Source organism: Symphalangus syndactylus, chromosome 14 (genome assembly GCF_028878055.3).
Source record: "Symphalangus syndactylus isolate Jambi chromosome 14, NHGRI_mSymSyn1-v2.1_pri, whole genome shotgun sequence".
NCBI classification, from domain to species: domain Eukaryota; kingdom Metazoa; phylum Chordata; class Mammalia; order Primates; family Hylobatidae; genus Symphalangus; species Symphalangus syndactylus.
The window spans coordinates 76,136,516-76,279,439 of NC_072436.2; the positions used below are offsets into that span (position 1 = coordinate 76,136,516).

At 43.9% G+C, this 142,924-nt stretch overlaps 1 protein-coding gene, 3 long non-coding RNA genes and 1 pseudogene across 5 annotated transcripts; 4 read left to right on the forward strand and 1 right to left on the reverse strand.

Moving 5' to 3' along the window:
- Window positions 1-1,361: 1,361 nt before the first annotated feature.
- On the reverse strand, window positions 1,362-9,919 carry LGALSL (galectin like). The gene is made up of 6 exons (XM_055242933.2): window positions 9,839-9,919; window positions 8,680-9,550; window positions 7,846-7,917; window positions 7,581-7,669; window positions 6,743-6,920; window positions 1,362-4,512 (listed from the first exon to the last, which is right to left on the reverse strand). Exons 2-6 carry the CDS (start codon window positions 9,052-9,054, stop codon window positions 4,369-4,371), a joined length of 858 nt encoding a protein of 285 aa, XP_055098908.1. The 5' UTR covers window positions 9,055-9,550; window positions 9,839-9,919; the 3' UTR covers window positions 1,362-4,368.
- A 7,820-nt stretch (window positions 9,920-17,739) lies between these two features.
- On the forward strand, window positions 17,740-68,559 carry LOC129462707 (uncharacterized). Its single transcript, XR_008650923.2, has 4 exons — window positions 17,740-17,880; window positions 23,327-23,398; window positions 42,268-42,340; window positions 67,297-68,559. It is a non-coding gene; the product is annotated as an uncharacterized lncRNA (long non-coding RNA).
- On the forward strand, window positions 59,478-61,539 carry LOC134732483 (uncharacterized). 2 transcript variants are annotated; one of them, XR_010115703.1, is made up of 4 exons: window positions 59,478-59,689; window positions 60,504-60,609; window positions 60,964-61,166; window positions 61,339-61,539. It is a non-coding gene; the product is annotated as an uncharacterized lncRNA (long non-coding RNA). The 2 variants fall into 2 exon arrangements; XR_010115704.1 differs by lacking the exon at window positions 61,339-61,539 and having other exon boundaries at window positions 60,964-61,255.
- Window positions 68,560-110,591: 42,032 nt separating the features above from the next.
- Window positions 110,592-111,110, forward strand: LOC129462704 (large ribosomal subunit protein uL23-like; annotated as a pseudogene).
- A 5,545-nt stretch (window positions 111,111-116,655) lies between these two features.
- On the forward strand, window positions 116,656-122,914 carry LOC134732487 (uncharacterized). The gene is made up of 3 exons (XR_010115709.1): window positions 116,656-116,828; window positions 120,005-120,307; window positions 120,457-122,914. It is a non-coding gene; the product is annotated as an uncharacterized lncRNA (long non-coding RNA).
- Window positions 122,915-142,924: the final 20,010 nt, after the last annotated feature.

Genomic DNA, 142,924 nt, shown 5'->3' on the forward strand with positions numbered 1-142,924 from the left:
TGCTGTCATAAGGTAAGTAAAATGTCACATCTCCTAAGGGGCATTCCTAGCCAGGCTAGGGAGCAAGGGAAGCTCTCCTATCTTTTGTCCAACAGCCTCAGGAAATTGTACCTACCTTAACAGGCCTCGTTTGCCAGTACTTAACTGCAAAAGCTGTGACAGAGGAAGCAGCAAACCAGCCTCATAATGCTGCACCCTAAAAAAAAGGGATCAATAAAATTAAGGTATAAATAGGGCCCTAGATCTAGCATATGAGTAAATCTGTCACCCAGCAATGACTGAAGTTGGGCAAGCTTCTATAAGCCATACAGTTTTATCTGTAGGCTGAATAGCCAAGAGATTAAATTTCTTCCCTAATCATTCAAACCACAAGAAAGAGAAGGCAAGAGAAATGCAATCTTGTTTTTGTATCTACATTGTGCTAAGATTATATTTGCTGATTAAAAACCCACTGCATCCTTCAACATCTGAATGGATTAACTGTAGTATATCTATACAATGGAATGCAATAAAAACTATTGATATACACATGAATGACTCTCAAATGCATTATGCAAATTGAGAAGCCAGCTCTAAAAGATTACACGTCATACGATTGTTTTTATGACATTCAGAAAAATGCAAAACTATAGGGAGGGAGAATGGATTTGTGGATGCCTAATTAGGGTTAGGAATGGGGGACAAATTTATCTGCAAAGGAGTAGCACAAAGGAATTTTTTGAAATGATGAAATGATCCCATATTCTGATTAAGATGGTAGTTACATGACTATATGCATTTTTTTTTTTTTTTTTTTTTTTCTTTTTTGAGACGGAGTCTCGCTCTGTCGCCCAGGCTGGAGTGCAGTGGCACAATCTCAGCTCACTGCAAGCTCCACCTCCCGGGTTGACGCCATTCTCCTGCCTCAGCCTCCTGAGTAGCTGGGACTACAGGCACCCGCTACTGTGCCCTGCTGATTTTTTTGTATTTTTAGTAGAGACAGGGTTTCACTGTGGTCTCGATCTCCTGACCTCATGATCCGCCCGCCTCGGCCTCCCAAAGTGCTGGGATTACAGGCTTGAGCCACTGCGCCCAGCGACTATATGTATATGTTAAAACTCAGAACTTTATACCAAAAAAGTGAATTTGCTGTATGCAAATTATATTTTAAAAGAACCCACTGCATTTACCATTCACAATGTAAGTTATTAGGTCTCTGAGGGCCCCGAGAGACTTTTCTTCTGTTTATCAGTGTGGGGAATGCAGGAAAAAGTTATCTTGAGGCACAAGTGTGAAAGTGAGGAATCACTGCTAGGCCGCATGGTCTATGCTAAGTACACTATACCTGGTGCCAAATGTAGCATGTTATAAACTGGAAACTGTTTTGTAGAAAATTCTTTTATTATAGTGCAAATAACTTTCAGCAGTGACATAATGTAACAACACATTTAGCAACATTTTACACCACGCAGTAAATAAGAAAGTGTTTCTTTGAAAATACGTCATCATAGGAACATTATTTCTACATTAATGCCAGAAAATGCCAAGGCTGTTTATCTCAAGGCAAACAGGGCTCCCTCCTTCCTTTTGGGTATTTTCTTTTTAACACAAATGAAATGACTTGCCATTTTAAAAAATCCTCAATTCTAAAAGTGATCTCTCAGGGGGCTTTGAACTAAGGTCGGCAAGATTTGAAATGGGGCTTCAAAATTTTAAATAATAATTTTAAAACACTTCTGGAATAGCCCAAAAAGTAGAAGTCACTTCTATTAAGTTTTAAGTAGATATACACACTCACTCCAATTTTACTGTAGAAATGGACAGATTGTCTGAAGCCTGCTTTCTATTCCCCCAGAGCCTGACTGTTATTTATACTCCTTGGTTTTGGTTATTGCAGAACTAGGGTTCTGGTCAGAAATAACACCTTACATACCCAAATACTTTCCTGTGGAAACTTTAAATTGCACTTTCCATCCTGAAATTCTCATCTTAGACCTCACAGGCCCAGGAGAGGGTGGGAATATTGTTTCCAGTTTACAGCTAAAGCCCCTTACTAATTTGGGCTATAACTGAATCAAATCATCACATCATTTAGATTAATCCCAATAGGCTTATCCAAGAGGTTCCCACTAACCTCACAGAGAAACAGTTAACATTGTATTTTCACACTAAGCTGCCTAAGGGCTTGGCTGCTAATGAGTTAGCTGATAGGTAGACAGAATAAGCGTGTCAATTCCAATCAGCTACACGCCCTGCTCCTCTGGTTTCTGCTGAATTATGCAGTGGGTGGGAATGGTTGGCCACTCAAGAGAGTCTTCCTATGGGGCTCTTCCACCATAAGTTGAATCAAAACTCCACAAATGTATTTTAAGGTGCCCTTTAAGTCTCTCTACAAACACTTCTCAAAATTAAGGGACTTTTAAGTGACAAGCCATGAGAAGTTAATCACAGGCTTGAAAATACCTGGAACCACAGAACAGCCCCCACGGAACAGGCTGAATATGGTTAAATAAGTTGGCTGGTACATAAAGCTTTTCAATGTACAGCCAGTCTTGTTGGATACAGTATCTTCTTATACAATACAATGGAACTGTGCTAAACAGTTTCAAAGTTGAGAAGAATCCAAATGTATCACCTATAAAAAATTCATAATTTTAGTTTATTTTAGACTTTGGTACTGAAACACTGTCTACATTCTCGACACTTGAAAATGACATGGTCACTTCAGTGCCTCTGCATGTTGTGTAAAAAAAAAAAAAAAAACTCAAAAAAGCAAAGCAGGACAAGGATGTGTCATTACAAGACACAATATGCTGTACAAACAAAACCTAAATTATATATAAATACACCCCCACCCCAGAACCCTGTCTTCCCTCACTACCTGATCAAAGCAATGCCAAGGGTCCCTCCCTCCAGGGCCAATGTAGCTTTTAAAGTCCAGAACCCAGGACTTTAAGCATCCCTTCCCTTGGGGTGACGTTTACAGTACTGCAACCTCCTGTTGGAGTCACCCTGTTTGATCAGTTCCGTAAGTGCAGGGAAACGCCTACAGCTTAATTGGAAGCATTCACTCTACTGGCTGGATTCAAAGACCTAGAGTCCTGGGAGTTAACCTTTCAGATAAACTAACTGGATCATTTCCTAATCTGGATCCTATCTAATCCTACTATCTCCTCAGAGCCAACACAGTAGGAAGCATCTTCTACTCTGAAGCTTCCAAAGGCATTACTTAGGGATATTGGTGAGGGTCACATAAGAAAAGTTATACAATGAGCTAACAGCTTAAGTTGATATAAATTACTTCCAAGTAAGTTATTCAGGGCCATTTGCTTCTGCTTTACACTGCATTCCACAGTCATTTTCATATTACTCTTTTAAAAGTTTATACTATAGTCACTTTAAAAATTGTCTAAGCAATCACCTCTTTGTGTTTTTGATTAATTTAATAACAACTTAATGAGCTATTATATAAATCAAGAGAGAAATAATTAGTCTTAAGGAAGCCAATACTGTGCTAATTCCCAGTAAGGAGAAAAAGCAATGTAAATAGAATTTTACATAACCAACAATAACTTGAAAAGCAGTTTTATCAAAATGGTTTTGCAAAGGTTTCCCAAAAGCACTTACAGCAATTTATATCAAGAGATCCTAAGTTTAGGGGTATGGAGAATCTCAATTCTTTAGAGCAGAAATTCACCTGTTTCATAATTGTAATATGTAATTTTCTCCCCTTGGACCTAAGATATTTATACATTCAAAAGTTTATAACTTGCTGTTCTTGAGACATTGTTCATTCTCTAATACATACATTGAGTATAAATAAATAACTACAAGAAAGCTTCAACAATCTGAATTAACATTATGCTGTGCAAAACAAAAACAAAAACAAAAAACACACAAAAAAGTCAAACTTTGAACAACCTACATTCTATGTAAATACCCTGACTAAGATATTGGTTGTGCTACACAATTCCACTTTAGTGCAGAAATGCATTGATTTCACTGTACCGTTGTTGTTGGCTTTTTAAGTGTCTTTAGCACTTCTGTTTCTAAGCATTGCCTTGCTTTGAAAAGATGAATAATTTGCTACCAAATCACAAATCATCACAAATCCATTTTAGTTTGGTCTGAATAAAATCCAGCATAAATGTATTATTTTATTCTGGGTATAATGGCTTGGTGTCTTTGTCCCAACAGCTTTCTTCTTAAGGGCAAACCACGGTTGAAATTGTCATTTGGGTTTAAACTGCACAAAAGAAGAGACAGTGAAACTTGCCATTTGTTTTTTGTTTTCTTTTTAAGTCTCCAGATCTTGCTAGGACACTTCTTCCAGACCAACAGTCAGATAGTTGTGGCACGTGATCCTATTTGAAATAGAGGTGGTTTAAATCAGCCAAGCTTGGTGATCTGGAGGTCTCCGTTTATCTTTATGGTGTCAATTGCAGATAACGTTTGAATGCGATGGTAAAAATCAAAAAGTTGGTGTCCATCCACAAACACTCGGAAACGTGGGTGCTCACAAAGAATTTCCACCTGGAAGAAACAAAATAATAATCCACAATTTCAATGAACGCTACTGGGGAAAACAAACAATACTTCACTTTAGAGAAAGAAAGGCAATATCTTCAGTGGTTCACAAACATCAGAATGCATTGAGACCTGCAGAGGGCTTGTTAGAACACAGATTGTTGTGCTCTACCTCCAAAATTTCTGATTCAGTAGGTGTAAGAATCTTGTGTTTCTACCAAGTTCCAAGGTAATGCTGATATTGCTAGAATGGGGAACACACTTTGGGAACCATTGCTCTACACTATTCAATATAATACCTTTTAAAGATTTAAAATTGCATTGCTTTAACATATCTCCCTTCTCCCTATACTCCAGAAAGTGATGTAACATAGCATAGACTTGTTTATATGGCACTTAATGCCTCCACTGTCATCCCCTGAACAATTCTATACCACCTTTCGAAGGGCCCCTCACAAGGCAGAACTGGTATCCATTAGTAGCAGGCCGTAATAGTCTAGACGCTCAAATATGGTAAGCACTAAGGCAGAGAGAAGGTTACACATAGTAATTACCACTGGACAAAGAACATGTCATTAACAAGGCTTTGTTGAGCCAAACAGAAATACTGGTTCCATAAGGTAAAAGCTTTTTCCTCAAGTAATTTACCATAAAGTTTAATTACTGGTAGTGTGCTATGATGGGTTTATTAAAAGCATTGGTATTCACCATGTAAGGAGGCTCCATATGTGATATGAGTCACATTTAATTCATATTACTAAAATTTTATCCCAAGAAGGGCCTATTTCACTTCAGTTTTGCTGTTGGGAGCACTATATTCCTCCTGGCAGTCAGAAGCTGTGGTTACTCACATTCATGAGCTATGCATTAAGGTTCATCACTAAGAAACTATCCTAGCCAAGAGGAGCCCAAGGGGACATCACCATTCTAGAGAAGGGGGTGAGGAGAGATAATGGGTCAAGGGTGCCTTCCAGAGACTGTAACTAGAAGTGCAACTATCTCAATTCTACCACCGATGCAAAAATCATGGATTCTTATTTTCCCCTCAGAATGTAAGAAGGGAAGTGAAAGAATTACTTCTTCATGAGGCACTTGAACATTTCTAGATGAAGGGTAACTGGTTAAGTGTAGTTCTGTTTTATTGGGCTCATATGTAACATGGAGCTTTTAATTGAGTTGTCATTTTTGTGATGTAATGTTAAGGTGTAATGACAATTCATCACTAGGTCTGACCCCTTTTTAACACCATTACTACTTGCGTTTCCCTTTATTATTTTTTTTGACAGAGGCTTGCTCTGTCACCCAGGCTGGAGTGCAGTGATGCAACCATAGCTCACTGCAGCCTTGAATTCCTGGGCTCAAGCAATCCTCCCTTCTCAGCCTCCCAAGTAGCTAGGACTACAGGTGTATGACACCATGGCAGGCTATTTTTTTTTGTTTGTTTTAAAGGCAGGGTTTTCGCTGTGTTTCCTAGGCTGGTCTTGAACTCCTTTGCTCAAGCAATCCTCTTGCCTCAGCCTCCCAAAGTGGTGGGATTACAGGCACAAGCCACTGTGCCACTACTTGCATCTCTTATTTGGCATTGCCTTTCATAGAGGAAGGGACTGCTAATGCTGCTTGATTGGATGAAAAGTTTGGATTGTGCTTCCTGCCCAGAAGATAGTGGGGAGCAAATCTTTATTCATCCAGCCCCAAGGGAAGGAATTTGTCAGCCACACAGCCTGTAACCATGAAATAGACTGAGGCTAATTAATCCAGAGGGGGAAACAAGGACATGAACATGGCCTCATTAGCAAAGGGAACAAGAGAAAATGAAATGATCATCATCATATTCTTTAAAATGTCATACGAATAAGAGAGCTACTTATTAGCTCTCAACCTTATTAATATTTAATAAGTGGGTACGTATTAGTATTGATTAATCAATCAGATATTTGGGGGTAGGTATCTACTATACGTTGGGTACTATATAGAAAAGTCACTTACTCTTAACAATTTGGACATGTAAATATGGGTCTTTTTAAATGTATGAGCTGAATAGAACTAAGAAGTTACTATGGCAAGTGTTAACTTATATCAGCAAACAGAGCTCTTTTGATCTTTGTTTCACCACTGGGTGACAAATTTCCTGGACACGCAGAAATTCTGGCTGCTTCAAGTGTTCTTGGCACACACTAGGTAAGTCGAACATTATTAGCCTGCCAGTGGCTGGAGCCGAGGCACTCGAGGTACTCACCCTGAATGGCTGGTCTGGAATGAATGGAAAGTAAGGGATTGCTGACTGTTCTTCACCCCTCTCCCCAGATATACAAGAATTTCTGAGTAGCTGCCGATCTGTGAACACAGCTTTGAGTTCGATTGCCACATCGGCAGGAGGGTCTTCCGAGTCCCCACAGGTCAAGCTGATTGCAAAGCTGAAAAGAAAATCATCCCACTGATTTAGGGTTGGATATAAAAACATTTCAAAATGACCCAAGTGCTTATATTTCCTCTTCCTCCTCTGGGTTTGTCCGTTTTTAAGAGGTCACTACTCTTCCAGAGAGGTTAGATTATGGAGAAGTAAGTCAAACCAGTTTATTTTGTTACCTAAAGCAAGCTCTGGTGAAAACTTTGGTGGAGTCGAAAATGACTAAAATTAGAGATTTCAAATACCCTAAAGCGACCACACATCTATGTCTTAATCCACATCGGAATTCTCAAAAACAGCCACAGAAATTGACCAGGGGAAATAATGTTAAGTTGGGTTCTTATTCATCTTGATAGTTCTTGCTCCTGGCACCATGTGTCAAAACCATAAAAAAAAAAAAAAAAAAAAAAAAATCCTTTGGCCTCCCTAAGGGTCAAAGAGAAAATGTGGGCCTATATTTATAATCTCTGATATAAATAGCTGTCTGGAGAAATGATGGCTGGGATTCATACACATTCTTTTCATGGGAACATGGTACTTTCTTGGCACTGGCAACTAGCAACACTGTCCACAAGGAGAGGAAGAGTAGGAGTGCTAAACCACAACAGGAGTGGGCAGGGCTCAGCCACAGCCTGATAGTTCTGTCCTGACAAAGACTCTGCCTTACCTCTCTGGGTTGAGGTCTACGATGCCCATCACTAACACCTTCTTGCCTGGTCTCATGCCACCTTTAATGTGCCCACAAAATGGAACTATCTGAAAAGGGTGGGAGAAGAAAAATGAATTTTACAGCCTATTAGGGAAGAGCCAAGACCTCAGATCCTGAAGGTCTGACCCATTGGAAAATGCAACAAACGAATAAAATTTTAAAAAGCAATGAGAAAGGAGGAAGGTACAGGCAGAGACACAGAGCACAGAGCAAAATCATTTACCAGTCGTGGGAAGTACACGTCCGCTTGAACCGGAGAGCTCAAAGAGTTGTTTAAATGGCCATCATCTAGTTTCTAAAAATAGAAGTACACAGATTGGCTTTCCATGGGCTCTTTTTTGGGGGGCTGGAGGAAGAACCCACACAGATGTGGTGGACTCCAGCAGCCTTCCACATGCACACAGTGTCTGCAGATGATGCCTCTTCACCGTCTCTTAGATAATCTCATAACCCCCGAACAAAAACCATCTTTTCCACCCGGTAGTTAAGCCTCTGAAGATCCGCTGACCCTTCAGATCCAGATCAAAATCAAGGTCGAGGTCCACCGAGGAGCCAGAGCCCCACGCCGGAGGAGGACAGGCCCCTCTCCAGCCGCAAACGCTTCTGGAAGCGCGGTGGGCCAGGCCTGTCCTCCGGGACGTGACTGAAGTGGAGCGGCCGTGCTCAACTTCTCTCGGGAGCCCCGGGCGCCGACCCATTTCCAAGGGGGAATCCCCGGGACGTCGGGGGCGGTGGCGGGGCGCGCGCCCCGGACACACTCACCCACGCGCACACCTGGCTGGCGGTTGCACGGCACAGAGGGGGCTGTCGGGCGCCCCGACCCGCCATCCTCCACAAACTCCCTCCCCAGCCCAGAGCCCTGCAGCCCGGGAGCCTCTCCAGCCCCCAACACCGGCCGCGCGCAGCCGGCGGCTGCTAACAGGTACCGGGCGCCTTCCCACGCGCCGGGCGCTGGCCGGGCCTGCGGCTTCTCAGCACCCCAGCACTGCTGGAGCAGGCGGCGGCGGAGTGCGGGACGGCGGGGAGGGGCACCTCGCGCGCGCCCTGCCACACTCACCACCACGGCATCGCTGTCGGCCACCGATCCCGCCATCTTCTTGCCCGGCGCGGCGGGGTACGTGGGACGCAGCGCGCGGGCGGGGATCCCGGGGCTGTCCTGCGCGGGGCGGGGGCGGGGGCGCGGGTCCGAGCTGGCGCGGGCGCGCGCACACACGAGGGGGCGCGCGCGCGCACGCCCGGGGCCCGGCGCCGACCTGGCAGGCACAGCCTGGGAGGAGGGGAGAGGAGGGGAGGGGAGGGGAGGGAGGCAGCGCCGGTCGGGAGGGCGAAGGTGCTTGCTTCGGCCCGGAACGGCCCCGGACCCGGACCAACGCTGCTGCTTGCTGCCGCTGCCGCTGCCCGACCAAGAAAGGTGGCGAGGGCCGTGCCGCATCGGCCCTGGGCAGCATTTAAAGGCCTCCGGGGCCCGGCTCGGGAACCGGGAACAGGGCGGGGACCCGGCGGGGCTGCCGCGGCTTGCTCAGCGGGCCCTACCCCTCGGCCATTGGACGGTGGCGGAGGCCGGGGAGGGAGGGACGGGCCTGTCCCGGTGCGGGAGGGCGGGGGCCCTGTCGGCGCTCACCGGCCAGAGGGTGGGCAGGGCCGGGGCTGGAGAAGTGAGGGCCCGAGCCGGTCAGGTGACAGGTGCTCGTGCCACCCGCGCCCTTCCCTCCAGCCTCCTTCCTCCTCCTGCCACGTCCTGGGCGCTGGAGGGGCGATGGGAGGCGAGGTCGAGGGAAGGTTGGGTGCTGGGGGTGGTATTCCAGAGTGGGAGACTCGGCAGGATTTCTTTCAGAGAATTCCAACAAAATCGGGGGAAGGATTCATTCTGCTCTCTAGGGCAGAAAGAGAATGGAAGGTCTGAAGGCTTGCAGAAATAAATGTGTGACCTGAAAGAAAGAAGCAGAGAGGACTGAAGGTAGGGACCTTTCTATCCCAGGAGGCTAGATACAGAAAGGTCTCTCTTCCCTGTGGAAGGACAGGCAGGTCTGGGCGTCCCTGGACTCTCTCGGGCAGGAGTCTAAGCCTTACCAAATCAAAGTGGGCGCAGTCACTGTCCTCAGAGAGCCTCCATTGAGCCCTGTTTCTAACAAGTCACTTGCCCAGTCTGGGGTAGTCAGCTTCTCACTGAAAATCTCCTCATACCCTTTGTGGAGTACTTCCCAGGGGATACACACCTCTTTTATTCAAGCCAGAAATTCCTTTATGGCATTTCCACACTAGGATGATTATGTAACTTCTCAGATAAAGCTGTATCAACATATCCTCTATTAGGTGACATCCTTGGCTGAAACATTCCATTGCATGAATCACCGGGGCGTTCTACGCTAATAAGCAGGGAGCATGTGTGACCTACTGCAGTCCCAGAGGGCCCCTCAGAGGCTCCTTTGCTCCTTTTTTTTTTTTTTTTTAAATTGAGACGGAGTCTCCCTCTGTGGCCCAGGCTGGAGTGCAGTGGCGCGATCTCAGCTCACTGCATCAGCTCACTGCAACCTTCGCCTCCCAGGGAGGCTTCTTTCTAGTCACTGCAATTGGCTGTGTGGCCTAGAACATCACTGTGGCTTTTGTGTCTTGGTTTTCCCTTTATGGGCCAGAGCTAATGATGGTAATCTCAGTTGAGCAGGGAGAATTACCTGCACACGCCTGTAAGCCTCAGTCATATCCTCTGGAAGTGGCTCTCGAACTAGATAGAGGCTGAAGCACAGTACGCTTGTGGCTGCAGCAAACTTTGTTTACCAGTCTTAGCTCAAAATCACTCTTTATTACTTTAAAATATTAGGTACTTAAAGGAAATTATTGACATTTGAAAGCATACTTTATTATGTATCAATTTCTGAGAGTCTGGTATAGAGGAAGCATTAAAGTGCAGTAGTTCTTTGTCATTAACTGAGTGACACAATAAGGGTGACACAATATGTGATGGTGGTTAAAGAGCCGGTGTCTTGGGTTCAAATCCTGGCTCTACTATTCACTAGTTGTGTGATCTTGGAAAAATTACTAAACTTCTCTGTGCCTTAGTTTCTTCATCTGTGACTCAGGATGACAATGATGATAATAATGCCTGTCTCAGGTTATTGGGAAGATTAAGTAAATACCTTCCTTAAAACAGTATTGGGCACATAGTAAGCACTTATACAAAAATACTGAGTGCCTGCTGTATACTAGGCACTGGGGATCCAGCAGGCGACTTTTTTGCTGAGCTTACATACTAGTGGGCAAAGGAAGTCAATAAACAAAATATGTCGGGTGATAAAAGTGTTAGGAAAAAGTAATAAGGCCAGGTGCGGTGGCTCATGTCTATAATCCCAGCAATATGGGAGGCTGAGGCAAGCGGATCACTTGAGGCCAAGAGTTTGAGACCAGCCTGGGCGACATAGAGAGACTCTGTCTCTACAAAAATAAAAAAAATTAGCTGGGTGTGGTGGTGTGCACCTGTAGTCCCAGCTACTTGGGAGGCTGAGGTGGGAGGATCCCTCGAAGCCAGGAAGTCAAGGCTGCAGTGAGCCCTGATCTCACCACTGTACTGCAGCCTGGGTGACAGAGTGAGAACCTGTCTCAATAATAATAAAAATAATTAAAAAGCCAGTAGAGAGAGCGATAGGAGGTAGGGTGATGCTATTTATACAGGATGGTCAGGGAAGCCACCTCTGGTAAAGTGACATTTGAGAAGACCCCTGAAGGAGGGGGTGAGTCATGTGGACATCTGGAGGAACAGTTTGCTGGCAGAGGGAACTGCAAGGGCAAAGTCCCCAAGTACTGGGGCTGGGGGCAGTGACGAGGAGATGTGTAGCTAGAAATGGATAGCCCTTCTACACTGTGGTTGAGGATTGGCTTTTACATGGGGAAATAGGAAGACATTAAAAGTTTCTGAGCAAAGGAGGGACATAGTTTGCCTTTTATTGTAGATTCATCCACATGCTGCTGTATGGAGTGGCCTTTGAAGAGAGGGTGGATGGTAGGAGGGAGGGTAAAAATGGGACCTAGGAGATTCCTATAGCATTCCAGACAAGGTGTGATGGTGGCCTTGACATGGTGGAAGTGGTGAAGATGTGAGAAGCCCTGGGCCCTTGATAAGTCCCAGCTGTTACCATGCAGATTTGAGAGTTCATATGGTCTTCTGAGCCTCAGTTTCCTCACTTGCAGAATTAAGGGGCTGAGCTCATTCATCACTCCCTCTTAGCTCTTAGAAAGTTCTGGTTCCTGAAAAGCTGTGTAAATACTATCTAAATTGAAATGGGTTTGAGAGTAGGTGCTGCTGAATGAAAATAATCTTGGGTTGAATCTTTTGATAAGTGCTTTTGTAGGGCAAAGAATAACCCTTTGATTTGTTTTGTTAAGTGGAGTTTAAGATATTTGGATTGCTGGAGATGAGTTTCTTACATTTTAGGAATGTAAAGAATAGGAAGGTACTAAACGTGCTCAGAATATTTTATCATGGAAAATTGCCTGTTATTCCAAAAATGCTTGATTCCTTCTCAGTCTATAGAATGGTTTATTTTGAATATGAAGAGCAGAGAGAAAGCCTGAATGAGTTTTTTTGTTGTAACTGAGAGTTGAGCAGGGTCAAACTATCTCTTATGGGGAAAAGCCATTAGCAAAATAATGAATTATAGAGCTTAAAAAATTCTTTTTGGAGTTGTATAGCAAAGACTAGGCAAAATTTGCTCCATGCTTTGATTATAGGTATTTGTGTGTAAAAACATTAACCAAATTGGGACCCATTTATGAAATGCAGTAGTGAAATTTCAAGATGAACCGTGTTACTACTGGAAACTACTAAAAACGTTAAAGTGGGGAAGGCAGTCAAACAGATTATTAGCTTTGAAAAAAAGTACAAACAGGTCTTTGAAGATGGGCTTTGCTAAATGACTTTTCCAGAGGAAAATAGTAGATTACTTCCTTTTTACCTTAACATTTTATGTTTTGTTCAAATGTATGCACATAGAATTTCTAATATTGGGAGGGAGAACAAATATTGATGACAATTCAGCAACTATTTTATCAGTATTGCTACATGCCGTGGTACTATGGAGATAGGTGAAAATACATGAGTCTTGTCCTCAGGAAACTTACACTCTACTCTGGGACACAATGGCAGGATGTATTAGTGAGTAAGATAATAGAGGCCTCAGACCCATAGCCTGAGCACTGACGTGGGGAGATTCACTCCCATTTGGAGGATAAAGGCCACTTTCTGAAGGAGGTTGCGTATCCCTGAGCATATGCATAGCAGCAACTGCTGCAGAACTACAAAAGCAAGTCTTTGAAGACCACATTGCAGCTCTGTTTGTGGCCTGAATTCTAACCCCACTCTTCTCTCTGGTGTGGCAACCAGCTGAACTGAACCCCTGCTCCCAGAGGCTGCCTTTCGTCTGTGTCTTGGTCCAGAGAGGCACGTGCCTCCTTCCCTTCCACCATGCCTGCCGTCTGAGGCCTCCTGTGGGCCGTGATCCCAAGGCCCGACTTGAACTTACAGACCACTGATTTCTGTCGGTGTGTATATACACATTGTCTAAAGCAGGGTTTCTCCTCACACTAGTGACATTTTAGGCTAGGAAACCCTTTTTTGTGGGGGGCTGTCTGGTGTGTTAGAAGATGTTGAGCACTAGATGCAAATAGCACTTCCCCCTCCTAGTGTGACAACCAAAAATACCTTCAGATATTGACAAATGCCCCTCTTGGAAGGGAGGGCACAAATTGTCCCCAGTTGAGGCTCAGGACACACTACCCCAAAATGTAACTGTAGGAGACTAGAATATGCCACCCCCAAATATACTTCTTTGGCATATTTTGAGCTGATTATTCTAAGAAACTGCAGCTGGAAAAGCTGTCCTTTTGTAAAAGAAATGTGTATCTATAAGGGAAATCTAATACAGTATCTGCATCATGAAGAGGGCTGCTCCAGACAACTTTTATTATCTGGGTGACTTTATCTACATAACAAGACGACCTTTATTCACCATACATTCGTACTTTCACCCTCCCACAACTTACGTTGCCACCATCCCCTTGAAGCCCCAAGCCCTATTCCTTTCCGTAGCTCAGGATACTATATAAGCTCCAACCATCTGACCCTTTGGAGTCTCGTAATTTGTGGGACTCCCATGTGTATGTGTGTAATTAAAATGTTTTTCTCCTGTTAACCTGTCTTATGTCAAATTAATTCGTAGTCCAGCCAAGGAACCTACAAGGGTAGAGGGAAGCCAGTTTTCACCCTGTAAGAACCAATGATCTAGAAGGTTCCTTAAGATTCCTATTATCCATATTTATATATATGATATGAAATTTTTTCCAATCAAATCTAGATTTGATACATGCACATCAGAAACACCTTCCTTTTTATTTGGCAAGTCATTGCTTCCTGATTACCTAGGAGCACTTTGCAAATGATTCCACAAAGAACCTCTAAACTGAAGGATGACCCATGAGGACTCTGTGGGTGTAGCTGCCAGATCAAAATGTCTTTGTAATATTGAGAGATTTGTGTGCATTGTGCATTCTGTTCCATAATATTGCCATGTTTATGTTGATGTGGACATAATGTGCTCCCCACGCCTGTACCTATAGTACAGCATCCCAAATGTTTATCTTGTTTACCCTGCAGCTTTGACTCCCTCCTCGCCCCAGGTCTCAAAGGATGGTGGTAGCCCACTTTGAGGAATAAGACACTGCACAGTGTTACAGGTCCATTCAGGCTTTCAGTTCTGCATAATTGCTTTTTCAGGCCAGTCTGCTGCTCATGATCAATATTCATGTAGGCAGCAAAATACACAAACTCAGCATCCTTTTGTTTACCTACTTAGGTAGGAGGGCAAACATTTATCAGGCTGTATTTCTATATTTCACAATGTGATTATAGTTCTTAATTATTTTAGGAACTATGGTCATGGTTGTCAAATAATTATTTTAGACACAAACAAACGTGTGTTGTACCAAAGTAATTAGGGGACAGCCATAAAACTTGGCAGTCAATGCCAGTTCCAACATTTCACTTATTTTCGGTTTACTTATGAGGAGACTAGAATGAGCCTTCTGCTTGTGTTTTAATTACTTAGTGCAGAAAGGATTGATTTCAGAAAACCTCCAGCTTAAGAAGAGAATAATGAATGCATTCCCAGGAGGAGCTCAAGGCTTCAAAGGTATGCTCTGCTTCAAGCCCTGGGGAATGTCACCGTGGACCCTTTACGTGTCTGAGAAGTCCTCCCTAGAACAGAAACCCTGGCCGACGGGGAAGTGGAATGCGCACTGTCCAGGAAAACAGAACCCTTGCTTCCAGCATTTGGAACTGACAGTGTGAATGAGATATTTTAAGACTCTTTCCAGTGGAGGTTTTTGTGTATAAAGATCAACCATGTGCTTCTGTGTCTTCTCTCCAGCCTCATCTTTGGCAATTCCAACAGGCAGGTCTGTGGTCAGCCAATCTTTTACCCATCAGGAATGTGACAGGCCTGCGTGGCAGTGCTCCAGGCCTAATTATGCTCTTCTCATTATGCTCGTCGTTTCTGTTTTCATTTGCTCGTTTATAGTTCTCCTCTTTACCGCCTCTGTGATTTTATTTTCTTGTTGTCAAGTGGCATAAAGGGCTTCTTAGTTTTGTAGTTTCATGGAAACTTGCCTGGCTTGGCTGGGTGGAAGAAGACCAAGATTTGGATTTAGCAGTCATTTGGAAATCCTGACTAATGGGGAGGAAAACCCAGGAGGCATATTGCCAGGTGGTCATTTGATTTTTGGAGGAAGCATATTTGGATGACACAAATTTCTGGATTTTTTCAAAGGTGAACTACACAGAGTATGGGTTAACACAGCACGGCTTCTGAGCAAACCACCATCCAGAAGAGACCTGGGAATTTAAACTTGGCATCCAAATTTGATTACCCAAGGTGATTGAGAGAAAGCATACTTCATTTATTTATTCAAGAACAATTTATTGAGCTATGCTCTGTTTTAGTTGCCATTATGATAATTTTTAGTTTCTTTAAAAGAGCAAAAACGACCACATGCATTACTTGCACTTAAAATACTTGCCCTCCTCTTAGATACATGTTTCCTAGGGATATCTCTGCTAGCCTCATATCATAGATTACTCCCCTGCACACTGCCTCTTCCATGTGACAGTATTCAGAGTGGATCTAAGAGCTCCCTTGCCAACATGGCAACAGAGCCCAGAAAATCAAAATGAAATGCTTTGAATTCATGGGCTCATTGCATCCCACCTCCATTTAGGTAATATGATTTCCATCTAAATGTAGTTTATCTGGTACATGTTGATTTGAGGCCTGAATTGTTCAAATGATTATCCCATAGAGAAGGATTAAGAGTTGAAGAAAATATTTTAAACTGAAGAAGAAATTTACATTGACAGTCTACGTTGATTCAACTCATCACATTTCATTCATTCACATTATTGGCCTTTGTTGGTTCAGTGCTTCTCTGAAACCTGATAATTAGTTCAAACTGTATAAATTCAGGAGGCTTTGGGCTGGGCACGACTTTTTAAGATTGCCGTGTGTGTGTGTGTGTGTGTGTGTGTGTGATGGTGGGGTAAAGTGGAGAGAGGGGAAATTTCAGCTTTTTAAATTTTAATTGTTATGTATTATTTGCACATTTTTATGGGGGTGCATGTGATATTTTGTTACATGCGTAGAATGTGTAATGATCAAGTCAAGGTCTTTAGAGTATCCATCACCTCGAGTATTTATCATTCCTGTGTGTTGGGAACATCTCAAGTTCTCTTTTTTTAGCTATTTTGAAATATAGAATACATTGTTGTTAACTATAGTCACCCAACTCTACTGTTGAACATTAGAACTTATTCCTTCTATCTAACTGTATGTTTGTACCTGTTAACCAATCCCTCTTCATCCCCTGCCTCCCTCACACCCTTCTCAGCCTCTGGTAACAATCCTTCTACTTTCTATCTCCATGAGATCAACTCTTTTAGCTCCCACATATGAGTGAGAATATGTGATATTTGTCTTTCTGTGCCTGGCTTATTTCACTTAACATAATGATCTCCAGTTCCATTTATGTTGCTGGAAATGATATGATTCAACTGTTTTTTTGTGGCCAAGTAGTATTTCATTGTGTTTATATACCACATTTTCTTTATCCATTCATCCATCGATGGACACTTAGGTTGCTTCATATCTTTGCTATTGTGGATAGTGCAGCAATAAGCATAGGAGTGCAGGTATCTCTTTGATATACTGATTTCCTTTCCTTTGGATAAAGACCTAGAAGTGGGATTACTGGATTTTATGGTAGTTCTATTTGCAGGGTTTTTTTGTTGTTGTTTTTTTGAGAACTCTCCATACTGTTTTCCATAATGTCTGTACTAACTTACATTCCCACCAACAGTATATAAGAGTTCCCTTTTCTCCAAAACCTTGCCAGCATTTGTCGTTTTTTCTTTTTAATAATAGCTATTCTAACTGGGGTAAGATGATACCTCCTTGTTGTTTTGATTTGCATTTTCCTGATGATGAGTGATGTTGAACATTTTTTCATATACCTGTTGGCCATTCATATGTCTTCTTTTGAGAAATGTCTATTCATGTCCTTTGCCCACTTTTTAATGGGATTGGTATTTTTTGTTTATTTTGTTTTTTTTTGTTTTGTTTTGTTTTTGCTGAGGTTTCAGCTTTTCCTAAAAGCCAATCCTCATTTTAATTACCAGGAATAAACAAAAGTAACTTGGGGAGAGGACACAAAGCAGCTGTCTGGGCTTGGTTTTGATCCCATCAGTGTAATGCCAGGGAAAACTCCATCGTGAGGAAGAGAAGAACCTCATATCATTTTTCTTTTTTTGAGATTACTCAGGCAGAGCTACAAATATTAAATTTCTACCCTGAGGTACTTGCTCTGCTAACAGGTGTTCTCCTTGACAGTGCGGTGGAATCTTCCCACATGCAATGATCCCAGCCAGTTCTGCCCACCTAGTGCATCTATCACTTAATAATACAAAATGGCTTGTTTCCATGGTAACCCGCTTTTCTCACCTGGACAGGTTGGCCCTTGTCATTCCTGGCCCTTCAGACACCTCCCCACTCCTTCCAGTAGATCTGGGCTTCCTCTGTCCTCCTGAGCAAGTTCTTCCTCTATAGCCTGTCTTTTGTAGGCTAGATTTACTGAGTAGATCCTCACTCAGCCTGAAAGAGAAAAGTAAGATCCAATAAACACATACCATTTCTATATGATCCTTCTTTGGAAGCAGGAGTAGGTAAGTTCCTGTCTTTCAGGAGGCCACTGTGCCTCCTTTTCTCTTTTAGTTATTGTTGACTGACTGGTGCTATAGCTAGGACGGACAGAAAAATGAGTGTCATGTCATTTCAAGCCCAGGTGATACAGCTAACAATTATTCTGGAGAAGTTAAAACTAAGGGTCGGCACTAGATGATTTATATAGATTATCCAATGTCAGGTGATATATTATAAACAGAAATGAGAAGGAATAAGCTTAAGAGAAAAGAGGATGGGCAGAATTGCTGACTATGCGCAGGCCGTATGTTTTTTCAGGTCTAACAACAATTTTAGTCCACAATGTTGTTTATTCTCAATGTTCTAATAGAAGATCATAAAACAGCCACAGGCTCACCCCAAAGCTCTTAGTAATTACACAATGCTAAAATAGAGCATCACCCAGGAATCAGAGGGTATCTACGCCTTATAGTAAGTAAATAGTAATTCAGTTCCCTTCTTTGACATTGAGCTTGCGTTTGGTCAATGTGGTCTTTTTTTCTTTCTCTTTTGAGACGGAGTCTTGCTCTGTTACTCAGGCTGGAATGCAGTGCGCAATCTTGGCTCACTGCGACCTCCATTTCCCCGGCTCAAGCGATTCTCCTGCCTCAGCCTCTGGGACTGGGCTGGGACTACAGGCATGTGCCACCACGCCTGGTTAATTTTTGTATTTTTTAAGTAAAGATGGAGTTTCACCATGTTGACCAGGCTGGTCTCAAACTCCTGACCTCAAGTGATCTGCCTGCCTTGGCCTCCCAAAGTGCTGGGATTATAGGCATGAGCCACTGTGCCCAGGCAGCATGGTCTTTTAAAAACATAAATTGTGTAATGTCAACCCTCCTTAAAATCACTTGTTGGATTCTCTTGGTATTTAGAATGAAATCCTAATTCCTTTTCCATGACCTTCAAGGCCCTATAGGAGCTGGACCTGCCTCTCCAACTTTACCTGGGGGCCATGCTGTCTCCTGTTCCCCACTCTTGAGTGAAAACTGGCCTCCCTGGTGTTCTTCCAGCAGCCAAGCGTGCTCATGCTTCGGGGCCTTTGCATTTGCTGTTCCCCCTACCTAGAATGTGCTTCCCCAGACACTTGTCAGGTTCTTCATCCTTAAATCCTTAGCTCAGATGTCACCTCCTGGGAGAAGCCTTCCCTAATGCAGCCCTAACCAGGGCCTTTTACTGCGTCCTCACCTGCACAGTATTTATCTCCATCTCTAGTTGTCTTGTTTATTACCTGGTGTGGCCTTTCCACCCCAGAAGGTAAGAGCCCTGAGCACAGAATCTTGTCTTCCTTTTTCATGACTGTGAGAATTAGGCATGAAGATTTGTTGTTTGAATGAATGAGTGAATAGATGAGTTGATGAATAATGTATGGCCACAGATCTGCAGATGATACATAATCTCATAGCTGTTGAGGACTCCAGGGTCCCAAGGCTGGAGTTCACTTACTGACCTCCTGTTTCACGGTCTCAGAACAATTCTCCTTATGTGTCCTTCCCACCATGCAGAAGGCTCAAGTCTAGACAGCATATGGATTTTATGTAAGTTCATGTTAAATATTAGCCAAAATTGTTGAACCTAAATTTAAAATGTCAGAAAATACCCTTGTAAGCAATAAAAAATGGAATTTGTAAGGTCAAGCACAGTAAAGATAATAGTGAAAAAAAATCCTAAAGCACAAGCATAGCAATATAATATCTATATTAGTGGTATTATTGTTTCCTCATCTTGATTAGGTCAACTCTCAGGCTCTTTAGAGTAACCTAATATCCCTAATGACGAACATTAACTCTGACATCTTCTGTAAGAGGGATGAGCAATGAAAGTGCTACCTTTTCCAGATTACTTACTTAATTTTACTTAACAAGCACTGTGTAGTGTTCACTATGTGCCAGGTACTTTTCTAAGTACTTGACAAATACCGCCACAGATTGGGTTCTCTGGAAGCAGTGGTTGAAAGAGTTCAAGGTGTGAGATGCTTATTAGGGATTAACACCTTTGAAGGGAACGGAGAGAAAGCAGGAAGAAGTCGAACTGCAACGTAGGCTCAGCAAAACCTCAGCCAATCTGGCAGTGTCCTGCATCAGGCCCCCACCTCACTCAGTCACCAAATGTGCTCCGCACCCCTGCCCCCAGCAAGGAAGAGCACAGCCTGAGGCAAGGCAGCTCTTCTGCAGCTGAGCCAAACTGGAGTTGCTGAGAGCTGGGGGAGGGTGTCTGCTGACCATACTCCCTGCAGTTGAGCAGTGAGTCCTTCCTTGAAGTGGAATGTGGGGATTGCATCTCTGTATCTGCTCAAATGTTAATTCATTTAACCCTTGTAACAACCCTATGAGGTAGGTCCTTTTATTACTCCCATTTTACAGATGAGAAAACTGAGGTACAGAGAAATTAGGTGACTTTCCAAACTAGGTCAGATAGCAGAGCTGGGATTTAACCCAAGCAGTGTAGCTCTAGAATCAGAGCTATTAACTACTCAGCTATGCTGTCTTATTACTTCGTAGAGAAGGTTAAGGGTAGTCTATCTAATAATAATAATGACAGTAATATTGGCACTACACTTTGACGTTGTAAAGTGCACTCACATCAGTGCTTCAGTTTATTTAGTTCTTTGTAAGGGGTGTGTGTGTGTGTGTGTGTGTGTGTGTATGTTTGCCTGATCTGGTGCATTTATTAAGAACGACATCAAAAGATGATAATTTGGGGTTGTCTATGGCACTTAAATATTAAATCCTGCAAAAATATTAAATCCTGCAAAAATCTAGGAATCAGAACTAGAGTCTGAGGTGCAATGACTGGGCTTGAATTCCAGGACCAGACAGTATGTGCTGGGGTTCTTATGATGGCCTGGGAAGAGGAAAGGTCCTCTTTAGTGTTTAGGACAAGAGAGTGAGTAGGTGGAAGAAAGGTTGTAAAATGTAGGGTGGGGCTGGCCACCTCTGAGCTCTGCCAGGCAAGTGAAGTGTTACTAGAGAAAAGGACCTGAGGGAAAATTAGGAAGCACGATGAGAAAGAGGGTGAAGAAGGGAGAGGAAGGAGTTCTGCAGGCGTGAGCAGTGTGGGCTCTGGGCGCTCTTCAGAAGGGTCTGTAAGACGATACAACACTGTGCATGACCAAGAGGGCAGGCGAGGGCTCAGTGTGGGCATATGGCTGTTCCTCAGAGTGGCAATGTGTGGACTCAGACTGAAGTGGGGGGACAGAAGAAATCTAGAGGCAGTAGAACATTTCCCATCGCCTTCGTGGAATTTAGCTACACATACTCTTTTTTTTTTTTTTTTTTTTTGAGACAGAGTCTTGCTCTGTTGCCCAGGCTGGAGTGCAGTGGCATGATATCAGCTCACTGCAACCTCTACCTCCCAGGTTCAAGCGATTCTCCTGCCTCAGCCTCCCAAGTAGCTGGGATTACAGGCATGTGCCACCACGCCTGGCTAATTTTTTGTATTTTTAGTAGAGACGGGTTCTGCCATGTTGGCCAGGCTGGCCTCGAACTCCTGACTTCAGGTGATCCACCCGCCTTAGCCTCCCAAAGTGCTGGGATTACAGGTGTGAGCCACTGTGCCCAGCCTAGCTATACATAATCTTTTAAAGATATTTATTTATTCATTTATTTATTAATTTTTGAGACAGGGTCTTGCTGTGTTCCCAGGCTGGAGCACAGTAGTTTGATTTTGGCTCAATGCAGCCTTGACTTCCTGGGTTCAAGCAATCCTCCCATCTCAGCCTCTTGAGTAGCTAGGACTACATGCGTGGGCCACCACGCCTAGCTAATTTTTAAATTTTCTTTATTTTTTGTAGAGACGAGGTCTCACTATGTTGCCCAGGCTGGTCTTCAACTCTTGGTCTCAAGCAATCCTCCTGCCTTGGCCTCTCAAAGTGCTAGAATTACAAGCGTAAGCCACTGCACCCGAGCTTTCAAAGATATTTTAAAATCATTTCCTACATTGTGAAATTATACTTCTTGTTCTAAAGACTGGGCTTAGGCAAGGAAGAAATCCAAGGATGGCAAATTTTATTTTGGATGATGCAGAATACACATTTCCCCCTAACTTACAATTCTATTTTTGTCTAGAAGAGTTCATGTAGTAAAAGTTATCCTTAAGACTTTTAGCTCCAGTGGGATTAACTGGCTTCAAATTCTTTTTCTGGAGTTGGTGAAGTGTCCTTTCTGAGCCCAGTAGAAGAATTCTGTTTTAATACGTTGTTACTTTTATTTGTATATAAAACATAGTCCAAAAGGCTGGAACAAAATCTTGGTAGTAAGCACTCTGCAAAAATAGGCAGCCGGGATAAAATTCAGCAACATGACATATAAACTTCCCAACAGACCAAATGTGTCCTCTGAGCCAGGGGGATTAAAGGATTCTACCTGGGATCTGAATGAAGGTTATTCTTGTTACTGAGCTGATTATGTCACCATCGTTGACCCTTATGTTAACAGGTTCTTTCCCTTGAGACATATTCTATTCCATTCTCTTGTGGATATTTTAACATGATTTATTCATTTGCCCATTTTTATAACACATAAAGCCATTTTAGAAACTTGCCCTATAGCCCACAGCATAACAATACTATAAATAATTCACAAAGGAAAGCAACTACAGAGGTGTTTAAAAAGTAATGTACAGCAACTAGAAGATAACTCATGAGGCCAACAACAGATCTTGCTTAGAGTAGATACCCAAGCTCATTTATTACACTAAGCCAAATTGAGAGAATGTGAAGAGACAAAGTGTATCCAGAGCATAACATATTTCTAGTACCATCCTCTGGAAAATGAGCATGGTTTCAGAGGAACCTAGCTTTTCCTGGAGTAAACAGTTTGTGTTTGGGGAGAGAGTAAATAACTTATTTCTGAAATCTAGCATTTTATTGAAAAATGTTTTCCCAAACCTGACAAACCTTATGAAGGCAGAAGCAGGAATAAGTGTGGAAGATCATTGTCTAGCTGTGGGGATGGCAGCAATGGTGGAGGGAGAGGAGTCTTGGAATCCTGCATATTCCCCACTGACCCCTTGGTGATTCTGAACTGCCTTCCTGTAGTCACTTCTCAGCTGGGCACAGTTGGTGGAACCCAGTGAAAATAAGCCATATTCCAGGGAGCACAAAAAAGGTGAAGCATATGGTAGTTCTATTGCTAGTTTTTTGAGAAACCTCCAGACTGTTCTCCATAGTGGCTGCACTAGTTTACATTCTCACCAACAGTGTATAAGTTCCCTTTTCTCTGCATCCTCGTCAGCATTTGTTATTTTTTTGTCTTTTTGATAATAGCCATTCCAACTGGGGTGAGATATTTGATTGTGGTTTTGATTTGCATTTCCCTAATCAAAATGTCACTCTATGTTCCATAAATATCTATAATTCTTACGTGTCAATAAAAGATAAAAGGAAAAAGGCTATTTCTGGACTTTGAAATGCTTATATTTAATCCTCAGACACTGCGTTTGGGAGCCACCTCTGCTTCCAGAACACTTGTCTCTTCCAAGAGCTGGATTCAGTATCAAAAGGTGAGCTCTTTCATAGAATGCTGTACTCAACAAAGAGTCAGGACACATTCTTATAAAAATCAAAGCATTTGACCAGCAAGAGGTGAAATTGCAGGAACATAGGGTACACACATCTAATAGTTCTATAGATACTGCTAGGTTTTTGTCTAGTGGGGCTGGACCAACTAAATTCATTTTCTACTCCCATGCGTGATGCATTTCCACTCACCTGTACAACCTTAGGACAAATTCATTTTCCCTTTCTAAAAAACAAAGACAAAAATACAATAGCCAGCTCTCCAAAATTCAACCTCTAAAATATAGCTGGTCATAGATAGATCTAAAATGAATTTGATGGGCATCAATATGAACCTTCATCCTCTGCTTCTACCCTGAAATGCAGGCCACATACATACTCTTCAGCCTGATGTTGTTCTAGAATTAACTGTGCACTTCTTTCATGAGATGACATTCAAGCCACACAAAGACAGCAAGGTCAATGAGGGCTAGAAGGGAAAGTAAGCATGGCTCATAAAACCAAGAGGTACTTAAGATTTAACAAGATTAACAAGTGCTATTGAAAAGAGCTACCTGGCCTGAGTCACAGGCAGGGAGAAAGATGCCAGCTCAATTCTCCTGGCTTCACTAAAGTCTTGCATGAAATTGCAATAAAGCTCTTTGGAAAGTGATTATGTCTTTAATGATTATTTCTCTTGAACCCTTGCAGAAAGAATGAGTTGTTCTTTTTCGCTGGCCCATTTATTTGCTGTTAACATTTCTTTTGTCTGCCTTGTTTGAGAAGGTTATGTTTGAAGCTTGCCCAGCTTCTTAAGTTTAAGTCATTTAGTACACAGTAAACTCACAGTGGACTCTTGCAACAATTCCCCCTGAAAAACTATAGTTTCAGTGGGATTCAGCAACAGCGAGCTAAGGGAGACAATCCTTCTACTTTTCAGGTAGTGTGCAAATGCATGAATGAGTGAAACTCACTAAATTATAGACAAAAACTTGTCATTCCGCTGTCTCCCAATCTTTTTGCTCTGGGCAAAAGCAGTTTTTCCACATCAATGTATTCAGATTTTATGAGAATTGAGATTTTCAGAATACACCGTGCTTTATATTTTATATGCCGAAAGTTGGCTTTAAATGCTCAATAACTAGGTGATCTCAGGAATGTTGAGTAATCCCTGTATAAGCAATTTGCTTAATGCTATATATAGAAGAAACTCTGGAAGCTATACTAGTTACATATATGCTTTTCAATACAGGTGGGTAAACAGAGCACAGGTTGTTCGTTTAGATGCCTAATCTTTTTAGATATGTCCATATGGAAGATACAAGTGCTCTGCCTGTCAGGGTAGGTAGCTTGGTGCTTTCATTCTGGTGATACTTCCAGCTGACTCCTTCATATTAATTCTCCCCTTCTTCCTTGCAAACAGGACCAATTTTGGGGTGGGTGGCAATTTGTCCCCTAAAAGGCTCTGTTCTCTAAACTTCCTTGCTGTTCAGGGTAGTAGTGTAAGGTCATTCTGGCCGATGAGATTTACATCTCATTGGTCTAATTTATGGGACTCTCAGAAAAGCCATTTTTTCCCTCATAAAAAGTTGGCATTTGCCTTTTCCTCTTTGTTCTTCCTCTTTCTTTCTTACTGGAACACAACAGACATAAGGAGGACAAACAGAAAGGTAAGAGGGGTCTGATCCTTGGATGGCCAACCCTGGAGAGCTGACATCCAGGCTTCTTATTCAAGGGAATAAACCACTTGTTTTAGCCACCATAGTCAGGTTTCTGTTTTGTGCAGCAGAAACCATGATACACGTAACCTAACTAAGAGCAGTATGCTTACCTAAGGAGCCCTTGTTCTAAACAAGAGTGGTTCAATTGCCCCAAGAAGTAACTGCACTTGGGGTTTGAAGGAGACCGATTTTCAAACATCCAGTTGGTTTGGTCAACCAAAAGAAAACAAAAAAGCTCTGAAATTCCTCTCTTAATCATTGAGTTGCTTTAATGGTAACTATGATCCAAAAGCAAGAAGGTATTTGTCTGATGGTCTCAGATTTAGTGGAAGAAAGCTTGATGGAGTCTGTCTGTATACTCCTGGCCATATTTATTTCTTGTTTTGGAGACAGGGTCTTGCCCTGACACCCAGGCTGGAGTGCAGTGGTGCAATCACAGCTCACTGCAACCTCAACCTCCCTGGCTCAAGCAATGTTCCCCTCCCATCTCAGCCTCCCAAGTAGCTGGGATTACAGGCACATACCACAACACCCGGCTAATTTTTAAATTTTTTTTGTAGAGACAACGTCTCCCTATGTTGCCCAGGCTGGCCATGAACTCGTGGGCTCAAGTGATCCTCCCACCTCGGCCTCCCAAAGTGGTGGGATTATAGGCATGAGCCATGGCGCCCAGTCCATATGTATTACATAGGTTCTCTCTTCCTCTCCTCCCCCCAGCAATCCAATCTTGTAAGTTTCTTTAGTAAACAAATAAGAGCATCAAAAACAAAAATCAGTTTCTTACTCTGTAACACCAAATAATCAAGCTTACTTAGTGTGCACGCATCTGTGAATGTGCAGGTGAATATGTGGGCACGTTATTGATACCATTCTTTAGCATAGAGGGAGAACCTAGACTTTTTTTTTCAGTTAAGGCTCTAGTCTAAATCATGTAAACATACATTTTAGTTGGTAAATAGAAATGGGCCTGTGAATTGAGAGGACAAGAATCCAGACAAGTCCAATGGTGGATTCTCGTTTGACTTGCACCATAATGCTTTTTCCACCCCAGCTGAGAGCGAACAGTAAGTATTGGTAGGACAGCAAATAGCTTCATCTGAGTAGGGTGTTTGGGACTCATGCACGTGACAAGTCTGGAAAGGCAGATTGGGTATAGGGTACCTTGGGGCCAGGTTTAGGAGTTTGGAATTTATCTTATAGGCTACTCTTTCCTGGAAGCTTCCTCAGAACCTCAGGGCAACGAGATGTTTCACAAGAGAACGTTCCAGGGTCAGGTAAGTTTGAGAACTACACATGCTATATCCGTCCCTCTTGAAAATTCACACCATATAATTGCATAATAAAAGCTGAGGAGTTCTGTATTAAAAAAACTGGTTAAACTTAATGCAGGACTCCTCCCTGCATTAAGAACAGGGAGAAAGAGACTCCATCTCTCCAAAAAAAAAAAAAAAAAAAAAATTATCCAGGTGTGGTGAGAGGATTAGACAGCTATTCGGGAGGCTGAGGTAGGAGGATTGCTTGAGCCTAGGAGATTGAGGCTGCAGTGAGCTGAGATTGTGCCACAGCAACCCAGCTTGGGCAATAGAACAAGACCCTGTCTCGAAAAAAAATTATCTTTATTTTAAATGTTTGATTTTAGTTTTTGACCACATGCATATATCATTTTACATAGATATAGCATCAATACAATTTTGTAGTATGCTTTTCAGTTTAGCATTACATGATAAGAATGTTCTCTTACTGTTACTTAACTTTCTTATTTTATTTGCTCAGCAATTTTTCAGTAAGTGGATATTTGAGTTGCTTCCAGTGTTGTTTTCTGTTTTAAGTAATGATTAAATTAACTTAAACACTAATATAGCCCTTTAATTTTATTTACCTATTTTCTCCTAAGCCATTTAATTTTATTTATTTATTTCTTCCCAAGCCACTTGATTTTTTTAAATTACTTTATTTTGGATGAACTATTCAGCAGCAGAATTATTGGATCAAAAGTATAGTGAATGATTTTCAAAACATATTGCTGAATGGCTTTTCAAAGGTTATACCAATTAACAGTTTTCAAGGATTATACCTCTTGAGGTATGAATATACTTCAAGTATATGTACCAGCTTTACTATCTCCTCACCAACTAGTAATGTCATTTTTTATGTTTTTGCCAGTATAGGGGGAACTGACTGGCAATATACTAAGTTCATTGTTGCTTAATTTGTGTGGTGTTTTTTAAAATAACAGTTTAGGCTAAATGTTGAATATTTGTTTTACTGATTGCATCTTAGAGTATTATTGATATTAGTACAAAGGTAAACTTGTTGATGAAACATTTGTTTACTTTGAAAAATGAAAGGCTTATGGGAGTTGCCCTTGGAGTGTTGAAAGAAAATGGAAGAATTGGATAGGATATTCTGTCAGTTAAGATGTTAGTCTTGAACATGGTGAGGCGTGTTCAATAAAGGGAGCGTTTACAAAGGTGTGGTCATGTTAAGGAAAACTAACAAGGGATGGTGCAGTACTCCAGGGTTGGCAACAATGGTATCACTTCTAGGCCTGAATAGGTCATAAGAGGACTCAAGGTAATGGACTCAGACAGATAGTTGTATGAAAGGGCTGACAGACAGGAGCTGTGGCCTTTGAATGGGAGACAGTTAACGCATGATGACCTAGTAGAGAGGGAAGGAAATGAGTATCTTGGCCTTGATGATTTCCACTCACCCTCTTGTGTCTTGGCATGGCATCCAATTAGTTGAGCCCAACTGCCAGAAGGCAGTTAATGCAATCCACAAAGGTCAGCCACCTGAAGCCCTAAGCGGAATGAAAAAGAAAGGTAAGTGGATCTGGAAAAAAACATGGAAAATATTCAGCGCAAATATTCTGGCATTAAGATACTTTAGAGTGGCTGATGATATGAGACTTTACAAATAGATGCAAGATTGTTAATCAGAGGTCTCACATCATTCAGTTTTTGAATGTTATTGAGAACTATTGAACTTAAATAGTTTAACTTTCAAATAGAAACAAAACAGTATGTAATGCCATTATTTGATCCCATTCAGGTATGTGGATAGTAGAATTTATTCCTTGCTTGAAGGAAGTTTTACTATGCCAGAATCTCAGAAGCAAATAAGAAAGTAGCATTTCAAATCTCAGAAGTCAGTAAGAAAGCAAAAGAAGAAGCAAATGGGAGCAGTCAAGGAATGTTAAGAAGGGACGAGATGGCCGGGCGCGGTGGCTCATGCCTGTAATCCCAGCACTTTGGGAGGCCAAGGCGGGCGGATCATGAGGTCAGGAGATCGAGACCATCCTGGCTAACATGGTGAAACCCTGTCTCTACTAAAAATACAAAAAAATTAGCCGGGCGTGGTGGCAGGTGCCTGTGGTCCCAGCTACTGGGGAGGCTGAGGCCGGTGAATGGTGTGAACCTGGGAGGCGGAGCTTGCAGTGAGCCGAGATCGCGCCACTGCACTCCAGCCTGGGTGACAGAGTGAGACTCCGTCTCAAAAAAAAAAAAAAAAAAAAAAAAAGGAAGGGACGAAATTATGGTGGGTCTACCCCAGACTTTCCAATTCAGTAGGTTGGGGTGGGTCCTGGGAATATGTATTTGTACCAAGGACTCCAGATCATTCTGATGGAGCCAGTAGACTGTAATTTAGAATGATTGGACAACACAAGCTTCAGAAAGAGGCTTCAAAATCTACAGCCTCATAGATGTTAATGGGATCACTCCAAATGGAAATACTAAACTTAAAGATGATAAAACAGCTCACAGGGAACAGGAATTTTCTTGCCTTAAAAGCCAGTATTTGGACTGACAGTGACATTATATTATGCTAATAATAATGATAGTTCTAACATTAAGTACTTCCTACAGGGCAAGCTCTGTGCCAAGTATTCAACATTCATTATTTCACCAAATCCTCTCAACAGTCTTTGAGGTACTATTAGTATCCACATTAGATCAGGAAATGAAGGCTTCTGGAGATTAAGCCAAAACCAGGCACCCATGTTGTTCTCCTGATCCTATGATTTGTAGTCTGCCTTCTCTCTACCTTTCAGAGTTTTTAAAAATGTTTTTTCATATATAATATCCAGAATTTTTAGTTGTACCTAGCAGAATAGAGAAAAGTAACTCTACTTCATCTTCTTGGAGGCAGAAGTATTTTAAAATATTTTTATAATAAAAAAGGTGGTCACGGCCGGGGGTGGTGGCTCACGCCTGTAATCCCAGCACTTTGGGAGGCCAAGGCAGGCGGATCACGAGGTCAAGAGATCAAGACCATCCTGGCCAACATGGTGAAAACCTGTCTCTACTAAAAATACAAAAATTAGCTGGGCATGGTGGCATGCACCTGTAGTCCCAGCTACTCAAGAGGCTGAGGCAGGAGAATGACTTGAACCCAGCAGGCGGAGGTTGCAGTGAGCCGAGATCATGCCACTGCACTCCAGCCTGACAACAGAGTGAAACTCCGTCTCAAAAAAAAAAAAAAAAAGGTGGTCATATTTCATCACTCTAGTTGAATTACTTTTCTCATCTCTCTATAACTCTCCAGTCTTTGGATATATATACAAATATTTGTATGTAGTTATAATCACAGCTCACAGCATTTTGATGGTGTAGTTAATACCTTGGGCTTTGGAGACTAAGATGCCTGGGCCTAAATTCCAACTTCATGACTCACTAACTTTGTGACCTTGATTAAACACTTCTATCCCCACCTGGCCATAATGAGGTACCTCTCCCCCTCTTTGCTGGGATGGTATCAGAGGGGGCCTAGTGAATGATAAGGACTTTCACCATCACTCAGCGCAATGGGCCATCTCCACCACTGTGTCTAATGGCCATGTGAGGAGCTAGAATTCCCACCCTGCCCAGCAGCAATAAAGATACCCTCCATGCTCAACTATTTGTTAGCTAAGTGGGAAACCAGGACTTCTACCCCCACCTAGGAAGAATAAGGCAGCATTCCTCTCTTTCACCTACCAGAACTGTATCAGAAAAAGTCAGTAGAACCAAGTTTAGATAAGATCCAGTCTCATAATATGAACATAATATGAACATATCCAGGACCACTTATCATACCAAGAACCAGAAAGCTCTCAAACTGAATGAAAAAGGCAATTCATAGAAGCCAACATTGAGATGACAGTGATGCTAGAATTATCTGACAAATTTTAAGCAGCCATGATAAAAGCAGCAATAGCAATCAGGGACACACTTGAAACAAATGAAAAAATTGAAAACCTCAGCAAAGAAACAGAAAGTCACAGAAAAGAAATAGAAGAAATAGAAGCATACAAAGAAGAACTAAATGAACTGAATAATACAGAATGAAAACAAGAAACTTAGTGAAAAGCAGAATGAAAGAGACAGCAGAATGGAGGAGACAGAAGAAATAATCAGTGAAGTAGAAGAAAGAATAACAGAAATTACTGTTTGAAAAACTGAGAGAAAAATAGGCTGGAAGAAAAAGAAACAGTCTCAGAGGCCTGTGGGACTAAAATAAGAGCTTTAACATTTGTGTCATCAGAGCCCCAGAAGGAGACAAGACGAGGGCAGAGCTAAAAATGTACTTGAAAAAATAATGGCCGAAAACTTTCTAAATTTGGCAAGAGATATAATCCTACAGATTCAAGAAGCTGAGTGAACCCCAAACAGAATATATCTGAAGGAATTCACACCAACTCACAATTATAATTAAGCTTCTGAAAACTAAAGACAATGAAAAAATCTTGAAGGCTGAGAAAATGGACATTTTACCTGAAGGAGAAAGCAGTTAGAATGACAGCAGATTTCTGGTCAGAAGTCAGGGGAACCAGAAGGAAGTGGTACAACATTTTTCAAGTGCTGAAAGAAAAGAACCAACCACCCAGCATCTTGCAAAACTCTCTTTCAGGAGTGAAATGAAAATCAAGATATTCTCAGATGAATGAAAATTAAGAGAATTTGTCACCAGCAAATCTACCATAAAAAAATGGCTAAAGAAAGTTTTTTAAATAGAGAGGAAACAACAAAAGAAGGAAACTTGTAATATCAGGAAGGAAGGAAGGAAGAACACTATAAGCAAACATATGGGTAAATATAATAGGCTTTCCTTCTCATCTTGAGTTTTCCAAATTACATTCTATGGTTGAAGCAAAAATAATAACACTATATAATATGGTTCTAGAATGTATGAATATTTGAGATGATCATATTGTAAATGTGGGAGGGTAAAGAAATCTAGACCAGGCATGGTGGCTCCCACCTGTAATCCCAGCACTTCGGGAGGCCAAGGTGGGCGGATCATTTGAGGTCAGGAGTTTGAGACCAGCCTGGCCAACATGGTGAAACCCTGTCTCTACTAATAATACAAAAATTAGCCGGGTATGGTGGCACATGCCTGTAATCCCAGCTACTTGGGAGGCTGAGGCAGGAGAATCGCTTGAACCTGGGAGGCGGAGGTTGCAGTGAGCCAAGATCATGCCATTGCACTCCAGCCTGGGTGACAAGAGCAAAACTCCATCTCAAAAAAAGAAAAGAAAAAAGAAATCTAGAGGAAGGTAGAGTTTTTATCCTTTATTGAACTATTAAAATTATTATACTAGTAGACTATAAGAAGTTATATGTATATGATGTAACACTTAGAGCAACCACCATAAAAGCTATATAAAGAGATATACTAAAAATACTATAGATAAATCAAAATAGAATTCTAAAGAATATTCAAGTAAGCCAAAAGAAGGGAGGGGAAAAAACAGAGAGATGAAAGAGAGAAAAAATAAAATGGCAGACATAAACCCTAAAACATCCATAATTACATTAAATGTAAGTTTTCTAAATACACTAATTAAAAGGCAGAGATTGCCAGAGTGAATTAAAAACATGACCAACTATATGCTGTCTAGAAGAAACTTACTTCAAATAAAATGATATAAGGTGAACCTAAAAGGATGGAAAAAAATCACGTAAATATTAAATAAAGAAAAGAAGGATTAACTATATTAATATTAAATACCGTACTCTTCAGAAGAAAGAAAATTACCAGACACAGGGAATATTGATAATAACAAAAGAATCAATCCACCAAGAAGACATAGCATCCTAAATGTGTATGCAACAAACAACAGAGCTGAAAAATACGTGAAACGAAAACTGATAGAACTGAACAGAGAAATAGACAAATCCACAATTATAGTTGGAGACTTCAATATCTTTATTTCAACAATTGATACAACTACCAGAGAGTAAATCAGCAAGGATGTAAAAGAACTCAACAAGGCTGGGCGCAGTGGCTTACGCTGTAATCCCAGCACTTTGGGAGGCTGAGGCGGGTGGATCACGAGGTCAGGAGTTTGAGACCAGCTTGGCCAACATGGTGAAACCCTGTTTCCACTAAAAATACAAAAAATTAGCTAGGTGTGGTAGTGCGCGCCTGTAGTCCCAGCTACTCAGGAGGCTGAGGCAGGAGGATCGCTTAAACCCAGGAGGCGGAGGTTGCAGTGAGCCAAGATCATGCCATTGCACTTCAGCCTGGTGACAGAGTGAGACTCGGTCTCAAAAAAAAAAAAAAAAAAGAACTCAACAATACAATCAACTAACAGAATTTAGTCAACATTTGAAGAACACTTCACCCAAACACAGCTGAAAATTCATTCCTTTCAAGTGCATGTGGATCATATGCCAATATAGATCATATCCTAGGCCGTAAAACAAACCTCAACAAATTTAAGATAATTAAATCATACAGTGTGTTCTCTGAACACAATGGAATAAAATTAAAAATAAATAACGGAAAGGAAAACTTTCTGTTATTTTGGAAATAACATTTCCGTTAAATTTGGAGATGAAAGAGCCCTTCTAAAGAATCCATGGGTCAAAGAGGAAGTCTCAAGGGGAAACAAGAATACATTGAACTACATGAAGATGAAAATACAACATGTCAAAATTTGTGGGACATAGCTAAAGAAGTGCTGAGAGGGAAATTTAATGCATACATTAGAAAGAGGAAAAGTCTCAAATACATAATCTAAGCTCCCATGACCAAACTTTAAAAAGAGGAGCAGAATAAACCCAAAACAAGACAAAGAAATGAACTAGTAGAGATGAGAGCAGAAATCAATAAAAACAAAAACAGAAAGGCAATAGAGAAAATCAATGAAACAAAAAGCTGTTTCTTTAAAGGAATCAATAAGATTGACAAGCCTCTATCAAGACTTACAAGGAAAAAAGAGAGAAGGCACATATTATCAATATCAGGAATAAAATGGCGTATCTCTGAAGACCTCAAGGAAGACCCTGAAGGCATCAAAAGGATAATAAGGGAATACTATGAACAACTCTACATATATAAATTTGACAACTGAAGTGAAATGGACTGATACTTTGAAAAAAAAAAACTATAACTCACTCAATATGAAATAGATCATTTAAATAGCCCTATAACTTTAAGGACATTAAATTAGAAATGTTTAAAACTCTCCCCAAAGAAATCTCCAGACCCAGATATTTTCATCACAGAATTCCACCAAATGTTTAAGGAAGAATTAATACAAATTCTGTACAATGTCTCCCAGAATATGCAAAAGGAGGAAATATATCTCCATTAATTTTATGAAGTTACAGTTACCTTATACCCAAACAAGACAAAAGAGTGAAAAAAAATAAAACACAGAACAATGTCTCCTGTGATAGATACAAAAATCCCTCAAAAACTGGCAAATAGAATTCAGCAACATAAAAATGATTACACGTCATGACCAAATGGGGATTATTCCAGGGAGGCAAGCCTGGTTCAATATCCAAAAATCAGTTTAATATATCATATTAACAGACAGAAATTAAAAATCACATGATTATATCAATTGCTGCAGAAACAGTATTTGAGAGTATTTAACATCTTTTAATGGTTACGAAAACCCCAAAAATATAAATAAAGGGGAACTTTTTCAACATGTTAAAGAACATCTACCAAAATAATTCTATTGCAATTATATTTAATGGTGAAAGACTGGATGCTTTCTTCCTAAGACTGGGAATAAGGTAAGGAAGTCCACTCTCAATATTCTTATTCAAAATAGTACTGGAAGTTCTATTCAATTAATAATGCAAGAAATAAAAGGTATATGGATCAGTAAAGGAGAAATAAAATTATTTCTATATGCAGCTAATGTGATTGACTATGCAGAAAATTCAAGGAATCTACAAAAAAAATCCTAGAAGTAATAAGTTCAACAAGGTCATAGGATGGAAGATGCAAAATAACATGCCTTATATTTCTATATACTGGAGATGAACACATGTACACTGAAATTAAAAATAAAATGCCATTTATAATTGCTCAACAAATGAGAAATATTTAGGTATAAATCTAATATGACACATACAGGACTGTATGGTGAAAACTATACAACACTGATGAAAGACATCAAAGATCTAAATAAAGACATCAAAGGGCCATATCATGTTCATGGATTGGAGGATAACATAGTGAAAATATCGGTTATCCCTAAACTGATATACAGGATAAACTCAATTTCTATTAAAATTCCAGAAGAATTTTGTAGATATAGATAAAAGTATTCTAAATTTTATATGAGAAAGCAAAGGAAGTAGAATAGATTAAAAATTTTGAAAAAGGAAAATTAAGTAGTAGAAATTGGTCTATTGGATTTCAAGATGTATTATATAATGATAATAATCAAGAGAACTCAAAAATAAACTCACACAAATATGCCCAACTGATTTTTGACAAGATGCAAAAGCAGTTCAGTGATGGTAAATAGATTTCAATAAATAGTGCTGTAGCAATTGGACATCTGTACGCAAACAAAACGAAACAAAAACCTCAACCTAAGTTGTATGTATTATACAAAAATTAACTAAAAAATGGGTTATAGACCTAAATATAAAATTATGAAACTTTTAGGAAGAAACATAGGAAAAAATCTTCCGGACCTGGAGTTAGGCAGAGAGTTCTTAGTCTTGACAACAAAAGCTCATCTATAAAAGTAAAAATTAATAAATTGGATTTCATCAAAATTAAAAACTTTTGCTGGGTATGGTAGCTCACGCCTGTAATCCCAACACTTTGGGAGGCTGAGGCCAGCAGATCACTTGAGCTCAGGAGTTTGAGACCAGCCTGGGCAACATGGTAAAACCCTGCCTCTACATAAAGACAAAAAATTAGCTGGGCTTGGTGGTACACGCCAGTAGTTCCAGATACTCTGGAGGCTGAGTGAGCTAAGGTCCTGCCACTGCACTCCAGCCTGGGTGACAGAGTGAGACCCTGTCTCAAAAAATACATATACAATAATAATAATATAAAAATTTTTGTTCTGCAAAAGGCCCTGTTAAGAGGACAAAAAGACAAATTATGGAGTGGGAGAAAAAATGTTTGCAAACCACACATCTGACAAAGACTAGTATCTAGAATATATAAAGAACTCTTGAAACTCAATAGTAAAACCCCCAAAAATCCAATTATAAAATGAGTACAAGACATGAAGGGACATTTCACCAAAGAAGACATACAAATGGAAAATAAGACCTGAAAAGATGTTCAACACCATTAGCCATTAGAGAAATGCAAATTAAAAGTCACAATGGGATATTACTACACACCTATAAGAACAGCTAAAATTAAAAATATTACCAAATGCTGTGAGGAGAAATGCAGTGAAACTGGATCCCACTGGTGGGAATGTCAAGTGATACAGTCATTCTGCAAAAATGTTTGGCAATTTCTGATAAAATGAAACATGCAACTGCCATACAACCCAGCAATTCTACTCCTGGGCATTTATTATCCGAGAGAAATCAAGACTTACGTTCCCACAGAAACCTGCACATGAATATTTATAGCAGCTGTGTTTTATGTAAATGCAACTTCAAGTCTCAAGCCTCCTTTTAATCCAATTGAAACCTTCTATACAGAGATTCTGAAGCCATCACTTCCACCTTTGTGAAATGAAAGAGAAAAAAAAATGTGAACATAAAATCAAGTACTTGATTTGAAGACTGATACTAAGGCCTCCAGGGAAAAGGGTAAAGTTACACACTATATACACGATATATTTTAAATAAGGAATTACAGTGCTGCTTTTGTAATCATTAATCTGAACCTAGGCATTACTGGGCATAATTCAGATTCCTGCAAAAATAAAGTGTTTTGAAGTTTAGTGAATATTTATTGAACATCTACTATGTGCAAGCCATGAAATTTCCACATGAAATTAACCTCTGTACCTAACAGTTATCTACATTTTGCAGATGATAAAAATGAAGTTCAGAGAGGTTTAGATTCTACTCTGTGTCAATGACTCTGGTGTTTATCATGATCAGATTTCATTCTCACAGTTGGCTCTGGTCAAGTTTCCTATCTCCTGGTTTCTCAAGTTACTGGTCATCGTTGAGAAGAGCATACAGGGGTACTCTGAGATTGGACCCCAAAATTAGGGCAATGAATCTCTGAAGAGCTCTACATTAAAATGTGCAAAGAAAGGAAATCTTGAAATATTAATCTTTGTGCTGTTCTTTTCTTCCCTTGCATTCTGGTTCCTTCCTTTAGTGAGCTTGTTTTAGTAGGAACACAAAGAGAAAAAAATAAAAATATGGAGCTGTTTTAAAAACTTCCAAACCAGGTGTCTTAGTCTGTTTTGCTATAAAATGCTTAGTCTGCATTCTTATAAAAGAATACCTGGGCCGGGTGCGGTGGCTCACGCCTGTAATCCCAGCACTTTGGGAGGCCGAGGTGGGTAGATCATGAGGTCAGGAGATCGAGACCAACCTGGCTAACACAGTGAAACTTCATCTCTACTAAAAATACAAAAAATTAGCCAGGTGTGGTGGTGGGTGCCTGTAGTCCCAGCTACTCAGGAGGCTGAGGCAGGAGAATGGCATGTACCCGGGAGGTGGAGGTTGCAGTGAGCTGAGATCGCGCCACTGCACTCCAGCCTGGGAGACAGAGTGAGACTCCATCTCAAAAAAAAAAAAAAGAAAAGAATACCCGAGGGTGGGTAATTTATAAAGAAAAGTTTATTTGGCTCACAGTTCTGCAGGCTGTACAAGAAGCATGGCATCAGTGTCTGCTTCTGGTGAGGACCTCAGGAAGCTTCCATTCATGGCAGAAGGCAAAGAGGAACTGGCATGTTGCATGGTGACAGAGGGAGCAACAGGGAGAGTGGAGGGCAGCGCCAGGCTCTTTTAAGCAATCAGATCTTGTAGGAACTAATAGAGCAAAAACTCCGTCATTACCACGGAGAGGGTGCCAAGCCATTCGGAAGGGATTTGCCCCCAGGACACAAACCTCCCTCTAGGCCCCACCTCCAACATTGGGGATCAATATCACATAAGATTTGGAGGGGACAAATATCCAAACTATATCACCAGGTTCTTGCAAATCAGAAGACAGAGCTTTAAGGGCCATGGGGCACAGAGTTTATACCATGCAAAGAAAGGAAAGTAATGAGAGAGGGATGCCATCTTGCCTGCCCTCTGTATTCCAGGGAGCATACTCAGGAGTTTCCTGTACTGGAGGGGAGGGAGCTAGGGGGAGCTTCCTATGAGGAGACCCCACCATCTGGCACCAGCTGAGTGAGAACACCATTTGCTGCTAGGCATAGGAGCCACGTGGCAGTCCTTCTCTGTCCATCAGCAACAGAAGACACCGTCCCATGCCCAGTGACTACGGAGCTCCAGTCACACCACACTGTACAGACTGCTCAACCCCCAGCAAGAGCCTAGGGCACTTGTAATTCCCTCCACAGCAAAGGGGCCCTTGGCTCCCAGAGGGGCAGGGATGGCGAAGAGAAGAGCCAGCAGAGGAACTTGGGTGGGGCTGGACTGTGGGGAAACCCTTCCTAGTTACAGGGGCAAGAGGTTCCTCACGGTGGGCAGAGCGCATCTCTGTAGATGATGATTAACTGACCTGAAGCAGCCTGAGGCCCTGGAAGACGAAGATGAGGGGAAATGGTTATTTTCTCTCACTGGGCTCCAGGATTCCAAAGCTCTCTCAATTGAGTAGGCAGGTTCGTGCCCTGTCCAGCCAAGCTCGGGGGGACTAGTAAGGGGAGAATGTCTGTCACCTGGAGAAGCCAGTTACGAAATGGCAAGTGACTAGCATGGCTCCTGGGCAGCAGCCTTGCACGGCAAAATCTGTGGGTTTGCGTTCCTGAGGAGTCCCAAGGAGCCTGTGGAGAAGATCCAGGGAAAGGCCAGCTTCCTGGAGTCTGTGGTGCAAGGACTGTGTCTTTTGGGCACCAAAAGGAAGGTTGACCTCTGAGTGTGGGGAAGTGAGGGACATCTGGCTGACAAGAGAACTTGATTGTGTCCATTTTCTCACCTTGCTCTGATCTGAAAGCAACAATTTTTTTCATGTTATTTTTCTAGAGTTAAGTTAAAACAGCAGTTGCACAGGTGAGGAAGGGAGTGTGTGTGTGTGTGTGTGTGTGTGTAACCAGTGCTGAAGTATTAATTCACATGTATATTTCTAAAACTAGTAGAGGCACAGTGGGGCCTCCCTAGCACGAAGATCTGAGAAGATAACTCCAGTCTAGGAATGAGAACACATGCTCCCACTTTCAGCTAAACCCCCACTTCTTTGCCTATAAAACGGAGAGCTTGGATCGAATGATTGAAAAACATTGTAATCCTAGGATGTGTAGTTTTCCTTAGATCCTCACAAGTGTTTAAGTCAAACCATTCCTAACACTAGGTTTCTCTTCCTTAAGGTCAGCTGGCTATATATGCGTGTGCAGTGTGTATCTGTTGTGTCCATAGTATATATGACATACATGTAGTGTACTGTGCAGTGTGTGAATGTGTTGTGTGTATACTATGTGTCTGCATGGTGTGTCATACACTATTTGTCCTTGCTGTCCCAAGCAACCCCTCATATTGCCCAATCAATGCTAGATTTCTGGATCCTTCAGAAATCCTCCCTCTCATACCCAGGCAAATAAGCAAGAACACATGTGTGAAGACTTTTGCACTCCAGTGACTCTTGAGCTGCAGCCAAACAGCTGGAATTACATGCATTGTAGAGAACCAGGGACATGGCATGGCAATGGGAAATTCAGCATGTATTTGAAAGCCAAATTCCTTTTTCCAGAACCTGAAAGAGCAAGAGAGGTAGAGGCTAGGCTGTCTGTTGCTGGCAGCCAGGGGTGTGTGCGTGTGTGTGTGTGCATGTCTAGAGGGCACCATTTATTAAAATCTCTGTTGTCTCTAACATGCCCCCATTCACATGCACATTTGTATTTCAGACTCCAATTTTCAAGCCAGCATTTCTTTCCTCTGCATCTCTTCCTCTGATTCCGTTGCTCTTCATTCATCTCCTCAGCCCCTTTGCTTTCTCATTTTCCTTGGAATAGTGAGTCAAGCTCCCTCTGGACAGTAGTTTAGGGTTCTTAATCCACTGCATGGACGAGGCCCCCAGATTAAAGCAGGGGAGATTAGAATGCTGTGCAGTTGGAATGCTGGGCCTCAAAGTCTTTTGACTACTTTCACCTTCCTGGTTATGGGAGGAGGGCTTCCCCTTGATTCTGGGGAAATACAGAGATGCCAGTGTCCAGCTTGCCATTCCACATCTGTTCCAGTCAAACTAAGTTCTGTCCAAGTCCAAACTGAGTAGTTTAAAGTGATAATCATTTATTTGTTCATGAATCTGCAATTTGGTCAGGGCTAAAAGGGATAGCTCATCTCTGCTTCCAAGTAGAACTTACTGGGGTGGCTTAAAGGCTGGGATGGCTCGAAGGTGACTCAACAGCTGGTGTTGGAGTCATCTGAAGTTCGTTCACTCACACATCTGGTGTTTGATGCTGGCTGTTGGCTGGGACCTTAACGGAGACTGTCAGCTGGAGCACCTACGTGTGGCTTTTCTATGTTCTGGACGTGTTCTCACAGCAGGGTGTCAGGGTTCCAAGAGTAAGTGTTTCAAGAGACAAAATGGAAGTGCATATTATTTTTATGACTTGGTCTCAGAAGTTATTTAGTGTCACTTCTGCTATATTCTATTGGCCAAGGCAGTTACAAAGTTCTGTCCAAGTCTAAGAGGGGGTAACACAGACCCACCACTCAATGGGAGGAGGGTTCAATGTCACACAGGAGGAACAGCATGTATAGTGTGTGTTTCTGTGTGTGTGTAGTGTGCAATGCACTATCTTGTACTAATGTACTATACATGTATGGAGTATGGTGAACACACACTACATTGAAAATTCAGTCTGCCACATCTCTTTCTATATTCACCGTTCCTTTCTCTACCTCTTATAGTCCTGCTGGTTTAAATTTATTGACAGAGATGGGATTCGCAGTAAGGACTGTCATCCCATGGGTGCCAAAGCTTACACTCGGCTTGAATCATGTGGTAGGCAGGATGGCCCCAAGATTCCTACCTGGTATAGACACCCTGTGTAATACCCTCCTCTTGGATGTCAGGGACCTGTGAGTATGATGGAATTTTACTAGAGTGATTAGGTTACATTATCTGGCACAGGTGGGGGAATTTTGCTGATGTAATTAATGTCTCTCCTGTTACTTTGGGTCACACAAAAGGGAGATTACCCTGGGCAGGCTTGACATAATCAGGCAAGTCCTTTAAAGGAGGGTTCAGGCCTTCCCCAAAGAGAAGATTCTCCTGCTGGCTTTGAGGGAGTGAGCTGCTGTGTAGTAAGAGGGCCCCACAGCTAAGATATGAGGGTAGCTTCAAGTTGCTGAAAGCAACCCCTGGCCAACAGCCAGCAAGAAATTAAGGAGCACCATCCTGCAACTGTAAGGAAATAAATTCTGTCGACAACCTGAATGGACTTGGAGAACTCCAGGTGAGAATACACCTGGCCGACGTCTAGATTTCAACTGTGTGAAACCCCGAGCAGAGAACCCAGCTACTCCATGTCTAGGTTCCTGACCCCCAGAAACTATGAGATAATGAATGTGTGTATTTTGAGCTACCAAGTTTGTGGTAATGTGTTACATAGCAAAAGAAAACTACCATGAGTCAAAACCATGAGCTCCATTGGCAAGCAAGCTTTATTGGATGGGTAATTGGAGAAACACATGGCAGATCCAGTAGCAAGACTACACACATGCTGAAGGACACAGCTCAAATGTCACCCCACTGCCATCTTCGTGGATTCCCTTCTGCTAGAAGTAATCTCTTGCATCTGAAATCCTATAGCTTTGTTTGTCCCTGTTTTGTGATACTTCTCGTATTCTACTTATATTTATCAGCGTTCATGTCTCGTCTGATTGTAAGGCCCTCCCAGTGGAAACAGTGTCCCATTTATTTTTGTGGTGCCAAGGTACTTTGCATAATTCTTTGCATGTCAACAAAGATGTATTGATAATTTATTAAATTTTTTTTCAATGACAGGACTTCAACTTTTATTTATTGAGGAACTTTGAGAACACATTTTGCTATGATGATAATCAAGAGATTGTCATCACTATTGTTTTAAAGGTGTTAGTTGAAAATATCAAAACCAGCCAAACATTCTGTCCTCATTTGCAGTCAGTGAGAATGTTTCTGTCATTTGAGATTCTGAAATTAAGCCTATGAACGTTCATCCAATAGATTCTGGTTCCCAGGCACTGAAACTCTCTGCCAAGGAAGAATCACAGATCTGTCTGAGTAATCTTTATTTTTATCCTGAAAATGGAGAAAAGAATTTCCTACACCAATAGGGACAAGCTGCTATTTAGCTATTACCTCTAGAATTAGGGACACTGTGCTAATGGGAGGTAGGAATAAAATTTTTTCTTGGAGCACTAAATACAAATCTATTTAGAGAAATGAGTAGCCTTTAGCTCCTCTTTTGAATTCAATTTTGAGACATTGAACATAGAGGAAGCAGAAAGGTCAGAGAATAGAAAATACCCATGCTTTTAGGATGGCAAATCTTTTGTATCAAAAGAATCCTGGTTGCCTTGGGCCCAGGGGGCAAGCCCTTGGGAGGCTCTTTCAGAGGCCTCTAGCACCCTGCCTTAGGGAACCCCATGTGGAGTTGTGCCTGAGGAACTGCACCCCGCAGGAAACTGTTTTTGGCAAGTTTGAGTATTAATAACAAGAAGCATTACCATTAACAATCATCCTTGTAGCTCTTCTAGAACTGTAACTGTAGTGCCACGAGGGATTCTTTTTGGCCAATTATTAGTCATGTCCTTGTTTATGTGCTTTAGGGGAGTGCCAGCTGATTACTCTGGGCTCAAGAACACCTTTTGAGGACTTATGGATCTGGGCCTCATGAAAACAGTGAGTAGAAACACTGCATTTATATATCTCCTAGGAATTTGCGAAGAGTTTCATATACATTGTCTCACTGTACCTGGGGGTAGGCAGAAGCCATCCTCTTCTAACTTAAGCTAATGTGGGTAGTGAAGTTCAGGGTCCATGATTGTTAAGGCCTCAAATGGCATCTACTTTGTTAGGAAATTTAGAGTGTGTGTCCTCTTCTGGTTGCCAGATCTCACAAGGCTCCAGACATCTGGAGCCGACAGATCAGGTCACTACTAGTTAGCATCAAGATGGTGTTAAAGCCCTGAGTCAAAATTAATCACAGCAGCTATTCTCTAGTTCACCCTATGGTTATCCCCAGGGTCATTAATGAAACTGGATGTGACAGGTCCAGATTTTACATTTCATGTAGAGAACCAGTAAGCATTTATGAAATCTACCGGGAATTATTTCCCAATAATCCTGGCATGGGATCTGTGGTCTATTTGTTGTTTAGGCTCTACACAGTCCTTGGAATTCACTGGGTAGTTATCCTTGTAAATAGCTTGCAAGCACAATGTCTTAGGGAAAAAACCTGCAGTGCAATGTACATTTGAAAGTAGGTGGCACAGTAGGAAGCTAGGAAGAGAGCTGGTGTATACCACTCTCTCCTGCGTTGTAATGGGGGTTGGGGGGGGTGGAACGAAGAGGAGGGAGAATATTTGGGATCTAAGGAATGAGAAGGTTAGGATAAGTGGGCTAAGTTCATCCACTTCTTGCCTTCGCTTCACTGGGAGAGGTTTTTAAAAACTCAGACTTCGACCCAGTTCTAATGGATCACAGTGTCTAGGGGTGGGGCCCAGAGATCTGCATTTCAAGCATCCAAGTGATTTTGGTGCATCTGAGGGGTCATTGGTTTGAGCCCCTAGAGATCCAAGGCACCCATGTCTCAGGGAATCCCACACTGAATTGTGCCTGAGGACCTGAGGACCTGCACACTGGAGGAATCTGTTTTCAGTAAGCTTGATTATTAATAATGAAGCTTGAAAACCACTGGTGTAACTAATGACAGACTGCAAGCAACAGTGTAGAGATCCCTGGACTAAGAGTTAGGGTCCTGTGTGCCACAGGCTTCCTGCGTGACTTTGTACAAGTCACTTTGCCTCTCTGGCTCTTAGTTTCCTCATCTGTAAAATTGGGGCAGGGTGAACAAAATAAGTGCAAACATTCCATCCTGCACTCACACCCTGGTTGGAAGACTATCTCTGACACAAATACCTGGAGCCACGCAGGGACCCTGTGGTGATCCCTGTGCAGATGCTGGGAGTACGGGCGAGGGGACACAGAGAAATGCACAAGGAAGAGTGTCAGGCGAGTGGCCTCACCATCAAGGTGGCTCTTGATTTTGTGGGGCCTGAAGCTCATGTAATTTGCGGGGCCCTCTTTAATAAAAATGATGCAAAACTACTATCAAAAATTAAATGTAAGGCCGGGCACAGTGACTTATGTCTGTAATGCCAGCACTTTGGGAGGTTGAGGTAGGCAGATCACTTGAGGCCCGGAGTTCGAGACCAGCCTGGACAACATGGTGAAACCTCTTCTCTACTAAAAATACAAAAATTAGCTGGGTTTCCTGGCATGCACCTGTAGTCCCAGCTGCTTGGGAGGCTGAGGCATGAGAATCGCTTGAACCTGGGAGGCGGAGGTTGCAGTGAGCTGAGATCGCACCACTACACTCCAGCCTGGGCGACAGAGCAAGACTCTGTCTCCCCCACCCCCAAAAATTTAAATATAAAACTGGATGTTTGTTTAGAATAATACAAGAAATAACAATAAACTACATACTTGATGAAAAGTGTCATAAATACAGAATCCAGAAAAATAACAGTATTCTAATGAATTTGTTGCCCAAAACACCTTCATAATACTTTTTCCCTGTAGTTTTGGGCAGCATACACTTTTTCTCTTCATGTGACAACAACTTTGTAATTATCATTTTCTTTGGAGAGAATAGAATGATAACTCAGTCTTTGCTCTAATGTGTCTGATATTTGTTTTTCTAAGCTATTGATAGTTATTAAGAGTTCTTTCAGCTTCAGAACTCATTATTGGTAATATCCTGTACATTTTACGGATTGTCATCAAATCTAGGAAAACCTTAATCAAGCTTCTTTTGTATCTGAGTTGTAAGAGTTGGAAGAATTTTTCCATATACTAGCTTTCAGCTTTGTCCATTTTAATCCTTGTTTTTTCTCCTTTACCTGCATAGTTCTAGTGTTGGCTGCCGCAGGCCACATTCATACACGACACCAGTGTGCCTCCATGTCAGGACACTGGTGAGTTGGCAGAGTGGGTTGTCAGAGCCATTTCTATAGCAGGATGGCTAGCCATTACCGACCTGTACATGGAAGTGATGCAAACACCCCCCTAACCCGACACCAGATGTATCCCTGACTCCACTTCCCCTTAACCAGATCCCTGAGATGCCCACGATTACTCCAGGACTGCCTGACCTGAGGGGAAGCATGACGGAAGGGGAAGGAAAGTGGAAAGAAGGGGTGGTCTTTAACCTATTGCTGCAACATGAATATATTTTTTCTATATGTATATTTTATATGTCAATTTTCATATAATTTGTATTGCAGGAGGAATGAATATTGTGTGTTATATATATATATAATGCTATGGATTGAATTGTGTCCCCCCACCCTAGCCCCCCAGTTTGGTGGTATTTGGAGATGGGACCTTTGGGAGGTAATCAGTGTTAGATGAGGTCAAGAGTGTGGTGCTCTCACAGTGGGGTTAGTAGCTTTATCAGAAAAGGATGAGAGACGCTCTCTCTCCACTATGTGAGGACACAGTGATAAGGTGGCCATCTGCAAGCCAGGAAAAGAGGCCTTACCAGAAACTGAATCTGCCCGACCTTTCATCTTGGACTTCTCAGCCTCCAGAACTGTGAGAAATAAGTCTGTTGTTTGACCCACTCAGTCTATAGTACTTTTTTATGGCAGCCCAAGCAGACTAAGACATTATATATACTATTAATAGATCTATATTGTCATGTGAACCCATTGCTAAGGCCCTTCCAGGGCCATAGAGGAGCCAGTGCAAGGAGGACCCAGGATCTTAAGCTTCATTGGCTTCACAGTAACCTGCCTGTTTCTGACGCTGGGACAGTGACTGAGGTTGACTATGGGGATCACAGGGCTGAGATCCTTTCCCTAAGGCTGCTGTATGGTTTGAGACACTTGGGCAGACACCTCTAGGGTGAAGTACTGTGACCATGGCAGCGGCCTAGGGTGTGGGTTAACTTGTATTTCTTCCTTCTCCTCTCATCCCTTATTTAGAATTCAGGAAGGTTCACACCTGTCCAGGTAACTGAGCTGAAATCTCATTAGTTAGTCTCACCATCCCCAACCTCCATGGCCCCCTATGAAAGGGTGAGGTTTTAACCCTTCAGAGGAAGGGGAAGGGAAATCCTAAAACAAATGTCATAAAAAGAGGCTGAGAAGTGGCAACACTTCCTTGGTACCTGCTTAAAGAGAGCACAAGGCAAAGCTGGACTGTCAGCAGAGGGTCCCGCAGGGAGTATGCCTGACTAGGTTGTATTAGGAGCAGAGGCAGCAGGAAGCTCTAGCAAAGACACAAGAGGGAACCCTGCTGGGGCTTGGGAGCAGGAGATTGGGGAGTGAAGGGTCCTGAATGGGTGACTGACTTCAAGAGACCAGGAGATAACTGGAGACCATTCAGAATCCCCAAACATGTGAATACTCAAGAACATGCAGACTCAAGGTCAGTGGAAAACAATAAAGCCCCCTTATTGATACAGCAGCTGCAGTTGGCCAGGTTCACTTACCAGCTAAGTGACATTCTGGAGCACCAAGCTTCCAGAGGGAAATATTTACAAGTCAGCCTCCTTCAAAAGGACATCCCTGTCATAAGCATTCTGAGTCATGAAGGACTAGTTCATGATGGTTAAATTAGCAAATACCATGAGCCTACTTAAAAAAAAAAAAAAAAACAGTTTTGGTGACCACCAGAAGCTGGAGAAGGGAGTGTGGCCCTGCCAACACCTTGACTTCAGACTTCTGGCCGTCAGAACTGTGAGAGAACACATTTGTGTTGTTTTAAGTCACCAGAGTTGTGGTAATTTGTTACAGCAGACCTAGGAAACCCACATAGACACCTAATAACGGCACAACACTTGGCTCCCCAGGAACAATACAGCCAGGTTACTTCCCACGTTATGGAGTCATAATAACACCAACCCTGAGGACTGATTTAGCCAACTTTCAAATATAATCATAATAAGAGGATGGGAGACGGGAAGCAAGAAGAACATATGTATGCATTAAGAGAAGTAAATCCTTCCCCCCTTAGGGAAGTAGATGGAAAAAAAATAAAAAATAAAATACGATCCTCAGTTTTGCAATTGCAACAGAATCATGCAACATGTCCTCTGTATTCATTTCCTTTCCTGATGTTACAAAGACCACATAGGTAGTGGCTTACCACTCGCCCAAGCTGGAGTGCAGTAGCGCGAACATGGTTCACCGCAGCCTCGACCTCCTGGGCTCAAGCAATCCTCCCACCTCAGGCTCCTTAGTAGCTGGGACTACAGTAACATGCCACCATGCCTGGCTAATTTTTGTATTTTTTGTATATACAGGGTTTCACCATGTTTCTCAGGCTGGTCTCCTGGACTCAGCAATCCCCCTGCCTCGGCCTCCCAAAGTGCTGGGATTACAGGCATGAGCCACTGCACCCGGCTCCAACACACATTCCTTATCTCACATTTTCTGTGGGTCAAGAGTCAGTGCACAGTTTAGCTAAATCCTCTGCTCATGATCTTTTAAGGCAGCAATCAAGGTGGTGGCTGGGCTGTGTTCTGTTGACTTGCTTGGGGAAGAATCTGCTTCCAAGCTTGTTCAGGTTGTCGGCAGAATTCACCTCCTTGTGGTTGTATGACTTGGGTCCCGGTTTCTTGCTGACTAGGCCAAAGGCCACCCTCAACTCTTAAAGGACAGCTGTAGTTCCTGGCCACATGGCTCTCTCACAGGCTCTCTCTCAACATGACAGCTTACTGCATGGCAGTAAGGGAGATTCTTTCTCCCTAGTTTATAGAGCTTTATATAAAGTAGCATAATCACACTCCCATCACTTGTGACATGTAACATCACTTAATCAAGGAAGTGACATCCCATCACCTTTGCCATATTCTATTTGTTATAAAAAAGTCACAGGCTCTGGCTGTAATCAAAGGGACTGGATGCTATAAGGGTGTGTTTTGTCGGCGGTCACTGTAGGATGTGTCTGCCACATTCTACTGTGTGACTTCTTCCTTTTCATTGTTGTGCAATATTCCTCTGCACGTGACTAAACCACAGTTTATCTATTCTACTACTGATAGATATTTGGGGTATTTTTAGTGTTTAGTTATTAAGAATAATGCTATTTTAAGTAGTCTTGTACATGTCTCTAAATGAATATATGCATTCATGTCTCTGGAGTATATAATTAGGCATGCTCAGTTTTTTTTTTTCTTTCTGTAATTTAATTCATCCAATACTTATTTACAATAAACTCTCCTTGCTGCAATTTAAAAAGTCACGACTGAGGATGGGGCTGGAGGGTAAAAGAAGGGTTGACTTTTGATGCAACAATTGTGATTTACATCCTCCTACCCCACTCCCTGCCGCTAAGGTGGTGCTGATTGGATCTCTATTCTGTGAAAGCTTTGCTGATGATTTCTCTCCCTTCCACCTTTTCTTCTGGTAACCAATCAAACATAAACTAGTGCCCGCCCACCCTAAACTTAAGACAGTGCATCATGGTTGCTAGCCTGTTTTTAGGGGATATAGGTTTCCAGCTCTCAGGGACAGCCTTTTCTGTGTTTTTCTCAGCGCCTGGCTTTAGTCTGCACATGTCTGAGAGTCTTGGCCACCAGCGGACCCCTACGGATGCACAGTGAGACCTCGAAAGTGCTGGAGCCTAAAACTGTAACTTCAGAAAAACTGCCAGAGTCAGGCTGCAGCCCCAGAGGCTGCTTTTCCCTTCAGTGCAAGAGAAATGAAAAGATTCAGTCATATTTAGAAGGGAAAGGCAGGTGATGAAGGAAACTAATCCACAAAAAGATAAACCCTCCAGCCTTTCTTTGGAGTCTGAGGTATCTTCCCTCCTCTGACCAGAAACTGAGAAGGTCTCACAAGGAGTTCTTAAATACAGATGAACCCCATTTTAAGGCCAGCTAGAGCTAAAAATCATGTAATATGTGATCTGAACTCAAAATGATTGAATTATTCTACACAGCTGCTTTTGCATGGAAGTGTTTGTTGTTGGCATGACTGCACATCTAACCACCCAGCTAGAAATTTCAAGTCCTCTTCAATTAATGTTGCCTCATCTCTCACACCCAATCAAAATAATTATAAATTCTGTCTGTGCAATCTCATAATCATGTATTAAACTATCTCTTCTTCTTTGCCTCCGTGACTGTGCCCTAAAGTCTTGCATCATTGCTTCCTGGATTCGTGACAATGGTCATCACTTATTAATGTTCATTGTATGTCAGGAGCTCTGGTAGGCACTTTATATATATCATTTAATTTAAAAACATTCCTGAGAGGTAGATACTCTTGTCTCCAATCTACCTGTGAGGACAGAGAAACTTAGGGAGTTTAGACTTTGCCAAGTTACACAGCTTATAGATGGCAGAAGTAGGATGCCAACCCGGATATGTTGATGCCAAAGTCTGTGACACTCCAATGTGGCACTCTAATGGTGGCCAGTTGATCCTGCCCTAGACAATTACAGAGGTGTGCTCTGTTCCACTGATGAGATTAGGTGAAGAACTAGAAGTGATTTCAACAGGAAACTGATCCTGCTGCTCCTCAACTATTACCAGAAAGAAAGGTCCAAGAACAACTATTCTAAAAACACAATAGTCATTTTGGCAGAAGTCTTTGGAATTTAATTAACATGTATCCAACAATACTATGCAACATGTTGACTCTCAGTTCCTTATGGGTACATTTTTCACATAATTTATTCTGGCATGACCATTCCTTCATTCAGCTAGTATTTACAGAGCACCTATAGTATTCCAGGCACTCTTCTGGGTGCTAGTGATATTGCTGTGAAAAGATGACAAAGTCCCTGTCTTCATGAAGCCTACATTCTAGAAGGAGAAATAGAAAACAGATGACCAGACAAAGAGATGAATGACTGTGTATATGCAATGAGTGCTATGTAGGGTATGTATAGGCTGTTATCATAAAGAATGGCAGGGGTGGGGGGATACTTAACCTGAGACATGAAGATTGAGAAAGGAACAGCGATGCTATGTGCAGCAGGAGGGAAATTTCAGGCAAACAGTCGTGTGTTCAAAGCCTCTGAGCAGTAAAAAGGCTTGGGTTTTTCCAGGTGCTGAAAGAAGTTGAATGTGATAACAGCGTGGCGACTGATGGGGAGAGGGATGTGAGATGACATTGACAAGGTAGAATGAAGCAAGATGCTATAGGGCAAGACTTCGGGTTTTATTCTAAGTGCAATAGGAAGGCACTAAAGGGTTCTAGACAGAAGAGTGGCAAGATAGGATTTGTGTTTTTAAAAATTTGCTCTTGATTCTGTATGGAGAGGGGATGTATGGGATGGAAGTGGGGAGATCAGTTATAAGGCTTTCACATCCCCTTTACACTTGTAGTGGTTCAAGTGTAATGGGTCTTAAAATTTATATGTTGAAGTTGTAACCCCCAGTACCTCAGAATGTGACTGTATTTGGAGATATAGGGCCTTTAAAAAGGTAAGTGAGGATATCAGGGTTGGCTCTAATGCAATATGACTGGTCTCCCTATAAGAAGAGAATATTAGGTTGCAGAGAGATGCACAGAGATGAAGAGATATAGGTGGACCTGAAATATACTTCTGAGGAAGAAGTGACAGATGAATTAAACATGAAGGGTAGGGAAGAAGATGAAATCAAGGATGACCCCCAGATATCTCTGGCTTATGCTACTGGGTGGATGGTAGTATCAGTTACTGAAAAGAGGAGGCTGGGGAGGAGCATATTTGGGAAGAGAAATCAAAAGCTCTTGACCTGTTAAACTGGGGATGCCCATTAGGCATGTGAGTGGAGATATGGAGTAGGCAGATGGTGGAAACAAGGCTGAACATCAGGGGAAATATAAGGGCTGGAGATAGAAAGTTGACAGCTGTGCCATGTCATGGTATTGGAAGCCAAGTGAGTGAATGAGCTTACTGAGGAGAAGGGACAGAGAAAAGAGCTGAGCATCTTGGAGAAACCCATGTTGAATCTCTGGCAGAGGAGGAAAAGTCAGGCAATGAGATTGAGAAGGTGTGACCAGTGGGGTAGGAGAAAACCAGGAGTCTATGGTGTCAGTCAAAAGAGAAGCAGGCTTAAAGAACAGGGAAATGGTCAGCTGTGCCAAATGCTGCTGAACAGTTGAGTGGGATGAGGATAGGAGAATATGCCATGGACTCGCCAAGGTGGAGGCCATGCTATTCTTGACAAGAGCACCAGGGTGGTGGTTGCTGGGGCTAAAATGAAGTGAATTAGGAATGAATGAGAAGTAACTAAGTGGAGACAAAATGTGTAAGGATCTCTTACTAGACATTTGATTTTGGAGAGGAGCAGAGGAGTGAGGAAACAGCTGGAGAGGTTGAGGAGCCAGGACGACAGAGAGTAAGGAATAGATTGTGTTGCAGGAGAGGGAGGAGAGACCTGAAGGAGTGAAGATCTCCTTTGGGGGAAAGGGGTGAGATCCTTGGAAAGGATCCCTTGGAAAGACTGGGCTTTGCCTGGAGAGGGGACACCTTCTCTGCTATATTAGCACGAAGGAAGGAGATGCTGGTGGGCTTAGGCTTCATCTGATGCCTTCCATTTTCTCAAGGAAACAGGAGGCCATGTCATCAGCTGAGAGGGGGAGAGAGAAGGGAGTTGTTGAGAAAAGAGAAGAAGGCAGGAAAGAGCCAGTTCATAAAGTGGCATGTTGGTCCAGGTCCTTTAAGAAGCAAATGTCAAGATGGGAATAAGCATGCAAAGATTTTATTAGTGCAACTCCCTGTGTGAACAAGTGAGGAGGGAGTCAGAAGAGGCTGGTACAGCTGTCTAACAGTGATGCAAGTCTGACCCTGAGTGAAGGAGGAAAGAAAGGAAGGTTGGATGGAAGCATCCTAGATTGCCATGAAATCTGGGGAAGGTTTGGCAGGATTAATGCAGAGCCAAAGTTCACTGTCAGAGGAGTGCCCTGTTTCCCCTGAATGAGCTTGACTTGTTATCCCTGTTGAGCTCAGCCATTGGCTGCAAGCAGCCTGTGGGAAAGTGGCCTCAGAGTCAACACAGTGATGGCTTTCACAGTATAGTGGCTGGGGACTTTGGTTAATTACACATACACTGCAAGATACATTCTCACAGCCACCACAATGAGGAAAGTGAGCGTACTTAGAATAGACATAGTCATGCTACCAGGCAGTGTTGGGCATCCATTTGAAGTTTGCAATTATAATTTTAAAGTGAAAGCCATCTTTCCTTGGAAACTGTGATGCTCAAATTTAAACACTTTGTGAATGCATGATTGAGATTTCAGACTGAATTCCCAGTCTGAACGAATTTCAGGCCAACATCAATGTGATCAATATTCTATGGAGTGAAGATTTGAGACCTTGACTTCTCATATGTTTATTTTCTGGATTGGACCCAGAAATATTGTCTAAGTTTGTTCCTTCTATAGGGCTGCCTCAGTCCACCTTTGGACAGTGACAGAATCCTTTTGTTCATATGGGAGTCATGGTCAAGTCCTTAATTCTCATAACCGGTGCCTCTCAGCACATGTAGCTTCTGAAAAGTCAATTTTTATAAACACTGTTTTTCTGATACCAAAAGAAATATATGTAAAAAATATGAAAACTACACTGTTGGTGACCTGCCCACATTCCTTAACCCACCTGAAAGTCATCTGCAGTTGTGGATGGTTCTGTTATATGTGGGTAGTTCTGTTATATATGGATGGCTTCCTTTCTCAAGCACCTTTGTCCCCTTCTTGAGGACATTCTCTGGCTATAGGAGCTTTCTTAGCTTGCACATAGGGTGGTTGAAAGTGCCGGGAGTGCTGGGGAGTTAACATTTCCAGAAGTGATCCTTAACAATGGAGGATGAGAGTGGCTGGATAAATATCTTGACCAGCTATCTTGACCCTTGATGGGACTGTTCTGAGATGTGTTTCATAGAGTGTCTCAGAGTTTCCCTTGAGGGATTTAGCTCCAATTGCCAACAGTGGTAACCCATTCGTCAGCACATCCCATATTGACCTTCTTTTCTTTCTTCTACTTCTTCACCCCACTTCTAGTGCCTCCTGCAATTATCTCCCAAGCAGTTGCACCCAAATTCTCCTTTCAGGAGTGAGAAGAACCCAAAACTAGCATAAGCACAAAGCAGTCAATTATACCATCTAGAAATAGACAGTTAACAGTTGATATTCTGTCATTCTTTCTATTCTTTATCTTTCTCTCTCTCTCTCTCTCTCTCTGTGTGTGTGTGTGTGTATATATATGTGTATATATATGTGTGTGTGTATATATACGTGTGTATATATATATATATATATACACATTCTCCATGTTTAAATCCTTCTTTTTTCCCTGTTTAATGCTGTAGATCCTATTTTGTTACTGATTTTTAAAGCTGTAATATTACAGACAATTATCAGGTCATAAAAATTATGATATAGAAAATAATTGTTAATGACTATCTAGTATTTCTTTGGATGTGTATAAGATTGATTTTGAAGATTACTGATCTGCCTTTAATCAGTAATAGAAAGTTACTCTACTCTAGCTGAATTCTTTCCAAATAATGTGTCTTCCAACCATGTGTGACCCAACTTTTAGCAAACAGTTATGGAGGATTGCCTGACGGACATGCAGTTTACCCTTAGATAGCGTAGATCTTATTTCCCAGTCCAAATCAGGTGAGTCGACTACTGGGTTGATGTATTTGGCCTCTCTCCCTTTGCCACCTCTTAGTCCTAAGTTGAGGTTTGGAATATCACCTCTAGGAACCCTATGGAATAGCTGTGGAGAACTTAGCATTGTATAGATTGCTGAGAATCTATGAGACTTCCCTTGTGTGAGAATTTGGAGGAAAAATTCACTCAAGCCCCAGAACAAGGAAAAAGAAAGCTCTCACTGAGGAATTGGCTTTCTTTTGTCTTTTGTTCATTGTCAGTTTTGTAACTTTTACATTCTCATTTTTGCTTTGTTTCATAAGAAGCTCAGAGCCTAATTCATATTCTATTTTTGGTAATTATATAAGATCAGTGTAAATCACTGGATACTAACTTTCCTTCTATATTAATCTTTCTACTACCCCTTCTTAATTTTCTCCTTAAACTTGGTTTCTCTTCAAATAAAAAAAAAAATCTTACATTGGGTAGTGTATTAGTCTGTTCTCATGCTGCTAATAAAGACATACCGGAGACTGGGTAATTTATAAAGGAAAGAGGTTTAATTGACTCACAGTTCCACATGGCTGAGGAAGCCTCACAATCATGGTGGAAGGCAAATGAGGAGCAAAGGCACGTCTTACATGGCAGCAGGCAAGAGAGCTTGTGCAGGGGAACTCTCATTTATAAAACCACCAGATCTCATGAGACATATTCACTACCACGAGAAGAGTATGGGGGAAACAGCCCCCATGATTCAATTGTCTCCACCTGGCCCCACCCTTGACATGTGGAGATTATTACAACTCAAGGTGAGATTTGAGTGGGGATACAGCCAGACCATATCAGGTAGATTTTTAAAGTCACCTCAAAAAATATAATGATATGCAGTATGTTTATGGCTTCCTCTTCCCCACCGTTCCTTTTCCCCCTCCTGTGGGATGTCAGGGACTTCTGCTTGTTTTTTGGGGAGGAGGACAAGGGTTTTCCTGGACTATTGACACAGGCAGTTTGGATGGGACTTAGCAGTCTCAGGACCCAGTGGGCCTCCCTCAGCAATGTGACTACCAGTAGTGCTCAGCCAGCTATTGATGGGCAGATTTATCCCATAGAGATGCGAACAGCATCTGCTCAGACATCAGATCTGCTGTGGGAAAGATGAGAAATGGGCTGCATATGTGGGCATCATTTTTGCACAGTTCCCTGGTACTCAACACCCAGAGAGCTGGCAGCCTCTCACGCAGACCCCTCCTCCCTATGGCCAGGCCTCCATCTCCAGCCTCCATCTGCACCATCCCCACCCCCACGGTGGAGGAGAAGGAGTGACCCCTGTGGCAGGGAGAAGGTGAAAGTCACCTGCCCATCCCTCTCCTGCTGTTCTCTTCTGAGTCCTCTTTATTTCCCTAGACCTTTGCCTGTTGGTTCTCAAGAGCATCATTTGGAAGTAAGAGGTAAACCCAACTGAATATTAACTACTGTTTTTATTTTTTTAATTATACAAATTTATGGGGCATGTGTGAAACTTTGTTACATGTATTTAATGTGTAGTGATCAAGTCAGAGAATTTATTGTGTCCATCATCTGAGTACAATACATTTTTGTCAACTATAGTCACCCTACTCTGTTATCATGCATTTAATTTATTCCTTCTGTCTTATTACATATTTGTACCCTTTAACCCACTTTTCTTCATGGCTAAATAGTATTTCATTGTGTATATATGATGCATTTTCTTTATCCATTCATCTGTTGATGGACACTTAGGTTGATTCCATATCATTGCTATTGTGAATAGTGCTGCAGTAAACATGGGAGTGCAGGTATTCCTTTGATATATTGGTTTCTTTTCCTTTGGGTAGATACCCAGTAATGGGATTGCCGGGTTGAATGGTAGTTCTATTTTTAGTTTTTTGAGAAGTCTCCATACTGTTTCTTATAGTGGCTGTACTGGTTTACATTGCCACCACAGTGTATAAGAGTTCTCTTTTCTCTGCATCCTTGCCAAGATCTTTGATTGCCTTTTTAATGATAGCCATTCTGACTATGGTAAGATGATACCTCATCGTGGTTTTGATTTGCATTTTTCTGATGATTAGTGATAGTGAGCATTTTTTCATATACCTGTTGGTCATTCGTATGTCTCCTTTTGAGAAATGTCTATTCATGTTCTTTGCCTACTTTTTAATGGGATTGTTTTTTCATTTTCCTCTTGAGTTGTTTTAGTTCCTTGCATATTCTAGATATTAGTTCCCTGTCAGATGAATAGCTTGCAAATATTTTCTCTCATCTACAGATTGTCTCTTCAGTATGTTAATTATTTCTTTTGCTGTGCAGAAGCCTTTTAGTTTAATTAAGTCCCATTTGTCTATTTTTGTTTTTGTTTTTGTTGCCTGTGTTCTCTTTATATTTCTGCTAAGAGAATCATAATTCTCCTGGGCAATGTATAGGCCTCTGACTCCCCTGACTGTACAGGGGGTAAGTGATAGTGGAAGAAAAGCACAATAACTGATCTAGATTTGTATGGGTGAAATATACACATATATGTGTACTTAAAGTATATGTAGAGAGACTATTTAGATGTTTGAATTTCTTTTATAGCTATCTATATGTGTATATGTGTGTCTGTAGCTCCCAGATCTGATCATATCATGCCCAGCCTTAAAAGCCTTCCGTAGTTCCTTCTTGCTTACTATAGGATAAAGTCCAAACTTTCCTTGGCATGGCCTCCATGCGCTCTGTCCTCTCCACCCTCCAGCACCAAACTTCCCTCCAATCAGCCACCTCCCTACCCCCACCCTCAGGCTCCCATCATGGGCACCACTCCCTGGCCCTCGCATGAACCCTGCCCTTTCCCAGCTCTCAGCTCTACAGAGGCTGCTCACTGACTGTACACCTCCCCCGCTTCCTCTCCATAGTTGCCTGCCTTGGAAAGTTCTATTCATTCATCTCAAATGAACATTCACTGTCCCTTCTGAGCTAAGCTAAGCCTTCTTGAAATGGCAGTGCCTAGCACAGTGCAACCAACCAAAAAACACCAAGCGAATTCTCAAGGACCCAAGGCTGAGTCAGGAGTGCCCTCCTTCCCGGCTGCCCGCAGAGCTCCTGGCTCACTATCCCTCCACGAGAGCTCAGCCCAGGTGTGTGCTGTTCATGGCATGCCTGCCTCTCCCATGACAGCCCTCAAGGCACCACTCGTGTCTCTCTCCTCCAGAAGGGCATTTTCAGCACCCTATGCAGGGCCTGACACATGGTTGCTACCCAGTGTATGTTTGAATGAATTATAGATCGCTAGCATGGGACAGATACACTGGAAGCAGAGAAACTGAAAGCAAAATGTTGGAGGTATTGCCCAAGAAGCAATAATCAGGACCAGTGACAAAGCCTCCCCCACACATGAGGACTAGTTCACTGAGGAAAATGGAATTTTTTTGCAACAACTTGAACATCACCACAGCTCTTGAGGAAGACCATGGTTGTTTGTTTTTGGGTCCTCTCCCGTTGCTGTGGATGATGTGTGGTTATGATGGTGCAGCTAAGACAGTGGCAGCAGGCATGGAGGCCAGCCTGAGGGAAACCTCCAGAATGCCCTGCCTCCCAAACCTGAGCAAAGCCCACCTGCTTCCCCTCTACACATGTGTTGCAGCAGGAAATCCAAAGCCATGTTTCTGATTTGCCACTCCTGTACCATTAGACTCTTGGCTGGTTTCTGGTCTTCCTGATTGCCAGATCTGGCTTCGGGCCTGGTGACCCTGCATATCCCTTTAAGATTGCAATAGGGTCAACGGCTATTGTCATTGATTACTCTCTTTATTATCATATTTCCAAGGACTTCCTATTCCTTCTTCCCTTGTATGAAATTTCTAACATCCATCGGTATAAAACCCAGGAGGGCAGGTATTTTGACCTGTTTTATCTACTATCCTAACCCAATGGCTGTGATGAACAATAGCATGTACAGTGGATGCTTTTGATGCAGGGCAGGCAAGCTCCAAAGTGGAGCTTAGCCCACTGGGTTCTTGGCTTTGCACAGGAAAGAATTCAAGGGCAAGCTGGAGGTAGAAGAAAACAGCTTTATTATTATTATTATCATTATTTTATTATTATTAGTTTGAGATGGAGTCTCGCTCTGTTGCCCAGGCTGGAGTGCAGTGGTGCAATCTCGGCTCACTGCAACCTCCGCCTCCCGGGTTCAAGAGGTGTTACAGTTCCATGACTGCTCCTGTAGAGCAGTGCTACTGTGTAGGGAGAGAGCAGCAGGTCAGGGCCATTCTGCAGTCATATTTACACACACTATAATTGCATGCAGATAAAGGAACAGTTTATGCAGCAATTTCTAGGGAAGGGGTAGTAACTTTTGGGTCATTGGGTCATTGCCATGGAAAAGGGTGGTAACGCCCACATGTTGCCATGGCAACGGTGAATTGACACAGCACACTGGTGGGCGTGTCTGATTGAAAGCGGCTTTCTCTGGGGCCCTGTTTTAGCTAGTCCTCAATCTGGTCCCGTGTCCAAGTGTCCAAGCCATGCCTCTGGAGTTGGGTGCCACCTCCTACCTCACCCTGTTGAATAGAAAATGAAAGAGTAAAAGTATGAATGAATGGACACCTGTTAAAAAAGCCATCTATTACAACTAAATGAATGAAGGGCATAGACATTCCTTTGGTTGTTTTGCCAACTAGAAATCTCTCCCTGTGTTCTGTGATGGCCTAAGTCTGGCCCTGCTCAAGTGAGGGACTTCCTCCATGGGCTGGTCTCATTCTTGTGCCCTCCAGGACAGCAGGGCAGGGGGAGAGGGAAATGGGAGGGGCTAAGGGACAACGTGGCTCTTCTCGGAGCCTCTTTACCCTGTGAAGTTTCCCCTGGCAGCTTTCCCCCTTGGCCTGCAGCCTGTGCCGGCCCCTGCCCCCAACTCATTGGCTTTGGTTACAGGGACAGGCCCAGAATCAAGAACAATAAAGGGAGGAGGGGCCTACTTCACAGGGTCAGGGGTCAGGGAGGGGGTTTGAAGAGTGAGGAGATTGGCTCTGTGTAGCATCCGGTTTTAAACAACTCTGTTTAGAAATAGAAGAGAAGCCCTCCGGAAAATGGAAGGGCTCTGGCAGGCCTCCCGGCTGGCCAAGGAACAGCAAGTTCCTGCCAATATGTGACGGAAGTGGGGGATCTGTGGGGAGGGAGGAGGGAAGAGGGCACTGGAGAGAGTAGACACAACCTAGGAACATTTTCCCTGCTAAAAACCTTGCTCTGAAGTAAACATGGAGGGTTCTTATTCTTCTTGGCTGTGTGCACTCGGGCCAGCCTACTTCCTGTGGGCGCAATTATTCCCAGGGGTGTGTGTTTGTTTTTAAAGAAGGAGAATTATAAGCTATTCATGGTCACTGCCTGAGAATTCTTTGGAATAATGAGACAGAAAAATCATCTCTACTGTTCATGTTTCTGAGGAAGAACAAGCCTTCTAGACTCTCTCCTAGGACGGGGCTGGGAAACTCACTTTTTCTCCTGCTAAGCTCCTTCTCAGTCCATTAGAGCCAGAGGGCCAATAGGGGCCTCTTCGTGCTTTGTAGGCTAGACGGTGTAAAGGACCTAGATGTGCAGGAAATCTGCTCTGGCTGATCAGGCAGGTGAACTCGGGGAGGGAGAGCTCTAAGGGAGGACCAAATGAAACAGTGGAGATGGCAGCTCGGCTTCAGCTCACCCCTGCTGGAGCATTCTTAGTGATCACAAAACCCACACTACTGCCTCACTGATACCATAATGTGCAACCATGCCTTTTACTTTACAAATTTCAGGCACCGGCCTTTGGAGATAACAAGGTTGTGAAGTGTCCCACTTCGGGAAGGAATGCTAACAATTGAGTTACCGTCTTGTTGCCACTGACCAGAGCATCAGGTGGTCCATTACTCAAGATAACCGTGGCAACCAGATATGCTGACCCTCATCCCCTACCCTCAGGTGCTTTGCCCAGCCCACCCTGTATACCTCACGCCCCATGTTAATTCCTGCGCTTTGCCTAATAAAAAAGCAGGGCTCTTTTGGGGGAGTAAGTCAGGGAATTCTCTCTCTCTCTCTCTCTCTCTCTCTTTCTCTCTCTCTATTGCTGCCTCTTTTATGTCCAGGCATAAGCTCCAGTGAAGCCTTGTTTGGAAAAACTCTTTTGGCTTTGTGTGAATTTCTATTGCATTGAGAGCCCAAGAATCATGGTTGGTAATGCGAGGGGCCTTATTGAGGGGGGGCAAGTCATTACACATTTTCCAAATGAGACTGAAGTGGATACACAGACTAACAATAACTGCAATGACTCATTCTCCTTTCCAGAACCTCAACTCACAGCTATCCCCAGTGGCTTTGTGGCATTTCACAACTGCTTTGACTTTAGAACCTCTCTCACCTTGGCCCCCCCTCCAGAGCCAAAGGAACCCCTACATCTCAGGAAGTAAGTTATGAATCTGGGATACCTTGGAAGCCCAGATGTAAAACCCATATTAGGGAGGAGGAAATGGGGAAAATGAATGTTTTTTAAAGCCACCTTCTACACAAGCATCCCCAAGAAGGGTGGATCGTCTTTGCTGCTATAGGAACTCTTACGCATTGCTGGTGGAGGGTCCAAAGAGATAATGTTAAAGTATTGATTTGAGCTGAAAGAGTGAATTATGCTAATAATTAGATTATTAATCCTTTTACAAATCTAACACTATCCAATTATTTTAACAAAGATGAAGGAGAAACTAATGAGTGTTCCATAATATCAGTATTGGACAACATAGCTTTAGAGCTTTATGGTCACAGAAAAGGAAAAAAATTGAATTTGTATACATTTTAAGAGAAATGATAAGGTGATTAATAAAAGACTTTGATCATAAATGTATATTATATCAGGATAAAATTCTTTAGGGAAAGAGGAGTGGAAATACAAACTCGAGGAGAAAAAAGGAATATGTCACATTTCTGACTGTTAAAGAAGAGCTTGTTCATGTTTTTTTTTAAAAAATGGAGGATATTAAATTGCTAAAACATTCCAGTTCTATTTTGATACATTTAAATAGTGGCTTATAGTTATTCCAAAATGTTTAACTGTTAAAATGTTAAAAGACTTCAAATTTACAGTAAAATGTAACATTTTTCAGCTATTTAAACTCAAAATGAAAAATTTAAAATACCAACAGAGAAATTTTAAGGCGTTCCTTCAGAGTAGAGGAGGAAAAAAAAAACTGTCAAGGGGGATATATAATGTTTCAACATTATTTTAGGGGACATGCAATGCAAGCAAAATACTTGAAGACTCCTGAGCTGGACAGCATTTGTGTTCTTTTCAACTCTTTGGATTTTGTGGAGGGGGTCTAAGAGGTTACTCTGGTGAGTGGGCACTGCAAAGAGCAGGACACCTATCTCCAAATGTAAAGGAGATAGGTGTCCTTACAACCAAGTCTCCAAACAAAACAAAGTAGAAACAAGCCAACAAATAAAACCCACCATCTCCTTCTCTTATACACACGCACACACACACACACACACACACACACACAGCAGACCTCCCGAGCCCCCCAGTAGTTGTTCCAGTATAGGCCCGTTCATGAACCTGTGGAAACATGAGCGTCGTTAGCAACATGGGATGGTCTGATCCCTGAGAAATCTCTGGAGCTGGGAGTGGCCTCAAAGAGGATCATTAAAGATCAAAAACCCCACTTGAAGTTGTTTGTTCTGCTGCAGTGTAAATCCTCTTGGCTGAGCAGCCCTTGACAGAGTCTGCTGCCTGCACAGAAGTCTTAGACGGGTGTTTGGTTTGGTTTCTGTGGAAATCAAGGCAAGGATCTGAGTTCCACATCTCAGTGCAGACCCAAGACAGTGTACACAGGATGGCAAACTGACTCAAACTGAAAGAACCCAGTGGAAGCAGAAACTAGGAGCCAGAGGTGAGAACATAAGCCTCCCCACCCCCGACTGGAGAATATGGAGACATCCTGGGGACAGTGGCCTTTCCAGGCATGTAGAGGGTTCATGAGCTTGCATTTGGTCATGCATGAGGAGCCCAGCTTGCTTATATTCAGCCCTGCATGGATTCCTCATGCTGTTGTCCTACTCCAGGTGTCAGGAATAGCTCAGCCCTTCCCAGAAGCAGCAAGAGGGCAAGAAGGGCAGAGGAGACTGAGCTGGCAGGTCTCTAAATGACCTCAAGTCACCAATAGCCACTGGTGCTGAAGGAAATGGGAAAATAGTCTCATGACCCAGTGTGTGCTTCCCATGCAGGTGAGCACTGACAGTGGGAGACAGGGGTGTGTCATCCTGGCAAGAGAGCAGAGGGGAGAGGAGAGGATTCCTCATGCTGTGGGAGCTGGAATCCTGGCTTGGCCGCCCTGAGTTCGCCTTCAATGGCCAGGGCCTGACCTCCCCTTCCTAGCAGGGCCCTGCCCAGATCAGGTGGCTGGGAGGGGCTGTTGCTCAGCCCTAGTCCTGGGACCAACCCCAGGAAGTGGTAGCAGGACCCAGGTGGCCTTGGACCATTTCAAAGACTGGCATCAGACGTTTATCAGCTAGTATTTGTACAAGGCCCAGGCTGAGGATGCGTAAGAGACTATGAAAAATGTCAGGGAAGCGAAAACAGCTTACTGTAAATAGGGCTCAGACCCTGGGCAGGGTGCTATGTCTCCCCTTGGGGCCTTGGTGAAGGAAAACAAACATTAATCCAGAGTGAGAGAAAGAAACAGACACCACCTTGTAGGAAGATGGAGGACTGACTCCAGGAAACTCCAAGAGACGGGATGCAAAGAGAGGCAGGGTCTGTGTTTTACTTTTTCTTTGAATGTTCTGCAGTCTGTCATCTCTGGAGGCCTCAGAACCTGGTGTCACATTACAGGGTGAATGCCAGGGACAAGCTAAAGAGAGGTAAGAACCCACAGCAGTGTTAATGGCCACTGTGGGAGAATTCTGGAGATCTTACACTATAAGGGACAGGGAAGCATTCATACATTTAATAAACATTAAATCTCTGATAAAAACCTATAAAACCAATCATTTTCAACTTGTATTTTAATGTAACTCACATGATCTTTACCTACATGACTCACCCCTATGCATATTGCCAGATTTTGCCACAACTGTCAAATTTGTTTGCAATTCCAAGCTCCCAAACCCTAACTTCACCTATTCCTCTCTAGCTTAGGAGGAAAGAAAGAATGCATGTAAGTAAGAGTATTGTTATTATAGGGTGACCTTGAATTGTTCTAATTCATTAAAACAGTGAATTCTTTGCAAAATTGAGGGATGAAGTGAGGCTGCATCTCTTTTATGTGTTCTGTGAGTTTGGCTCTAGCCTCATCTCCCCTCTGGCAAGAATGGCTTTCTCTCTTTCCCAGGGTCATTTCCCTGGGATGAACCCAAGAAGTCCAGGTTACCAGGATGCTTATGAGAAAGCCAAGGGTCAGTCCTTGTCTCCTGGGCTACTGGAACCACCTCAGATGCAGGCCTGGAGGCTGTGGGGCTCCTCAGCCCCTGCCATGCCCTGGGGGTCCCAGACCGCTGCCAGAGGCAGAGGGACTGGGGTCTGGACAGCCAGGAAAGGCCTTCCACACACTGTAGCTGCAGTTGAAATTCCACAGCCCCATTTGAGCCCCAGAGCCTGTCCTGGTCACTGTCACCTCATCTACACTCCTGATGCTGGGACTTCCTTTGCTGCTGATCGTGGAGTTTGTGGCTAGCTCCAGTCACAGCTAACAGCCATGGTATATATCCTACTGACTACTGTCCTTTCAGCACAAGACACTACAATCCCTGCCTTCTTTCAATGCTATGCTCAGCTAAGGAGCTCCCACTCAAATGGAACGGCAGAGCCACTTACCCAGGGCATGATCTGCCTATGAGAATATGTGGGGACTGATCTCATGCTTACCTCTCACAGACTGAGGACCACAGTCTCCTTCTTCCCCTATCTTCCACACCCCAAGCCCACACCCAGTTCCTAACCCAGAATGGGTGACATGTCTTTCAAGGAGATAAGCTCCTCTGAGTTACCTTAGAAACAAAGTCCTTGGAAGCCACCTTGCAGACAAGGGGTTGTGACTTAGTTTTTGAGAACTGCTGAACTTGAAGGTGGGCCCTCAGCAGAAATGTCTTCTCTGTCTCAAACCATGCCCATTTCTGAAACTACTCCCTATCTCTTTCACAGGGGACCCTGCTGCACCGGTAGCCATTCTGCCACATCAGCTGTGAATATCAGCTGTGGGTTGTGTTAGGGTTCTATTAGCTGCTGCAACAGATTGAACCCCAATTTCAATGACTTAACACATTGGAAGTCTATTTATCACTCAAATAAGATTCCAATGTCAGATTCCTAGTCAGTGAGGGTCTTTTGCCATGTGGTGATTGATGGCACAGGCTATTTCCCTTGCGTGGTTCTTTCATCCTATGGCCTGAAAGTTCTCCACCTCCAACTGGCAGATATGGAGAAGTCACAGCTCCTTCTCCTCCTCCTCTTCCTCCTACTCCTCCTCTTCCTCCTCCTCTTGCTCCTCCTCTTCTTTCTTCTTCAACTATTGTAAAATATATATAGCACAAAATGTCCCATTTTAACCATTTTAAGTGTACAGTTCAGTGGCATTAAGTACGTTGACATTGTTTTGCAACTGTCACCACCATCCGCCTCCAGAACTCTTTCCTCTTTCCAAACGGAAACTCAGTACTCATTAAACAACGTGAAATCCCCATTTCCCTCCTTCCCTCAGCTCCTGGAAACCACCACTTTACTCTCTGTTTCTATGAATTTGACTGTCCTAGGTACCTCATATAAGTGGAATTATATAACATTTGTCCTTTTGTGACTGGCTTATTTCATTTAGTGTAATGTCTTCAAGGTTTCTCCATGTTGTAGAAGGTGTCAGAATTTCCTTCCATTGCCGTATACACCATACCTTGTTTAGTTATTCATCCATGATAGACACCCGAGTTGCTTCTATCTTTTGGCAAGTCATACCCTCTTCTTAACCATCTTGACCTGCAAGTGACACCTGTCTCTTCTGATCACATTCCACAGGAGAAGTTATGACATAGCCCCACCTACATGCAAGGGGAGCCAGGAAGTGCAATCCCTGGCTGGGCTACCACATCTCAGAAACCATTAAGCCTATGGAAGGTGAGGCACAATTTGTTGGTGGACAACTAGCTGTTCCTACCACCCCTTCGCCTTTGCACTTCTTGCAACAGCTACTCGGAGTGGCCCAGAAAATAATGTTTCTTTTTCTAGTTTCAGTTCCCAACAGGACAAATATTTTCAGACCTGAATACTTTCAATAAATAGTTATAGCTCTGTAATCCCAGCACTTTGGGAGGCCGAGGCAGGTGGATCACCTGAGGTTAGGAGTTCGAGACCAGCCTGGCCAAAATGGCAAAACCCCTTCTCTACTAAAAAATAAAAAATAAAAATAAAAAAATTAGCCAGGCATGTCGGTGCATGCCTGTAATCCCAGCTACTCGGGAGGCTGAGGCAGGAGAATTGCTTGAATCCAGGAAGTGGAGGTTGTGGTGAGCCGAGATTGTGCCATTGCATTCCAGCCTGGGCGACGGAGTGAGACTCCATCTCAAAAAAAAAAAAAAAAAAGAAGAAAAAGAAAAAGAAAAATGTATAGCTAACATTTTTGTAGATGTTCGCAATTTCCAATGTCCTTTTATTTCTTTATTTTTTTTTTATTTATTTATTTTTTGAGACGGAGTCTTGCTCTGTCGCCCTGGCTGGAGTGCAGTGGCGCAGTCTCAGCTCACTGCAAGCTCCGCCTCCCAGGTTCATGCCATTCTCCTGCCTCAGCCTCTCGGAGTAGCTGGGACTACAGGCGCCAGCCAACACGCCCGGCTAATTTTTTTTTTTTTGTATTTTTAGTAGAGACGGGGTTTCACTGTGGTCTCGATCTCCTGACCTCATGATCCGCCTGCCTCGGCCTCCCAAAGTGCTGGGATTACAAGCATGAGCCACCGCACCCAGCCTCCAATGTCCTTTTCATATTGAGTGGTGATACAACTTCTGATTCTGTCTCTGTCACTTTCTCAGTGGATGATATGTGTAGAGCCCATAGCTCTACAGTGAATTCAATAAAGAGAAGTCATTAATCTCCACAGGAACATGAGGTATGTAGTATTTCCCCATTTGTATAGATGAGGATATTGTACCTCAGAGAGATTAAGCAATTTGCTCTAAGTTACCTAGCTCAAAATTGTGAACCCCACCTCTTTGTCTCCACCTCTCTTGTGGGGAACCATCATCATAGGTTTAAAAAGTAACCTTGATGTCCCTCAAAAAAACCTTTGAGCTCCCAAACCTAACTCTGCCTTTGGTAAATGACCTTTTGCACCAGAGCTGGTGGACCCAAGCTGTGACCCATTAGACAATTTGGTAAGGGAGGGAGAAGAGGTCCTGTCACTTAGGAGCCTGTGTTTTGTACTTGACCCCAGGGAGCTGCCTAGGACCCCCTTGAAGAATATCTTCCACTGTTGCAGCCACTTCCTAACAACATTCACGCACCCCTCTTCCATGTTCTAGGGCCCAGGGATATACAGGAATATGAAGTAATCACTCCTCTCCAAAGACTGTATCATCCAACCAGTGAGACAGACATATGAGCAAATAGCTCTCGTGATGAGTGATATAGAGACACATTCAAAGTGCTATGGGAATTTGCATGAGGGGCAATTAATTTTGCCTGACATGTGGCTACAGCAAGAAGGTGACAACTGAGCTGAGTGTAGATGGTGAGGAGAGGATTGAGGGAGGGCTACTTCAGGTAGAAGGAACAACAAAGTCTCAATGGTGTCAAAGTGCATGGGGTGTTTGAGGATGAAGAGGAGGTATAGTGAGGGCAAAGCATGGATGGAGACGGGGTGGGGAAGAGACTGAAGAAGAGGAGGGGTGGGTGGGGCAAGGGTGAAGGGCCAGGATTCTGCAGATGAGGCAAGGAGATTATTAACTGGGGGCTAATTGGATTAGAGCCATCTTTTACAAAGCTTCCTCTGGCTGGGGGCGAACAATGGGAAGCAAACTAATTTGCCCATTTTATTCTAGCCTCTTCATTCTCAGAGGTCAGGACCACCGTAGCCATCTTGAGGCCACTCCTGATGCCACATAACCGGCTTACTCTAGGCAAAGGCCTGAAGAGAGACCACCTGAGGACATTCGTTCTCCCACAATAACACTCTCCTTTAGTCTGGAGATTATGAAGGACACCTGATAGACTTTCTCTCCTCTTTTTGGCTCATAGACTAGGCCAAGCCCCCGAGTTGGGTATCTGGAAGGCAGGGTCTCTATTTGACACTTGCCAAGACAGAATTGAAGTGTGGGGATGCCCGGACCACTGTGGTATCTCCCCGATCCTATGGACTGAGTGTGCGGGAAGAGGCATGGGGAGACAGGGAAAGAAAGCAGGGGAAGTGATAGCAGAGTGGCGTCAGAACCCAGTCCAGCCTCCCATGACAGGAAACCACTGGCACCCCACTCACCTGCTGGCTTCCCACTTCCCATTGCCCTGACAGGAGAATGGACACCCAGACAGGTTTTTCTAAGTAATTTACAAACAGACCCAGAAAACAAAGGAATTCTCTGCATGTAATAAGAAATCGAAACCTGAAGAGAACAGTTGCCCTGCCCAAGAAGCCAAAGGTAGCAGTGCCCCTTCTCTCATGCTGTGGGCCAGACACACTCTGTCTGGGGAAGCCCTTGGGAGTTCTGGTCCTCCCCGTGTGGACATGAGCAGGCCTGAGTTTAAAGCCCAGCCCTCACCTCTGTGTGACTTTGGGTGACATTAATCTCTCTAAGCTTTAGCTCCATTATCTGAAAAATGCCACACAGGCTGTTATGATTGAATAACAGCACTTAAACATGGACCTCCTATCCTTGACCCTGGGGACCATGGGGACATACAGTATTGCAGTGTGCATGCTTCCAAGGGCAGGGAGCCTGGGCCTTGTGTGCCGCATTCACCAGGCCTTGCCTGCCCTGAGCTCAGGGATGTGAAAACGAGCGTATCTCAAACCACTGAAAGTTCTTTCTTCTTACTTTTCCTCCAGGTGTCTGGATTTGATGGCAAATGGCAGCAGAAATGTGGAAAAGATCAAAGTGATGTCACGGTTGATCTCTGAGTTTGGCAGGGCTGAACTCAAATGTCATTTATCATGGACCCACAGTGTCTTCAGTAGCTGAGTCGGGTGTCATTCCCCTTTGATATGTGCTCTCAATTGCTGGCCAGTTTTTGTTTTTTGTTTTTGAGACAGTCTTGCTTTGTCGCCCTGGCTAGAATGCAGTGGCACGATCTTGGCTCACTGCAACCTCCGCCTCCCGGCTTCAAGTGATTCTCCTGCCTCAGTCTCCCAAGTAGCTGAGATTACAGCCGTGTGCCTCCAGGCCCGGCTAATTTTTCTTGTATTTTTAGTAAAGATGGGGTTTCGCCATGTTGGCCAGGCTGGTCTCGAGCTCCCGGCCTCAAGTGATCCACCTGCCTCCATCTCCCAAAGTGCTGGGATTACAGATGTGAGCCACCGTACCTGGCCCCAAAGTTTTTGAAATTGGATCATTTTAATTTGTTTAATTTGTTTAGGATGGCTGTGTGGCAAATCTTTTTTTAAAGTAAGTAATTATCCTGTAGTATAAGTCACCTCCTGATCTCTACATTTAAGGTTTGCTGTCCTCGATGTGTTCACCTATGAATGTAGGTATGCTGAGATACACAGTGCAAGGCTGAAGTCAGAGTACACCACTGATGAACCCCTGGGAACTGGTAACCCAGCCAGGGAACGAACATCTTTTATGAATCAGTTTATCCACCAACACTTGCAGAGAGCCTATCCCATGCCACCCCTAAGGGCACAGTGATGGAGAAGATATGCTTCCTGCCTCCAAGAACCCCATAGTCTAGTGGCAGAGGCAAGCAGGTACATAGCTGCCTATAGTACAGCATCACAGGTGCCATAACACTGTGTAAACTGGGAATAATTCTATTCTCTGGATACAGAACGTCTAACCAAGATATTGAGTATCTGGCTTCCCCTTCCCCACACTGGCCCTCACTGGGATCCATGTCTAATGTTATGAAAGTCACACAATATCATTATAAACTAATCATAAATGGCACTGTCAGTTTGCTACAAAAACTTACTCAGAAAACATTCAGATTCTCCCATCAACATATGCCGCTAAATGTTGGCCAAAGCTCTGATTTAAAATACTTGTTTCATTTTCCTCTCCAATTTTGTTCTAGTCTTCAAAATGATTTCATACAACAAAGCACTGAGTTCCTTAGTTCCTCTGACCCCTGCCAGATCTGAAGCTGTGATGTTCAAAAGTCAGGGCAGAGTCAATCTTATGATTGAGTTTCATAAGAGTCTAAGCCACTGGTCAACATACTGTGGCAGAGTAAGCTTTCTGGGTTCCAGAATCTATTGTGAGTGGGTTGAGGGAGTTGAGAAATGGCATGGGAGGCCTAAAGATAACTTTTGAATGAAAATTATAGGAAAGTGGATTTGAGATCAAAACAAGGGAAGGTTGACCACAGTTGGAATCATTTAAGATTGGTGGGGGTAGTGGGCTTCCGGTTCTTAACCCAGGCCAGGCAGAGGTGTGACAACAGTCAGGGGTTTCTAAACAGGGTGGGAGGTTGGATTAGATGAGCCTTCAACCCTTTGTGTTGGACTAAAATCCTAGCTCTGCTTTCAACTCCTAAACTCTCTTTCATCATTGCTAAGTTGGAAAGAGGGAAAAATTGAGAGTCCCTGCTGGCCACGGCTGGGGTGCCCCAGACTACAGCGCGGATCCTCAAAGGCAAGTGAGCATAGTGTCGGGAGTTGGGCTTCTGGATCCATCAACTCCATCTGATGACTCGGAAGTTCCTTCAGTTCCCAACATTGGAGTCCAGCAAGACTGGTTTGTCTTGTTTTAATTATTATTTAGATGACTGTTTGGCTCATACCTGAGAAGGTTTGAATCAAGTCAGACCTGTTAATTGAATCAAAGTTATATAATCACATTTGGGCACTTAAATGTAAACCAATTATGTTGGAGCCCAAGTATCTTGTACTCAGGAGGGAGTTCCAATAAGTGCTGGGAATGTATGCTAATGCACAAAGCCTAACCCCCAGAGTGGAGGGTGGAGCACTCCAGGGCACTCCTGTTTCGGTGACGTTGTTTTAATAGTTAGTGCTCTGGGTGCAGTCTGGGAAGATACTGGAAACATCTCAAGCAAGTAGGACATCCGTTTTACCAAAGCCCATGGAACCCATTATATTTGGAACATGTCTGTCTGTGGCATTTGCCTTGGCTTATAAATGCACTATCAGAATCTGTAGGAGGCCTTCGCAAGAAGACGTCTCTTGGCCTTTCTGGTTATCAGCATTCTCTCCACCTCTCTCTTAACAAACATATGCCGTAAGTCCTGATCAGGCATTTACTTTTTTCACTTGGACATTTTCCTAGTTCCTAGTCTCAACCCCAATGCCTCCTAATCTTGTACTTCTTCAAATACTGGCCCCCCTCTACTATGAGAGAGAGAGGAAAGTAGGGAGGAGAAGGAGGAGAAGTTATTGAGTTGATATGAGGGTAGTCAACCTAAAGCAACAATCAGGAGGAAGGCATTGGACTTGAGTTTGAAGTGTTTGTCACTAAACTCTTTCAAACTCTTCCAGGCTAACTAGCTTCAGAGGGCTTCTAGCCCATAGTCTTCTTGTATTTTCTGCCCTCCTCACTTGGAGTGGGAGGGAACCAGATGTCCAGTCTTTGTCCAGTGTTAAGAACTGGCCTGGCAGGTTTTGTTGAGACCATCCAGCCTTGAAAGCCTCACAACAACCAGATGCCATCACGGGCACTTTCTGCTCTTGGCCGTTGTCTGTGTCTCCTACATGAACTCATCAGACTGCCTCTGAAGAGGGACATTATAGGGACAGTTTCATCTTCATCACCATCCTGGATAGGGAACCCTTCCAAGACTCAGAGTTGCAAAAGTCAGGGAGGGGCTGCTGACTGGAGGTGGAGTCCTTTGGCCAGGTTTCACTGTAAACACATGGCTAAAATGTGTTGCACATGGACAGGCATGCTAGTGTGCCCTGGATATATGCTAGTGTGCCCCGTATAGTTTCTGGCTAAAGGACACTGACCTCAGCAAGGCCAAATGAGGCATCAGGATGAACTCTTCAAATAGACTTCATTAGACCCACAGGAAACTGACCTTTGCCTGACTTTGGATTACCCCTTTCTTGCCAGGAATTATGTTCAATGACTATATCTGGAACTAGAGGTCTTGATAGCCACACTTTGCTTGGTGTGGCTTCTCAGTCTTTTGAGGACATGGCTATCAAGGGCTCATGTTTATTCCAGGTCAGCCCTTTACCCCTTTCCTCCAGGGGCATCTATGGCAACAAAAGACCATGACATCTGGCAGGGATGGCAGGACTATTTAGTTTAGGCAGGAATGTGGGTGTCAGCATGTCAGAGTACATCTGAGACAACATTCCAAACCAGCCTTTCCACACTGGGAACTCAACCCCCAGGAATCACCAAAGATAAGGGCAACAGTCTTATCTCTCAGAGGGAAGTTCAGGGTAAAGGCCACTCCTGCTGTGGACCAGAGCTCAGGGAAGAAGAAGGCTCAGGCTGGCTCTGCCTGTCCACTTGATGAACTTCCACAAATGCCACTCTGGGGACTGAGGCATATGAAGTTGGGAAGAAAACACCAGCCCTGCCCTGGAGCTCTGGGATGGTGGCTGTACACCCCTAAAGATGCCAGCAGATCTTAATTGTGGCGTATGTGTGTTTGGGAATTGAGAAATAAGGAGATAGAGGGATAGCAGGCAGGAAAAACTGCAATTAGACTCAACTCGCACAGATTTGGGAGTATGCAGATCTGAATTGTGGCCTCCACGTGTTTGGCTGAAGGATAATGATCTCAGGCCCAGACTTTTTTTTTTTTTGTATCACTCGCTCAGAGGGCTCCGACCAGGAGCTTCTTTCAGGTGACACAGATCCCGAGGAGCCACTTGCCTTCTACCCATGACACTTCTAAGAGTGACTCGTGCCATGTGACCATAGAGATAAGTGAAGCTTTTCTCCAATGACATCATTAAGAAGTCTAAACTTCCCCAAAGGGAGAGGCTGTGACTAGGAACACAAATGTCTCAGTGTATCACACTCATGCTCCCAGACCTGTGGGCAGAAAAAGAAATCATAGAATGGTGCATATCCTAAAAATAAAAAGAAAATTGCTTTTCAAGTTATGAAATCTGGCCCTTCTCATTGTGAGTTTAAAGTACATGTTACTGCTTCAGTTTCTAAAACAGGAGGTGGCCAGATTCAGAGTTTAAAATGTCTAAGTGGTTATTTGAAAACAGATATTTAGAGGCAACTGAGAGAAGAATACTGGGACCATGGGTCTGCAGTCACTTTCCCAGCAGTGCTCTGAGGCCTTGGGTTTCATAGAAGGTAATCATAGTTACTCCTTTTAAAGAAAGCTGAGTCTAATTGTAGCTTTTACTGCCTGCTGTCCCTCTATCTCCCTATTTCCCAATTCTATCTACCTTTCAAAACCCAGCTCAAATCCCACCTCCTTCCATAAGTCTTCCATTGTTTAATATAGTTGGAATTTACCTCTCCCACCTCTAACTCCCATGGCATTTTATTTATACCTCTCTGATGGACACTTTCTACTTTCTATAATGTAAGTTATATACTTGTTTTATATCAATAAATTTCAAAATATTGAAATCTTACAGAGTATGTTCTCTAACCACAATGAAATTAGATCATATATTAAACTACCCAGATAATCCTACATATTTAGAAATTAAATAACACATTTATAAATAACCGTGGATCAAAGGAGACATTTTAGGGGAATTAGAAAATATTCAGATTGAGGGATAATGAAAATTCAATATTATATTTCAAAATTTGTGGGGTGCAGGTAGAGCAGTGCTTAGAGGGAAATTAATAGCTTTAATGTGTTAGTATTAGAAAAAGAAGGAAGGTTTAAAATTAATTATCCAAATTTCCATTTTTAAATGTAGAACAAACAGAAAAGTAAACCCAAAGAAAGAAGGAAATAATAAGTATAAAAGCAGAAGTCAGTATATTGGAAAACAAGCTGCAGGGATTTTCAACTCAGTCAAAAATTGGTTCTTTGAAAAGATTCATAAAATTGGTAAGCCTCTAACAAGATTGATCAATTAAAAAAGAGAGAAAATACACCTTACTAATATAGGGATGAAAGAGAGGATATCCTTACCAATCTTACAGGTTATAATGATAATTCAGAAATGCTATGAACAACTTTATGGCAATGAAGTTGATAATTTATGTGAAATGAACAAATTCCTTGAAAAACACAACTTATCAAAATCAATACAGGAAGAAATAGATAATCCAAATAACCCATATTTCATAAAGAAGTTGAATTAACTATAAAAAATATTCCACAAAGAAAACTCCAAGGCTCTATGATTTCACTTGTAAATTCTATCAAAAATTTAAGGGAAAAAATACAAATCTTGCATAAACTCTTTCAAAAAGAGAGAAGGGAAACTTTCATTTTATAAAGTCAGCATAACTTTCATACTAAGACCTGATAAAGACATTTGAAGAAATGAAAATTACAGACAAATATACTTGTGAACATAGACACAAGAATCCTTAACAAAATATTAGCAAATAGAATTCAGAAATACATAAAAATGATAATACATCATGACCAAGTAAGGTTTACCTCAGGAATGTAAAGTTGGTTTAACATTTGAAAATCTATCAATGTAATTCATAATATTAATGGAATAAAGGAGAAAAACTGTATAATAATCCCAGTAGAAACAAAAAAGCATATGATAAAATTTGACATCTATTTATGGTTAAAAACTCTTAAAACTTAGGAATAGAAGGGAATTTCCTCAATTTAATAAAGTACTTCTGCTGGGCATGGTGGCTCAGGCCTGTAATCCCAGCACTTTGGGAGGCCAAGGTGGGCAGATCACCTGAGGTCAGGAGTTTGAGACCAGCCTGGCCAACATGGTGAGACCCTGTCTCTAAAAATACAAAAATTAGCTAGGCATGGTGGCGCATGCCTGTAATCCCAGCTACTCAGGATGCTGGGGCAGGAGAATCGCTTGAACCCAGGAGGCGGGGGTTGCAAAGAGTGGAGATCACGCCACTGCACTTCAGCCTGGGCAACAGAGTGAGACTCCATCTCAAAATAAATAAATAAATAAAGTACATCTATGAAAAAACCTACAGCTAACATATAAAATGGTGAAATATTGAATATTTTTCTCCTAAAATCGGAATAAAAGAAAGGGTTGTTCACTTCTAGCACTTCCATTCAAACTTGTAACTAGAGGTCTTAGCCAGAGCAATAAATCTAATGAATTATTAGTGAATTCACACAAAGCAATGAAACAAAAGAAAAAAGAATAATTATTATTAGTCTCCCATCAGGCCTGAGGGAAGTGGGAGGTAATGGAAGTGAGTATGGAAAAGTTTCCATATCAAGGTTATTTAATGGGAGACATAAAATGCATAAAAGCCTCTTTATTAAATTTTCTTTAACTTTTCAATGTTAGAGACATATTTTGTTACAGTGGTTACTATTGTAGCATCTGTTAAGATCAAATCTTGGCTGCCGGGAACAGTGGTTCATGCCTGAAATCCCAGCACTTTGGGAGGCCAAGGTGGGCAGATCACTTGAGGCCAGGAGTTCAAGACCAGCCTGACTAACATGGCGAAACCCCGTCTCTACTAAAAATACAAAAAAAAAAAAAAAAAGTAGCCAGGGATGGTGGTGCACACCTGTAATTCCAGCTACTCTGGAGGCTGAGGCAGGAGAATCGCTTGAACCCGGGAGTCGGAAGTTGCAGTGAACCGAGATTGCGCCACTGCACTCCAGCCTGGGCAACAGAGCGAGACCCTGTTTCAAAAGAATAAAAATAAAAATAGAATAAATCTCAGAGGTACCTCGAACCTTGCTTTTTTTTGACAATTTCCTGTAAGTCTATAATTATTTCAAAATAAAAAGTAAAAAATAAAAAATGTAAAACAACAAAGTTCGAGAACACTATAACAAGTGTTTATCAAAGAATGCTGGTGCTTGAACTTGGTAAGATATTGTTGAGATAAACTCTATCAAAAATTTAGAAACCACTTAAATATGGGTTTGAAAATGTCTGCATCCCAAGTAATACTTGTACATCTATAAAATATTATCATTTTCCTGAAACATAATCTTTCTATTGCTCAAATTTAATCCTACTTTTAAATGCCTTTTTTTCTCAAAAAAGTTCTACATTTGTAAGCTAAAAGCTGAAAATTTTATCTTTTTTTTCTTATTAAAAAACAAAATATGAGCCATAAGAGGGGATGGGGGCGGGAGCTCTGGATGCAGGTTGTTTGTGACTTCTGAGGCAGAGGCTCCACGCAGCATCCCCTGTATTGCCCTCCAAAGTGGCCCCTGCAGTGAGTCTGTTGGGGAATCACTGTCGTCTGGTGTCAGTGGACCTGAGGTTCCTGGGCATAGTGTGGGATAGGAGGGGGAAGTGTCAGGAGATGAGAGATGAGAATGGGCCCTGTATTTGTGGCCAAGGGGTTGGCCTTCACAATCCAAGCAAAAGAAAGTCCCTAAGCCTTGCAGCAGGGAAAAATAAGATCAAATCTCTGTGTTTAGGAAGATACAGTGTGTCATCTAATCTAAGGTACCTGATTGTAAGACCCACCGTTATTATACGTAGCCACTAAGAAAGAAAAAGCAGTCAAGGTGAGAGGCGTGGGAGGGAGTGTAGGACACCAAAGAGCTACACTCTCAATGGAAGGGTCAACAAGGAATGAACCCGCCTGGCTGCCGGGCCAGCAAGGAAACCTGAATGCCTCACAGCTGGCACTCGGCGGAGGTAAGAAAACAATCTCCTCTTAGAATGTGGACCATGGGCTGGTCCTCATGCTGGTCTGAGGTCTGAATTCACACCTTCAAGGTAGACCAAGAAATGTCAAGCTGAAAAGTTAAGTGGGTCTCAGGTTGTGATGGCGGAAGCAAATGCAACAGCAGTTATCAGAAATGGGAAATTTTGCCTTGAACTGAATTGAGGAAATGCAGTCATGTGTAGCAACCGGGAGAAAGCAACAGGAAGCAGGGCCTCCTCCTGTCCACATGCTGATGGCACCACAGCTGTACCCTATGTGAGATATGACTGCTGGCTGGACCTCTCCATTTCTCCAGCACCACACTGCATAGAAGGTCCCTTTCCCCAGGTCGGTCCCTTTCCCCAGGTCTGCCCCTCTGCCTAGGAGTTCTTTGGGCACCCAAAGCAGAAACCTGGGGGTTGTTCTTGATGCTTCCTCCTCCCTCATTCAGGGCAGGTCCCCTAGATTGCCAGCTCCTCAGTCAGCCAGGGCTTCTCAGGGCAAGCGCCAGCCACCCTTTGTAGGTCCAGGAATCTGAACTTGTCCATATCCTGAAATGGCCAGACCTCAGAGTCTGACTGCAGGCCAAATAGTGTGAATGAGAATAGGACTTGATTGACTGACGCCAAGGGCACTGGGGTGCACATTTTTTCTTGCTGGGGCTTGTGCTCCCCTACCACCTCTAAGGGGGGCAGATAATTCTGCAAAGGATATCTGGGGGCTCTAAAGTCAGCACCAAGTAGAGGAAGGTGGTCAGTAATTAACAAAGAGGAAATGCATGGCACATCCAGAGGTCTGGCCTTCTATTTATCCTCTCATTTAATCTTTAAATAGCCCTAGCATGTAGACAGCATTATCGCCACCATTGTATAGCTGAGGAAAGTGGTGCTCAGAGAGAGTGAGTCACTTGCCCATCGCCCAAGATCACACAGGTAGAAGCTGGGATTTGCACCCGGGCAGTCGGTCTCCTAAGTAGCATCCTTTACCACCATACTCAACTGCTGAAGCTTACAAAAGGAGAAGGGGTCTTCAAACACCGTAGGGAATTCAGTAAGATTAGATCTTCCGTGACCACCATGGGAACTGTTTGTAAAGAGAGGGACGTGGTGGTCAGAGACCAGATTACAGTGGGCTAAGGAATGATTGGGTATCAGGAAGTAGAGACACCACTGTAGGCCTCTTTCATGAAGTATGGCAATTAAAAGGGGTTGGTGGCTGGATTTTATTTTATTTTATTTTATTAGGCTAGGAGGGACTTGGACAGGCTTATTGGCTGAAGAGCAGGAGCCAGGGCAGAGATAAAATAACCAGGGCTAGGGGTCTGCAAGACAGCAGGCAACAGGATCAGGGTAGAGTCCTGGTTGAGATGAGGAACACATCCTCTTAGTCCGAATGGAAGGACCCAAGATTGTTTGGAGATACTGGTAAGTTTACAGGAGCAGGCAGTGGAAGGGGTTATACCCCATGGCCCCTGTTTTCTTGGTGCAGTGGGTAATGAGGCCGTTAGAAGAGACTGGGGGAGATGGGGACTTGAGGACAAAGGGCACTTTGGTATGGCCACTGTGGAAAGTGAGAAAGAAGGGGACCAGGAAAGGGGTCATTGAGTGGTACCTGGACCACGTTCCCCAGGAATGTATTTCCAACTAATTTCACAAAGCAGCCCCTGCCCCCCAGCATGCCTGTCTACTCCTGGCCTGTCTCGTCCTGAGAGACACACTCCCCATTGCACCTGTGGAAGTAGCTTAGGGACATGCTTGGCTTGTGTCATGGGAACGGAAAGCAGGACTTTTTTCCCCTTTCTCCTGGAGGGGTGATGAGAAAAGAATATAGCCTCTAGATTCAGAAGGTCTGGGCTTGAATCCTCATTCCACTATGTACCGACTGTGTGACTTTGTGGAAGTGACTTAACCTCTCTGCTTCAGCTTCCTCATCTATACAACAGAGGTAATAATAGTGCCTGTCTTGTAAGTTGTTTAACCGTGAGGGTCAAATGAGTTTATGCATATGCAGCATTTTAGAACTCTGCCAGACACATAAGTGCGTAAAAATGTTAGCTATTATTATGAGATCTTATCTGATATCATCCTAATTGGCTTTGTAAGAGGCAGAGAAAAGTCTGGCTAAATCTATTGTGGACCAATAATTCATGGGAAGGTGCTACAGTCACTTTTTTTTTTTTTTTTTAACCAGCCACTGTAGATTTTTAGCAAGAAAGAAGACTGTCAATTATCTGCCAGAAATAAAGAAAGAAAGCCTTAAACTCACTTCTAAGGACTGATTCTGTTGCCTTGGTAACCCTTAAGATTCCCATAGCTGCTCTTCAAGGCGCCCGGAAATTAGTTCTCAGAAACATAAGAGCAATTGACACTTCTCCCAGTTCCTTCAGCCAGGGCTTGCCTGGAAATCTTACTGTCTTGCAAGTTCACATCTTGTATTTCCAGGATTCTTCCAGGGACAACTGACAGAAAACCAACAAAAATTGCTTCAGTAAAATTCGTTTTAACACACATAGCTGAACAGTGAAAGTCAGGCACACATACCTTTTCACACACACACCTGAACAAAGGGTGGATTTGGTGGGTTTTCAGGCACAGCTGGATCCAGCAGCTCATGTGCTGTCATCAGCCCTCACTCTCTCCGCAGCCTTGGCTCCTTTGTTTTTCCTGTGACTTTTCTTCAGTCAGGCTCTTTTTACAGGGTGACCTCCATAGCCACATGCTAACAGTCTCCCCATTTCTTTCTGCTACAGAAAGCTCTTTTCCTGGCCACTCTAACAAACATTCCAGGATTAACTGAATTTTACTGATTTGGGCCACAAGTCCATCTTTGAACCAGGTGCTATGGGTAGGGAGTCCAAATGCACTAATTGGCCAGGGCAGGGTTAGGTTCCCATCCTGTAGGGAAAGAAACTAACAAGTATGCTCCATACATGTGACTGTCCCCAAGAACACCCTCTTCATGGTCATTGAACCCGGCAGCCCTCCCTACCACTAAAAGTGGGCTTCCCCGATGGAAACGATAGATCTGCAGATAAAGGTCTCCCTCATGAGCCATCATCATCCGAGTCTCATCCCCATGAACCCTGAGAGGGAACACAAATTTCTTATCCCCTTGCTGCTAGATATAAAGATATAGGGTCTCCCACAATTATCTCTCCCGCTGGAACACAAGCATATATGAAACAGACACTGTCAGTGTCCTAGCAATATTCCCTGGGCCTGACTGTGTGAACACCAGCCAGGCTTCCAACTGCACAAGGGCTTTCTCTGGCAGCTGCAGCCTGCACTGTCTGAGTGCCCAGTGGGCAGAAGTTTCAGAGAATTAACAACGCTCCCCAGTCCCCGGGGCAGCCATCCACCAGTGATTGGTGGCGGTTGGTGTAGAAGCAGCTTTCAGGTGAGATAACTCTGGGGTTACTGTCTTGTATTGACTCCCAGAGTTCTGCAGTGGGATTAAGCCCCAGTTCCCCTCAGTGGTAACTGGCTCAAGAATGTCCCTTTCACTGACAGCTTCCCCTTCCCCACTTCTATGGTGGTGTTGCCTGGGATCAGCTCCCAAAGAAACTTCACTCAAATTTCTATCTCAGGGTCACAACTCCTCTAGGTATAATTAGCCCCATTTTAAAGATGAGAAAATTGAGATTTTGTGAGGTTAAGTGACTTTCCTAGCAATTGCAATTCCCCTTCTTTCTGGGGGAATCCAAGCTAAGACAGAGTCTACCTCCCCACGTGTGTGTGCATGTGCCCACGCATGTGCTCACCTTTCTTAAAAATATTTTTGTTTTGTATGTCCAACACCTTTCTCTCCCACTGGGAAAATGCCTCCTTCTTTTGGGCTGCCACTCTTTCTTCTCTAAGAATCATGAGGTCCACATGGAAGCTGTCCCTTACACCATTCTACTATCCTGGCCTCAGTGATTGGTATAGAAGATGAGTAGATAACCCAAGAAGGGACAGAGTCTTTCCCAAGAATTTCGAATTGTAACTAAGAGGAAATGGGCAGAGCCTCTTGGAACTCATTTGCCAGGCAGTAACTCACTAATTATAACAGTGATGCTTGTGAATCTGGACTCCTTTTTGAGTTTGGCGGATCTCCTCTAATGATGGGATGGACACAGGGCAGCTGAGGATTCTCTTCTCTGTGTAAGCCACTGCCCTGTGAGTGCACTCATCATCCACAGGTCACATTGCCAGAGGCCAGAGATCACCGTGCTGGTTATGCACCACTGCCATGCTTATCCCAGGGCACGGCCCATGCCAGGCCCCAAGTAGACACTTCATGTCTCAAATGCATAAATGTGGATGACGACATGTTTGAGATGAACAAGCACCTCACATATTTGAGAAGCATCATCACTTTGGGGGAACTTTTCCCTGCAGACCCGGGGTTTAAGAGTAGCCAGACCAGTGCCCTCAGGACTAGACTTTTCTCCTGGTTCTCATACCAGAGAAAACTAATTGTTGGGTGTAAATTAATTGCCTTGGGGGTTGTGACTGGGTACAGCCATCTTAGAAAGCAAAGCAGTCATATGAATAAAAACTCATAAGGATGGATTCCCACTCTGGAAAGTTCACCGAAATGAAAAATACATACACATAAAGGAGTTCATCCCAATGACATAAATGCAAAGAGAATTTTTGGGGGGAAGAAATTCCTTGACGTGATGTGTAAGAATAGACTCTGGGCTTTCCTAAGCTCCTAAGTGTTGGAAAAATTGCCCACATGAGAAAAAGAAAAAATGTGCTTGGACGCTAGAGAGGAGATGGCAGAGAATGGGGTAGGGCTGGAGTGATCAGGGCAAGCCAGGCATCCTGTGTTAGTATCTTTTCCTGTGATACCCCAGATTTTCTCTTTGGAAAGAAACTTTCCAACTGAAATATAACATATAATAAGCTGCACAAATCAGGGATGAACTGTGTGATGCATTTTCACAAGTAAACACACCCAATAACCACCCCCCAGATCAAGATATAGGACATTATTTGAACCCCAGAAGCTGCCCTGATGTCCCCTCCCAGTCTTCTCCCCCAGGAGGTAACCACTATTTTTTTTTTTTTAAGACATATTCTCACACCGTCACCTAGCCTGGGGTACAGTGGCACCATCTCGGCTCACTGCAACCTCCGCCTCCCAGGTTCAAGCGATTCTCCTCCCCCAGCCTCCCGAGTAGCTGAGATTACAGGTGCCTGCCACCTCGCCCAGCTAATTTTTTGTATTTTCAGTAGAGATGGGGTTTCACCATGTTGCCCAGGCTGGTCTCAAACTTCTGACCTCATGATTCACCTGCCTCAGCCTCCCAAAGTGCTGGGATTACAGACGTGAGCCACTATACCCAGCCCGTATCCACTATTCTAACATACATCACCATAGATTAGTTTTTCCTGTTTTGGAACTTTATATAAAGAGATCACAGAATATGTATTATTTTGTGTCTCATGTCTTTCACCCAACATTTTTACTGGGAGCTGCATGTATGTTTTGTGTATGGCGGTAGTTTGTTCTTTTTTATTGCTGTATAATATTCCATCAAATGACTCTACTATATTTATGTATTCAGGCCTTTAAGTTACCTCTTTACTGGTTTAATGTGGATAGACAAGAAGTACCTTATGAGCACAGAGTGCAAGACAGAAGCCTTGAATGGGGAGAATGGGGAGTTTTGGGGAAACTTTATCAAACTCTTTAAAGAGAAAGGTTGTTTATGCTCTGTGGCCGGCATGCTGCTAGGTGTTTGACCCTCTTTACTTAATCCTTTTAACAACTCCTCTAGGTATAGTTAGCCCCATTTTAAAGATGAGAAAATTGAGATTTTGTGAGATTAAGTGACTTTCCTAACAATTGCAATAGATATGTAGAAATATGGAGAATTATAATTAGAAGTCAAAAAGTTGAATATATTTGTAGATAAACTTGATAAGTATGGGTACGAAGGTATATGTAGAAAACATTTTTTTAAAGTTCTATTAAGTATTCATGAAATTTTAGAGGCTTAAAAATTTCTTTACCACTGGCCAGGCAGAGTGGCTCATGCTTATAAACCTAGCACTTTGGAAGGCTGAGACAAAAGGATCTCTTGAGCAGAGGAGTTTGAGACCAGCCTGAGCAACAAAGCAAGACCTCTCTCTATGAAGAAGAAGAAGAAGAAAAAAACCTTACTATTACATTGATTTTTCAATTAAAAAATGATTTGAAAAACACTTTGACTCCTTCATTGCACCTCCCAAACCTTCATGTTCCAACTTTTTGACTCAGTTTGGCCTCCTTCACCTCTCTCCTTTTCTCTTTCCCAGCCTTCAGATCAGATTAGATGGCCTATCTAGTTTCTCCTGTGATCCTAGAGTCTCCAAGAAGACACACCCTGTTTTGTGAGGTGAGGCCTTTTGTTGGGGTGTCAGCTCTTTGCTGAGGAAGCTCTGCTCTGGTTTGATAATTTTCTGTTTTATGCTCATAAAAACTACAGGAGCATTTATGAGTCTACGTAAATATAAACATCACCACTTGGTTGTCGTGGAGATGGGCCTCTCCCCACTTCCACCCTGTGAGTCTGGTTTGTACAGCTTGGCAGTGCAGGACTCTTCAGAAAGCCCAGCCTCGCATAGAATTAGGCCCTCGGCATGTTGAAGCTGAAGACAGAGCTTCTGAGGTGGGGGCAGTTGGCTGTGTTGCTATCCAGATTGACTTTGCCCACTGTGTCATTATAGATATGGATTCAGTTGCTGTAATTAAGGACCAAAATAATAGAGGTATAAGCCAAGCAGATTTTGATTTTTCTCTCCCCTAAGCCATCAAAAACTGACAAAAGGGGTTTCATCATGTTGGGGACCCAGATCCTCCTGTTTTTTTGCTTTGCTAAATTTTAAGAATTGCTTTCATCTGCTTTGTCCAAAATGACTCACCACCATATGCATCTCCCAGCTTTGAGAGATGGAGAAAAAGGGTATAGAGAGCATGCCCCTCCTTTTAATATCCTACCAGGTATTGCATCCATCAGCTTGGCATTGGACATGGGGCTGCACTGCAGGAACATGACCACAGAGAGTAGTAGTTAAGCATGGGGACTCCAAGGCTAGACCAGCTGGGTTGGAATCCTGATGCTATCACTTACTAGCCAGTTAACCTCGAGCAAATTACTCATCTACTCTGTGCCTTAGTTTTATTATCTATAAAATAAGGATGATGATGATAATAATAGTGCTCTTCTCTCAGCTTTATTATGAGGTTTACATGAGCTATTATGTGGAAAGTGCTAAGAATAGTGTTTTTGTGTAATAAATAGGTGCTTAAGATAAACATTAATATAAGTATTACTGAAGTTTTGCTGTACTATGAGGTGGTGGTGGTGATGGTGGCGGTGGTGGCATGGGGAGGTAAGTGGTGGTCGTAGTGACAGTGGTGGTGGGAGTGGTGGTAATGGTGGTGCCATGTTTGTGCTGGTGATGGTGGTGGAGGTGGTAGTAGTATGGTGGTGATGGTGGTGGTGGTGGTAGTGGTATGGTGGTGATGGTGATGATGGTGGTGGAGTGTGACTACTATAAAAATTCAAGAAGACCAGATCAGAGCACACTGAGAAATCCTACATCCTTGATGTACAACCATGCACTCCGGAGTTAGCTAATTTGGGGCACCCAGGACATCCTGGAGATGCCTCCCCGCCATGAGTCCCACCTTGACTACAGCAAGTCCCAGCACAGAGTTAAGCCAGAGCTGATAGTGTCAACTCCCAGGCAATATGACCTCAATCTGGGCCAAATAAAATCAATTCGGGGTCATGGAAGATATCACTCATCCATTTTTGAGTGACAGGCCAAAGACCTATAGACCAGGACAATAGTCACATGTCTCCACCCAAGTCACAAACACAGATGAACAGGACCTGGGATTCCGCCAAACTCTAGGGACTACCTGCCATCCTGGCAGGAATGTTCTCTGTGTCAGAAATGGAAAGGAGAGACAGTTGGAATGAAGCACTTTAATCCTGTATCATAGTAACAAGCAAATCGGTCTGAAAAGCCTCCTGCCTCCAGAAATTCAGATGGATGAAGTATTACAATTCAGTTGACCTTGCATAATTGTTTCATTTTATACTGTATTTCTGTGTCTCATGTATCCGCAGGCCCTCATGGGCACCCTCCTTCAAATGCTGACTCAGATTTGTGGCAGGGCTCCAGGGTACCCTGGCAGACACCTATCACATGCTGGTCACATTTTGCCCCTGGGCCTGCATTTTGTCCCTGGGCCTGCATTTTGCTCTGCTGGAACCAGCTGTGTCCCGGTGTAGTCTGGCAGCCCCTTGCCTCAGCTGCTTCTTCATCTGTCACTTTCTATCCCAGGACTTCCTACCTCCACCAACTGTGAAACCAGGGAGAGCTCACTCAGCCTTGCTGGAACAGGCACACACCCAGCAGTCTGAGAGAGTTAACCCCCCAGGGCAACTGCTGACCAATGGGGTATGGGAGAAGGTGGATGAATTCTCCCCTCTCCCGAGTCTCAGGTGGACAATGCTAAGGTGCATTCTACATGGCTCCTCAGAAGCTCCCAGTGGGATTCAGCTGCCACGGTGGTGACCAGCTCCATCAAGTGCCCTCAGATTGGCTTCTCTCTTTTCTCCTTTCGTTATCCAAGTTCCTCTGGCTCTTTGAATTCAGTTCCCAAAATAAACTCATTGCATTAAAATCTTTGTCTCAGGCTTTGCTTTTTGGAGGAAGCCTAGATAGGACAGGTATGCAGGAGGGTCCTGGGGAGAAGATGGGGTACAACGTGACATAAGGTCCTCCTGCTCCCCCAACTCTGCTTTCTGCAGCATGCTGGCCTGAGAAGGTCTCTGAGTGGGGTGCTAGAAAAGAATAGAGCGATTGCTCCCTAATTCATGGCTATTAACAATCACAGTTCTGAGGAGTCTCAAATATATACACTTAGCCTGCACCTCCCCTGAGCTCCGAACTCATATATCCAAGTTTGGTTGGTTGAAGTAGGGCTCACATCTCCACCTGGATGTCTAATAGGCAGCTCACAATGACATGGCCAAGACAGACTCTCATGCCCCCTGCCTTTTCTCCCTGTCTCCAGTGCTGTGCCTCCCTCAGTCTTCCCATTCCTAGTCAATAATAGCACCATTGTTTGCCCATTTGCTCAAGCCAAAAATCTAGGGGTCATCCTTGAGTCTTCTCTTCTCTTGCCCCTCCACATCCAATCTGTCAGCAACACTTTTGGATTCTGCTTTCTTAATATCACATTTCATTGATTCTAAGACACACTTTTCCCCTCATATGATAAAGTCTATGAATTCAGAACACATCTGACAACTGATGGTGTGCCATTGTTTAATTAATAGTGTTTTCCTTCTTAGTGAAATTTGACCACCTCGCCATCTCCTCCATGAGCGTTCTGGTCCAAGCCAGCATCTCTGCCCCGCACTATGGCAGAGGCATTCTCACTAATCCCCCAGCTTCCACTTCTGTTCCATTTTAGTCAACTCAGCACGCAGCAGCCAGAGAGCTCCTTTCAAATTAGACATCACTTCACCCCGCTCTCTTGTTCAAAAGGTTCAATAACTTCCCACCATACTCAGAATAAATTTCAATCTCTTTCCTGCAGCATATGAGGCCTAACATGATCTGGCTCCTCATCTCCTACTACTGCCGCCCCCCACTCCTTACTTGCCAGGCTCTAGCCACATTCCAGAATTTCTTCCTAATTTTCAGAATGGGTCAAGCACATTCCAGCCACAGGGCCTTTGCATGGTTGCTTCTTCTGACTAGAAGTCCCTTCTTTGGCTCACCTCCTTCTTTTGATTCATGTCTTCATTCAAATATCCCCAGAGAGAGGCCTTCCCTGCCCACCCTCATTAAAACAATAATCACCTTACCACCATTTATTTTCTTTATAGTACTTATCTGAAAGCATGTATGTTTTTTCTGTTGTTTTTTCGTTTTTGAGACGGAGTCTTGCACTGAGTGCAGTGGCACAATCTCAGCCCACTGCGACCTCTGCCTGCTGGGTTCAAGTGATTCTCCTGCCTCAGCCTCCTGAGTAGCTGGGATTACAGGTGCCTGCCACCATGTCTGGCTAATTTTTTATATTTTTAGTAGAGACAGGGTTTCACCAAATCATGTGATTTTTGTTGTTGTTCAGTTGCTTGTCTTTTGTCTCCCTCACTACAGTGAAGATTCCATGAGAGCAGCAACCTTGTTTCTCTCCCCCCAGCACCTGACATATATTAAGTGCTCAATATATACTTGTTCAATAAATGAAAGAATGAATGGAAGTTCAAAGGGTGAGAAGCTTGGATAATATCATCCCCAGAGGCAGCGACACTCCTGTTTGCTCACTCTTTCTGCAGGAAGAAGGAGCTATTGTATCAACAGCCCAACTGTACCAACTGCTGGGTGGGGGTACAGAAGAGACGTGGGTTGTTTTAATTTAGCTCCAAGGTCAGGCTTTATTACTTATTTATTTATTCATAACCCACCTCATTCCACAAAGGATTAAAAGTGGCCTACAGGAAATATACAGTACATGAAGTGAAATATAAATACAGAATAAAATTAGGACAAAGAAAATGACCAAAGAGAATAGATTGTCCAGACTACAAGGTCTTATATACCAGAGATGTTTGAGTAGCAAATGTATTTCTGAATTTATTGGTCAAAAAGTAGAAGCTATAAAACTTCCTATGAAACTAGATGAGGACTCAACAAGGAAAGTGAGACTGGCTGTGGATGGTGGAGAATGTAAGTGAGTCACTGTGGATCTCTTTGGAGAGCTGCGTTGGTGGACCCAGTCTTACATTTCCTCTTGGTCCAGTATTTTGGGTATAGAGAAGAACAAAGAGCTGGAATAGAAAACTCACTCTGAAAATCCAATTATGTGATGTCCACACTTCCTGTTTCATCCAACTCTCCTAGCTGGGCCTCAGCAAACTCAGGTGATGGACCTGCCTTGAGAAGCGCAACCTTGTCTCCCCTCCCTCACCTTCTTGCTGTGAGAGATATGTCACCCACATTCCACTTGCTAGGTGAATAAGTTGGAGACACTCCAGACAGTTTTGTTTAGTCCTTTGTATTTACATGTCTGACCTAAACTTCAGCTGAAGCAGAGGTTCCCATCTCAGCCTTCAGTTGGCTCATTGTTTTAGAATGTGGCAGACAGTCAGAGTCCAATTCATTTTGGGAACTTTGTTAATTACAGAAGGGCTGTTGTTCCAGGAGTGGTGTTACTCATCAAAGTGAGCCGAAGTGGCATATCTGGACAGGTCTACTTGGCAGCCAGTCGTCAGGCAGCTGTGGCTGCACCTTGTTTACTGGTTTATGACTTACCTTTTTGGCCTCTCCTTCAACATGGATGCTGCACTGAAGGATGTACAAGAAAGGGAATCCCAGCCACTTGAAAAGCTAAACAATTTTTTTCATTAATGTGAGTTACAGCAGTTTAAACTCTATGTTAGCAGCTAAACCTATTTCACAGAGATCCCAACATGTAAGTAAAACAAATGGAAAACAAATAGAAGTTTTTGTTTTACACATGACCCTTCTGCTTTGGAACTTGGTGATGGACTCCCACCATGATCCCAAGGCGCTTTGAACACAGCTTAAAATCAAAGGCAATAGGCCGGGCGCAGTGGCTCACATATGTAATCCTAGCACTTTGGGAGGCCAAGGCAAGCTGAACACTTGAGGAGTTTGATACCAGCCTGACCAACATGGTGAAACCCGTCCTACCACAAATATAAAACAGCTGGGCATGGTTGGTGCATGCCTGTAATTCCAGCTACTCGGAGGCTGAGGCAGGAGAATCACTCGAACCTGGGAGGCAGAGGTTGCAGTAAGCCGAGATTGTGCTACTGCACTCCAGCCTGGGTGACAGGGTGAGATTCTGTCTCAAAAAAAAAAAAAAAAAAAATCATAGGCAATGGAAACAACCCAAGGTCTAGTGACAGGAAAACAGATTAACTGTTCAGCCATACAGTAGAATGTAAAAAGAATAAGCTCAGCTATAAAAAATAATTTTTACAACATGGATGAATCTCAAAAACATATTCAGTGAAAGAAGCCAGCCAAAAAGGGAAATAGTGTATGATTTCATTTGTACGAAGTTCTAGAACCTGCAAAACCAATTCATTGTCATGGAAATCAGAGTGGTTGCCCATGGGGATGGGTTTAACTGGAGAACTTCCTGGGTTAATGGAAATAGTCTGTGTCTTGACTGGGATGGTGGTTACCCAGCTGTATATATCTGTTAAAACTTACACCTTTGTAATCCATGCATGTTACCTGATGTAAAGGTTACTTTCAAAATTAAAAAACTAGAATGAATAATTATTGATTTCAGAAGAAAATCACAATGTGCTGTTTCATTAAAAGAAGGTTTGAAACATCTCTTATGCAAATACTTGTATAAATAGGTATGAATATCAAAGCAAGTAAGATTTTTTTTTAAATCACCTATCTTTTAGGCCTCATCACCCCAAGTGTGAAATGAGATCAAACTTGCAATCCCTACATCAAGGGGGATTGCTGGACCTCAGTCCCTTATCTCCCAATCACTTCAGCCTACTCTGAAGTGCCTTCCAATAATTTCTGAAAGTTCTTTAAAAGATATCACTACGTGCCCATAAACCATTCTGTGACCATCAGCTACTCTTTCCAGCTACTCTTGGCTGCTCCCCTTACCTTCCAAACCATCAGAGGGAGGAGGGACACTGCACCCCAGAGCCACTGAAGATGCCTTCTGCAAACTCTCCATGCTGCCTCTTTCCAGAGGTACTCAGTAGGAGGCAGAGGCAGGGAGCGAGAGCTTTCCTACCACCCTTAGATCCAGGCAAGTGGGTCTGTCCCACACACTACCCCTCTGCTTTGGAACGCCCTTCTCAAAATTTGAGGTGTTTCCTGGGACTTGTGTCCAGGACTTGCTCCCAGGAAGAGGGCTTCGTGGGTGGATTGCTCTCATTAGCTTGTGCAGTATTGTTCTCAGGGATCACGAGAGCTTGGGCCATGGGAAAGGTGAGAACATGCTGATCTGGAGTAATTCTCACTTATGGCAAGGACAAGTTCAGGCCTTTGGGGTACCCACGGCCCACCGCAGACTTGGGCTGGAGCTGTGCATGTGTCAGCCACGCCCTGACGCTCACCCATGGGTTTTCCTACTGTAGTGCCACTTCCAGCGCACAGCACGGCGGGGCAGTGGGGATGACGGTTTGCTTGGCAGTGGGCATCCTGTATCCTATGTGCACCCCACCATCACTGGCACACAGGGTGGTCACCCCACCCTCCCACAGGCCCCAGGCCACATGTTAGACCCTCCCCAGGGGGGGCCTTGTCTACTTCCTGGGGGCACTTAGAGGTTGTTGCTCCTCAATGCCAACTGGCCTTTACTATCAATGATGTCTTAGTGTCTCGGGTCAGTGTTAAGCCTTTTGGGACAAGGGACTGACTTTACATGAATGGGTTGGATCTTCTGGCTCTGTCCCCACTGTGCACCCCTCTCCTCCCACTTATCCTCCCTGCTGGTGGCAGTGTTTGCAAAGCTGGGGTGGGTAAACATTGAAAGACAACACATTGTCGGAATACAATGATTACTGGATTCATGAGTTTAGGAGAAGACAAGATGGGAAGAGAACAGTTTTGCTATACAGTTCCTATCAGTAAATTTAAAGTGAGCAGAAAACAAATTACGGTTCACATTTTCCTACATATTCTAAGTAAGAATCTCATTTGTGGTCATCATCAATGAAGCCCAGAACAACCTTCCAAGAGTGATTGGCAGCCAGGTGGCAGGATATATGATACAGTCATGAGTTATGATATCACCAGTATTAAATAAACTATAAGAGAACTGCAGAGGTAAGAGTTTCTACGTTGTTAAATTACAAATGGGCCCGGTGCAGTGGCTCACATCTGTAATCCCAGCACTTTGGGAGGTTGAAGTGGGCAGATCACCTGGGGTCAGGAGTTCAAGACCAGCCTGCCAACATGATGAGACCCTGTCTCTACTGAAAATACAAAAATTAGCCAGGTGTGATGGCACATGTAATCCCAGCTACTCGAGGGGCTGAGGCAGGAGAATGGTTTGAACCCGGGACGTGGTTGCAGTGAGCTGAGATTGTGCCTCTGCACTCCAGCCTAGGCAACAGAGTGAGACTCCCTCTCGAAAAAGAAACAAACAAACAAACAAAACATTACAAGTGGGTTCCAAAGAGCCATAGAACTGTGAGTCACAACACCATTGCTACCTTTTCGGTACATTATGAAGAATCTTCAGGTGCACTGATTAAACAACAAACACATACAGACATATCTCTTTTCTATCCTTTATTCTGAATTTTTATTTGTAAATGGTTCTATCTAACATAGACCCATGCATTTTGCAGTACATGTGGTTAATGTACGAATGGTTAATATAGACAGGGACCCTATAGAAATATCACCTGGGACTCCATATGTCCTAGGAGCAACACCGGCATCTTCTCCTACCTAATTTCCTTGGATCCAGAAACAGCTGCCCACAGTCTAGTCCCTAAGTCTCTCATAAACCATTTCCATCAACTCCTGCAAGTGCTTTTCAGCACAAAGAAACCCATTGTGGCGGCCATTTTCTCCAAACAGAGAAGTATTCTTCCCCAAAGGTGAATGGAAGCATCCATCTCCAGCAGCTAAAGAACTCCTGGTATCTTTAAATAATGGTCATTTTCCAGGTTCTTAGCCTCACCACATGACCACCCTGCCTCCTTTCCTGTCATTCGAATTCAAATCTGTTAAGATCCGACCTCAGCCTAGCCATCCTGTGTGTGATGTTTATACACCGACAAGCTGTGAAGTCAGAAACTCTTGTTTCAAAAAGTGAACACAATCTCGTAAAATATGCAGCCTCAGGCAAACTACTTAACCGAAGCTTCCGTTTCCTTTTATGTACTATAAGGCCAATTCCCTATCTTCTCTTCAGCAACAGCAGTTTAAATTGCTCCTCTGCAGGTGATGTTTGCCTATTTGGATCATGAAAAGCACACTCTTCCCAAAGGTGGTTTACATTTCCTGGCCCCCTCTGGGTCAGATCCTGGACCAAGGGCTGGGCTGCAGGAGCAGAGATGCAGCTACAAGGGCTGGGGAAGAACTAACTCAGACTGATCTTTTTGGCTCAAGCCTCTGGAGACAGAAGCAGAAAAATCACTGCCAATTTAGAAGGCTCAAAACAAAACTCATGAAACATTCAAACAACCGCTAGTAAAGGCCCAATGAACAGAAAACACTTGTGGGGAGACAGACTTTTACACCAATTTAAAGGTTCTCCAGCTGGGATCCAGGTATTTGATATTCTCTCTGTGACAGGACAGAAGACAGAATAATCATATCTATTGTAATAGCTGTCATTAGTTCAGCACTTGAAGATTTTCAAAGCACTCAGCAATACTTAGTCCTACAACTGCGTTGAGTCAAGCAGATAGTGTATTATCTTCGTCTCTAAGGACAAATCAAGCCTGGGGTCAAAATGCCACTCTTTCTGCTCTAATCCTCTGCCAGCATAAAGTTCCTGCTGCATTCATCAGTTAGGAGGTAGCGCTCCTTCCTCAGTTATGCACAAGTTCCAGTGAATATGAGTAGATAAAACACCCCTGAAGCTACGTGCAGGGCAGAAGAGGCCCAGTAGGATGTGACCAAAGAAATAAGTGAGTGCTTTGACTTCTTCAGAAGAAAGATGCTCCCTTTTACCAAGAAGGTATCGAAAACAAAGTTATGCAGGAGCAAAACCAGCCCACTTCTTCGTGGGCCTGGCTTCTGACTTGGTCACAGAAAAGTCAGTGAATCTGTGCTTTGGAAGTCACCCTAGAGCTTCTTCACTCTAGTCCCCCATGCCATGGAGGATGTCCCTGATATGTGATGGTCTAGCCACTGCTGGCCACTCCCAGGCAAGGGTCTCTCACTCCCTCACAAAGCAGCCATGTGAAGGAGGGCCAGCCTAAGACCAGGGGCCCCTCTTTATACCTCCCACCTGTTGTCTTAACTTTTGTCTTCTATATCAGTACAGAGAAAGTAAATTCCCTTTCCATGTGACAGATCTATCAGGTGACTGCTACATCCTCCTAATTTGTTTCTGTTTCAGCCCAAACAACTTCAGTTCCTTCCACCAAGCCATATAGGACATGACCTCTACATCCCTTAGCATCCCAATTGTGTTCCTCTGGGCATGTTTTGGTTGGTGTCCATCTATGGCGGACACTGTTCATTGGCTAACTCAGCAGACATTTGCAATTCTTTTGCTTTGACTACTCCCGATGTAAAGCATGAAAAACAAAACACTGCCTTTCTCAATCTTCCCTATAACTAGGGGTGGCCATGTGACCCAGTTCTAGCCAATCATACCTAAACAGAGACCTAGTGAAGGGCTTATAAGGAAGTTTTTGCCTTTTTAATTGTAGTAATAGATGGTACTAGCATAGTCTCTTCACCTTTTCTTGCCCCCTTGAAAGGGGATCTGATGCCTGGAGCTGGGGTAGCCATCTTATCACCATGAGGGAGAGGCCAAAAATATCTCAGAGACTCAGGCAATGAAACTGTTGAAATGATAATTGCCACCACCAACTGCCTTCGGAATTCCAGACTTTCAGTGTGATGAGAAGATCAAACCTGCATTTATTTAAGACATTGTAAATCAAGTATCCTGTTATTTACAGCTGAGATCAATTAAATCTGATACAGCTTAAAATGTTGCATTTAGAACTGAGCATGATTGTCCAGATTTGGCAGGACTATTGTGATATGTGTTTGAGCTATTGTTTACCTTGTGCCACCCTAAGACCAACATTTTGGCAGCTTCACATAGTTGACTTCCATCCTTATAAGTAATAACAGTTCAAAAATTACCATTTATTGGGGTCTTATTATTTGCCACATATTATTCATTTATTTAACAAATATTTATTAATGCCAAATTCTCTGCTGAGAATATAGTAGTAGTAAATAAAATAGACATGTTTCTGCCCTCACAGTCTCATGTGATTATTTTTAATCTGAATAATATTTCAAGCTATATAATATCATTGCCATTTTTATATTATTCAGATACTGAGTATCCACATAAAGCCTCTAACTTCTTTACACTTAAACTTCTGTGGAAATAGATGTCTCGATTCTGAATTTAACTGTAGGTACAGGGCTTCATTTAATTAATTAAATGATTTAAAAACTTTGTGAAACAATCTCAAACGTACAGAATGTTTGTAAGGGCAGCAGCATTGTTTTACCTGAAACAAATGAGCACGTTTGCCACATAATGCCCCATGACCCCTGAATACTTTATTGTGTATTTCCTACAAATAAGAATATTCTTTGACATAACCACAAACCACCATTGAAATCTATTCATTAAGATTGATATATCACTACTGATATGGTTTGACTCTGTATGCCCACCCAAATCTCATCTGAATTGTAATCCCCACATGTCAAGGGAGGGACCTGGTGGGAGGTGATTGGATTATGGGGGCAGTTTCCCACATATTGTTCTCATGATAGTGAGGGAGTTCTCATGAGATCCGATGGTGTAAAAGTGTTGCACTTCCCTCCTCTCTCTCCCCTGTTCCCTGCTCTGCCATTGTGAGGATGTGCTTGCTTACCCTTCACCTTCCACCATGATTGTAAGTTTCCTGAGGCCTCCCAGTCATGCTTCCTGTTAAGCCTGCAGAACTGTTAGTCAACTAAACCTCTTTTCTTCATAAATTACCCAGTATCAGGTAGTTCTTTATAGCAGTGTAAGAACAGACTAATACAACTACCATTCTAATTCTTAGACAAATTCAAGTTGTGCAATAGTCCCATATATGTTAAAGTAAAAGGACTGAGGCCAGGATCACACATCACACTTAATAGGCAAGTCTCCTTAGTCTCCTTCAGTTAGTCTGAAACAGTTCTTCCAACTTTTCCTTGATTTTCAGAACCTTGATGGTTTTGGAAATTGCAAGCCACTCATTTTGTAGAATTTGTAGTCTCACCTTTCCACACAAATAGTCACATCACAACAATCCTCCTGTGTGCTTGGCGTTGATTTTACCAGGTGCCACATGATTTCTATTTGTCCCATAACTGGTGATGTTTACTTTGGTCACTTGATTATGGTGGTGTCTGCCAGTTTCTCCACTGTAAATTATTATTTTCCCTTTTGTAATTAAGTATTTTGTGGGAAAATACTTTGAGATTATGTAAATACCCTGTTTTTCATTGAACATCCAATTTATTCATATCCATTTTTTATCAGTATGGGCTCAAAGATTCCTGTCATAGTAAATAGACTAGAATCCATTATTATCACTATTTTGATGCTCAAATTGTCCTGGGCACAGCCAGTGGGAGCTCCCTAAAGCTGGCTGCTGTGTCCTTTTGACATGTTCCTGTCATTGAGTACTACCTGGCTCACAGCCACAAAGTATTCCAAGCTCATGTATCTCCGCCCCAGCCCTAGAATTGGCTATTTTTCCAAGGTGCCTGATTCCTCTTAGTGGAGTGTGATATTTACAAACCATGGTCTGGGTCTATCTGAGCCCTGCCTCCTATCCTACTAAGCTGTGCTCAGACCCCCAGTATGATACTGGAACAGGCTGAGCCCTGGCTATGAGCTTGGCAGAGTCCCCAGATCAGGGTACACCTGAAGGTGAGCAGGTCCGGCCCCTCCTGTGCTACAGGTGAAGCCTGGGGATGTGGGGTGGGTCCCATTCGTAGAACCAAACTGGCTCTAAATTCTCTACTGAGCCCCCAGCCCCCAGAAGGACCCACAGGAGGTCTCCCCAGCCAAATCCTTCAGAGTTAAGCTCAAGGAGCTCCAACAACACAAGGCAAACTCTTAATTGCTGCTTCCTGCAAACAACTGAGGAAGGAAGTTGCAAAGAGAAAACCCAGGGGTAAAGGAGCAGGGAGAATCTGTCTGAGATATGCAGTGACAGCCTCCACCCCATCAGACCGAAGCCAGCGCAGGCCATTTGCCCCAGGAGGCACTTTCTGCAAACTTTGCTTAAGCTCCCCTCTGTGCTGAGGAATGCCCCCAGCTGGGATGCTTAGTTCCAGCTCACAGCCTGGCAGAAGAAGATGCAATGCTACAAGCGAAAAGAAATATTTCATAGAAGAGCAAGGGGGCATTGGAGCCAGGCCTGGTGATGAGCTCCACCTGCCATTTCCCGAGGCTGTAGCAGGGGCAGGGTGGGGCTAGAGGGGATCTTTTCAGGTTAGTCCTTGCTCACCTCCTGTGACTCTGTCTCCTCAGGAGCAAGCTTCATGAGAGATGGTCTTGCTGGACACTGTAGGAGGAAAAGAAGGAAGACAGAAAGATCAGGAAGGAAGACCAGGCTGAAGGGATGGGCAAACCAGCATTGACAGCTCTGCCCAGTATGACTGGGGTGGCTGTCCATCTGAGAATAAGAACTCAAAAGGCACATGGATGTTATTTCTCAATGGCAGTGACAGTCTGTGGGTCTCTGATCCTATCAGACTGTCCTCAGACAGAGGAGGAGGAGGAAGTGAAAGGGGAAAAATATTGCCTTGTAAGAATGGGCAAGGACAAAAGTACTTCTAGGCAGAAGGTGAGAGAAGCAAGGTTGGCAGGGCAGAGGCTAGCCTATAGTGAGCCTTGCATGCCTTGGGAAAAGGTGCCCCTTCTAGGTATGGAGCCCAACAAGCAAGGGGTGCTTCTGTGCAAACTTTAAATGGATGCAGTCCCATACCAGAATACACAGCATGGCAAGTGAGCTCTAGCTGAATTTCAGCCTCCACTCATCCCCTCAGCAGGGCATATTTGTGCAGGGTACAACCAACACCACTGTCCGTGGTAGCCTTGAGGGTTGACTGAATTTTTAGTGAGGGAATATAAATTTGTTGCTTTTCTCGAGTGGAAAAAAAATATATACCCTAGGAACTCTATATTCCCTGCTGAAGATTTTCTCAGCCTAGTTTGAGGCCTGAGCTTGGCTGTGGGGAGAAGTATCAGTGGAAGTTCTGACAGTGGGAGGAGGAATTGTATATGTTTCCCATACAAGGACTGTCCCGTACTGACAGGAGGAAGCACATTCCTGGTTCATGATGGGTGAACACCCATGAATGGAGAATAGACGCCAGCAAAGACCATGCCTGGCAACGCACAGGGAGGGAGAATTGCCACAGCTTAGGGAATGAGGAAGAAAGCAGGAGACGGCATCCCTGCAGGGCCAAGGAAGAGACTCCCTCTTCCCAGAGGTAGAACAGCTGTTTCCCTGGGACGAGGCTGTGGAGGGAGGCACCTGCATTCCCCAGGCAGCAGATCACTCTTTCTGTGCAGGTGTGGAGAGAGAGTGGAGATGACTCGAGCAGGGGAGTGGCTTGTTGCTGTTAGGCAGGTCTCAAGGCCCTGGGGTGCTTCACTTTCTTCTCGCAGCCCCACCACTTTTCCTGTCACCTGAGCTTGCGCTTAGCTCTGTCAGGCTGCCAGCCAGTTCTTACTCAACCAGAAAAATCCATGAACCCCAGAGTCTGGCTGTACAACACCTGCCTAACCAGCAGGCCTGGACTGAGGTCAATGCACAGAAAATACAGGTGTGTGTGTGTGTGTGTGTGTGTGTGTGTATGTGTGTGTGTGTCCAAACACGTATATGTATAGGGAGTGAATGGAATGTCCATGGAGAAAGAGATCTATGTTCTGTGGGTATTCTCCTGAAATCATCCTTACTTTAGCTCTGGGGGTCACAGCTCTTGGGTGAGGTAACCCTGTGGAAATCATGACCTACTCTCACCTGAGTCTGCTGTGGTTTAAAGGAGCAGCAGTAACTGAAGGAAGAAAGGGCTCATATTCAGTGGCTGCCCTAGGTATGGGGTGAGGGCTCTTCAGGTGGACTAGAGGGGTCAGACTGTCAGTGAGGGGGCTGCAAGGCTGTGACCTCAGGTCTAGCTCCACTGAGGGACAGAAGGCCCAAGAGGACCTGCTCCTCATCGCTCAGCCTGTTCCTTCCCCCAAACATTCTCCCTCCCCTTTTACCTACCCTTTATGAGCCAATGCATTCCCCATCCTCTGCTCCTCCTTCCTCACTAATTCTAGCCTCTCCTGTGCTTGTGATGCAGGAATGAGCAGGGGCTGAGGGCTGCAGTCCTGTCTCTGGGAGTGAGGACCACTGCTCACCCTTTCATGCTGACTGCCATCCAAGGCGCTGAGCGTAGTAGGCTTTCCCCTGGCGGCAGTGAGAGCCTGCTCTTTCCCTGCCCTATGGAATCGCTTCCTCTTCCTTCAGGGGTTCTTTGATCCAGTGAAGGCCCCCAGAGTCTCAGGCTGGCATGGTGCCTAGTCAGTTCAAGTCAATTCAGTCTCTTTGAAGATGTCCGTGGAACTTCACAGCCACACTACAGTAAGTCTGCTTCCAGGAGCTGACCCTGAGATAAGGGTTTGTGCACATGTGGTTATGAAGGCTGTGCTCCCATGAAAATTGCAAGGGAATGTGGAGAGTGGAACAGAAAAAAAAGCAAGGGGGCTACCTCAGGTGAAGTCAGCAGCAACCCGGCCCCTGAGGAGCTCTGGAGTAGAAATGACACCTTAGAGTTTGTTCCACCTTGAGGCAAGGGAGCTGAGTGTCATATGGCTGTCAATCATTGGCTGCAGGTGGCCTTGGGGGTTTATACATTCCCAGCCTGCCTGCTCCTGAAGGGTGAAAGTGGCTCTGTTAGCCTGAGGACAGGACTCTTAAGGAGCCACAGGAGCAGGTTGTTCCCAGCAAAGATCCCACAGCTGGCGGGGGCGGGCTGTGGGGAGGGATTTGAGTGGATCTGGCCAGGGCACTGACAGAGCGTATGGAGACGAAGGGCAGCTAGAGCCTCTCCCTTGGAAATCAGCCAGTGTGGGCTGGGGCTGGCAGCAGATGACGAAGGGCCTGAAACTGTGGCAGGGAGGATCTGTCAGAGTGGGAAGATTGGGTACAGTTTTGAGATTATTATGGGCATCCCCTATAAGACTTCTCAATATCAAGCTTTAAGTGGAACCAACAGATTTGCACGGCAAAGTTCAAGGTGTTCTTTTCCAGAATCATCACATTTCTCCTTCCCACTCTGTTCCTTTGCCTTCCTCTTATCACCAGCCTTTTTCATTCTATGGAATTCCTGTGTCACCTGCTGTTTGGACCGCTCTCTGGCTGCTCACAGTGCCTTGACGTCCTCACAGGGTTAGTTCCTGATGGTTGTTATGCGCGCAGCTGTGGAGATGAACTTGGATTTGATGCTGAGCTCAACCACTTACTGTGTATCTTGAGCAAGTTACTTAACTTTGGTAAGCCTCACTTTGCTCTGTAAAATATCATTATAGGAGGACCTACTTCACATGTAGTGTGAGAATTAAAATAGATAATTCACGTTAAGTGCAGAGCAAGGTATCCAGCATGGTTTGCGCTCAATAAATGTCAACTATTGTTTCCAAATAATTGTCATTATTCTTGTGTGCAGACAAGGTTTCCATACATATCTTGGTTCTGTCTGAGGGCAGGCACCAGATACGGTACCATATGCCCTTAAGTACGTGTTCATATGTGCATGGGGTTTACACATAGAAAAATTTGGGCAAGGAGAGAAGCCCATAGGTTCAGGACCCCTCAATCAGCAAAGCCTAGGATATCCATGTTCCTCATGCTGGAGCTACCGCCCTGATATCAGAGCACGACATACACAGAGGCAAGTGCCCCCTGGTGCCATCCTGCCTTTTTACTATGCCAGCACCAAGAGCCTGATGAGGGAGGCTCCCCTGCCTGAGGGAGGAATGTTCTCCAGGAGGAAATACAAGGCTATGCGGGAGAAGGCAGTGGAAAGGAGACTGGAGATCAGGCCATCAGGGAGGGCAGGGAGCAAGGCTCCCATGTGTTCTGCTTTGCCTGGGACAGCTATGAGCCGAGTCCCAGGCTAGTCAGAGAACAAGCAGGTTGGACTCTGTGTTTCCAGGCCAGCCCACGCTGACTCGGACGTTACTCAGTCCTGGGCGGGGTCACTCTAGCTCTCTCTGAGTCTGCCTTATTAGAGCCTTAGCAGTCCCCAGACTGGCTTCCCAGTTTAAATCCCACGCTTGTCACTCTTTCCACTGCCACAGAGAATGGGGCTGAGTGTGCATGGCACTGGCTACCCACTCCATGGGCTGCTGCCTCTGCCAAAGGGAAGATAAGGCTTCCCTTCATCCACAGCTGCTGCCAGTGAGGCACACACAGGTAGGGGTGGTGCCCAGCCTCAGAGAGTGCTTTCAGAGTGCCAGGGAAAAGGAGGAGGCAACACTGCATGCATCTTGCTGCAAATAAACAGAATCCACCCTGGAGAAAGGGACAAAACAGGGGGTTGTGTGAGTAGTCCAAGGTGGGCAGGAAGTGGGTGTGTTGGTAGCAGGCAGCTGAGCTCTCTGAGGGCATTCTGGCCATTTTGCATAAGCATCACAAAACCTAGGAAACGTATGGTCAGTCAACCAGGAAAAGCCAAGACAAAATGAGACACAGCTGCTTGTCAGATGTTACACATGTGCTCAGTGTGAGAAGCCCTGCCAGTGACACACACACTCATATATGCACACACACACTCAGGCACGTGCACTTGCATGTGGCATCAATGTCCATGTTGGAAGATGAAGGATGGCCACTAATAATACTCCCCTTTACCTTCCAAGTTTTCAGAAAGCCAAATAATTTGTAGTCTTGTTCTACATGCACAGGCTGGTCTAACCTAGACAACCCCATTCCAGGTCTTTGTGGCAGAATGATGTTAGAACTCACTCTCTCAAGGCCTTCTAGGAACAGCAGGAAGTTAAAACTGTGGGGAAGACAGTGGGAGGTAGATGAGTCAAACCTTTTGTGGTCATGGACAACTTTAAGAATCTAATTAAAATTGAGGGGTTCTCTCTCTTTAGAGAAATGTGCATATAGTGTATTTGTACAATACCGACATGTGATTCCAGGGGGTCATGGATCTCCCTCCCCAAGAGCCATGTATGAGTCCCCGGTTAAAACACCCCATTGTGAAGGATTCCGAATAGGAACTGAGCTAAACAAAGGCAAAGCACCAATGATGCTGGCATCTCCAGCCACCACCCCCAGAGTCCCCATCTAAGTGATGTCATCCTGAGACTCAGAGAGTGACAGATGACAATATCAAACCAGTGACACATCTCAAAGAGAAACCATCCATAATACTTTCTCAGAACCACCCATTACGTTCCAGACCTTCCAATGTTCAGGGTACCACATTCCTAGGCCAGTGGGAGAGCAGGTGTGGAATGGCTGGATGAAACACCTTGAGGTGACAGTCCCCCCACCATCACAAATAGGAAACCAGCCTATTGTGGGGAGTTTCCCTGCCCTGTTAGAGGAGGCAGCAGCAGAACAATGGGAGCGTGGAGAAGAATCCCACATGGAGTGCCCTGCATGCGAACTTTGGAGACAAGCTCAGAATGGACTGTGATGCAGAGTGCACACTGACATGCCACTGCAGGTGCAGTCTCAGAAGGTGAACTCAAGGGCACGGGGACTGGGGCAACTGTCTACTTCACCTTGTTTCATGTTCATCCATTCACTGAGCTATCATTTATTGAGCTCCCGTGACGTACTAGACACTGGAGAAACAGACGCAATGACACGGCCCCAGTCCTCAAAGAACTCAGTCTATCAGGGGAAACACAGCCCTACACTGCACATGATGAGGCAGTGCCATCTGATGAGTGCAAGCCCAAGCTTCTCTCTGAAGCTGAAATTATACTGCTGGAAATCATCATGTGTTGAAGAAAAAAACCTTGTGCAGTTGGTGCCAGCATAGTCCAGAGTAGGACTCTCAATCTTGGCTGTGTATTAGAATCACCTGGGAGGTTTTGTTAAACTATCAATGACCAGACCACACCCTGGACAAAGTAAATCAGTTTCTGGGTAAGGTCTCGGTCATCAACATTTTTTAAAGCCCTCCAGGTGATTCCAACATGTAGCACAATTGACAACCTCTGGCCAGAGCTTCACATTCCCCTCTTGTGAGTACTCTTATCCCAGTGTCCCCTGAATGGAAGCATTCATGATTGAGGAGCTTAGGACCTTAGGGAACAGCCAGGATGGGGTTGGACTCGTGAGTAAACTGACTTAAGCAAAAAGAACTTTCAAACATTGTTTTATGTTCATGTAACTCAGGGACCAGCCCACTACTGACATCTTCAATTTCTCCAGGCTTGATTGACGCCACGAACACAGAGAGGGATCACGGTTTGTCTTGCTTACATCTAAGGCCCAGAATCAACTCTTCTGGATTGAATGACGGTTAATCATCTCTTTCCTTCAGGGGGGAACTTTCTTTCCACCCCTACCTGAAAGGGTATAACCTGGTCCCATAGCCCCAACAGAACAGTCATCATAGTTTAGGGAGCATTTCCCAGCATTCCAGGAAATATGTAGGATGTGGACTTTTGTTGGTGTTGAGGTGCAGGGGGCAGTGATTCAAAATATCACAGAACCAGTAGGAAAAGGCAGTTCAGTAGGAATTAGCTCAGGGAAAATGACACACAGCTGCCTGTCAGGATACTGTACACATAGAACTCCAGGTGTCACACACACACACACACACACACACACACAGACACAGATTTATCAGCAGGCAGCATCACCCAGAACAAAGACAGGAAGAATAAATTCCTTTAATTCCCAAATGCTCAGAAATGCCTATCGGCCTTTGGTTTGGATGGCTTAAACTTGGAGATTCATGAGACATTCAGTTGAGAGAAGCCGCATAGACAGAGTTACATGAGCCAGTCTTGCGCTGGAGCAGTCTGGGTTGCTGAGTGACATTTGGGAGTCAATAGCATAAAGAGGGTGTTTCAATCCCTGGACAAGGATGAGGTGCCTCAGGTAGAGGAGACTAAGAAGGGTAGAAGGTTGGAACCAAATCCTGGGCTGCCCGGGCTATTAAGAGCTGGGTGGAGGAGACTGGGCAGACATGGTGGTGAAGGAGAAGGGACACCTGGAGAGGGGCTGGCCCAGGAGGCAAGCAAGGGTCCAGGAGGAGGGAATGGGCAGGGGGAAAAGATTAGGACAAAAATATGATCACTGGATTTGGCAACAGGGCAGTCACTGGGGCTTGAACAGGGCTATTTCAGTGGTGTGGTGAAGGCAGAGGCTACGGCAGTGAACAGGGGACTCATTCTAGAAATGTTGAGTGTGGTGGGAGCAGAGGGGCAGCTGCAGCTGGGGGACATGTGAAAAGGGGAATTTTTAGTGTGTATTTTTATGCAGATGGGAATAATAATTCTGAGGCCAGGGAGAGGGAACAAGGCAGTAGAAAGGAGAAAAAGGGGGTATCCCAAGGAGTTAAGTCCCTGGGAAGATGGGGAATCTTTCCAGAGAAGGGAGGATCTGGCTTTGGTGAAACAGGTATTTAGTTACAGTTCATGTACTGAAGGACAGAAGTAAAGGTTATTCTACTTAGCTGGGAGGGAGAATACTTCTTGTTCTTTTTCCCCAGGTAGTTTGTGCTTGGGGGGTGCTGGAGAAGTCTCCAATAGCAAGATTCCTGGCAGTGGAACATAGGCAATTTATACTCCCCTGCCCTGAGCTAATCAGAATTTCAAAAGGCATATTTAGATGTACTGTATCATATCTGAAACAGTTATGGGTGAAGTGTGGGTGGTTTACCACTATCTAGGTCACATGTATTAAAATATAGAAATCTGAGCTCTCTTTAATCCATAAGATGAAAGTAAATATTACCAGACAGCAACAAGAGTACAAAGGAACATTCTGTCAGTGTGGCCTCAAAAACAGAGTTTTAGAAAAAGTACAGCAAGAGTCCCAAACAGCATGAAGAAAACCAAAATAACACTCCACTACTCTGTTTCTGTCCAAGTCATGAAGTAGTGATCTAGTCTTTACCCTACGAACAGAAGGAAGAGCCAGTCACCCTCAAGAAAGCGAGTGACTATGACTTGTGAAAATTTCTTACAAAGAGTGTCACATGGACATAGTTACTGGATTATATTTCTGGAAATGAACTACTAGTGGCGAAATCAGTCTTCCAGAGAAAAATTTATTCAGATTTTTATAATCTTGTATTTCTTCTCAAAAATTGAGGAAGAGATATCCAATGAAACAGGAAAAAATATGCAGAGAAGGACATGGTTTTCGTTGATTCTTGAGTGCCCATAAGTGAAGTAGGGGCAAATATGCATTGATCAAATGAAAGAGGGGAGAGACTTCCATGAGCAGGAGGAAAATGAGGAAAGCGTTCAGTGTCTTGCCCTTCTGGAAAGCGCTTGGCATCTTGCCTTTCCAGTATCCTCAGTACCGAGTCCAACCTTCACCACACCTTTCCCCCATGTGAATTTCCTTCAACGTCTACACATATGATCACAGGCTGTCTTTCCAGAGCTCTTGAGACATTTCCTGTTCCCTGAACTTTGGCTCCCACCCCTTCCCTCTCCTCCTCAAATTCTCTCCCTTAGTCCCCATGACAGTCATCACTTTCCTGAACACATTAATGCTACTTGAACCCAACAGAAAAATGTATCCACTCTAGGCTAGGTAAGCAATGCCATGCTGCTCTAGGGTGGGACCACAAGCTCTGTTTGGTTTGTCTTATGCCCCATCATTTCCTCATCCTCCTAAACTCAAAACAGACAGATGGCCCAAAAAGTGCAATGGGCAAGTGGTCTGCTTCCCTTGGCCATTATCTCCAGGATGTGCTGTGGCACCGGGAAGTTCACACACCATGAGAGCTTTCAGTGACATTTCCAGGGCCCTGTGGAGGGTGGGAATAAGTGGAGAAGTCTGGGAAGCGCCCTTGGCTGAGGCCAGAAGGATTTGGGAGCTTGTCTGCAAGCCCAAGAAGGTGACTCACTGGGAAACAACCTTATAGATGAGTGATGAGTAGGGATGTGGCCAGGAGCGGCGTGAGGAAAAGACGCCTTTGACACATTCTAAAGCTAAGGTGGCAGGGTGGTTCAGCATTGCTCCCCAGCTTGCCTTGTGCTCTCTCCCAGTCCAGCTTCTGCTCCCGCTCCAGCTCCGGGCCCTGTGGGACCAGCCCTCGGAAGGGAGCTCCTCCCTCCCACTCTCCCACTGATCTCCTCCACCATAACCAAGAGAGTGAAGGAAATCAACTGCTATCTTGTTGTACGTGGTGACCACAAAAACAAAGAGTTGTGCTTGTGGTTTGGAATGTCATCTCAGTTGTGAGGATGTGTGTAATCCTGAGTATGCAGAAGTTTGCTTGCGGTTGAAGGTGGGACAGATTACAGACTTTGTCATGTGTTTCTAGGAAACACTGATACCCTTTCCTTGGGGATTATTATTAGACCAAAGATGTCACAGGGGGAAAACCTCAACCACACTGATGGCCTCAGATCCATGCCCTGTTAGCTTGGCTCTGGGGTATCCAACTGCACCCACACTGGACACTATGCCAGTCTGCAAGATTGCGGGGCTGCCTCTGCCTGTGCACGCTGTGGTACCCAAGTATGACCACACTGCTCAGTGCTCGGTACCAGCTAGTCTCTTCCAGAAAGAGGTGGATGGGTCCAATCTAACTTATAAAACCTATTTCAATACTATTTTTAAAGAAGTTCCATTACCAAGAAACTACTAAAAGTTATTACCTATTTGCAGGGTGGTGGGCATAAGGCTGGGAGAAAGGGTTCTCAATATTTTCTTTTGTAATATTTATTAAGATTTTAATTTTAGTTTTTTGGGTACTGAGTGTTTATATTTATGAGGTACATTAGATGTTTTGATACAGATGTGCAATGCATAATACTCACATCATGTAAAATGGGGTATCCATCCCCTCATGCATTTATCCTTTGTGTTACAAATGATCCAATTATACTCTTTCACTTACTTTAAGATGTACAATTAAATTATTATTGACTATCATCACCCTGTTGTGCTATCAAATAGTAGGTCTCATTCATTCTTTCTATTTTTTTGTACCCGATCACTGTCTTCACCTTTTCGTTATAATTACCAGTGAGTTTTGTACATTCAGATGATTTCTTATTAGTCATTAATGTCATTTTCTTTCTGACTGAAGTACTCTCTTTAGCATTTCTCTTTTTGGTTTTTGGTTTTTTTGGTTTTTTTTTTGTTTTGTTTTGTTTTGTTTTTTGAGACAGAGTCTTGCTCTGTCGCTCAGGCTGGAGTGCAGTGGTGTGATCTCGGCTCATTGCAAGCTCCGCCTCCCAGGTTCAAGCCATTCTCCTGCCTCAGCCTCCCGAGTAGCTGGGACTATAGGCGCCCACCACCACGCTCGGCTAATTTTTTGTATTTTTAGTAGAGATGGGGTTTCACTGTGGTCTTGATCTCCTGACCTCGTGATCCGCCCGCCTCGGCCTCCCAAAGTGCCGGGATTACAGGTGTGAGCCACTGCGCCTGGCCTCTCTTTAGCATTTCTTATCGGACAGGTCTGGTGTTGATGGAATCCCTTAGCTTTTGTTTGTGTGGGAAAGTCTTTATTTCTCCTTTATATTTGAAGGATATTTTCACTGGATATACTATTCTAGGGTAAAAGTTCTTTCCCTTCAGCACTTTAAATATGTCATGCCACTCTCTCCTCAGTAAGGTTTTCACTGAAAAGTCTGATGTCAGATGTATTGCAGCTCTATTTTACGTTATTTGTTTATATTTTTTTCTTGCTGCTTTTAGGATTCTTTCTTTATCCTTGACCTTTGGGAGTTCAATTATTAAAAATGTCTTGAGGTAGTCTTCTTTGGATTAAATCTGCTTGATATTCTATAACCTTCTTGTACTTAGATATCGGTATCTTTCTCTAGGTTTGGGAATTTCTCTATTATTATCCCTTTGAATAAATTTTCTACCCCCATCTCTTTCTCTACCTCTTCTTTGAGGCCAATAACTCTTACATTTGCCCCCTTTGAGGCTATTTTCCAGATCCTATAGGTGTGCTTTATTATTTTTTATTCTTTTTTTCTTTCATCTCCTCTGACTGTGTATTTTCAAATAGCCTGTCTTCAAGCTCACCAATTCTTTCTTCTACTTGATCAATTCTGCTATTAAAAGACTCTGATGTAGTCTTCAGTATGCCAATTGCATTTTTCAGCTTCAGAACTTCTACTTGATTCTTTTCAATTACTTCAATTTCTTTGTGAAATGTATCTGATAGTATTCTGAATTCCTTCTCTGTGTCATCTTGAATTTTTTTGAGTTTTCTCAACACAGCTCTTTTGAATTCTCTGTCTGAAAGGTCACACATCTCTGTTTCTCCAGGATTGGTCTCTGGTGCCTTATTTAGTTCCTTTGGCGAGGTCTTATTTTCCTAAATGGTGTTGATGCTTTTAGATATTCTTTGGTGTCTGGGCATTGAAGAGTTAGGTATTTATTGTAGTCTTCACTGTCCTGTAAGGGCTTGTTTGTACCCATCCTTCTCAGGAGGGCTTTCCAGATATTTGAAAGGACTTGGTTGTTGTGATCTAAACTGTATCTGCTTTAGGGGGCACCCCAAGCCCAGCAATGCTGTGGTTCTTACAGACCCTTAGAGGTACTGCCTTGATAGTCTTGAACAAGATCTGGAAGAATTCTCTGGATTACCAGGAAGAGACTCTTATTCTTTTCCCTTACTTTCTCCCAAACAGTCTCTCTCCTTCTGTCCTGAGCCACCTGGAGCTGGAAGTGGAGTGACACAATCACCCCTGTGGCCACCACCACTTATTGCACTGAGTCAGACCTGAAGCCAACACACTACTGATCTCACCCAAGGCCTACTGTAACTACTTCCTGGTTATGGCCTATGTTTGCTAAAGGCCCTGGGACTCTACAATCAGCAGGTAGAAAAGCCAGCCAGGCCTGTGTCCTTCCCTTCAGGGTGGTGAGTTCTAGCCCCCAGGTATATTCAGAGGTGCTGTCCAGAAGCCAGGGACTAGAGTCAAAAACCTTAGACATCTACGTGGTGTTCTATTGTACTGTGGCTGAGCTGGTACTCAACCCCCCAAAACACAGTCCTTCTCACTCTTCCCTCCCCTTTCCAAGGCAGAGGAGCCTCACCCCATGGCCACTACAGGCACATGGGGAGTACTGCCAGACTACCACCAATGTCTCTTTAAGGCCCAAGTGCTCTCCAGTCAGCTTGTGGTGAATGCTGCCTGGCTTGGGACTCACACTTCAAGGCAGGGGCTCCTCTCAGGATGAGGGCAGGTCCAGAAATTCCATCCAAGGGCCAAATTCTAGAATCGGAGACCCCAAGAGCCTGCTTGGTGCTCTACCCACCTGTGGCAGTGTTGATATCTAAGGTGCAAAGTCCCCTATACTTTTCTCTCTGCTTTTTTCAAGTGGAAGTAGTCTCACCCCGTAGCCACCACAGCTGGGAATGTGCCGAGTCTCACCTGAAGCCAACAAGTCTGAGTCTTGCCCAAGGCCTTCCCTGTAGTACCTGGGTATCGCTGCTGGCTTCTCAGGGCCCAAGGGCTCTTCAGTTAGCAGGTAACGAATCCTGCTAGAACTGTGTCCTTTGCTTTAAGGCAGTGGATTCCCTTCTGGCTCAGGGTGTGTCTAGAAATGTCATCCAGGAGCTAGGATCTGGAAAGGGGGCCTCATAACTCTGACTGGTACCCTATCCTGCTGTGGCTGAGCTTGGTATGCCAAGATGCAAGACAAAGTCCTCTCCACTCTTTCCTTTCCTCTCCTTAAGCAGAGGGAAGGGGTCTCCTTTGGAGCTGCGAACTGTGCAGCCTGGGCTTAGGGGAGAGGTGACACAGACACTCCCTTAGCTGCCCCAGCTGGTGTCTCAATAGGTTGCATACTCCCCCAGTCTGATGTCTCTGGTCCACGTTCAGCACTAGGACTCACCTAGGATTTGGAGTCCTTGTGGCCTAGACTGCCTTTCAAGTTTATATAGGACCCCAGAGCACTTCAGTCCACAGTGGCAAGGCTTGAGATAACTCAAGTTCAGACCACGAGGACTGGCAATTCCCTTCTGGCTAGGGCTGATTTAAATGCTCCTCCCATGGGTAGGTGTCAGGAAAGTTTGGTCCAGTTTTGTTTTCTGTTTTAATAAGGCAGCACTGAGTTCAGTGCCTAACAAATGCTGCAACCTCCCTCTCCCCAGCTCACAGAGACACTCTCCACACCAAGCCACTGCTGCCAGGTGATGGTGGAGGGGTGGCATCAGCGATCAAGACTGTTTTTCCTACATCTTCAGTGCCTGTTTCAACAATGTGAAATTAAAACCACGTACTGTGAGTGCTCGCAGTTTTTTTGTGTAGACAGTGGCAAAATTGGTTTCCTTGCAGGGAGGAAAATCAGTGGAGTCTTCTATTCTGCCATCTTGCTCTGCCCTAAGTCCCTCAATGTTTACCATTTTATATTATCTTGGATTTTAAACCATGTGAGCCTATCTATATCTATGTCTATATTTAACTTTTAAAACTGTATTATCTCAGAAATTTTCTTCTAGCCAAGAAATTCTTAAAAAAGTTTAAGTTGCTTGGTGAACAGTACAGTATTCATAGTCATAGGTTCTGTGTCAGAAATGTTCTATGTGCCTTTGGCCTTTGACTCAAGGTAACCTCTGCCCGAAGGCCAGGGACTCTCATTTGTCAGGCAGGAACAGGAGGATAATGTCGTCCCCGTCTCCAGTAATCTCACGGCCTCTGAGGAAGGTATGAAATGGGTGAAATGGTTCCCTGCATCCCTATTCCTGAGGAAGACTCCAGAGAGGCAGAAGGAAAGAGAAATAAGCAAGAACCACCAGTACCTTTGAGGCAGACACACCCATTTCCCACTGGAGACCATCTGCTGGGGCTTATTTACCACTAAAGACCTGCAGAACCATGTTGGAGCTCAAGGAAAAAAGCAACCTATGCACTCCCATATGCATTTTTTTTTTTTTTTTTTTTTTTGAGACAGGGAGTCTCACTCTGTTGCCCAACCTGGAGTGTAGTGATGCAATCTCAGCTCACTGCAACCTCTACCTCCTGGGCTCAGCCTCTTGAGTAGCTGGGACTACAGGTGTACACCACCATGCCCGGCTAATTTTTTTATTTTTATTTTTTGTAAAGATGGGGTTTCACCATATTGCCCAGGCTGGTCTTGAGCTCCTGGGCTCATGCAATCCACCTACTTTGGCCTCTCAAAGTGCTGGGATTAGAGGCATGCACCACCATGCCTAGCTCTGTATGAATTTTTTTAGCGATTAATTTTTCCCAGAACATTAAAGTTGCTGAAAAATACTGAAAAGTTGAAAAGTAGGTATACTATAACTCACAGAATTATTTTAGCCTTAAATATTTATTTGATTTATATCAAAATTGAATTTATTATAATTTCAGTTGGGCTTAAGTTTATGAAAAATTATTTAAGATTGTCACGTGTCAAGAGAAATCATCAAACATGGCCATTCTCTCAACTGAAGTGGAGATAAGCAAAGAAGTAGATTTGGAAAACATGATGGATGAGTTTGCTTCCACTAAAGCCAAGGAGCACATTTTTCCTTTTGCCTCAGGCTCCAATATGGCTCAGCCCAGCCCTGGTCTTTATTTTAAATTTTGATATTTTGTTCATCAGATTTTTTTGCATTAATTTTGATTTTTTAAAAATATGGCATTAAAATATTATTTATCTCAATTACTGAGGTTTGGTGTTCCGTCCATTTTGCACTGTTTGCCACAGTGAACCACAGCCAATCCTTGCCCAGTGGATTGCTTCCTGGATCTCTGTTGTCAAACTTGTATCCTCATTCAAATCCTCCCCAGCAGTCTCCTTAATGCCCATGACTGGGGAGCTGTTTCCCTCAGAGAACTTGTCTCTGCATTACATCCTCATCATTCAAAGCTCTAATCCCTGGAACCCACTTCAGTAATTCTGCTTTGCACCTGTAAAGCTGTTCAGAGAATCACCAGCAGTTGTCCTTCAGCCTTGGCTAGAGGGAGTATACAAATGTAATTCTCTTAATCTCTTGCAAGGCCTTTAATCATTCTTAAGGCACTCTGTCTGATTGGGCCTGCTAATGGAGACATGCCCTGACAAGGGGGATCATAGGAAGAGAGAGTGACACTGAGAGTGACACTGACAATGCACAAACAACTTAGACCCAACTCCCCCAAGCCCCTTCTAGTCTGCCCCCATTCCCCCTGCAGAGGCCACTCTAGCAGAAAGGGCACTAGAGTGGCTCCTTTCCATTTCCCCATTTGACATCCTCCCCCGCCAACCAGATGTTTTACAACTGGAAAGGGGCATGAGCAGTTGTTTCCTTTGTAAAGAGTCGTAGTATGAATATAATTTTCCACACGCTGACTCATGTGACTGTCACTCCATCCCTGGACTCCAGCACACAGTTCCAACTCCTTTGCTGACTTGGGGGTTGGGATGGAAAAGCTACTTTGATCCTGTAATTTAAGTTACTCCATGCCTCAGTTATTCACTCCTGCAGGCACGGAATAGACTCCGAGTGCTCTCACAATCCCTTCCAACCACAGGACTCTGCTGGGCTAGTATGAGAATCGTCTGGACAGAGCTGCAGTGTGACACACTGCTTCTGGGTGTGCAGAATCAAAGGAAAATGCTTATGGGCACTCCAGCTCACCTAACCACCTCTGTCATTTTAGTGTCATTCGACTTTATTAGGGCTATTTCTCTGAGCATTTCTTTCCATTAAATGTTTCTGCTTATTTTGCTCAGTCTGTCCATTTCTTTAGCCTTTCTGTCACATTTTCCATCTTGGCTAGGTTCCACTTTTGCGAAGGCAGAGAAACCTCATTCCTCCTGGTCCCTGCCACCATGGCCCAGTATGTGGAGTGTGACAGGTGAGAGTGTGGGCTCTGCAACCAGGTGGACCTGGTTGAATCTTAGTTCCACTATTTGCTAGCTGGGTGGGTAGCTGGGCAGATTACCTAAGCAGACCGTTGGCCCCAGATTCCTCTTGTGGAAAATGGGATGCTGATATGTGGCTCAGAATATTGTGAGAATTACAGATCAGGTGAAGAGCTTGGTGTTAAGCATTGAGTAAAGAGTCAAAAAATATTAGCCGTGGAATGCATAAATCAACTTTTGCGTGATAAAAAAATCACCATACAAGAAATACGTGAGTGCATTCTTGTTCATGAATTCTAATAGTACAGAAGTATATGGAGGAAAAAATGAAAGAATCCTTTCATTGACTGCCCCTCTTCATCTTCCTCACTTCCTCAACATTAATAATAGTTCTTTATTTCTCTCTCTTATTTTGAAGAGAAAAGGTAATTATCTAATATGTGAATGTATTCTTACTGTAAATATCTAAGTGATCGGAAGCATACCACCCCCCAAACTGGAGAACATTCCCTTCAGCACCCCTTTCACTCTTAGTGCTGCCTCTGGAGGTAAGCACTCCAGAGAATCTAGGTAGAGACTTCTCATCTCTATTCTATTCATTTACACACACACACACACACACACACATGCACACACACACACGTAATGTACACACACATATTTATACATCTTTTAAAAATATACCTTTAGCTTTTTCACAAGATGGCGCCAAAAGCGAAGAAGGAAGCTCCTGTCCCTCCTAAAGTTGAAGCCAAAGCGAATGCTTTAAAGGCCAAGAAGGCAGTGTTGAAAGGCGTCCACAGCCAAGCCACACAAAAAAAACAAGATCCACACGTCACCCACCTTCCGGAGGCCCAAGACACTGCGACTCCGGAGGCAGCCCAAATATCCTCGGAAGAGCACCCCCAGGAGAAACAAGCTTGACCACTGTGCCATCATCAAGTTTCCGCTGACCACTGAGTCTGCCATGAAGAAGATAGAAGACAACAACACTCTTGTGTTCATTGTGGATGTTAAAGCCACCACCAAGCACCAGATCAAACAGGCTGTGAAGAAGCTCTGTGACACTGATGTGGCCGAAGTCAACACCCTGATTCGGCCTGATGGAGAGAAGAAGGCATATGTTCAACTGGCTCCTAATTACAATGCTTTAGATGTTGCCAACAAAATTGGGATCATCTAAACTGAGTCCAGCTGGCTAATTCTAAATATATGTATAACTTTTCACCATAAAATATATATATATACCTTTAAAAACATCTTTTAATATTGCAGAATTAAACTGTATTTGCTATTCTGGAACTGCTTTTTCTCACTTAGCCATACAATTCAGACATCTTTCCATCCAGTACACATATATTCATCACAATTTTTAAATGGCAATATAATATTTTATAAGATATGTACAATAGTTCCCCCTGATCCATGGTTTCACTTTCCAGAGCTTTAGTTACCCATGGTCAACTGCGGTTTGGTTACCCATGGTCAACTGCAGTTAAATGGAAAATTCCAGAAAAAACTCGTAAGTTTTAAATTGTGCATCCTACTGAGTAGTGTGATCAAATTGTATGCCATTCCACTCTGTCCAGCCTGTTATGTGGATCATCCTTTCGTCCAGCGTATCCATGCTGTCTACACCATCTGCCCATTAGTCACTTAGTAGCCATCTGTTATTGGATCAAAAAAAATCATAGCATGTATAGAATTCAGGACTATCCTCAGTTTCAGGCATCCACTGGGGGGGCTTGGAACATATCCCCCATGGATAAAGGGGTACACTCTAATTACTCCTACTGGTAGACATTTAGATTTTTCTCACAGTTTTTCATTATTATATAAATAAATGCCTTTAAGCTCTATAGGCTGAGGACAAAGCCATTCACGTTGGCAGCTGCCCCCATGCAGCCTGGAGGCAATCCCTCTCCTATACTGTAGAGAAGCCCTTTCTGGGTCTGAGCAAGGACTCTTGTGAGATTAGAGATCACATAGATCCTTGCACCAGCGTGTCTAAAGCCATGCTCATGGCTGTCATCAAGGTCTAGTTCTTCGAAGGCCATATGGAAGGGCTGGGACCCAGGCAATCTAAATCATTCACAGTCAGACAATAGAAAAAGGCAAAGTGTCTCCAGGAGATTGGCTTGCAGTTTACCTTGAAAGACTGCCCAAGAAATTTTAAGTGATATTTACAACTGTACTTCTCAGGTATTTGAAGATTGGAAATATGAGCAAATGTAGATTTTAGGCATGAGTCATTGTCCAATGCACACATTTGAAAAAACACACAAAAAACCATGACTTGACTAAAATGCTGAATGACAGCAGGTGGTAGAGTTGTTAGACGATGCATCTGCACATTGTAGGCCCTCCATTAAAAACTCCTGAATGAATGAATGCATTTGTCTGATGTAGAGCCAACTACAGCTTAGCTCCACCTTGATTTTCCGTACAAGTTTACCTCATCACTCTACCAGAATCAGAGAAGTGATAAGAAATGTCTCACATCCATTCTAGCCTGAGACTCTTCCTCTTCCAGAAAGCATGCCTGGGTCAGTATCACTAAAGGACACTGTCATTTCATATGTTCCCGAGTTGGAATGAGTAGCCTCAATTGTGCTAATTTGAATATGGCTTCAATATCGCTTTGAGAATGTTTCTATATTCGTGTACCATCAAGCTTGTAGATGTCACTGAGACAAGGGTTGTCTTATATCATTAAGTATGCACAGATTCACATTATATGTTCAGTCCTACACTGCGTCTGTGACAGACACATATGGAGTCTGCCCAATAGAAACTCATCATCCTGTTAAGAAGAAGCTTCATTCACATCTGAAATTACTAGTGAGTTAGGTAATGTACAATATATACTGTATCAATCAGGGTTCCAGTCAGGCAAACAGGAATCATGGCAGATGTTTTAAATAGAGTGTTTCACACAGGAAATTAGTTCCAGAAGTGTTAAAAGGGCTGAAAGAACAAAAATGTAAAGTAAGGTAACCAGAGAATAATAATGACAGGAAAATGGTGGTTGGGGAAGGTGGTGTTAGAATCCAAGTGTACATGCTGTTGCTTTGTTTGCGGTGCTGTTACAACAGCTGACAGTGCTGGAACCACTGAAGAGGGACCACCCAGGCTAGAGCTGTGACCACTGAGCAGAGGCTGCTTTGGCTGAAGCTGGGGCCATCAAGCGGTTTCAGAAATTTTCAGAGGTGCCCCAAAGCAGGGATGGGGAGAGAGAACAGTGGCTTCTCTTTCTTTTCCATTTCTCTGCCAGAGCCTTTTACTGGAAGCCAGCTGGCAAGGGAACCTGGGAAATGTACTGTTCAGCCTTACAGCTCAGAGTCAGAGGGATGAGTGTGGGGCTGAGAGACAACAGACTAATAACCAACCCAGATTTTAAATGTTGTGATACAGGTGATCGAACAAGACAATGTATAATAAGGGAGTGAGCTTAAAATACAGTTAGTATAAACGAAGTTGTAGAAGAGAGACTACAAGGTGCACTGGAGACAGCAAGAAGCTTCCACAACTCTCTCAGTGGGAATGTTCTGGATATGAGTGAAGAAACCAACCTCAAACATGCTACAGCTGCAAAAGAGGACTTTATTGGGTTGCATGATTGCGGAATACAGGGTATTCACTGGCTTCAGGGATGGCGGGATCCAGGTCTTGAATGATGTTGCTAGGTTCTGTCTCCTCAGTTTATTGGCTTTACATGTCTCGACTTCATGCTTCAGACAGACAAGATGGTTATCCACAGACTCCCATCTTCCCAGCAGGTTTACCTCACTAGGAAAAGTCGTTTCATTACATCTGGCAGGTCCCATCCCTGACCCGATCTCAATTGCCAAGAGGAATGCCACTGTGCCTTACTCCACCAAATGGAATAGAGCAGGAAAAATCCCTCAGCAGGAAGAGTGGGCAGCTGTTAACATGCAAAGGAAGATGGGCAAATAAGCTGAGCAAGAAAAAGGTATGGCCGCTGTGGTCCTCCATATGACCACAACAGGACACAGGCTGTGCCCTCGAGAAACTGCTATTTTGTTTGAAACCTGAAGAAGATTTAGGATCATTCTTTCTATTCTGTTTTAAATGGGGTCTCCCTCTGTCGCCCAGGCTGGAGTGCAATGGCGTGATCTTGGCTTACTACAACCTTTGCCTCCCGCGTTCAAGCAAATCTCCTGCCTCGGCCTCCCGAGTAGCTAGGCGCCCGCCACCACACTTGGCTAATCTGTTTATTTTTTATTTTTTTAAGTAGAGGTGGGGATTTCACCATGTTGGCCAGGCTGGTCTCAAACTCCTGACCTCAAATGATCTGCCCACCTCGGCCTCCCAAAGTGCTGGGATTACAGGCATGAGCCACCACGCCCAGCTGGATCATTCTTAAACCACAAATAAGCCAGTGTAAACTGATTTCCTCTGAGCTGTAATGCTGATGAAATATGAAGAGTCTTGGTCCAGGGCATCTCCCCATAGTACCTGGGGTGTTCTGAGCACACAGGGCACTCTCCACACATAAGGTGGTGCCAACAGCTGCCGGACACAGGAGAGGCAGCCCAGGCTACTGCAGTCACATGGTAATGTCACGTGCCATGAACACATAAGAAAGCCAGGGGATGCTCCCAGGAAGTTCTAGAGTATCAGCCAGAGTCCCAGAAGGAAGATGGCATACCCAAAGGGTTTAGCTGAAGGGATTTTAATGAGGGGATGATTTACAGAGAGGTGGGCAGAGTTCACAGAACCACAAAAGATGGTGAGGTACCCAGGAACCTCACCATCCCGGGACTGTGTATTCATAGGTTTGTCACCAAATTTTTGCTAAAACTCAAGGTGCATATTATTGGGGTGCTATTTGGCATAGAAAACATTCTGTCCAGGAAATTTTCTAATATCATGTCAAGTTAAATATAATTCATTGCAAATAAGAGGTACAAGGCATGGTACAATAGCAAGCTAGCACCAAACAAAATTTGTGGACTGGCTAAAACATGGGAGAACAGCATAGGCCAGAATAACAAAGTGATTAAGAGTTCAGGCTGTGGTGCTGGAGTCCCTGGGTTCAAATCCTTACTAGCTATGGGATCATAAGCGAACTTACTCATGTGTAAAATATAGGTAATATTACTTATCCTATAAATTGTTATGAGGATTAAAGGATTAAATGTAATATTTGTAAGATGCTTAGAACTTTACTGGCACATAAATACTAGCATTATCTACAAAATTATACTACTCTTCCTCTGTTCACTCAATAAATATATAGTCAGGAGCCACACAACAATGTTTTAGTGAATGAGGAACCGCATATACAGTGGTGATTTCATAAGATTATAGTATCATATTTTTATGTATCTTTTCTATGTTTAGATGTGCTTAGATGTACAAATACTACTATGTTGCCCACAGTATTCAGTACAGTAACATACTGTAAGTGTTTATAGCCTAGAAACGATAGGCTAGACCAGATAGTCTAGGTGTGTAGTACACTATACCATTTAGGTTTGTGTAAGTATACTCTGATGCTCTCATGACAAAACTGCCTAACAATGCATTCTTCAGTAGGTATCCCCGTTGTTAAGTCACACATGACTGCGTATTAAATATTTACTATAGGCATCGTGCTAGGCTCTGGAGATAAGTGGTAAGAAAAAAAAGATCACCTTTCCTGATGGACTGGGAAGAAAACATTAACTAACAATCACACACAGAAATAAAATCAAAACTATGAGTGGTGGTGCTTGGAGCCATAAGAGCTGGTAATAACTATACAGGGGTAGGCCTTCTTGAGGAAGTGACATTTACCTATGACCTAGATGAGTTTACTAGGGAAAGTTCATTAGGTAAAGATGGGAGGGGGAAAAATACCAGGCAGAGGAAACACTATGTCCTCTGTGTGGCAGAAAGGATCATGGTGGGCATATTAGTCAGGACCCAGCCAGGAAAGCAAAACCCACTCTAGGTGATTTGATAGATGGAATTTCATACGGGGAGTCAGAGGAGTTGAAAGAGCTCCCAGGGGAACCCTGAGAGTAGCAACTCCAGGAAGTTGGGACTACTGTATTTGTCTGCTAGGGCTGCAGTAACAAAGTGCCACAGACTTGGTGGCTTCATGCAGAAAGTTATTGTCTCAGAGTTCTGAAGGTTGGAAGCCCAAAATCAAGGTGTCAGAAGGGGTAGTTCCTTTTGAGGCCTGTGAGGGAAGGATCTGTTCCAGGCCTCTTTCCTTGACTTGTAGATGACCATTTTCACCTATGTCTCTTCACATCGTCTTCCCTCTGTGTATGTCTATCTCTGTTCAAACTTCCCCTTTTTATAAGGACAACATTCATATTGGATTAGGGTCCACCCTAATGACCCCACTTTAATTCGGCTACTCTATAAAGACCACAACCCTAAATAAGGTCATACTCTAAAGTACTGGGGGTTAGAACTTCAACACATGAACTTGCAGGGGAGACACAATTCAACCCACAGCACCACCCTGGAAGCTGGAGAACAAGGAAAGAAACAGTTTCTGGAGCCTAAGACAAGATAAGCTGGAACAAAGAGGGCCTGCCAAGATGGGTAGCAGGGATCACACAGAGATGGCTGAGTAGTGGTAACTGCAGCCACAGAAGAGACTCCCGAGGAAGAGAAGCAGGAGGAGAAATACTCTGGCTTCTCCTTCCTTTCACCTCCAATATCTTTTGCCCTCCCTCACTCCCCATTGGCTGAACTTTACTGGAAGGCAGTTGGCTCTGAAGCCTGGAACAGCCGCCAGTGACAAAGAGCAGATCCGGGCACCAGGGGATGGGAAGGGTGGACATGACTCCGAGAGCAACAGTGCAACACCCATGCAATGAGTCTGCGAGGCCGAATGGAGGCCAGCTGGCTGCAGGGGAGAAAGCAAGAGAGTCTGGCACAAGGTGCACCTGGAGAAGGAAGTAGAGGCCAGGCCAGGTAGTAGTTTGGTCTGCATGCTAAGAGCCATAGAAATATCAAAAGGTTTTTAATAGAGCTGGGGGAGAGGGGGTGACGTGATCAGAGATGTGTTTTGAAAAGACCTATCTGGCTACGAAGTGGAGAGTGGGTTGAGGATAGTGGGGCAGATCAGTTAGACGGCTACGCCTAAGAGAAAGCCTGTTTTACAAAAAGAGGGACCTCCTGCTGCCCCTCTCTTTCCCTCGAGTTTTCATACCCTCCACCTGGACTAGACATGTGTATCTGCCAGTCAAAGCCACCCCTCCCCTGGTGCAGAGGCCCACTCCAAGCTTTCATTGCCCAGTGTCCTTTTTCTAGATCCTCTCCTGGTTCACTCCCTTTCTCTCTGGGCAGTCCTTCCCATGATGCAACACTGATTCTTCTTTTGTCACCCACCTACTGCAAGGGGGGCCCTTGTCACCCATCTCACCCACCACTCTGGCTTAATGGTGCTGACTGAGTCCATAGCTTTGGTGGCCACCCATACATTGCTGCTGCTTCTCAGATCTGTATTTCCAGACATGATTTCTCTCATGAGAAAAATCAGCCTGCCAGATATCTCCACTGGAATGTCCAAAGGAATTGGAATCATGAGCTCAGCATGTCTAAAACTGAACACATTATCTTCCCCTCGCATGCGGACCCCTGTAAACCTGTCCTTCATCCTGCGTTCCCTATCCTCCTTATGTCCCACCCCTGCTCCTGTTTGAATATTTCACCAGAAACAGGAGTGGGGGTGGGACGTAAGGAGGATGGGGGAAAGGACATCATCCTAAACTCTTCCCTCTTACTCCTCCACATCCTATTGCTTTCCAAGTCCTGTTGACTCTGTCCTAGATATCTGTCAAAATCCACTTTTCCTGCTACTTCTCTAGCCCAGGTCCTCATTTTTATGTGGGTTCATGCAGTGGTCTCCTAGCTGGCTTCCTGCCTCAAGCCTTTCCCTGGCCAGTCCACTTTTCCTACAATCAAAGTGACATCTACCAGTGTAAATAGATCATGTCTTTTCTCTGCTTAAAATCCCTTCAGTGATTTCTTATCGTCCTCAAGTCAAGTCTGATTACTATCTCTGCACAGTGCCCAGCCCACAATAAATGCTTGATGATTAAATGAATAAATGACAAACCAATACAGAAAAATTGCTAAGTGTGGAAATGAAGAAAAGATGCCATTTTTTTTTTCCCCTGGAAGTCTTTCCGACTGTCCAAGACTCAATCTGGATCTATCCTTGGGTGTTTGTGTTGTACTTCTCACACTGTACTAAACCCATCTACTTACCTGTCTGTTTCCTACTGGGATGTTCCTTGGTTGCTACTATATCTCCTAGCACAGTGCCTGGAAGAAAGTAAATGATCAAAAAATATTTGATGAATGAATGAACGATAAGGAGAGCTCTAGGCTGGGGCTGACTATGAAATGCTTACTAGGAGCAGGGTGTGTCTGTCCTGGTTCCAAAGCACTGGGGGAACCAGGATGGGTAGAGAGGCTGAAGGCAAGCCCTTTAGGGGAAGGACAGCGGTGATGAAGGCTGAAAGATCAACAGCAATACATTTTTCTCAGGAGACTTCTTTGGGGCAGTGTTTTCTAAGCTCGGTTCTATGGACCACTGGTCTTGTGAGATGCTCTATCTAGGGTTCTATGTCAAATCAGCATGTAGAAACATGCAGCCCATACCCCTTGTGTACATCAGCATCTCAAAGAGTCTGAGAAGTCCTGCAGTTGAAAAATCAACACTTCAACCCTTCTAACTCAGTACTTCCTGAACTTATTCCATAAGTTTGAATATACAAAAATAAAGTTTTTTGCTTAATACTCAGCAACACCCCCTTCCACAAGATATACTGGAAAAAATAGTATTTGGTGGTCATGAGTATTTTAGGAAAAGGGCAGGAGAAGCTTGAATTTCCCCCAGCGTGCCTCGGGTGAGCACTGTGGTTATAGCCACTTGATGAGAACAGTCAGAGGAAGGCTGCTCTGGGCCATCAAGTGCAGACTATACGGGGCAGGCGAAGGCTGGGAACAGAGACACCCCTGAAGGGGTTGTAGATTCAGGGGGAAAGGTGATGGATGGCCTGGACAAAGATTGTGGTGGAAACAAAAGCAACGGGCACACCATTTTCCCTTCTTGGAAGAACCTCTGAAAGGAGAAGCCCTATTCACCCCAGCTGCCTGGCTTAGGCCGCACCCCTAGAAATGCAGCTACAACCAGAGCAAACTATCAACAGCATCTTCTCAGCACCCATGTGATCCCAAGTAGGCATCCGAGGACATGCAAAAGAGAAGCATGTATTCTTTTGTGGTTGAAGTCTGTTTTCTCTCTTGGAGCAGGTATGCTCCTGATGGTGCTACAAGCAGCAGGGGGTGAGGCTGCAAGCTGGGCTAAAAACAGCCCCACCCCCTCTAGCCACAATCAGCTGTGGGATAAAAGCCCCTAAAGACCAAGACTGTACTCATGTCTGACTCATCTCTGCTTCCAGCTCTCAGCTAAACCTGCCCAGAGGAGAGCACGGCAGACAGGAGGGCGCTTGCTCAGAAGCCTCTAGGTTAGAGGTAAACAGGAGTAAGGTTAATAAAGAAATTCATAATGAGAGTATAGCAACTGCATCCCCACCCCACCACCAGACGATGACCTGGTCTGAGAGAGGAAACATGCAAGTGGGTCACATAACTCCATGTAGAGCAGGTAGCGCACCATGCCTGCATTTAAGGACTCAGCAGGCGTTACTTATTACTATTATTTTCTCCTATGCAAGTAACTGAAAAAAATTTACCTCATTTAAGATCTTTAGCAAATATTTTTGGTGTTAACTCTTTCAGGGACACTTCTTTTTTAAAAAATTATTTTTTATATAAATGGGACAGGGTCTAGCTATGTTGCCTAGGCTGGTCTCGAACTCCTGGGCTCAAGTGGTCCTCCACCCTCAGCCTCCCAAAGTGCTGGGATTATAGGCACGAGCCACTGCATCTGGCCTGAGGGACACTGCTAATGCAGTACCTGGTGATTTTCTGGCCCCTAAGCCCATGGGCTTAGGAAAAAATTCAGTCAGTGCCAAAGAGGACCTCAAACCCCACCATTGTTTCACAGACAGTGTTCAGTATGGCCTGTACCTCAGGGTAATCACTTCATTTTGCTCTTTTCTTTCCAATGCTCTCAGGGTGGAGGGAACTGGGAGGACCTGTCTGACCACTAACAACCCACCCAAGGAGGCCCTGCTGCTCCCAGAGGATGCTCCTACCGGAGTTCTCCTAGTTTCTTGCAAGGAGCCCTGGAAAAACAATCCCACCCTGGGTCTACCATAGTCTCTGGGACTTTTAAACCAATGCCCAGCTAGAAAAAAAAAACCTCAGGCAGTTTGAGGATAGAAGAGGAAATAATATTAAGAGCCTGCCGTATGTTGAATGTTTACTATGTCTCAGTAGAATATAAATGCTTTAGGTTCTTACAGAAGCCCTCCAAGGTGGGTACTCTTATTATCCCCTTTTTACTAATGAAGAAACTGAGACTTAAGGAGCTTAAATACCTGGTAAGTAGATAGAGTAGGGATCTGACCTAAGCTGTCCGACTCCAGGGCTCATACTCTCAACACTGTTTATCCTGCTTTCCCAGGAAACTACAGAGGCCCTTTGGTACTCCCCAGCTCTCCTTGTTTTCCTGTTTCTAAGCATCTGAGTGCATCCTGATAGCTGTGGACAGCAGAGAGTTGGAACAGGAGATTGAAGACGTCTCATCTACTCCCATGCTTGGCACATAGTAGGCACTCAACACATGCTAGACTCTCCCCACCTCCTGTTGCTTCTTGGCACCAGGCTTCACTCTGGACAAGAGTTAACATCTCATCCTTTACCCATGTCTTCTTTGACTGAACATCTGGCTATTAGTGGGAGATGGGTCAAAGAAGTATTCACTCATCCTTTCATCCAGCAATACTGACAGAGCACCTGCCCTGTGCCAGGCTCAGCCAGAGGCTGGAGATAAAGACATGAATGAGACCCCTGGTGAGGGGTGAGAGACAAAGCAAAGGGCTCATTTCCACAGAGGATGATGGGGATTCACACCTGGGTTGGGCAAGGCACACAATGGAGCAGGGTGACATGGTTGGCTTTGAGTCCCCACCCAAATCTCATCTTGAATTGTAGTTCCCATAATCCCCATGTGTCATAGGAGGGACCTGGTGGGAGGTAATTGAATCATGGAAATGGTTTCCACCATGCTGTTCTTGCGATAGTGAGTGTGTTCTCATGAGATCTGATGGTTTTATAAGGTGTTTTTCCCCTCTTCACATTGTATTTCTCTCTCCTGCCACCATGGGAAGAAGGCCATGTTTGCTTTCCCTTCTGCCATGACTGTAAGTTTCCTGAGGCCTCCCTAGCCATGTGAAACTGTAAGTCAATAAATCTCTTTTTTAAATGAATTACCCATTCTTGGGTATGTTCTTATAGCAGCATGAGAACAAACTAATACACAGGGTGACATGAGAAGGCTTCCTGGGAGACAATGCCTGAGGTGATCTCTGATGAGAAAGTAAGAGGAGGACATTCCAGGTACAGGGAACAACATGTGCAAGCACACAAGGCTGAAGTAAACAAACAGGAAGCTGTGAAAAAGGACAGTGATGAATGACTAGCCCAACAGGGTAATTTTGACCCCCGGGGGACATTTGGCAACAACTGGAGACTTTTTGTTTGCTTTTCACAATTGTGTGTGTGTGCATGTATGCATGTGTGTGTGCGAGTGTCTGCTACTGGCATCTAATAGGTAGAGGTTAGGGATGCTGCTAAATATCCTACGGTGCACAAGATAGCCCCCCACAACAAAGAATTATATCTGGCCCAAGATGTTGAGAAACCCTGGACTAGAACAACAAACATAAAAACATATTATAGTACTTTGACAATTAAAACTTCATAGTACTAGCACATGAATAGATAGAGAGACCAATGGAACAGTTTAAGAATATAAATATATACAGGAATTTAGCATATGATAAAGGGAGCATTCCAAATCCAGTGAGAATTCAGTAAGTGTTGTTGAGACTCCTGGGTAGCCATCTTGAAAAACATTAAGCTGGAGCTATACCTCACACCATATATCAGAATAAATTCCACATGGATTAAACATTTAAAGGTAAACAATAAAACCACACAAGTACCAAGAGAAAATGTGGGAGAAATCTTTTATAATCTTAGAGTGGGAAAGTCTTTCCTAATCCTGACTCACAAACCAGGAACTATAAAATAGGAAATTGATTAAGTCCACTAATAAAAGTTGAAAAAAACTTTTTAAGCTCTTGCGTGTGAAACAAACAAAAATCAAACCTGTATATAAGCAAAGTCGAAAACAAATGCAAATCTGTAAAGGACACACACAACTCAGCAGACAAAGGGCTAATTTCTTTAAATTATAAAGATGCATAAACCTCTAAAGAAAAGACCAATAAAAATATGAGCAAAGCATGTGAAAAAGTGGCTTATAGAACAACAATGAAAATAAATACAAATCGCTGTTAAACATATGAAAAGATGTTCAACCTCTGCATGATAAGAAAAATGCAAATTAAAAGTACTGACATGCCTTGTTTTTCTTTTTTCATCTCTCACATTTGAAAAAACCCAAATTTGAAAACGCGCAGACATTTCCATATATTGTTGGTGGGTATGTCAACCAGTACAGCCCCTAGGAGGGCGATTTAGCAATATTTACCAAAATAGCAAATGCATATATCATCTAACCCAGCAATCTCACTTCTTAGAGCTTACTCCACAGATACATATATTTGCATGCATATGAAGTGCCATATATACAAGATTATAAATTGCAGCAAACGATCAGAAACAATTTAAATGCTCATTAATAAGGAACTGGTTAAATAAATTAGAGGTTGGCAAACTACCATCAGGGCCCAAATCTGGCCTTCTTCCTGTTACTGGAGGACTTTCAAGGGAAAAATAGTTTTAACATGTTTAAATGGTTGGAAAAAATCAAAAGAGAATTATATTTTGTGACACATGAACACTATATAAAATTCTAAAATCAGAGTCCATAAATAAAGTTTTATCGGAACACAGCCATGCTCCTTTGTTTACACATGGTCTCCGACTTCTTTTGCACCTTAACAGAGAACTGACCAGTTTCCCAAGAGACTTGCTGTCCCACAAATCCTAAAATATTTACTATTTGGCCCTTTATAGAAAATTTTGCTGGATTGGACTATATCTGTGCAGTTGAATACACAGCTACAAAAAACAATTTAAAAAACTCTGTATGTATTGCTACAGAAAGGTTTCCAGGCTATATTACTAAATTTTAAACAAGCAGACAAGAAAAGTGTAAATTGCATGTTATCATTTGGATTAAAGTGTGGGATATATTTGTATTTTATTATAATATGCATAAAACTTATCTGGAAGGAAATACAAGAAATTAGTAAACAGTGACTATCTCTAGGGGAATGAGATTGGTGAACATGAAACAGAGGAAGAACAAAAATGTGTGTGTATGAAGTATATTAATAATTATTTTTAAAACTATACAGTGGGTAGGATTTACATACAATGAAATATTATTTAGCCTTAAAAGAGAAGGAAATTCTGACATGAGTGAATCTTGAGGATATCATGCTTAGTAATGTCAATCACAAAAGGACAAATATTTTATGATTCCACTTACATGAGGCACCTAGAGTAGTGAAATAATAAAGACAGAAAGTAGAATGGTAGTTGTCAGGGGTTGGGGAGAAAAAGGAATGGAAAGTTAGCCGGTACAGAGCTTCAGTCAGGGAAAAAGTTCTGGAGATGGATGGTAGCGATAGTTGTACAACAATGTGAATGTACTTAATGCCACAGAACTGTATACTTAAAAATGGTTAAAATGGCCAATTTTATGTTATTTATATTTTATCACAATATTAAAAATATCTAGGCCAGGAAAAAAATAAAAATACGCAGTCGTAAATAAGAGCACAGATTCATGTCGCTAAAAAGTTGTTGGGCCTGGCTTTGGGGGTGATGAGGCTGGAGGTGTCTGCATGGCTTGATCAGAAAGCACCTGTATTCTGGCCTAAGGAGTTTGCATTTTGCATGTCCTAAAGACAATAAGGAGCAACAGGATCCATTTTGTTAAAAAACAAAATTCTGGAAACAAGAAAAGAATGGACAGAAGACACTTGGGTTGGTAGGGAAAGAAGAGGGAGATCTAAACTCTGACTTTTTTTTATCTTCCCCAAATTCCTACCTAAGCGGCCTGGAGAGTCATGCCCTACAAACCATAAAGTCTCATCAGAGGGTTTTTTGTTTGTTTGTTTTTGTTTTTTTGAGACACAGTCTCACTCTGTTGCCCAGGCTGGAGTGCAGTGGTGTAATCTCGGCTCACCGCAACCTCCACCTCCCAGGTTCCAGCGATTCTGTCCCTCAGCCTCCCAAGTAACTGGGATTACAGGTGTGTGCCACCACACCTGGCTAATTTTTGTATTTTTAGTAGAGACAGGGTTTCACCATGTTGGCCAGGCTGGTCTGGAACCCCTGACCTCAAGTGATCCACCTGCCTCAGCCTCCCAAAGTGCTGAGATTACAGGCGTGAGCCACCATGCACTGGGTTTTTATTTAACCCCCCCTATATAAGGTGGTCTGCTTTCCAACCTGGCTCTGGCATAACATCACATAACAAATAAGGAAGGAAATAGAAATATTTAAACCCCAAATATATTTTCTTGCCATATCTTGAAATTGCCTGGCAAGGTTGTCTCTTGTGGGAAAAATCTATGGAGAATCTATAGAGATTCTATGGAGAATCCCCTTCCCCTCCCCCGCTTTTTCCTCTTTCTTTCCAAACCCAGGAGATACTCAACTAAGAGCCAGGTACCCTTTTAAGTGGGATAAGAAACATTTTACAACCTGCTCTCTCTGAAGTCTGCTGAGAGCTTCTTCTGAACAATAAAACTTGGTCACCACAATCTTTTATCTTAACCTAAAGATTTCCTTTCTATTGGTCCCAGGTCTTTAGATAAATTCAACCAATTGTCAACCAGAAAACTTTAAAATCTACCTATAAGCTGGAAGCCCCCACCTCTCTCCAAACTTCAAGTTGTCCTGCCTTTCTGGAGCAAACCAATGTATTTCTTAACTGTATTTGATTGAAGTCTCATGTCTCCCTAAAATGTATAAAACCAAGCTGTGCCCTGACCACCTTGGGCACACGTTCTCAGGCCCTCCTGAGGGCTGTGTCACAAGCCATGGTCACTCATGTTTGGCTCAGAATAAATCTTTGCAAATATTTTACAGAGTTTGGCTCTTTTTGTCAACAATGAGTATCAGAGGGTACCTCTTGGAAGAGAACCTGGGTGCTGGGGAACAGGAGTGGGAAGGAGACCTATTTTTTACTATAAATCCTTTTGTTGGATTTCTACATGTACGTTCATTTCCTATAAAAAATAATTGTGTTTATTTTTAAAAGAAAAGCTCTTCAAGCAAATATGAGGGAAGAGAAGTACTTTCCCAAAGTGTGGTGGAAGGGAAGGGGGAAGAGTTTGTGATGGGATGGGGGTGATGGGCCTGAACTTCATCCAAGCCTCTGAGGACCCAAGGAGCAGAACCTTGTGGGGATGAGCTAGAAGGTGAAGCCCACCGGTTCCTAGGTGACTTCTCTCTGACTTCATGGGCCATGGAACAGGCTGTCTCTGTGGTAATCTCAACAATGCTCAAGGCAGTCAGTGCCTGGCAACTTTGGACTTAAGAGTATCCGATAGGTGCAAAACATCAGCCAGGCACTTGGTGCCCAAAGGCTTTGATTACACCCCAGCTGGACATCTAGAGCCTGGACATCAGCTTGGGGAAAACCACTTCTTATGCAGAAAGTAAAGCCCAGCAAAGGCCACCAGGTATTCTTAACAGGAATACACCTAACAGGGCCTTTCCTCCCCCTCTTCCCAGCCCCGCCAACTCCTTCCCTTCTCTTTGCCCTACAGGGAACCTCTGCACAGCCAAGCTAGGATATAGGGTTTCTGGACTCTTGCTAGGACTTCTTTGAGTCATCCATTTTCTTTTTACTTATATATACTGTGCTTGCCTCAACTATATTGCACCATACAGTCTCAGGTCTCTGGGAAAGAGAGGATCTCACAACAGAAACATTTTTCCAGAAAAACCCTGAGAGGGGGGTGGCCTCTTTGAGGGCTTAAATGTCTTTGCGACGTCACAGAGGCATGCCAATTTCTGTCTTAGTCCATTTGGACTGCTCTAACAAAAATAGCACAGACTGGGTGGCCTAAACAGCAGGCACTCCTTTCTCACGGTTCTGGAGGCTGGAAGTCGAAGATCAAAGTGCCAGCATCAGGCCTTTGGAGGGCCTGCCTCCTGGTTCATAGATGGCCATCGTCTCCCTATGTCTTCACACGGTGGAAGTGGTGAGGAAGCCTTCCCCACACACCTGCCCTTCACTCTGTGGAGCCGTTTCCTACTGCAGTAAACTCTCATGTGGCCAAGAAGGTAAAAGTCTGCTCAGGGCATTCACCTCCTTTCAGTGGTTCTCTACATTTAGCCCAGATAGACTCAGCCAACAGGAAACCCATTAACCAAAAGCTGTGTCTTTAAGCATGTGTTCTGTTTGGCTTCTTACACATCAAAGGGAACATAACAGTGAAAATTATAATAAGCAACAATGGTCATCATCATTTCCAAGAGACAACATCAGTGCCAGCGGTTCCAATGAGACCCTGGGGTGTCAGTCACTGTATCTGCAAACAGAAAATGCAACTCACCTGCCTCTCCAGGCATAAAGAGTGCTCATAACGCTTAGAAAACTGTAAATAGCTTATAACTGCCAGTTGCTGCTATTGTTCATAAGTGCTTTGGGGTCACAGCAATAGGGAGCTCTCGAAATAATGTGAAGGTGTACTCTCGGCAATGAAATTAAACAGGCATTTCAGGGCAACCTCAGCTCAGATCCCTGGAGGAAAAAAGAACCTACAGCTTACCTCCAGAGGGGCACTGAGGATCATGTTTCACCCTGAGAGGGGGCCGGCCCTGGAAGGAAATGACCTGAGGTCGGGTGGGCCTCCATTCTGCCCGGGAGGGCAGGGAAGATGCTTGGCTGCTCTCACAAAGGAGCTTCTAGGATCTGCCTCTTTTTTCTCCTCACCTCCTCCTAAGGGAAAAAGTTGTTTTCCTTCCTGCGCCTCAGGGCAGAGCAGAAGTTGAAATGGACTGCTTGTTCCTAATATTATTTACAGTTCAGCAAAGGACTTGGGGTCTCCAGCCTCAGGTCTAGAAACTCCTTCTACAGCCACACCCTGAAAAGGACTAGGTTAGCAGCAAAGCTGTGGCTCCTGAGATAGTATGCGATCTTCTGGTGGCGCTTTAAGCTTGTGGTATAAACGGAGGTGGTCTCAGGTCTCTGGGAAAGAGAGGATCTCCCAACAGGAACATTTTTCCAGAAAAGGGTGCAGCTTTGGAGTTGCCTTAATAACATGGGATCTAGCGCCACCTAGTGCCTGCTGCGGAGCTTGACATGGGTCTTGCTCTGATGAGGTGGTTTTATTTTTTTGGAAATTGGCTTTAACCAAGAGAGAGACTGAAATGGAGAAACACATTTTCTGCACACAGAGCTGTCCTCATGCCCACGATGAGGGACTGAGAGTTTGGTGGGAAAAGGTGAAAAGCTACAATCTTAATGTGTCACGGACGGGGGTGTTGGGTGAGGGGATGGGGGAGTCTTTCTCTTGAAAGGAAGCTGGGGTGACTCACAAGTAATATTTAGAGTCTTAGTCCCAGAAGATTGGCTTGGATTTGTCTGCATGAATATTTTTGCTCACACTAGAAAAAAAATACTGGTGCTATTTTATGACTTCTATGCTTTTCAAACTAGTTTCTCAGAGCTCTCCCAGAGCCAGCATAGGGGCTGCTTACAAAAAGTCCTTGGAAGTCGCTTCATTGTGGAATCTACTCCTGCTCCTTGCTACTGTCTACAGGACAAGCAGCCCTCCTTTTTTGTCCTGCCACTGTCTGGCTGCCCCCTAACCCTCTACTAATTAAAGCCACCATTTGCTATTTGTTTAACGTGATTCATTTAAACCTCAGAACAGCCAAGGCAGTGGATATTGGTCATCTCAACTGATCTTTAGGGAGGTTACAGGACTTACTCAAGATCTTTCAACTCATAAGCAGAAGTGGGATTTGAACCCAGAGTTATTGAGCTCCAAAAAATTTGTTCACTTCACTACAGTACTCCATCTGCACTGCTAGGGGTAGTGGCTATTGCAGAGGATGCTACAATGTCCAGGAGGTTCTTGAGGAGAGAAAAAACCTCTTAACTAGAGGACTTCCAGCTTGGAGGACACTTCCTGCTCTGGGCCAGTCCCTGTGACTCCAAGGCCTGGCTGGATGCTTGGTGTAAACACCTCCCTCCTCACAGCATCTGCCCTCCCTCAACACAGACACTTCCTCAGCCTACACTTCTCCACCCTTGGAAACCACCCCAGAGGAATAATGAAAGCAAAGAGCAGGGAGTTGGCAACTGTGCAGAATGCCAGGAGAATCGTGGATTTGTCTGACTCCTGGGCTTTGGCCTCATCTGGTGGAAAACTGTGAAAATTCCCTAGTGGCTCCTCCCTTCCCTTCCCTCCAGGCCCCTCCACCATTCTCCACCAAATAGACACACCTCCAGAAGAAGGTTAAGTAAGGCCACTCTCTGGATGCCTCTGAAACAAAATGGTTTGCTTAAATGTACAGATTCAGAAATAAAGTTTAAATGGGGCAGCAGGCTGCAGTGGGACCCACACCCTGACCTCCATAAATGGATTAATGTTCAGGCTGCTGGAAGACCATGGAGGTGGTTTGGGGGTATCCGAGAAGCACAGAATTAAGAGACTGGGACTTAAGTCCCGACTCTGTCACTCCTCAGCTCAGTAATTTTGGGCAAAGTCACTTAACCACTGTGAGCATCAGTTTCTTCACTCAGAGAATGAGGAGAATGATTCTCTTTCCTGTAAGCTAGCAGACGAACAAGCGCTCGGTTAAGCCCTGTAAGGGTGTGAGATACCATACAATGAAGGAACTATGGGCATGCAGCATTTAGCTGAGAGCACCTTTACTCACTTCGTCCTTTCCCTACCTCTCCCTCTTCCCCAAAAGGAGTCTGTCTCCTTCTATAAAAGGGGTCTTAATACAGACTCACACACACGCACACAGAGTCTTCAGTTCTTGTGGGCTTTTCATTTTTTTTTCAGAGTTAAATCATCTTGGAAAACAGCTTTTCCAATAAAGACCCAGTGGCCAGGACTGCTGGATGCACTTTCTTTAAAGGTGGTGGGAAACGCAGAAGCAGGAAGGTCCAGGACGGCATCCATCCTGTGCAAGGGGAAGGTCCTAAAAGGCTATTTCCTCTGCTACCAACCAAGAAAGATGGACGTTTGTAGCTGGGCATGGAGGCTAATCATCTGTAATAGTCTGGCAGTGCTAATGCATTCAGGGGAGAGCAATTAGTGCCTGATGGGGAACATCAGGAGGACGGAGCTTGAGTCTGGCAGCCTCCGGCAAAACCAGTTTGAAAACCTCAGGCTCCATTTCTAGTTTAGGGTGTCTCCACCTGGCTTGGCAAACTCTGTGCCTCTCCAAGAGGGAAGAAATAGCTTCCTAAGTGAGGCTTGGGAGGAACAAAGGCCTCATTAGGATCAATCACTTATTCCAAGTACACATTCCCAAGAATCTCCATTGATGATCTCAGATACAAATGAAGTAGTAATTAAGGATGTAATGCAAATGATCTTCAGCTTAGTAACTCTCTGTAATTGAAATTTACTAAATTAAGTCTGAGGTTTTTGAAACTAGGCCTTTAAAAAAAAATTCCCCGATTATAATTACCCCCTCTCCTCCCTCCCACCCACCCTTCAGTAATGTAATTAGTTTAAAATAAGATCCGTGGTAGGGCTGATGATGCGCTGCCTACTGAAATGCTGGCCTCCTATCAGCAATCCCCAGGGAGTGAAGAGAACAGGGGTTCGCATCAGTCAGAAAGGCCACTGTCGTGTTGCCAAATATAGGACAAGGAAACTGGACACAGAGCTTGTGATACCGACTGTGCTGGGCGGGAGAGATTTCTCAGTTCTGCCTTCTGTTTCTTTCCCCTCTGCCCACAGATCTGGGATAAGCTATGGACCATTCAGAGAAAGAAGAGAATAGACTGGAGTAGGAGAGGAATTGGAATGTTTAGGGGGTGCTGAGAAGGCCCCTGACAGGAGAGACAGAGGGTTTGGGCAGATCAGAAATCTGGCAGTTTTCTCAGAGGCCAGAGTGCTAAATCTCCATCAGTAATAGCCCTGAGACTCCTCCAAATCCTGTCCTCTGCCACCTGATAGGACCATCCCTGGCCTTAGCTCATTTCTCCTGATCTGCCCCAGCAGAGGGCAATGCCCGCTAAGCTCAGCCTGCCCAGAGCCCAAGAGGAGCCGTGTGGCCAGAGAAGGGGCCCCAGCAGGCGCTCCAGCCTCCCCGTTCTTTTCCCCAGTTTGGTTTTTGTCCCAAAGTGGGACAAAGAAAGAGGATTGAACATTGTCCTGGGTATGTTTGATCTTCTAGAAGAGCATATTGGCCTATTTCATTTAATTCAGATGAAAAGACCAGCTTGTCTTTGAGATCACACTCTAATTTCGTCAGAGCTGTCATGTGAGAACAGAAGAGAAGCTACCCACAGCCGTCCTCCTTCCCTTCCCCACTCCTCCCCTCGCTCACCCCCACCCTCCCGGCCCACGGCTTCCTGAAACTGTTAGATCAACACAGAAACACCTGAAGCCCATTGACCCTCACAAGGCAAAAGCCAAAGGCTGCCAGGGCCTTCTTAAGATGCCGCATGAGAACAGCAGCTCCCTGGCAGGCAGCACAGACCTGAAAGAAAACACGTTCTCCCACTGGCCCCCGGCCCTTCAAAACTGCGTGTGCGCACGCGCCTGCTTTCTGTCATCCGTTCACATCACCACTGTTAGAAACTTCCATAAATGCTCAACTGAAGCGCTTCTGTCAGAGACAAGCAGCAGAGTTGTTTCTGGGGAGCACAGCAGGTGTATGTTCCATTCGCAAATCAGATGGAAAAGACAGACGATAGCAATCTTGTCTCTAGATAAGCCCTTGCTTAAAAGTTGCCCTGAGCTAATGTGGGCATGTTGACTGTTGGATCTTGGTGCCCAGTGTGGGGCCTGGCACATGGTAGGTGCTTGGTAAATATTAGCTGAGTGGATAAATGAATGACTCACCCTTCTTCAAAAACTTTCAGGAGCTTCTCAATGGTATGGAAAAATGACATGATTCTAAAATCTGGTATTGGGGATCCTGCAATCAGATGCCTGCCTGCGTTGCCTGCCTGGTCCCATGTTGCCAAGCTGGAGTGCAGTGGCCCAATCTTGGCTCACTGCAACCTCTGCCTCTCGGGTTCAAGCAATTCCCCTGCCTCGGCCTCCTGAGTAGCTGGGACTACAGGCACATGCCACCACACTTGGTCAATTTTTTGTATTTTAGTAGAGATGGGGTTTCACCATGTTAGCCAGGATGGTCTTGATCTCCTGACCTTGTGATCTGCCCGCCTTGGCTTCCCAAAGAGCTGGGATTACAGGCATGAGCCACCATGCCTGGCCGAGACTCTGCCTTTGTAACAAGTTCCCAGATGATGCTGATGGTGCTGGCCCAGGACCACATCTTGCCCATATCACTCATCCCCCTCACCCTGTATCCCACCAGCTGGTCAAGGTCCTGCTCAGATGCTACCTGTTTTGTCAACAAAACTGGGCACACTAGCAAAAAATGCACTCCCACCCCCGACTCACCTCACTGCTACACCCCTCTGTGCCTGTCAAGACACTTTGTATCTGAGCTATTTGGCTGTGTCTCCCTGACCTCAGGGGCCTAAAGTTCTCGTGCCTTTCCCCATACCTCATAGAATCTCATTTAGTGCAGCCAGGGACACACTGCCAGCTGGGGCAGATTCCTTTCCATTCACTGGGACCTTAAAGAACTTCAGACTCCTTGATGCAGCACTCAGCCCTCGGGGTCCAAAGATGCATGACGCCCAGAGACTGCCCTTGAGATGAACATCTATTTCCCGGGTTATATTCACTGCTCACTGAGCCTACTCTGCTGTCCTTCCAGCTGCTGGCCTGGGGCATGACTGACCTGAGCAGACCACGGGATGTCCTCCCTGATCTAAATAAGTGGGAGGTTCCTCTCATTAATACACAGCTCCAAGTTCTCGGCTTGCCTTGCTGTCTTTGAGACTCAGAAGGGAGGTGTTACTTTCGGTGGTAAGCCACAATATGTAACTCACAGAGGGCATGTAAGAGGCAGGTGAAAGATGTTTTGCAGCCTGTTTAAATGTCAGTGACTAAGACCCAGGGGTGCTCTGAGAGCATTCTCACTTCTCAGTTGTGAGCACCTAAAAGGTTACTGACCACCCAGTTCTCCTGCCACGTGGACTTATGGCATCATGGCCTCACATCCTCATGGGACCAATGGCAAATTATGGAACCTCAACTCAGGCTGCTTAAGTAAAATGGGAACTCTTTGCTCACCTTTGTGTCTTGGCCCAGCGTGACTCAGAATTGAAAAAGAAGCTATAGGAATCTGGGATTTAGGAACCACGTCTGGTCTCACACATGCCAGGACTCTCTCTCTATCCATCCCGTTCTCATCTCTGCATGTCCTTGTATGTGGGTCTAACTCTCTCTTGCTGCATTCAGGAGAAAGGGTACCATGTCCATCGAGGCAATGTGGAATGGAAGGGGGACTGTTCTCCAAAGGAGATAGGAGTGCTAGACAGACCCAAACCAGACATCTATTCCAAATGGTTAGCAAATGTTAAGTCTTTGTCACAAGTCAGGCACTCTGCTGTTTTACATATATGATCTCATTTGATCCCCAAGCTGACTCTATGAGTCAAGTACGGCATTTGCTGGTCTGACAAATAAAAAGGCATGACACAAATCGTAACTCAGTCCCTTCTGCCAGCTCCAGTGCTGGCTTTGGGACAGCCAGAAGATGTGACCTGGATGGGAGAATGCATTTCCTGTGGAAATAAGCATATTGTCCTAGAAAGAGGGCCTAAAAGCCAATGCTTTAGCTCTAGTTGTATCTGTATCAGTAGTTATGAGGCTAACACCATCAATGTCAAGTTGTTTATTTTGGATAATTTAGATCTCTCTATTAAACCATCATTTCTCTGTGAATCTACATTGAAGGAAGAGAAGTCTCATCAAGAAAATCAAAGGGGTTTCCTCCACTGTGTCATCCAGCCAAGACACATATCTTTTAGGATAGCATTTAAAAAGATAGATGATCCGATTAGATGAGGATAAGGCATGGGATTCTCCCTCCAGACCATCTGCCATCTGGAGATGTTTTCGTGGATCCTAGGACCCTACCCAAAAAAAGGACTCCTCCTCTCCAGCTTTATTTCTGTGACCACTTCTTGCCTATATTTTCTCTAAGAAGAAATGAGAGTTGAGACTTGCTCACAACTTTACCATTAAGAGAAAATAAATCATAACAGAGCCTGGTCACCACCTGTCTGAGTGGTCCCCTGACCCACCAGGGCCGTGGCTCCTTGCTGCTGAGATTCTCAAGGCTGAGAGCAGCCCCTCCACTGTTCCTACCTGACTGGGGACTTCGTGCAGCCACAGGCTCTGCCTCTTCTGCTCTCCATTACATCCTGACTCACAGCAGGTGCCCAAGAAGTGTTTGGTAAACAAATGAGTGATATTCCATTCTCCAGTGATGCCTCAAATAACGATTGAAATCAGTTGGTGACTCTAAGCCAAGGTCACTGTGCTGAACATTATAGTTATAGGCAGCAGGGACCATCCTTTCCCAGGTCTGAAAGAAGGACCCAAGTTCCTCAGAGACATCCGTGGTTCTTCTCCCTGGTCAGTTCTTAGGTCTCTGTTTTTGGTTTCATCAATGCAAATGCCAACTCTCTATGTAAATATTGTCATAAATTCCTTTTCAATATTCTGCCATGCATTTGTTCTATATAAATGTGCTGATCACAGGCTTCAAATCTGGGGCAAAGAATATTTGACTGAAGTCAGACAACCAGAGCTCCAGCTCTACGACCACTAGCAAATGCCAATATTTACTGAGCACTTACTATGTGCCTGACACTTTATATGCATAATCTCATTTAATCCTCAAGATAATCCTATGTAAATGGTGCCATCATCATCTTGATTTTACCCATGAGGAAAGTAGAGTTTCTAGGGTGTAAGGACCTAGCTCAGTGCCACATAGCCACATGGTAACTACTTAGTTCAAGGCAGAGTTAGGACTCAAACTCATCTGACTGACTCCAGTGCCAGTGCTTTCAAATCAATCCATAGCATTGCAAGTCACTTAACTTCCCTGCACCTCTGCTTTATTTCCCTTCTAATGGGGATAAAAATCATCTCGCAATTGTAGACTGACGCATTGTGTACACTGTAAAGCACTACACACCTTTTGAGGTTAACATTACCATTGCCCCCAATCAAAGCAGGGTGTGAGAAGCCACCACTAGATTAATCAATGCTTTTCTTCCCTTAGGCATCTTGCCAGTGCTTCAGTAATCAACAGACATTACCCAACACTGACTTTGCGCCATTCACACAAAGACAAATAAGAGGGCGCCCTTGCCCTCAAGAAGCCCACAATCTTATGAGCATCTCCACTAGTTAATGAGGGTCAGGGCTGGATCTATACACTCACCCCAGACGCCCCCTTTGCTTGATGGTTCCTTGTTTCTCTGCCACCCCAGATGTCCCATTTGCTTGATGGTTCCTCATTTCTCTGGAAGAAAGAGTAAAAGAGAAGTTTGAGCCTGATGGTTGGACCTCTAGGACACAAAGAATAAGAGGGTAGATAAGTGGGAACAAAGGCCACCCCTTAGCTGTGGCTCCAGCGAGGAAGGAAACCCTCCTTCCTGCAAACAATGGTATTATAGAGTGGTCAATGGGTTCACGTAGCAGCTCCCCGCTTTCCTGGCCATGTGAGCACTGCTTTAATGCTCAGTTTCCTCATCTCTTAAGGGGAGGTGATAATTTTGATAACATGTGTAAAGAGTTTTGGTCAGTGTCTGGAGCAGAGCAAACGTTAGGTGATGTGTGGCCAAAGGCAGGGGAAACGGTAGCACAGGCGGCAGCAGCAACAACCTCACGAGTCAGTGGGAGGGAAGCGGCAGCTGTGGCTGGGAACGAGGGGAAGCCACTCAGGACCCAGGGGAAGGAGCAGCACCCCTCCCTCAGTGAAGCAGGAGGACTCTGGAGCAAGCGCCACTGTTGTTTAAACAGCCCTCACTTGTTCTGCGTAGCCTAGAGAAAAGAGGGCCAAAATACTAAGTAATAAAATCAGAATGTTTTTCTGCATTAAAAACTATTGTTTGCAGAGCAAGAACATCAGGTATTTGTGTTATGCTTTCAAATTCATTAGATTCTCAGAACAACCCCATGAGGCACAGAAAGAAATGACCACCCCCATTTTGCAGCTGGTGGGACTGACACTTCTGAGCTGACACCATTTGATGAAGGTGATAGAACCGAATTAACACCTAGTGCTTGGTCCAGGGTTTAACACCCTCTTTCAGAGCAAACCTTTGTAGAGAAAATGGGAAAAAATGCACATGCCTGCCTGGAGAAGCTTTCAAACTTCCTATTCCTGAGCCCTCCTGAGACCTACTAAATAAGGACGTGCATGTTCCCAGGAAGCTCCCTCAGGGAAGTGGATACTGTTGTGCTGGCACAGTGGACTGGCGTCCTGGAAGCCAGTAGCCACAACAGTAATGCTCCGTTTGTAGCTGTAAGAGGGTTTGGAGCAAACACCCTGGTTGCCTGCCAGCCCCCAGCATCCTCTGCCTGCTCTTGCTAGGATAACTGCACTGGCCCACCGACTGGGGTTATGCCCATCAACAATCCCCTACCCAATCCACCCTCCACCACAACCACCCCCTCCCTCACCCACATGCAAACCCCTGCTTAGCATTCTGCTCAGTTAGCAAGCCCCTTAGCCTGGCTGATAAGCCCTGCCTGATCTGACCGCATTATCCACCACTCTCTGCTCCCTAGCCCCCAAGTCTTCCTTCAGTCTCCAGATCTGCAGAGATCCCCTTGTACCACAAGCCCTTGCACTTGTGCCTCCTGCCCTCTGGAATGCCCATAGCCTCAAAGTCCACTGCCCTCCCCTTCTAGTTAATGCCTCCTCCTTCTGAGGGCACAGGGAAGTCTTGTCAGCCCCCAGTTTGGGGCAGAGTCCTTTGCTACGTGCTCTCTTAGAGCTGGGATCCCTTATTTGGGGGATCTCGTCTCTGATTACAGGTGTACATGGAGGAGTGAGTTTTTAAAAATTTAGTTCCATCTCCTCTTAACACAGAAGAGAGTTTCTGGAGAGGAGGCATCATGGGGTCTGCCCTGCTCATCGTGTCTTCTCACTGCTTGGCACTCAGTGAGCATTTGTTGAATGATATTGCATATTATTTGTAATGGGACAAAGCAGGAGCCCAACTGCCTCCACCTCCCAGTTCCCAGGAGGCAGGACGTTTGGAGGAGGCCAGGGTGATGAAGCCATTTTAACATCTGTGCTCCCGTCAAAGTGCAACGTTGCTAGGTTTTATTACCACGTAACGTGCACGGTTGACGTTCCCGACTTTGTGCCGTCCGCATCCCCTCCCCTGGCCATGAGAGACTCCTATACCACAGTCTCCTTTGTCTCTGTTGGGTTTGAATTTTTATGAGGTGGACTTATTTTTGTAGTCAGAAAAGGCCATATAATTTTTAGTCTGTCAGATCTGGGCAAGACTGTAAGGTAACATTAGCTGTGGCTCTAAAAATCATAATTTGGAAGGAAGTAGAAAGTGTTTAATGTATGTCTATTGAAAGTATTTCCAGAAGCACTAGAAATTTATTTGAAGTTTCTCTTGGCATTCTGAAGTTGAGAAAAAGAGATAATGTCATGGTTCAAATATCCTTTCTGCACTGGACACTGCAATGTGTTGTTAACTTTAAGGGATCTAGTGAAGAATGTGAGAGGCAGAGTGAATTCTCAGAAAAGAGGCAAATGCCTTGCTGGGCTGCTTGACAGCCCTCCCTGAGATAAACAAGGAGAGCAAATCCAGGAGCCCTGGTTCTAGGTGGCAGCCCTCCTGACACCTGCTTCACCCCAAACTTCACTCTGCATAAAGGCCAGGGATGGGGTGAGATTATTTGGTTTTACACAGTATTACTTTTTAAAACCCTAAGGTTTAGTAGGTTGGTGGTTTGTTTTGCACTGTGTCAAACAATTCCCACATAAAGTGATTGCATTTGAATTTCAGTTACCTATCTGAGACAATTCCTCACCTTTCCCTGCTGTGAGCCTATGTCTTAGTTTGCTTTGTGCCGCTATAACAGAATTCCACAGACTGGGTAACTTATAATGAAGGGAACTTTCTCCAGCTCTAGAGGCTGGGAAGTCCAAGATCAGGGGGATCACATCTGGTGGGGGCTTTCTTGCTAAGTCACCCCATGGCAGAAGGGCAAAGAGATGGCAAGAGAGAGACAAAAGGGGCTAAACTTGTCCTTTTATAAGGAACCCATTCCCACAATAATGAATCCACTCCCATGATAATGGCATTAATCCATGCATGAGGGCATAGCCCTCATAGCCTCATCACTTCTTAATACTGTCACAATGGCAATTAAATTTCAACCTGAGTTTGGGAGGGAACACACATTCAAACCATAGCAACCTAGATTCTGGCCCAACTCTGGCTCTTCACTGGTGAGAATCTCTTTGATTATTAGAAATCAGGATCAAATAGCTGTTAAAGAATGCATGCTTTGGGCTGGGTCTGGAGAACACAGCCAAGGGCCTTGCTGACAGAAGCAGAGTAGTTAATGGCAAAAGTGTCGGGAGACCCAACCCTGACTGGGTCAGGTGACTTCATTCCCTTTATCATGAATCTTACCACATTCAAGCAATTTTTCTCTCTTTACCCCTGGTAGGCTAGACCCAATGGGAGCCTACCAGCTAACCTATAATTGAGATTTTAGAATTGCAGTGCTGTTGGGGGATGAAAGGAGGTCATTTTAGCATAATAAATTTTGAGAGTTGAATAAAATGTTGCCTCCTAGATTCAAAGAAAGATTGGATGGGCTGGGAGATTGGCAGACAGATTTAAAGAAATATAGTGGGCTGGTCCACTGTATAGAAACCTGTAAGAGTTTTTGTGAACATGTGACCAGCCATAATTCCAAAATGTGTCTGCCACTTGATAATTATTCTGATGGATGGGCAGATGGATGGGTGGATGAATGGATTTATCCACTGTGGCAGACGCTGTCAGTGCCCTGCCCATATTCTGTTTTCATTTCTACACTCCAAAGCCTGCTTATTTCCCACACCTGCCACTCTGTCTCTTCAAGCCTTTATCTGGCTGGGAAAGCACATCAGGCCTATGAGCCAGAAAAGGAGAGTTACTTCCCTGGAAGCAGACTTCATGATTGATGGGGACGTGGTGGATAAAGACCCAGTCTCAGTTGGGTGACTCTGAGACATGTCTACACAGCAAGACTAACCCCCAGTTGTCCTCAGTGATAACCGATACCACACTCTTTTTTTTTTTTTTTTTTTTTGAGATGGAATCTTACTCTGTCGACCAGGCTGGAGTGCAGTGGTGCAATCTTGGCTCACTTCAACCTCCACCTCCAGGGTTCAAGCGATTCTCCTGCCTCAGCCTCCCAAGTAGCTGGGATTACAGGTGCACACCACCACACCCAGGTAACATTTTTTTTTTTTTTTGTATTTTAGTAGAGGCAGAGTTTCACTATGTTGGCCAGGCTGGTCTCAAACTCTTAATCTCAAGTGACCCAGTTGCCTCAGCCTCCCAAAAAGCTGGGATTACAGGCATGAGCCACTGTGCCTGGCCGATAACACACTCTTTATTGCCTTTCTTTCCTACCCTGTCTCCTTTCCCATTTCTCCCTTAATGTTTCCTGGGGTCACCTTCCAAATGAACTCTTGTACTCAAATCCTTGTTGTGGAGTATGCTTCTGGGGAACCCAGACTAAGACTTCCATCTCACAGACTGCTCTGTGCATGTGACTGAAAAGTCCCCAATGTCACCCTTACCTCTGCTTCCTAAAAACAAGAATAATATAGTTGGAAGAAGGGTGACAGCTAACTCACACGTCATTGGATTAGTACCTAACCCTATCAAAGCACATAATCACCAGGTCTTATTGCTGAGCAATGTGGTGGTTGAGAGTGTTGACCCTCCTGCCGTCAGCAACTCCCATCCTAACCACAAGCAACTTCCAAGTTCTTCTTTAGCTCCGTTGGCTTTGAATTTTTATGCGGCACATTGTTTAATCTGCACCTAATTGGAATAGTATTAAACTCATTCTTGATTACTTCTCTCTGGAAACTCTCATTTTATTAAGTATTTAACAGAAGTTCACATTCATTACTGAAGCTGATCAGGCTCTGTTATTTGATGAATAAAAAGAGGACAAATGCCAGACCCACAAACCCATTTTCCTGGCCAACCTTGTTTGACAATGCAGCTTTCCTAACTCTAAGGTTGTCATGTTTGTTAAAAAAACAGTCCTTTCAGCTTTTCTCTGATTATTAACTATCTAAATTCTCTACAGATCCTCGGATTACCTGCAATAATTTCTAACAACACTAAAGGAGTGGTTCTCAGCCATAGCTGTGCATTAGAATCATCTGGGAAGCTTTTGTTGCAAGGGATTCCTGGGTCCCACTACAGACCAATCAAATGGTGATGTGCAGGCAGCAGTATTTTAAGTCTCCAGGTGGTTCTAATGTGCAAACAAGGATGAGAACCACTGATTTAGAGGAATAGAGTTTCTACAAGGCTTTGAACACCAGCTGCCGCAGGAGCTACAGATTTGGAAAAGCAGGAAGAGCTAAAAGTGTCACTGATGACAGATTAAGTGACACAGCACACATCATAATACTATAGTCACTGCATTTGTGGCCTGCCCTACGCTTCACTCTCTGCACTTGAGCCAAGGGACATCGGAATGCCCCTCATCAACCATGTAATGATCTTTTGCTCTCATAATGTAGCAAAGACTTCTCTCCTCCCCAAAGAGATTTCAGATCAGGAATTTTATTTTCTCACTCGAAAGTTGAGCTTCATGTAGTCTCATTTCTCATGCATTTTAATTTCCCTATATCTTCAGATCTGAGTAATTTTTGCTCCTGGGTGATTTTTGAACCTTCAGGTATTAGATGAATGTGGCTGCCTTCGTCCCTGGGGAGTTATCCTACAGAAGGTGTTTCTTACATCCCCAGAGTCCAAAAAATCAAAATGGAACCTAAATGCTGTGACATTTCTTTATGACTGAGCTCTACCCACGGCTGTCCCTTTATGGGCTTAGGGCCCTGGAGGATTTCTTTAAGCCTGATAATGTATAAACTTTATAAAACCTTATAAAACTTAACAAAATCATAGCGATTATTTGGGATTCCAAGCCAAGGTAACATAATTTAAGTGAGTCCTTGAGCCTTTTAAGATGTTTTTATATGTTGGCATGTATCTGCATTTTTTCAGAAGGGGGAGACAGTCTGTAGCTTTTTTCAAATCCTCAAACAGGTGTGTGACTTCACACAGTTTAAGAATTAGCAACTTCATGCTTTTCCCCTCTTGCTCAAGAGCCCAAATACAGACTCCCTGATGTGAGAGGGACTCATATTGAGCCTCCTGGTCGCTTCCCTCACTTTGTTCCCTTCTCCTACCACCATCTAGGGGCTCGAGAATGTTACAAGATATAGGTTTCTGGTCACCAGAGAGGAGACCTAAAGCCACAGAGCACCTGAAAATCAAGGAGACAAAGTGATCCAGCTCCCAGGATCCAGCAGTTCTTTAGAAAAAAATATTTGGTATGGGTTCTCTGGTGGCCCATGAGATCCTAAGCAAACGCTGTCCCAGACTAACATGACTCCAGGCTGAGAGCTGGCTTCGCTGGAGAGAACAAGCCTCCCTTTCTTGAGCAAGCACATGTGATCCTTTTCTTTCCCCAGATTCTTAAAAAGGCATGAAAGGTGGTCATTTGTCACTGTCAGGCTTCCCACTGTATCAAAGCAGACACTTACTATGCTGAAATCCCACCTCAGCATACACCTCACTCCCTCACCTTGGAAAGGTTGAGTCTCCCAGTTTCTCTGCTGCGATGCGATGTTGCGGGGTGGGGGGGGGGATTAATAATGTCTCACCTTCAGGGTGAGACACAGGACTCTGTAAGTTCCATCAAGGGGAGGGAGGTTGTGAGTGTGTATGGGGGGATGGTGGCACGGGGAGAGGGAGCCAACATTTATTGACTCTCTAGTACGTGCCAGGTGTGTGCTATACCCTTCAATCATGATCACTGCCTGGTGAGCAGCTGCAGGGTACACTCAAACAAGGGAGCAACTGCTGCACAAGGTCAGACTGTTGGGCTGGAAAAGTTCTCAACTCCAAGAGACTTAAAAGAGGAAGAAAAAACCTTTATAGTGACTGTGACAATGCCTGCCAATTGCACCTACTATTTCATGCTTTTTCTTTAGCAGCACTGCCCAGTAAAACTTTGAGATTAAAATGTTCCATGTCTCTAATGTCCAGTGTGGTCGTCATGAGCCACATGTGGCTATTGAGCACTTAAAATGGGGCTAGGCTGACTGAAGAACTGAATTTTAAATTTCATTTAATTCATTCAAATGTAAATGGCCACATGTGCTAGTGGCTATTCTATTGGACAGTACGGTTCTATGGTAGATCTGATTTTTAGCTAGACCCATGCTCCCCTGAATTGAAGCCTCTAATTCACAGCCTGTATTGCAGTCATGTGATTAAGTTTTGACCAGCAGATGCAAGGGGGGTGACATAGGCAACTTCCAGGCTATGCCCTCGAGGGAAGGGCATGCCCTCCGCATTGCCTTTTACTCCCTCCTGCTGGCTGGCCCAGGGTGTGGCTGTGAAACATCTGGAATCATGAAGACAACACCTTAGGGAGGGTACAGCAATAACATAAAAGGAAACTGGGTCCCCGAGGATGCTTTCATGAAGCTGTGCCCTAATTCCAGCTCAGACATCTATGTGTGAGAGAAATAAAAATTCCGCTTCATGTAAGCCACTGTCATTTGGGTCTGTGTGACTCTGAGCCACACCTATCTTCTATTCTAGCAGATATACAGTCTTCCTCCCTCTTACAGAGACTGGGGAAAACAAATGTCCTATGTATGAATTTCAAAGCTGCTGTCAGATCTCTATGCAGTTTAAGGGAAGAGGCATTTGTGGAGCCTCTGCCCAGCAAAGCACTTTGGTGGGCTGGTCGGTCTGCAAAGGTAGACCTGAGTTTAGTGGGACATAAGGTTATGGAGAGCCAGATTCTACGCACAAGAAAGAAATCAGGATTTGGGAGAGAAGCCTGGCTCTCAGAGAAGGGAGAAGGACCTGGAGAGAAAAGAAGGGACCTGAGAAATAGCATCAGGATGGGCCTAAGGGGTAATACAGTCAGCAGGACAGTCCCCAGGGAAGGAATAATGGGTGGGCTTTTTCAGCAATGGCATCTGTTGTCCCTATGTTGAGCTGTACTGCAGACAACCCCTTGCTTGCCCCAAACACTGCTGCACAGCCCAGGCTTGTGTGGATGGTGCTTTGGAGAAAACTAAGGAATTGGGGCAGTGTCCAACATGGGACAAAGCAATATGAGGAATACAGCAGTCTTAGGAGGAAAGACACGGGGTTCACTCAGGAGTGCAGAGGAATGGAGAAATCTGAGCAAGAGGAGACTGGGAGAACGGGAATGTCCTCAAGAGTTCCAGCAAACTTTGCAGGAAGAGACATGCTGGCTTCCACCAAATGTGGGATGGGGGTTCCTGCCACTTCACTTGAATGTTAGAGAAAAGCACTACCCCAGAAGTGTGTATGGCCTGCAGCATCCATGCAGTTGACACTTGGTTTTGCAGTTCCTCATGGGACCATCTTTCCTTCTGGCCAACTCCCCAAAACCTGACAGCCAAGTTGGGAAGATAAATGAATGTTTCTTTCATGCTTTCTCTAACTTGGCTTGGATTAAAGGAGAACTGCTCCTCTT

Coding starts and splice junctions, on each gene's coding strand:
- LGALSL (XM_055242933.2), bottom strand. CDS start 9,054: ATGCGGCACGGCCCTCGCCACCTTTCTTGGTCGGGCAGCGGCAGCGGC. Junction 6,921..7,580: donor GTAGACCTCAACCCAGAGAG/GTAAGGCAGAGT, acceptor TTTTCTTTTCAG/CTTTGCAATCAGCTTGACCT. Junction 4,513..6,742: donor TTCCAGACCAGCCATTCAGG/GTGAGTACCTCG, acceptor TGTTTCTTCCAG/GTGGAAATTCTTTGTGAGCA.